General features: G+C 41.6%; 1 protein-coding gene and 1 pseudogene across 1 annotated transcript; one reads left to right on the forward strand and one right to left on the reverse strand.

The window, feature by feature from the left end:
* The first annotated feature begins 3,534 nt into the window (after positions 1-3,534).
* On the forward strand, positions 3,535-95,551 carry MYRFL (myelin regulatory factor like). The gene is given in 33 exon segments (XM_054580232.1): positions 3,535-3,612; positions 5,366-5,437; positions 9,993-10,078; positions 27,424-27,519; positions 27,617-27,701; positions 27,703-27,764; positions 28,446-28,509; positions 28,599-28,689; positions 34,830-34,980; positions 38,549-38,633; positions 38,635-38,745; positions 41,028-41,104; positions 42,287-42,397; positions 50,563-50,746; positions 58,612-58,675; positions 58,678-58,716; positions 59,497-59,536; positions 59,538-59,604; positions 75,772-75,895; positions 75,898-75,934; positions 76,521-76,582; positions 79,717-79,801; positions 82,373-82,447; positions 82,531-82,553; positions 82,556-82,582; positions 82,703-82,885; positions 89,539-89,601; positions 90,175-90,242; positions 90,572-90,585; positions 92,211-92,285; positions 94,832-94,952; positions 95,274-95,348; positions 95,477-95,551. Coding segments are annotated over 33 exon segments (2,670 nt in total).
* On the reverse strand, positions 53,328-57,082 carry LOC129075966 (proteasome subunit alpha type-6-like; annotated as a pseudogene).
* Positions 95,552-144,179: the final 48,628 nt, after the last annotated feature.

The raw sequence follows: 144,179 nt of genomic DNA on the forward strand, positions 1-144,179 counted from the left end.
CTGTTTGTCATCATTCTTCTTAAGGTTTGGGACCCATGTCATCAAGGTTGGACTTGTGCATAGAGGAATAGACCTCAGCATCCTAGTGCTGTACTCGGTTATTTTATTATTATAATCCTACACTAGTTTCTTTTCTTCCCAATACTTTCTCATGATGATGCCACTGAAAGACCGGTGTCTTTATCACCTATTCACAGATAAGCCAAGTTTCTCTCTGTCATACTTACTTAATTTTAAAAACCCAATGTAAAGCTGGATGCTTAACCTACCAAATTTCATCTTGTCAGCCAGCCATCAATCTAGTCAGCCCAGATGAGACCTGACTCTTTTGTACGATGTTGCGCCTTGCCCACCTCCTTCAGGCCATCTGCATACTTGGCTGGTTTACTTTCTCTAAACTTTTCCAAATCACAAGTAACATTATTGAGAAGGGTGAGAGCAGAGTAATTTTATCCTGAATTTTAGGATTTTCTCCAGGTTAACATTTTGGAGTACAGTTGTTCTCCCTGGTGTAAGTTTACCTAATTCTAATGTAATTTTCTCCATTTTTCTCCATCTTAACTACAAACACAGCCCTCCCTGGACTGCCTGCCCCCCAAGTAGGACACCCCGTGACTTATCATGTTGGCACTGCCCATTTCCTTTCTTTGCTCCCCCCGACCTTGAGCGTAAGATGGAGTGTTGCTCAGGGCTGACTCCCCTTTATCTAGCACACACGCTTCATCATTTATTGAATGTTGAACAAACGAATGAACAATTTTGCTGAATGTCGAGCTGAAGTGAAGTCACACATTTCCATGGAGAGTGTCTTAATCTGCCAGTCAAGCAGCTAGACAGAAAATGAAGTCCACACATCCAGTTCTTGGTGGCCACATGCAAGCTCCCTGATGTCTTCTGATGTTTGTAGAGTCCAGCAGTCAGGTATTTCGCAATCCTTTCTAGAATTTTGCATCTGTGACAGGTATAGAAAACCCATGTGGGGGTTCCCATTCTGTTACACGATGTGCTTGAACTATTTATTTACTCAGGTTGAAAAAAAGTTAATTTTCATGTTATCTTTTGATTACGGGTCACATGAATTTCAGGTGATTCATATCACTTTAAAGTCTAGAGACAGTCTTTTAATTTAGTCACTGTTTCCAACAACGAATGATGTTAACGCTGCTTGAAAGAACTGATAAGATTCTTCCTGTATCGAAGTAGAAAAACCTGTACTAGGAAGACTGGAGGACTCCCAGGATTCCAGGTCATTAGGTGGCGTTTTTCTTGAGGGCAGTGCCCTGCTCTCACTCCCGTCTCCAAGAGCACAAAAGCAGGATTGACGTGACGTGAGCTGGAGCAGATGAACTCCTCCAGTTCCTTCCCAGGCTCCTCACCCAACTCTCTCATGTCTCCTATCTCAAGGCACCAGTGTGACCTAGCCACCAAAGCAGGGGTGAAGAACAGCCTAGATTCCTCTTAATCAGTCACGAAGTCCAATGAGGCTCTCCTCTCAGACACATAGTACTCACATTCAGTGATGTTTATGTTTATGTTTAACATAAGCATATGTTAATGTTTAACAACCAACTCTTGGGGGGAAAATCCCCCAATTTGTAGTGTTGGCCAACTTCCATGGTGTCAATCCTCCCAGCATGGCTACTGTCGAGCTACTAGCAAGAAGACACTAACTGCGGGACTGGGAAGAGACGCACACAGGCTTGTTTGTACAAGCAGCCTCCAACTTTTCACCGCCTATTCGTCCACTTTCCTGACCCACCTCCGCTGCACTGAATCAGTCTCACCACCTCCAAGGCTCCAGGATTGGCTCTTGCTGATGGTTCCAGCCTTGTAGACCCCATTCCTGGAAGTTTTCCCTGGCATGCTTTTGCTCCTGCTGAGTTATTTAGGTGTCCCATAATGTCCTGTGTACAACTCTGTTTTCACATCGTATTGCTATGGTGTTTTTTTTTTTTTTTTTTAATGTCAGTTTCTCATTGGTTTATGAATGTCTTGAGCACAGGAACTGATGGTAATAACAGCTAGTATTTGAGCTGGGAAGTGTGTTAAGCGCCTTATAGGCATTATCTCATTTAATCTTTACAACAGCTCTGTGAGATAGAGATTCTTATTATCTTCATTTTATAGATAAGGAAACTGAGACACAGAGAGGCTAGGTTCCTTCAAGTTTGCACAGCTGGGGAGTGTCTCGGCCAGTGTGGACCCCAGGCCTGACTGCAGAACCAGGGCCCTATTCTACTAAGGCTCCTCTGTCTTTTTATTTCCAGCACTATGCCTGGTCCATAGCAGGCGCCCATTGATTGTGTGTTGAGTAGTTTAATGAGGGAAGGCTAATGTTGGCAGTGTTCTTGACTAGTCTCTTTGCTCTCGTCTTGCCCAACTTCACTCATACCAGCAGCACAAAGACTTTTACAAATATAAACTTGATCGTGTTACCCCTCTGATGAAAAATTTTCAATGTCTATAAATGTTAAGAAATTCTTTACTTTGATACCTATGAACCTCTGTGATCTGTTGTTCTTCCAGTCTCTCTAGCTACACATTCCACCAGTTACAATCACATTCGCTTAAATCTTATTACACGTCCAACATATTTATGGAATAACCACCATGGTCCAGGCCTTGTTCTAGGTGCTTAGGATCTGTACAAAAAGAGGCAATTTCTACCCTAGAGAAGCTTAGAGTTCAGTGGGGAGAGACAGACGCCCCTGATGTAACTGCTGCAGTGGTTGAACTAAAAGTACAGGCAGTTTGCAAGGGGGCACAAAGGGGCTGCTCCCAGTCTGCCACGCTCTTCACCTGCCCTTTAGCTCCCACCAGACTACCGGCTCATCGCCAGCAGTCCTACTGCCAACTATTTAAAATCATTTGCAGACGCTCCTTTCTGTTCCTAGACTGATTTTCTACCCCTCTCTACTTATCCTTAAAATTCCTCTCAAGCGTCACCTGCAGAAAAATCCTTGGCCACCCCGGCCAGCCCAATCGGTGTCCAGGTCTATATCCGTGCTAACACGAACATGCTGCACTGCTAGCTAACTTTCTTGTCCTTCTCCCTAGACTGTGAGTTCATTCCCGATTTTATTCCTGGACACATAGTGTGTGCTAAGTAAATGTTAAATAAATGAATAAAACAATTAATCAATTAATGATTGGCAATGTATCTGAGGAAATGCATCTTCAGTCATCTACCTCTGAACTGGCTGTGGCTGTAAACACCAGCAGGAGAGTCTCCCCTCCTCCATCTCCTCCTCTTCCATCCCTCCTCCTCCGTCTTTGGAACGCCCATTGACGTTTCTGCTCCACTTTTTCACGAACACTGGCATATCAGAGGGAAACGATCTTGATGTTTAAATCCAAAGGCAGCCACGAGGGCGATCCTCACAGTTGCTTTTTAGAATCTTTTAAAAACCTAGAGTTGTCATAACAGACCTATTTTGTCAACTTGCCTGTTGTCTGAATACTCTGTGCAGCATTGTTGTGGGACAAATGGTGTAAGACTAGAGAAAGAAGGGACAGGGGGCGTCCGGGTTGAGGATGGTGATGTGGGAAAGGAGCCCATCAGATGGAAACAACAAGGGTCGTCGCATAGCGCTGGTGGGCGTGGATGCGCAGGTGGGTGTCCGGGGGGCGGGGCAGAGGGTAATGAAAGGCTGTGCGCACCCTACTCCAACCTTTGGAGAAGCACCATTTCCACAAAGGCACATGCATGTCTATTAGTAGGTCCTCTGTATGAGGCTTGGATTTGTCTGCCGCACTCCCTGACCGATTGATTCTCATAACAGTGTGCTTTTTTCTTGTCTGTCCAAGGCCAGGGCAGCAGGGCAGGCCGCCGTCCCGCAGCTGTCACTGTGCCTGGAAGGGGAGGCAGAGAACTAGGGTGAGGGAGGGTTTTGCTTTCTAAGAGCAATAAAGGGGCAGCGCTCTGTCCTCACAGGAGGCCGGGACAGCCTCTCCTTTTGGGAGCAAGACTGTAACCGCGCTTCGCAGGTACGAAGATAAACGTAGAAAAGGGAGCAATTGAGGTTTGAAACAGGGCCTCCCCAACAGGCTTAGGCATTATAAACCAGCTTTTAAGACATTTAGAGCAAAGTGATTATTTTTAAAAGCATGAGCTTCAGTTTAAGAGCTGTTGGAGAGAGGCCCTGTGTGTTTAAAGGCCTCCTGGAAACTATTTTCTCTGACACTATGGATTTATCTTGTTGAATAATTTCCTTTGGGTCTCGAAGGCACAGATGTGAAGTTGGAGTCCTAGGAAGAGCTGATTACTGCAGGGATCATCTCTCCTTGTTCGTTAAGGGGTTTGGACAAGCCACACGGGTCAGGTCCTGGGAGCTGTGGACCGTCTCCTATTTCTTTCTACCTGGGGATGGGCGTGGGGGAGGGCAGGGGATGTAAAGCAGGCTGCACATTGGTCAGATCTTAGCATCTCTGGGCTACCTCCTATTTGTTCCTGGGAAAGTGTGTGTGTGTGTGTGTGTGTGTGTGCGCGTGTTGGGGAAGGGGAGCTATATAAAGCAGATGGGGCACCAGCAGGGATTCCAGTGGGAAACTAAACAGATCCTTCCCTCCATCTGCTTCTCTTAGCATTCAGCTTGACCAAAGCCCAGTGAAGTGCTAGAAGCAAGATGCTTCTCTGCAGTTGGGGTCGAAAGAGGTGGGCGTGGAGGGGACGGTGGGAGCGGTGGCGACAGCACGCTCAGGAATGAAGGCAGGCCTGGCTGCCTTCCCCGTGTGTCATTTACTAGCTGTGTGACCCTGGCAGGTTACCTTCTCTGTAAAATGGGGATGATGTGAGTGCCCACTTCCTAGGGCTGTTATGAGGACTAATGAGAAAGTGCAGGTGAAGTGCTTATCCTTTTGTTTGGCTGAGTAAGAACTCAGAGCTACTTCTGATCGCCCCTGGACCCCTGCGATTGTGTTTGACTTGATCTCCCTTCTTCTGTTCTTGCCCCCTTATAGTTCTTTCCCACAAAGCAACCAGAGTGACCTTTTAAAAGTGTAAAGCGCACCATGTCACTTTCCAAAGGCTTTCCATGGCTCGGACCGCCTCTCCTGCCGCTTCCCTGGGCCCACCTGCGCTGGCAGCGCTGCAGTGGTTTGCTTCTCAGACATGCTGAGCATGACCCAGCCCCAGGCTCTTGCCCTTGCTGTGCCCTCTGCCAGGCATGCTCTGCCCTCCTTGTTTCCATGGCTGGCTGTTTCCTGGGCAAAGCCCCCCACAGTGAAAAAAACTCTTCCCCCACACTCTGTCATATGTCTTCATTTTATTTTCATCACTGCCCAAAAATACTCTGTTTATTTATTGTTTCTCATGGTCATGTATAATCTCCCCAGCTCCCACTGTTGCCATCTTTTCCTCCCATAGAATTCAAGGCCCCCAGAGGAGCTTGTCCTTTTTGATTTCCTGCTGCCATGTCCTCAGAGTGCAGGGCACATGGTAGGTGCCAAATACATGTTGGTTGAATCAATGAAAGAATGAATGAGTCTTGTTCTGCTCATCTCCATCCTTTCCTTAATTCAAAGTCTAGCTCAAAACTAAACTCCATGATAGGGTTATTTCTGACCATCTTGACTTTTAGGAATATCTTCTATTTCTCTCTTAGTTTATGCCACGGAATGCAGTTGGTAATCTCTCTTCTTTTCCTTCCCTCTTCTTTCTTCCTCTCTTCTTCCTACCTGTCTCTCACTCTCATAAATTTTCCCCATTTGGGAGGTGCTCAAAATTATTAAAATTTTATTTTAATGACTTTGGATGAGATGACAAGTCAAAAACTAAATATAAAATGGACTCGTATAACTAGTGCAGTGATCTGAACACAAGACACTGGATTACGTGAGGGATTTTGGTGTAGGGGATAGAGAATTGAAGTGTTACATATTTAAACTGCACCTGGAATAACCACTGCAAAGTTAATAATTGGTGAATATGAGCGAAGAGTGCATATCCTCTTGTGACCTCTCTTTAGGTTGGTAATTTTTTAAAAATAAAATGTTAAAAGTTCTTTCTCCCCTCAAAAAATGTATCAGGTTGGCCAAATTGCTTTTGCTTTTGGCCATTATGCTTTTTCCTATATGATGGCTTTAGTAGTACTTAGTTATCTTTAACTTCATTAGAAACAATTTCATTAGATTGAATGGTGGTGACTGTCAATCAGTTTGCATTAATAAAAACTTATCATCCCGGCTGGCGCGGATCAGTGGACTGAGTGCCGGCCTGAAAACCAAAAAGTCTCTGGTTTGACTCTCAACCAGGGCACATGCCTGGGTTGCCAACCAGGTCCCAGTTGGGGACATGCAAGAGGCAACTGATTGATGTATCTCTCACACATCGGTATTTCTCTCCCTCTCTTAGTCCCTCCCTTCCCCCTCTCTAAAAATAAATAAATAAAATCTTTCAGAAAGAAAAAAGCTTACCAAAATTGGTGAATTTTTGTGTAGTCATTTTAATATTGAAGATGGAGTAAAATCTGCAACATTTTCAGCATATTATGCTTTATTATTTCTTTAAGTTTTTATTTATTTTTATTTTTTGTAATTATTTTTTATTTTTTTATTGTTCAAATACATTTGTCTCCATTTTCCTGCCACCACTTTCCCCTGCCCCACCCATCCCCACCTCCCACCCTCAATCCTTCCCCACCTTGGCTTTGTCCATGGGTCCTTTATACATGCTCCTTGACCCCTCCCTTTCTTTTCCCCGTTACCCACCCCCTCCTCCTCTCTCGTTACTGTTGGTTTGTTTTTTCTTTCAATGTTGCTGGTTATATTTCTTGCCTGTTTGTTTTGTTGCTTAGGTTCCACTTATAGGTGAGATCATATGGTATTTGTCTTTCACCCCCTGGCTTATTTTGCTTAGCACAATGCTCTCCAGTTCCATCCATGCTGTTGAGAAAGGTAGGAGCTCCTCCTTTCTTTCTGCTGCATAGTATTCCATTATGTAAATGTACCATAGATTTTTGATCCACTCATTTATTGATGGGCACTTAGGCTGCTTCCAGCACTTGACTATTGTAAATTGTGCTGCTATGAACATTGGGGTGTATAGGTTCTTTTGAATTGGTGTTTTGGGATTCTTAGTGTATAATCCCAGCAGCGGAATTGCTGGGTCAAAAGGCAGTTCCATTTTTAGCTTTTTGAGGAAATTCCAAACTGTTTTCCACAGTGGCTGTACCAGTCTGCATTCCCACCAACAGTGTCCTAGGGTTCTCTTTTCTCCACAACCTCTCTAGGACTTGTTGTTTGTTGATTTGTGTATGATCGCCATTCTGACCAGTGTGAAGTGATATCTCATTGTGGTTTTAATTTGCATTTCTCTGATGGCTAGTGATGCTGAGCATCCTTTCATATGTCTCTGGGCCCTGTGTACGTCCTCCTTGGAGAAGTGTCTCTTCATGTCCTTTGCCCATTTTTTTAGTTGGATTGTTTGTCTTCCTGGAGTGGAGTTGTATGAGCCCTTTATATATTTTGGAGATCCAACCCTTGTCCAAGGTATCATCAGCAAATATGTTTTCCCATACAGTTGTTTCCCTTTTCATTTTGCTGATGTTTCCTTTAGCCGTGCAGAAGCTTCTTATTTTGATGATGTTCCATTTGTTTATTCTTTCCTTTATGTCCCTTGCTCTAGGGAATATATCTGTGAAAAAAATCTTTGTTAATTCAAGAAAGGTAAAAATGTAATTGAAATGCAAAAGAAAATTTGTGCAGTGTATGCAGAAGGTGCTGGACTGATGGAACATGTCAAAAGTGGTTTGCGAAGTTCTTGATACTGTTGATATTTTGGCTAAAAAATTCTTTCCTGTGTGGCTGTCTTATGCATTGGAAGATATTTATCAGCCTCTACCCACTAGAAGCCAGTAAATAGCAGAAGATTGCTGATATATTCAAAAGATCCAAATCAATAAAGTTATTGGCGAAAATGAAAATTTTCTTTCCATAAAATTCATTTTATAGAAAAACCTAAATGGTCTTTTTGGCCATCCAATATAAAGTGAAATTTATCAAACTCTTTCTTTATAGTTTCAGTGTTCCTGCCATGCTTGGGAAATCCTTCTTTATCTCAAGGTCATAAGAATGTTCACTCATGTTTTCTTTCTATGGTTTCCTTTATTTATGTGGAAATATCTGACCTATCTGGAATTTTGGTGTTGAAGCAGGAAAATGATCCTGGTTTTTTTCCCCAAAATGTCTAATTAATTCTCTGCACAACTTTTATTAAATAACCTTTTCTCACTGGTATGAAAAGATGTGTTTATCATGTACTAAAAATTCCTTATATATTCCGTATATATATAATATTTCTTGATATGCCCTGGATTTGTGTTCCTTTCATGTGCCCATTTGTGTGTTTCTCAGTACTCATTTCCCCCCTTCCACAATTATTCTGGTGATTTTTGAGTATTTATTTTTCCAGAGAGTTTAAGAACACTTTAACTTGGGGATTATTGATTTCAAGTAACATACGAATCAATTCAATTGTTGTTGTCGTTGTTTTTTTTTGTTTTTTTTTTTTTGGTATAGAAAGAGGTTGTGATATAATTAAAGCAAAAGTGTAACAACCAGGCTTAGTAAGAGTTAAAAATTAAGAAGGACCTGGGTACCCATGGCAGAAATATTTAGAATATCACTCTTGTCCTCTGCCTTAACTATCACATGACTTAATCCCAACCACCAGCTTTAAAGTCTATCAGTTCAAATTCTTGAGAAAAATAATTAAATTGGCCACTGGCTAACTAATGGATTGGTTCTCCCGGATTCAGGTACCTGCAGAGTTTATGTGTTACAATATAAGGGGAGGGTTCTCAGGAAATGAATATATGGGTTTGGCACACATCCTAAATAATATATTGTAAAAGTTTTGCAATATTGAGTCTTTTAGTCCAAGAACAATGTAGGTCTTTGCACTTGTTCAAATGTCTTATGACCCTTCTAAAATATATGTTTATATATTTTATGCTTTTTATTATTTTGAATGGAATTATCTTTTTCATTATATGTATTGAAATGGTTGACAGCTTTTTTGTATATAAGAAAGTAACTAGTTTTCATATTTAATTCTAATCACCTACTTTATTGAATTTCCCAGTTATTTCTAATTGTTGTCCATTGTTTCTATGGAGTTTGATAGGTATAGAGTCATGTTATATGCAGATAAAGATTGTTTTATATATTTTTAAAAGATTTTATTTATTTATTCTTAGAGAGAGGGGACGGGAGGGAGAAAGAAAGGGAAAGAAACAACAATGTGAGAGAGAAACATTGCTTGGTTGCTTCTTGTACAGCCCTGCCCAGACCGAACCTGCAACCTAGGCATGGGCCCTAATGGGGAATCAAACTGGAGACTTTCCTCTTTCCAAGATGGTGCTCAACAGACTGAGCCATACCGGTTAGGGCTGTGTTATCTTCTTTATAATAAGTTCCTATATTTTACATTTAAAAAAATTCTAAGATTTTTACTACAAACACAATGAAACCAATAATTTTTTTTTAAACCAAGAGAACGAACAAAAATACTGTGTTACATTTTGGAAGTCTAACAAATGTGAACTTAACGAAAAAATCTAACCAACCACCCATCCATCCATCCAATTAAAAAGTTTATTGCTGCCTTTTTTAACTATCGATTCTTGAAGCTACAATAAGAAAGACACAGTCCCTATCCTTAATGACTTTAGATAAAGAAACTAACACAAAAGCAAACAATTATAACAGTGTACAAGGAAAGCACTCGGTATTCAAGGAATTGCCGAAATCAGCCTTGGACAATCAGAGAAGGCTTCTGGAGCTTTCCAAAGACATATAAAGAGATTTAAATCTCTTTAAATCTAAGGAGACCTAAAGAGATCTCTGAAGAAAATATTTTAATGGGAAATAAGTGCATTATGCCATTTAGTTGCTTTGAAATTCTTGGGTGCAAGCATGCCAATGTTTTTAGCCATTAGCCATTGTGAGATCTTCCTGAATCCCAAGCTTTTCATTTTGCCTTTGCATCTCAGGTGGCCAGTGGCGCCCTGGGAACCCTGGCCCCGGATACAAGTGTGCGGGAGGAGTTCGTGGGCACTGATTTCAATTTGGGGGCCTTGTAAGTAAAGAGAGCACTGCTCTCCATTTGATGTTTTAAAAATTATGAAATAATTAAATGATCTGGGAAGTGTTCTCTTCTATTTTCTAGAAGAGCTTAGGTAGGGTTGGTATTATTTCTTCTATAAATCTCTGGCAGATTTTACCAGTGAAGCCAGCTAGGCCTGGAATTATTTTTGGAGGAATGTCCTCCCCTTCCAACTTAGTATCTTTAAAAAATATGCATCTATTCAGGTTATCTATGAATAGTTACCTGCTGAGATAGTTTATATCCTTTAATGAATTTGTCCATTTCAACTACACTGCAGAATTTACTGGCCTAAAGTTGTTCATTATATTTCCTTGTTAATACTTTTAATGTCTGTCCAATCTATAGTGAGGATCCTTTTGATAACAGTAATTTGTGGCCCTGGCCAGGTAGCTCAGTTGGTTAAAGCATCATCCCAATATGCTAAGGTTTCAGGTTCAATCTCCAGTCAGAGCACATATGAGAATCAACCAAGGAATGCATAAATAAGTGGAACAACAAATCAATGTTTCTCTCCCTTTTTTTCCTTTCCTTTCTCTCTCTAAAATAATTTTTAAAAAGCAGTAATTTATGTCTTTTTTTCTTGTTCCATATGCAAGAGTTTTATCAGTTTTCTTAACCTTTTTGAAGAATCAGCTTTTGATTAAGTTCATATTCTTTCTTCTTCTTATTTCTTTTATTGTTCAAATACACTTGTCTCCATTTTCCTGCCACCACTTTCCCCTGCCCCACCCACCCCCACCTCCCACCCTCAACCCTTCCCTACTGTGGCTTTGTCCGTGGGTGCTTAATACATGTTCCTTGACTTGACCCTTCCCCTTCTTTTCCCCGTTACCCTACTCCCCTCTACTCCCTCCTCTCCCCTCATTATTGTTGGTTTGTTTTTTCTTTCAGTGTTGCTGATTATATTTTTCTTGCTTATTTGTTTGGAAATTCATATTCTTAATTGTTTTTTTCTTTTTCACTGATTTCTGTCCCTACTTTCTCATATTAATATAGTTACTTCAGCTTTATTTTTTATTTTTAATTTATATACAATGAAATTCCATTTTTCCCTTGTGTATAGTTTTGACAAATTCATGGAGCGATATAATTACTACCGTGAGCAGCATACACAGTACTCTCCCCTGAAACATTTCCCTTATGCTTCCCCTTTGTGGTCAAACCCTACACCTGCCCTGAGCCCCTTGTGAGTACTGATCTGTTCTCTGTCCCTTTAGTGTTGTTTTGTTTTTTTTTTTGGAACTGTTACATAAGTGAAACCACATTGTATTTAACATTTTGAGTGTGGCTACTTTCTCTATGTGTAATAAGTGTTTGATCAATAATTCATTTCTTTTCTCTCTCTCTTTTTTGATTGAGAAAGACTCTGTTGAATGGTTATAACACAGATTGTTTATCTGGTCACCCATGCAAGGACATTTGGATTATTGCCAGTTTTTGGTAATTATGAATAGATTCTATAAATATTCATGAATAGGTTTTTGTGTGATCAAGAGTTTTGATTTCTTTAGAATAATACTTAAGATAAAGACTGCTGAGTCATACTGTAAGTGTAAACTTAACTTTATAAAATTGCCTAATTTTTTGTAGTGGCCATCCATTTTGCATTACCCCTAGCAATGTATGGAACATCCAATTGCTTCTCTTTATCACCAGTTCTTTTCAAATTTTTATTGTAGTCATTCTAATAGGTTTATAGTTGTATCTCATCATTTTAATTTGTATTTTCCTAATGACTAATGATGTTGAGTATCATTCTAATTGCTTGTTTGCTACCATAGATTTTCTTTGATGAAGTATCTCTTCAAATTTTTTGCCCATTTTAAAAAATTGGGGTTGTTTTCTTATCTTTGAGTTGAGCACTCTTTAAATGCTCTGGATATAGGAAGTTTGTTGGCTATGTGATTTGTGAATATTTTCTCTCAGGTGGTAACTTATGTTTTCATTCTCTTCATGATGTCTTTCCCAGAGCAAAAGTTTTAAATTTTGGTGATGACCAATTTATCATATTTTTCTTGTATGATTTGAACTTTATATCTAAGAAATATAGGTATTGCCTAATTTAAGTTTCCAAAGATTTTCTACTGTTTTTTTCTTCCTAAAGTTTTATATCTAGGTCTATGACCCATTTTGAATTAATTTTGTATAAGGTTTGAGATAGAAATTGAGATTCATTTCCTCATTTGTGAATGTCCAATTATTCCAGAATCATTTGTTGAATAACCTTTCTCCATGGAATTGCCTTTACACTGTTGTAAAAAAAAAATCAATTGACCATATTTGTTCGGATCTATATCTAGGCTCTACTCTTCCATTATCTATGTGCTTATCATTTTGCCAATGCCACACTATCCTGATTACTGTATTTTTATCATGAAGTCTAGTGTCCATTTGAGGAAAACCGGTATCTTAACAAAACCGAGTTTTCCAATCCATTAATATAATTTGGAATAAATATCTCTCCATTTATTTAGGCCTTCTTTGATTTCTTTCATTAGTCTTTTATAGATTTCAGCATATAGATCCTGCACATATTTTTGTTTACATTTATACCTATATATTTTACATTTTTCTTTGAGATATTCTAAGTAATACTCTCCCACCCCAAAATTTTAGATTCCAATTATTCTTGACCAATATATAGAAATAATATTGACTTTTATATATTGAGCTTCAGTCCTGCAGTCTTACTGAAGTGATTTATTAACCTTAAGTGCTTTTTTGTAGGTTTTTTGGCATTTTCTATGTTGACAATCATGTCATCTACAAGTTGGAACATTTATTTATCTTTATTTCCAAACTATATGTCTTTTAGTATTTTTTCTTTTTCTTGCCTTATTGAACTGGGTAGGACTTTGGGCATAATGGTGAACAGAGAAGTAGTTTGAGCAGACATCCTTGCCTTGTCCTTGGGAGCAGAAGGCAATCGTTCAGTTTTTTAATCATTAGCTACGATATTAGCTCTAAGTTTTTCGTCATGCCCTTTATTAGCTTGAAGATATCCTTGTCTAATCCTGCTTTGCAGAGAATTGTTACCATGAATGAATGTTGAATTTTGTCAGATGTTATTTCTGTATATATTATGATCATATAGGTTTTTCTTGTGTCTGCTAATATGGTGGGTTACTTTGCTTAATTTTTGGATATTGAACCAGACTTGTATTCCCAGGACAAACCTCAGTTAGTTGTGATGTCTTTTTATATATTGCTGGATTCAATTTGCTAAATTTATGTTGAAGACTTTGCATCTATGTTCATGAGATATTAGTTTGCAGGGGTTTTTTTTATATGAAATTTTTCTTGCTTTAGGATCAGGGTAAATATAGGCTCTTAAAATTAGTGGAAAGTGTTCCTGCCTTTTAAATTCTCTGGAAGAGATTGTGTGATATTAGATTTATTTCTTACTTAAATATTTGATAGACCTAACCAGTGAAATAATCTGTGCCTGTACTTTGCTTTGTTGGAAGATCTTGACTACAATTAAATTTATCCAATACATTCAAGTCATCTTTCTCGTTAAGTGAGTTTTGGTTCCTTGTTCCCATTTCCACCTCTCCGCCCCCATCCCAGGAACCAGTCCATTTCAAATTTGTGGGCATAGGGTTGTTCACGGTATTTCTGATTAGATTTCTGCAGACTCTGAGGAATCTGTAGTGATGTTCCCGCTTCTGTTCCCCATACAGGTAATTTTCTCTTTTCTGGTTAATCTCATTAGATATTTATCAACTTTATTGATTTTTTCAAATAAGCAGCTTTTGGCTCCATTGATTTTCTTCATTTTGCTTATTTTCAAATTTACTGATTTTTACTTTTATTCACATTATTTTCTGTGGCTTGCTTTGGGTTTAGTTTGCTCATCTTTTTCTAGTTTCTTAAGGCAGAAGCTTGATTTGTGTTCTTGATTTGAGACCATTCTTTGTTTCCTAATTTAAGTATGCAGCACTATACATGTCCCTTTCTGTATAGTTTTTGCTGCCTCCCTCATTTGTGATATGGTATATTATAATATTCTTTCAGCTCTGAGATTTTCTAGTTTTCCCTGGGACAGCCTCTTTGACTAATGGGTTGCTGGAATTTTGTGGTTTAATTTCCAAATATTTGAGAATTTTCTATATATTTTTTCTGTTGCTGATTTCTAGGTTAATTCCATTATGGACAAAGAACATGCTTTGTATGATTCTAATTATTTTAAATTTGTTAACGTTTACCTTCTGACCCAGGATATGATCTATCTTGATGAATGTTCCATGTGCACTTGAAAAAATATGCACTCAGCTATTGGGTAGAGTGTTTTATAAATGCTAATTAGGTCAAAGTGGTTGACATTATTGTCCAGGTCCTCTATATCCTTGCTGATTTTTGTCTACTTCTTTTATCTATCACTGTGATAGGAATGGAAAGTCTTTAAGAATGATTGTGGACTTAGATATTTTGGTTCTAAGTTCTTTTTTCCCCAGCACTTAATTCTGGCTTACTGTCTTCTGACCTCCATGGTTTCTGATAAGAAACAATGATTTGAATCGTTGTTCCCTTGTATGTAATATGTCATTTTTTCTCCAGTTATAACATATTTTCTTTATCTTTAGTTTCTAGCAGTTTCATTATGATATGGCTGGGTATGGGCATAGTTTTCTCAGAGATTATGTTGACTGGGATTTGCTCATCTTTTTGAATCTGTGAATTCATGTTTTCCATAACATCTTGGAAATTTTTAGGTATTATTTCTTCACATTGATTTTTTTTTTTGTAGCAATGTCTTTTTTTCCTCTTCCTAGGGCTCCAATGTTACAAATGTTAGACTTTTGGTACTGTACACAGGTCCTTGAATCTCACTTGATTTTTTAAAAAATCTTATTTCTCTCTGTTGCTTATATTGGATAGCTTTTATTGATCTCTCTTCAAGTTTACTGGCACTATTGTGTCATTTCAGTTCCATTAGTAAGCCCCTTATAAATGCCCTTCTTTTTCTCCCCATGAAAAACAGTGAAACCAGACCTGAATTTCAATAGTAATGAGGAAACTTGTTTGTGGACATTTCTGGTACCTGGATCTGTTGATCTTTTCCAGAAAGAACAACAACAAACACAAACAAACAAACAAACAAAAAACCTCCTTACTGAGTGACCATGGGAAGAAAGGAAACTCATTTTGCTAGCTGGTTAGACGCACACACGTGGTAAGTTGCCAAACTTCCGAGCCCACACTTTGAGCCTCCTGTCCTGCCTCAGGCGCTGTGCGGGCTGAACCTGGACGCTAGTCGCCCTGTGCTTGCCCTCGCATTCCTTTCACTCTGTCCCAGCAGCAGGGGTGCGTTCCTGTGGGGAGGGTGGCATTGGATAGGACCTTACTACCGCTGGCGTGGAAACTGTCTGCCAGAAGTTTTCTATTCTCTCCTCCGTGACTTCTCCTTAAGAGAAGGTATAGCTGATTTCACCAGGGTTCTGTTTAATCATCCGAATCACATTTATAAGTAGCAGAAAGAACTTCAGCTGTTTGGGAGTGGGGGGAGGGGAGAAATGAACAAAAATCTAATCTGAAGAGTGGTCTTTTTACTTTGGGAGTTCTGAAACGTGCCACATGATCTTAGTCCGCGTGATAATAGTGGTCTTCCCTGCAGGACCAGCGATATCTCCCTGTATCTCCCAGGATAAGGCTACTGGTTAGTCCAATCCGATGTACTCTCTACCTTTGAGGGTGGGTGGCATGTACAAGTGAGGTAAAGGAGGGAGTTAATATTGTTGAGCACTTACTGAGTATTAGGCAATGTTCTTTGCACTTTACATATTTGCTTATTTAATTACATATTTGATTTTACACACTTCACTCTTTTAACAAACTCTGCCAAACTGTCGCACCATTGTCCATATTTTAGAGATGAGGAGGCTGAGGTTCAAAGATGTTAAGTAACTCTCCACACGTAAATAAGTGGCAAAGCTGGGACTAAAATGTGTCTGGCTCTAGAATACATGCCCTTTCATCTACAGACAGCTTGTAGGTTAACTGATATTTTAAGTGATATTTTGGAGGATTGTGAACCTTAGGAAAACATTAAATATGTTTAAAGTAATCTGCCAAAAAGTGTGACTCAGGATGGAACTGAGCCATGCATAGTTTGCAAAGATTGTCAGAGTTTGCACCAATCAAAGAAAAGTCCTATGTGTCTTGGTGAGGTCCTCTGGGGGGTCCAACTTCTTTGGGACTCTCTGTGCTTCCTGGACTTGTATGTCTATTTCATGCCAAAGTTTAAAGATAAAGAGAGAATCTTAAATGCAGCAAGAGAAAAGCAGAGAGTTACCTACAAGGAAAGTCCCGTAAGACTATCAGCTGATTTCTCAAAAGAGATTTTGCAGGCTAGAACAGTCTAGCAAGAAATATTGTAAGTGATAAAAAGTGAGGATTTACAACCTAGATTACTTTATACAGCAAAACTATCATTTAGAATGGAAAGGCAGATAAAGCGCTTTCCTGACAAAGTAAAGCTGAAGGAGTTCATCGTCACCAAGCCATTATTACATGAAATGTTAAAGGGACTAATTTAAGAAAAAGAGGAAGATCAAAACCATGAACATTTAAAAGTCAACAAATTGATAGCTATCAATAACTGAATCTAAAAACAAACAAACAAAAAAAGCAAACAACCAGAACAGGAAGAGAATCCTAGATATGGAGATTTTTTTGGAGGGTTATCAGCTGAGAAGGGGGAGGGGGAGAATGGGGGAAAAGGTGCAGGGATTAAAAGACAAAATTGGTAGCTACATAAGGGGAGGTTATGAATAGTATAGGAAACGGAGAAGCCAAAGAATTTACACACACGACCCATGGACATGAACTACAGGGCGGACTGCTGGAGGGAAAGGGGGGTCCTGGGCAGAGGGGGCAAAGGGGGAAAATGGGACAACTGTGACAGCATAATCAATAAAATACACTTTAAAAAAAGTCCTATTGTCAGAAAGCCTATCATTGCTTGATAAAAACTGCTCAGGTTCATGCACTTAAGTGGGGCTACAAAAAAAACCTGAGAGAGAACAAGTGGAAACAGTTCCAGTTTATGACCACAGGGTTGTTGGACGGGTCCAGCGATCACCACAGCTGTACAACCTATTCAAAGACTCCAAGTGTGGAGTATTTCTAAACACCAGGCTCTTTTCACAGGTTAGTTATGTTCTTCCCAATAGCCCTGGGATGTAGGTTTTCTTGCCTAGGCTCACAGCTAGTAAGTAGCACACCTGAGTTTCCTATAAATCCTGATTACTTCTCCTCTATTATACTGACTATAAATTGTTCTTTTTAAAAAACGTTTGTGACAATTCTCTATCTAAGTGACCTAAGAGACCATGAGGCTGCAAATATACCAACAGCCAGTTTGAATTTCATAAGTAGATCTTCAAATCTCAAACATATTAAAAATGGAATTATGAACTCTTTAAAATGGATTCCCCTAAAAGCTCTGTGGAAAACTGGTCCCATGAAATGCTGTGGGAGAAAGAAAGAAAAGTTCCATGATCAATAAATAAGCTAAAGACTCACTGGCCTAAAATTAAATGATCTTCTTTACTGCAGTACTTTTCATCATCTTTGATGTGTTAATGTGCAACTAGGGAAGGTAAATGTAGTGGTCTTCAAACTTATTTGGCCAGGACCTCTTTTGGGAGGCAGGTACCCGTGACTGAGCATTGGGATATGCTGCGCAAGGCTTCCCCACATTTCTGTGTGAATCTGATATGTTGGGCTGGGACAGTCCTGTTGGGAGGTGAAGGTTTTTGCCCTTAACGTTTTATTTCCGGTGTGGCAGAGTCCAGGGCAGCTGTCTGCCCAAGAGGGTTAGACTGAAGTCCCCTCTGATCCTCTGGGTTAGCCAGCCAGTTACCTACTAGAGACAAGGTGAACTGTGGAAGCTGGACACGGTGGGAAACATCCAGGTGTGGAGGGCTGCTTGATGGAGGGAGGCTGACATTTAGGGAATAGCATAAAACTCGGGAAGGTGCAGCTCTGGCTGGGTAGCTCAGTTGGTTAGAATGTTGTCCTAACATGCCAAGGTTGCAGGTTCAACCCCTGTCAGGCACATACAAGAAGCAACCAATGAATGCATAAATAAGTGGAACAACAAAGTGATGTTCCTCTCCCTCTCTCTTTCTCCCTCAAATCAATAAAATAAAAAAAGTTAAAGACTGAAATAAAAAATTTTTAAAGAGTCTGGAGGATGCAGTGAAAAAGGAAATGAAGAGTGTGTGTGTGTGTGTGTGTGTGTGTGTGTGTAAAGGGAGGAAGACTCTGGAAACTAGGATAGTACATTTTCAAAACAAAATTTGTTTCCTTCAAAAACATGTGAGGTGACACCTATTCACAGTGACTTTATAGGAGGGGAACTTAGAGGGACATTAGGTCCATGAGGAATGGACTCCAGGTTTCATTTAATTTCATCCTAATGGTCGAGCTTATGTGCCTAAGATTCAGAAGTTTCCTTAGGACTTGGTTTATTGGGGTTGGATGGCAAAATGAGTTAGGGGTCAATGACCAGCTGCATGTTTGGTTCTGCCACCAGTTGAGTGGGGCTGATAAACTCTTAACTGTGATGTTGCCAAAGGCAGTGAGGTAATACGCATAGCTCTACGAGAAGAGCTTGTAAAAGGCTGAGTTCATTGACCAGCTTGACGTCTGGGTTCAAACTGATTGAGTATGAGAAAGACAAAACAGGATCTTGGCTAAAACTTTATGGGTGATTTCTTGATTTTAAAGGTATCTGTGGAAGAATGAAATAGCTTGTAGTTTTCCAATTTGACAATACTGCGTTCTTTAGAGCATGAAGTCTGGTGGTAGACCATTTGACTCCAGCTTGATTTGTGGCCAGATGAATAACCTCATGAAGCTTCAGTCTGTCGCATAGGCACAATAATAATACCTTTCATGCGGTGGTAGTCAAGATGAGCTGAGTCAACACACGCAGAGGGCTAGCTCAGTGCATGGCCCAGAGTGGGCTCTCCGTAAAGGTGATCTATTTCTAAAGCAGCAGAGGAGGAGTGGGGATGGGGTTGGGGTCCTTGCCATTTGCTAACATAGAGCTAGAGGGGAGGAGTGGCATGCTTTTCTCCCTTCTCACTGCCTTGTCATGAAATGATTGGCTTGTGCTACCTTATCCACTGAAGGCACTTCTGTCAGGGCTCTTTCCTAACCCAAGTTCTTGGTGGTGGGTACAACCCCTAACTGAGCTCCATCAAGTATTTATTGAGTGCTTACCATATGCTTGCAACTGGATGCTATGCAGGGCACACACACAGACGCACATGCAATATTAAGATGCTCTTTTTTAAAAATTGAATTTATTGGGGTGACATCGGTTAATAAAATTATATAGGTTTCAGGGATGGAATCCCACAGTACATCATCTGTATATTGTATTGTGTGTTTACTACCCCAAGTCAAGTTTCCTTCCATCACTATTTATCTCCCCATACCCGCTTCTGCCTCCCCCTCCCCCCTCCCGCTTGGTAATCGCCATACTGTAAGACATGCTCTTAATGTGAATGTTCATGTGGGAGGATAAATCATACACATAAATAAATGGAGAGAATACTTTCAGTAACAATTTTTATAATTGGGTAATGGGGTACAAAAGTGACCAAAACAGGTGGAACTGCTGCTAAGGGCGGTGTGGTGGGAAGCCGTCTGCAGGGCGCCCAGGCATTTTTCTCTGAGTTGGTGGTACGCGGTGATAAGTAAACAAACAAACAAACAAACAAAAAAACTGGTTGACTTTTTCTAGGTTTAAGGATTGTTTTTAAATTCTCTACAGACAATTCATTTCCTTATTCCTCTTGCTGGGTGAGTCGTTCCCATTCCTTCCTTGTTGGTACTCTCTTGCCCTCATGCCACTCTAGTAGGAAGAGAAAGACAATGACATATAGTATAAGGTCATTCAGTGAGATAAGAAAAATAAGGGTAAGGTAAGGGGGTAGAAAGTGAGGGATGGGGGAAGGCTACCATTTTAGATTGGGAGGTCAAGAAAGCCCTCTTTTGATCTATGAATTTATATATATATTAACATATATATAACTATATGTAGAGTAAGAAAACAGTAAAGCATATTTATCAAGTACCAGGTTCTTAACTTTGTACCAGGCCCTGTGCTCACTTGAGCTCACTGGGTAGTAGAACTTAAGACGGCAGTCGGTCTGTGAAGACACCGGGGGAGTCACTGGAGACCGGGGATGGACTGACAGAGTGTGAGAGTCCCAGCTGGGTGGTCACATGAGACTCGTGTCTTAGTCCTGTGTGTTCGGCATAGTGCCCAGCGGAGGCGGTCCTAAACCCATCCGGGGCACTCAATAATAACTCACTCTTGCCTGGTTGCAATCAAAGGAAACACTGGCTGCTTTGGGGGCAGCATGCAGATCCCATGGGTGTACATATAACCTCAACCAGCTGGAGGGTACAGTCTATTTTGCACCCTCTCTCTTTTGATGTGCATGGCATTCAACCTCCAAACACAGAACAAGTTGTGCGTCTGAGACAAACGGGTTTAGAAGGCAAGTTATTCTAATTTTTATCATCAGCTAAGAATTTTTTAAATATTTACAACTATCTCCTACAGAAGGTAGAGACAGAGTTGGCTCCTCAAGGAGTGACCTTGGTGTTTGTTGTTTCCTAGACCCACTTCATGAAAATCCCCTTGGCTTAATGGGCACCTTTAGAGCAGGAAGTCCAAAAACAGTCTCAGGTGCATTCCTGGGATTCCTGGCGAGGTGCCTGTGATTAGGGAAGAGTTAGCAGCTTAGAAACACACCCAAATAAGTGTTTTTCTTGAGGTTAATCATTGCCCGTATTTTAACAATTTGCTTAGGTTTTTTAAAATAATTTGCTTAGTTTTGAGAGTAACTATCATTAATTCTTCCCTCAAATTCTCTGAAGAGAACTGCAAAATTTCTCTCAATATATTAACATGCATCCAGCACGGGATACAATGACATAAAGAAGGAGCTGTGATGAGTTTTGGAAGAGAGGCTAAATTTTAAGGAATACATGTAAAATAAAAAAAATTGTCATTTAAAAACCACCAACACATATTACTGCCACTCAACACAGGGACTTCTGGTTCTCCATAGAGAAATGGAGCATGTAGTCCTGTTTCTAACATGCCATGCCATATTTCTTGAGTAAATTGATAATTTACTTGTGATTTTCAGTTTTTATTCACATTGAGTTCAGTGGTGTTGCTCATGTAAAGGCAACTTAACTGCCTGGAATCACAGTCAGTCACCAAATTTAATTCATAGATTTAAAAGAGTGATACACATGCAGAATTTAAGACGTTGAATAGTGCCATATAAATGCCTAATAATGAAAACCAACAACCCTTTGCCCAACTGAATTAGACTTTCCCAGAGGCAGATACTTTTTAACCCTTTTAGATATTTCTACCACTTTCTACCTAAATGATGTCTTTATATTGCTGTTCCTGATTTATATCTTTTAAGAATATTATCTACATAAAATGTGGAACATTCAATTGTGTAATTCCATTTATCCCCCCATCCCCATTCTCTAGGCTTTATTGTCCTAAGTATTATAACTACACTCATTACAAATTTTACAAAATAATGTCATAATTTTTGGTTGCTACATTCCTATTTATTTTAAAGAAATTAAGAGAAAAGGGAATTTGCATTCAGGTATTTGAGTATGCCATTTTTTATTCTCTGCATTTCTTCCTAAAATTTCAAGGTTTCATCTATCATTTTTCTTTTTAAAAAATTTTTTCTTAAAATATTTTTTATTTTTAAATTACAGTTGATGTACAATATTACATTAGTTCCAGGTGTACAACCCAGTGATTAGACATTTATTTAACTTACAAAATGATCACCCCATTTAACCTAGTACCCATTGAACACTATACATAGTTATTACAATATTATTGACTGTGTTCTACATCCTTGTGACTATTCTGTAAGTACCAATTTGTACTTCTTTTTAAAAAAATAGTTTTTATTGATTATGCTATTACAGTTGTCCCAATTTTTCCCCCTTTGCCCTGCCCTGCCCAGTACTGCCTTTCCCTCCAGCAATCTTCTCCTTAGTTCATGTCTATAGGTCATGCATATAAATTCTTTGGCTACATTTCCCTGCCTGTTTTGCACCTCCCATCATGCTTCTTAAACCCTGCACCTTTTCCCCCTTTCTTCCGCTTCTCCCTCTCAGCTGATAACCCTCCAAATGATCTCCATATCTATGATTCTATTCTTGTTCTGGTTGCTTGCTAGTTTGTATTTTTAGATTCAGTCGTTGATAATTGTGAATTCATTGTCATTTTAATGTTCATACTTTTGATCTCCTTTCTCTTAAATATGTCCCTTTAACGTTTCATGTAATAATGGCTTGGTGGTGATCAACTCCTTTAGCTTTACCTTGTCTGGGAAGCACTTTATCTCTCTTTGCTGGACAGAGTAATCTTGGGTGTAGGTTCTTACTTTTTATCACTTGGTATACTTCTTGCTAGCCCCTTCTTGCCAGCAAAGTTTCTTTTGAGAAATCAGCTCATAGTCTTCTAGGAACTCCTTTGAAGGTAACTCTCTGCTTTTCTCTTGATGCTTTTAAGATTCTCTCTTTATCTTTAACCTTTGGCATTTTAATTATGGTGTGCGTTGGTGTGGTCCTCTTTGGGTCCAACTTGTTTGGGACCCTCTGTGCTTCCTTGACTTGTATGTCTATTTCCTTCACCAAATTAGGGAAGTTTTCTTTAATTATTTTTTCAAATAAGTTTTCAATTTCTTTTTCTTCCTCATTTCCTTCTTGCAGCCCTATGATTTGGATGTTAGCACATTTGGAGATGTCCAAGAGGCTTCTTATACCATCCTCATTTTTTTGAATTCTTGTTTCTTCTTTCTGTTCTAGTTTAATGCTTATTTCCTTAGGTTCCAAATTCTTAGTTTGAATCCTGGCTTTCTTTTCTTCACTATTGGTTCCCTGTGGATTTTTATTTATTTAACTTAGTGTAAACTTCATTTCTTTCTTTATGTTGTTGCCGTACTCAGTGAGTTCTCTAAGTATCCTGATCACCAGTGTTTTGAACTCTGCATCTGATAGGTTGGCTATCTCTATTCTGTTTAGTTCTTTTTCTCCTTAATCTGTGTTTGTTTTTGTGTGTTAAGTAGAGCTGCTTTGACTCCCTGTCTTAGTGTACGTGTTCAGTTATATGGGGTGGAGCCTTAGGTATTCGCCTGGGTGGGACAACCTGCTTCACTGTTTTGTGGCTCTGTGTGGGGAGAGGACTCAGAGACTGGACACTGCTGCTGCCTGGTTTCTGGACACTTGCCTGGCACGTGCCCCATTTCCAGTCACTTCAACCACTTCCTGTGTGTGACTGGCACCCTTCCAGCTGTTGCCCTGGTGGTGAATCCAAGAGTGGGTGGGTTTATGTACATTCTAAGTTCATGTGGGTCCTTTAAACGGACTCTCCTGAAAAACCAGCAGTTTCTTCTGCCACCCCAACCCCAACTGGTTTTTATAGCCAGAAGTTCTAGGGATTTATCTTCCTGGTGCTAGAACCCTGGCCTGTGTGGTCTGACCTGGCGCTGGGATCGCTTGCTTCCAAGGTATCCCTTCCAATTTTTATCCACCACATGTGAATGTGGGACCACCCATTCCACCACTACCATTGCCACCCCCTCCCACACCACACCATGTCTCCTTGCCTTGTTGCCCCATTTCTGCATCTCTGCCCCTCATACCTGGGTAGATGAATGTGGCTTCCATAAATCCTTGGTTGTCAGGCTTCTATATGGCTCAGTTTTATGACGGTTCTGAGTGTTATTTGTTTTGAGACCTAGTTGTAATTTTTTCTATGGTTGAGCAAGGAGGCAAAGCCCATCTACCTATGTCTCCACCTTGGCTGGAAGTCTTCATCTATCATTTTTCTTTAGCCTGAATCATGTTTTTGTCATTTTTTTATTGTGCATATCTGTTCATGGATTCACTTAAAAATTTTTTAACTAAAAGTGTCTTTAATATGCTTTCATTCTTGAAGGATATTTTCATTGGGTATAAAGTTCTAGATTGTCAGTTTTTATTTTCTCTAGCACTTTAAAGATCTTGTTGGACTTTCTTATTGACTCTGGAAATTTTGATAAGTCACTGATCATTTGAATCACTGTTACTCTAAATGTAATATGTTGTTTTTCTGTGGCTACTTTTTGCGAATTTTTCTTTATTTTTGGTTTATGGCTATGTGCTTATGATGACTTACATGTGTTTTTCTTTATATTTACTTTGCTTAAGATATGCTGAGCTTCTTGAACCTATAAATCGATGTGTTTTACCAAACTTGGAAAGTTTTTGGGCATTATATCTTTATTTTTCTACTCTACTCTCCCCACAAGTTCCTTTTTTTCTCTCCTTATTTTTTTTAATTAATTTTTTTTGTCTCTTCTTTAGATTGGATGATATTTTTTGATGTATTTTCAAGTTTTTCTGTTATGCCACCTAGTAATTAAATTCTTATTTTCATATCTAAAATTGTCTTCAGTTCTAGAATTTCCGTTTAGTTCTTTTTTATAGTTTTGATATGTTTGCTGAGATTTTGTATTTTTAAAAATTTTTTACAAACACATTTTCTTTTACTCCGTTAAGCTAAGTTACAATAGCTGCTTAAAAAGCCTTGCTTGCTGGTATTTGGATCATCTCTGAATTGGTGTCCATTGATCATTCTTTCCTTGAGGCTGGGCTACATTTTCCTGTTTCTTTACTGAGTAATTTTCTTTTGGTTGTTGTTGTAATAATTAATTGTATATTTATGGTAACAATCCTTGAGGAATTGTTTTCTCAGTTTATTCTTCAACTTAGATCTGGTAACCAAAAGATGCTTATTCCTACTGAGTCACTGAGGAATTCTCAGCTGTATCCTGGACATTGTGAATATCTAGATTCTTTTCTATTTCTCTGAAGAGTATATATATTTTTGTTTTACCAGGCAATACTTTTCTTAGACTCAATTTAAAACTCTCTCTCTTGGGTAGTAGCTCAAATTTCAATTCAGTCCTTTTTTTCTTTGGTTGGGCTGTGTGCAGGTAGCCCCACACATGGATGGTTCAGGAGTTAGCCAGATACTTGGGCAGAATTTACCCATCGAATCTAGATTTCTTCTCTGTAAATCTCTCTTTTCCAAGATTTCCCTTTTACCCTGTTACTTTCAGCGGCTGTGTTTACCCCAAACTCTGTTCTCTTGTTCATTAGGCCAGAAGTACTGTAGGTTTATATGGGCATTTTAGCTCTTTTGTGGTTCTGACTTGAACCAGCCCAAAGGCTAAGAGCTGCGAAAAGGTAATTCACCTTATGCTATTACCTTTGTCCAAGTTTCAGCGTGCCTTCTGAATCTTCTGGCTTTTGTTTTCTTCTATTGTTTTGGGATAGATTAAATTTTTTCCCCAGAGTTCATAGTTTTTATCTGTGGGAGGGTCAGGTCTGATAGCAGCTTACCAGTCATATCAGAAGAAGAGCTTTCTGTGATTCTTTTGCACTCTTAATTTATCTAGTTGTTCTCTGCCTTTAATATTAAAGGTTTTGCAAAAATGTCTCTTCCTTCATTGTTTGCTCTTCAGATATTCTGGATGCAAGCCCTCCTTCTCGAAGGATGAACTTCATTGTAGAGTAATCAGGCAGGGACTGGCTATTTTCTTGGGCGACTTCAGAATATCATTTTCCCCCTCCTTATGACATACAATTTTTCTAGGGAACAACCTTCCAATTTCTTATTATGGGAAGTCCGCTTGGATGCCCACAAAGTCAAGTTGAAGAAAGGTCTCACAGTTCAGCATTTGGAGTTTTAACTAATTTTTCAATTTTCAGCCCAGTAGCTCCACAGTCTCTTTGGATTCATTTCTCCAGAAAGTAAGCTTTCTCAGCTTCTGTTCGGGTCATGGAGGCAGCTGCCCAGCTGTACGGGTTGGGGGAGCTGATCTAAGGGTCCAGCTGTTCCTTCATCTAACTTTCAGTCAGTCCTTTCATTTTCAGTCCCATCTTACACTTGGATTCAGAGGCTCCCGCCAATTCTAATGTCTTGGGCGTCTCTCGGGCTGTATTTGAATTGGAAAACTTCCTGTGGGCTCCTACGTCCCCTCCGCCAACCCCAGGATGTCTTGTTTTTGCTTTTTCCATCCTGCTGATTCAGTCACCACCCACACCACTTCTGTCCGCACCTATGCCATTGAAGTGCGGCCGGCGTGGCCTCTACTCATACCCTCTACACCCGTCTTCTTTATTCCTTTACTTTCATTTGTGCTTCTTTATTCCTTTACTTTCATTTGAGTGGGGTTTTCGGGGAACTATAAATGTGTGCTTCCCTTGTTAATAAGAAGTGAATAAATGATAAAGGACAAATTTGAGAAAACATAACTTTCCTGGTTAATAATAGAAACAGACTTTTCCCTTTATTGTACAAGGTTGAAATCTTAATAGACCAAGAAAAATGTGGCAGCTTACTTTCCAGCAAGAGGATCAAATGGAAGGTAGTGGTGTTTATACATGACTTAGAATCACGGAGTTTCTGAGCCATAAGGGACTTGCAGATTTTATGGAACAGAAGTTTTCACACTTTGTTAGTGCTGGTACTCATTTTTTAAAATGAAATTTTACTTGCTTCTCAAGACATAAAACAGAAAAATGTTATGATTTTCCCCCCAGGCATTAAAAAATTTCCTTTATAAAACCCCTGAGCCCATTCCAAGAACTTTGGGATCTTCCAGAGCAGAGAAGGAAAACCCTTGCTTTAGTCGTGCTATTTTACATTGTCTTAGCCCAGACAGTATGCCCAAGCATCACTCTGGTATAAGTACTTTGAGAATGTAAAAAGCAACAATAATGTTAAAGTTTACTGAGCACTCTCTATTCTTGGGGCATTATTCTATGGATTTATACACATTATTTCATTAAATCTCATGACATTGCCATGAGGAGAGCAGAACGATTATTCCCATTTTGTAAGTCAAGAAACCAAAGGCTAAGAACTTACTTATGGACACACAGCTAGGAAGTGGAAGAGCTGGAACTCAAACCCAGGTCTGTCTAACTCAAAGCCCATTCATTTAACACAGGGCACTGGACATGGTCTGGTGGGCTTTGGTCCCTGGAGCACGTGGAACCATCCCTGGGGGTGCTGTACACTGAGGACCGCCTCCTGTTTGTGACCAAAAAAAAAAAAAAAAAAAAAAAGATGATAATGGAATAGGTTACGACAAAAGAGCAACACATGTCTCTAACCCTCAGGACGCGCCACCTCCCAGGTACCCCCACCCTCCTCTCCATTAGACTCCTGCTCGCCTCCGCAGGCCCGAGGTGAGTGCCCTCCCCCTGCCGCGCAAGCGCGCCTTCATCAACCCTGGTGGTGAGAAAGAGAAGCCCTTTCAGCTGTGCGTTTCTCCCAGGTGCATGCTGCGGGACTCCGAGGACTCCCCCTCGTGTCCACCACTCGGCTGCCACTCTCGCGACACTGCCTGAGCACCCCACGCTGTGTCCCGACAGGAGAGACTGCGGCCTTATCCACAGCGGCTCTCACAACTGCCACCCAAACACCCGTCATACCGCGACCGCCCAGGACCAGTCCGTGCCCTCCCTCCCATCTGGGGTTAAGTTGTTCTTATCATCAGCAGCCTCTGTGCCTCAACCCTGGGTAAGGAGCAAGATGATTTATTTAGTTGTTTGGGTTTTTTGAAAAGACCTCAGAGCCGCCAACCCCGGGCAGGCCAGTGGAAAGTGAAGAGTGGCATCCTCTCCAGGAGATGGCAGTGTTGAGACACGTATGAGAGAGGGCCAGGCCCAGGGCTCTTGGCTTCAGACTCGCTTTAATTAAAAACCCACTAAACCCGAGGTGCTCCTCATTCAGTGAAAAGCTAAAGTGTCAGAAATATACAGGGAAACTCTGGGTGACGGAGATAGCCCTGCTTCTATGTGCAGCCTCAGCTAGAGTACTCAAGGGAATTTGTGAATGAGCTCTCAGAAAGATATGTCAATTGAGTTTTCACTAATATTCCTTTCTTCTCTTTTATTCCTTTCCCCTTCCCCTCCTTTCATTCCTCCTTTTGGAGTTAGAAGATGGCAAAAAGAGTAAAGGCCGTCAAAAACTGTGGTAAAATTCCATGCAAAAAAAGTTTTTTTTTCAGGTGTAAAATATATACCTGTATTATGAGTCTGCATCTTCTTGGTCTCAATGAGTCCTTTGCCTGTGACAGTTTATTTTTCGAGTAGGTGAATCCCAGGGCCATTGGGTGGAAGAAAATGAAATTTGAGACCAGTAGGGCTCATGGAACAGGGGCTTGCTTTGTCCACTGCATGCACAGACCTGGCTTTGCAGACTACGAAGCCCTCAGGAGCCACAACTCATTAGAATTAGACTTAAGAAGGCAGACAGCAGAGATGTGGGACATTAAATTTTATTTACTGTTATTTTATTTATCATGAAGAGCAAAGAAGGACCCTGGTCTTCATTTTGGTTTCTTGATTTTAGAGCCCCACAGCCACCAACCAAAAGAGAAAGTGTTCTCAGGCACTGGAGGACCCCGGGGACTGTCATGCTTTGGTCTAGGACACCAGACCGAGTGAGCCAATGCAGGGCCTATTGCTTCTTGCCCAGTCAGGGTGGGTGTTTTTTGTTTGTTTGTTTGTTTGTTTGTTTTTTAAATTACTAGCCCTGAAGCAGCCCTAGAAATTATTTTCTCTCTCATAGAAGGGCAGTGATAGGCCCTAGGAGGTTATTTCTTCCCTCTTGACATAATGTTTCTTGCAGTCCTAGGCGGGGTCATACAGGAGCTCCCAGATAGAGATGCCATCCTCTCCCTGCTGGGGATGAACACCAGCCCTTTCCATTTCAAGGGCAACGTGTCTCAGAGGCCCCAGACTCCCGGCCTGGGGAAGCTGCACGACGGCAGCACCTTCCAGAGCCTGGTGTGCTCCCCGCTTGGCTCAGGGCCGCCCTTCTCCACTGCAGTGTACACACAAAGAACGCGGGGACGTGGTAAAACGCAGATTCTGACTCACTAAGCCTGGAGTGGGGTCTGAGATCCTGTCTATAGCACAAAGCCCCGGGGGGTGGGAGCTGCTGTCTTGTGGGAGGTACTCTGAGAAGCAAGGCTTCAGAGGATTTCTCCAGTGGAGCAGGAAGGTAGAGTTTAGCTTCCCTAGCACTCACTTCAAATTAGCAGGTTCCCGCTAGGTCATCAAAATTTTGTAACATCATTTTAGAAGTCTTTTAGCAGAACCATCGATGCCCAAGTGGTCAGCCTGCCTTGTTCTTTGTCTTATGTAACATGTGACACACTATATTTTGAGCTTAGAGACCCGATCAAGTTAAGAAAAATTGAGGTTTTTGAGCCTGGAGGCTTGAACTTCAAAATTTTCAGAGTAAATGCTGTGGTGCTTACTAGGGAAAAGGATAATACTACGCACCAATTCTATTAGCCACTGTAAATAATCAAATGTAGGCAATGTGAATAGTGCCCCCAATTCAGGGTAGCAAGTCACATCTCTCATTTGCATGCATCAGCTTGGCAAGAAGTCCAAGATTTCCCTCTTGGGGCTCCCTCTCCCACTGTTGACCCCAAACTCCAGAGGTTTATCCTGCCCTGAAAGGAGATACGTGTGGCTTTCTCTCCGGCTTATGTTCCTGCTTTTGCCTCTCACAGTGACATAAGAGCTGGTCCTTTCAGGGACATCTGGCCTCAGCTCCAGCATGGGCTCTGGGGGTCCTTCAGTGGATGATGGTTCACCCTCCCAGCTCAGTTCCTTCACTTCGCCACCTCCTGGGAGTGCTGTGCGAGACACCCGGCTCTTGTATAAACCAAACCTCTGACTGTCTTCTTTTCTTTTGCATAGATCCACCATACTCAGCAGTTGCATGATTTTAATTATTCAACCCTAGAAACGCAAAATGCAAAATAAAGGCCCCTGTCCAGATAATATAGCGCTCCCCATCTACCCTCCTGCAAAAGGTTACTTTAATTTCGGCAGGGATCCTAGCATCCAGCCTGCAGCTTTGATAGGATTCTCAAACACAAAAGGATGAGTAAATTCCTAGCCAGATGAGAGAACCATCTGTTCGCTCTTCCACAGATGCACTAGCTCACTGAGGGTACCAGGCAAGCCACCCAAACCTTCCAAGAGTTTCCTCATCTAACCAGAATGCTGCTCAAATCATCCTGGTCATTTCAGAGCTAAGCTCCATCCTGTGCTGCTTTTCTGCTGCCTGTCCCTGCCAAGGGCACTGATTTTGCACCATCTCCAGAGAATAGCCATGGGGGACTAACTGAAATGTCCCACCAGATAGGAAACCTCAAATCCCTTGTTGAACACCTATTCAAAGGTCATTGAAAAGCTGGCTAAAGATATTTGGCTTCAGACAATGGTTCTAGAATAATAATGAGCAGATGGGCAAAAAAATAATGGTCAAAAAAAAAAAAGGCAAAATTCAGTTAATCCAAGTGCCATGTTTTCATTGCAGCAGGAGTTTTCTAGTAGACAGCTCAGATTTGATGTTGCAGAGGCACAGGGATTTTACGAAGGTCCTTGGAAACGGCACATGGGCAGAGGAAGGATGAGGTTGTGCTAGTCTCATAGGCAGGATTTTTGATGGGAAATAATGTTTGTTCTTTTTTTATCCGCACCTGAGGACATTCTTATTGATTTGGCGGGGGTGGTGGGGAGGGAGGGAAAGAGAGCAAGAGTAACATCGGTGTGAGAGAGAGACAGTTATTAGTTGCCTCATGTACACGCCCAGACCAGGGCTGAACCAGCAAGGCAGGTGTGTGCCCTGACCAGGAATTGAATCTGTGACCTTTCAGTTTACGGGACGGTGCCCAACCAACTGAGCCACCTGGGTAGGGTGATAGATGATGTTCTAAATCATTCAACAAGGCTTTTTTTGGTGACCTTGTCCCAAGCAGTTCACTTTGACCAGGGGTTCCAAGATCTCCGTTTACAGGGCTCACAATGTAGAATTATTGGGTTGCTGTGACCAGAAGTAAAATCTTGCTCTGAGAGGAGGCAGCTGGTGAGCGGGTTCCTATTAGCTGGTTCCAACCCCACAAGGTCTGGATCCCAAATATAAGAGGATTCCTGGTCCCACCTAATCCGAACCCCAAATATAAATGGGTTCATGGCCTCATAAGCTTTGCTCCTCAAATATAAAAGGGTTTGTCACCTCCAAAGTTGTGACCTTTGCCCCCAGTCAGAAGTGCAGTGGCTGAACTCACAATTTCTAGAGTCAGAAGACTCTGTCTCATCTCTCCAGCAACAGGGAACTTCCAAAGCCTCATTCTTCTGGATTATCAAATAGGAATCGTAAGTTCCACTTCACTCATTTCCAAGATTTTTAAAAAAGGAATGCATAAGAAAATATTTTGAAAGACATTCAAACTCAAGCTATGAGCTTTCTCCAAAAGACTGGGGCTTGGGCAGCCTGCTGCCTCCACCTTGCTGCCTCTCCGTTCCGTTACATGTTCCCAAGAAATCCTCAGTGTGGCCTGAATGGAAGAAAAAGGCGTGGGTCCCATCTCTTCCACTGAACAGCTGTGACATTAAGCAAGGTATGTCAGGTCTCTGAACCCATATCCACCTTTGTTGAATGAGGTTAAGAATCCCTTCCTCATGCCCACTTTCTAAATCTGTTTGGCTGCCTCTACTAAAGCAGAGCCTCTGACCCAGTGATTCCACTCCTGGGAAGATACCCAACAGAAACGTGTACACGTGCCCACTGAAACATACACACAACGGCATTCATGGCGGCATTACTCATAGTAACCACGAACTGAAAGTAGCCCAAAGGACCATCAAGGGCCGGATAAGTTGTGGTATATTCATACAGTGGAGTACTATACAGTAATGAAAATGAACAAACAACTGCCATTTGCAACAGTAAGTAAGTCTCATAAAGATAATGTTGGGCACAAGAAATCAACACTTAAGAGTACCTATAATAGTATTCTGTTTCTACAAAATTCTCTATGGTGTCAGATTTCAGAATAGTGATTATTCTTGGGCAGAAGAAAGTAGATATGAAAAGAGGGCAGGAGGGTCTCTTCTAGAATGCTGGACTGTCCTGTTTCTTGATGGTCGCAGTTACTTGGTATAATTCATTTTATAAAAAAGTATCAAATTGTGTACCAATGATCGGTGTGCTTTCATCCTGTATACTATATGTCAATAAAGAAAGCCTATTAAAAAAGAAATCTTAACCTTGGAGATGAGTTAATGAGTTGATAAGAAACTGTCAGATGTCTGGGACAGTGCCTGAGGTTCAGAAAGCACACAGGAATAGTAGATATTATTAGTAGTATTAATAAGTCCCTGAACAGGCTCTGGCTTGTCCTAGGAATTTTGGTGTGAGCTTGTGGTCCCAGATCCCCATCCCCGGGGTTCGCCAGCTGATAGCCAGCTCCCGGAGAAGCCACAGCTGTCAGTCCTGTTGGAGTGGCCACCTCGACACTCTTGCTGCTATGATGAGAAAGGGCGGAAGATGCCATTATCCCTGAGGACAATGCCGCCTGCCCACTGCCCCCCTCCCAGCCCGCACCTGGAGGAGTGGAGCTGGCCTTTGACTGCCTCCCCTGGCACCTTGCCCTTGCCACTGTGCGTGAGTGGAGAAGGGCCTGAGTTAGCTGCAATTCACTCACATCAGAGAGCATTACCGCAGAAGCCAAGGCCAGAAGTATTTGCCAAGGCTTCCTGGGAATAACTGAGTCGCCTGAGCTGAAACGAGTAGCGTGATGATGACACCATTGTTTAAATTCTCACTGGTGACAGATGCTGTGCTTAGAACTTACAAACATTACTCACTGAATCCCTTTAACAACCCTGGGTGGTGTCCTATTGATACTCCCATTTTACAGATGCAGAAACTGAAGCCCAGAGTCCTTAACCCATTTCCCTAAGTTGTATAGCCATTAAATGTAGAGTTGTGATAGAAACTCACTTCCAAATTTTAAGCTCTCAAACTTCCTTTATCCTCTCTTCAATGGAGGAGAGAGGAAAGAAAGATGGAGGAACTAGTTTATCACTTTCTCTGAATTTGATGTGAACAGGAGAATGATAGAAAGTTTTGTTGTTTGGAAAATACTTAAGACCAGGTATCTTTTGGAGGAGTGAGGGCACAATGAGTTCCTTGCATTGCTGACCTCCTTATTTATAGGTGGGAAAAAAGTTTTCTAGGATTTTGAGAAATTGTTCCCAAATCCATATTTATACCGCTCCCCGCCCCCACCGCAAATAGATGCATTGCTTAGGTGACATGTAATAGTGATACCCCAAGTAAAACACATTTTATGTGGCATTTGGGATCAAAAAAACCTAAAGCAGCTCTGTTATTTATTTCAGGAAGTCCTCAAGAAAAGTATAAAGAAGGTAAGATGAGTGAACGAAAGCCCAGCCACCACTGCATTTTCCAAGCTGTGGGCTAAGCGCACACTCAGAGTGTAGGAGCTAATGTCATATTTGTGCGTTGTTCTTACAGCCTGCACCTGACCTCAGGAACAACCACTACTTCCCCTTTACTCCTTACGTCAGGCGTGAGTACTGGTGGGGGAGTTAAAGGAAAAGGGAAACAACAAATGTACCAATCGAATTTACATAAAAAATTTCTGCGATTGAATCATACAGTTTGGAGACATACTGAAATTAAGACAATGTGCATGGATTATGCAAAAAATGGTAGCTTGCCCGTGTCAAATTGCTGTTATTTAACCCTTTTTGATATACAAAAGTAGCAACTGCACATAGTTAACATTACATGTTAACAAGATATTTTCTGTCACTGTATCTTGGTATCAGCTTCTGGAAGTGCCATCTCTGTCGTTCTCTCTGCTTGTGTAATGTTGCAAGTTGGGCAGGACACCCGTTTTAATTAGTTTTGCAGTTGAGGGAAATACGACACTAAGTGAATAAATAACTCATCTAAGTTCAAAAAGCTAATTGGAGCACAGAATCTTAGTGCCACAAGGGACTTGTAACAAACTAGAATGTATTGATTACAATTAACAAAAACAAAGAAACAAAAGACAAAAACCATAACCTTAAATTGCTTTAAGCAAAAAAATAAAATAAAATAAAATAAACAAAAAAACAAAAACAAAACCAGGGAGTTTATTGGCTTTTGTGATGCTAGAGTTTAGGACTGGATCCTTGAACTCAAATCACGCCATCAAGCTTGGGTCCCTTCCTCCTCGATAGCACCTCCTGCTGTGTTGCCTTCTTCCCAGAAAGGCTTTCCCTCATGTCCCACAGTCTTGAGGATGTATTTTGCAGGTTCAAAACTCTTGGAAAGGCCTCAGCATCTTTAAACTTGCATTCCCACTAATGCTGAGACCCACTCTGCTTGGACTGGATTAGGCCCGGTGACAATGATGCAAATAGCGAATGCTGTCCATGGACGGCGGGAGCCTGGCTGGGTCTTCTACCCTCCTCAGGCGGAACATGGACGTCACCGGGGATGCTGTGCAGGAAGTAGGGAAGATAGATACCAAGGGCAATATTTCCAACAAGTACTCACCTTGGAGATCACTGACCTCAAGTTGCTCTTCTATAGGTGAGGAAACAAGCTGGCCAGGTGCCTCCTGCTTCCCAACTCTTGTCGCTTCCCACGCGGTCACTCTGCTTTCCACATGGCCTATTCCTTAGCTCCGCGCAGCTGTCTGTGAGTCTCGGGAGAGCAGCCCTGGGGGAAAGATCTAACATACCAATTTCTTTGAAGTGACAAGTAGGAGTCACAGCAGCGAAAAGCAAGACCATGACAGGGAGGGGCAGAATGTGATGCCTGCTGACCAGTGCTCTCCCGCTCTGAAGTGTCAGCTGTTTCAAAATATTCCTTGGTGTAGGTTATTAAATGGTCATTTTTAAAAACTGTAAGTGGCCCTAGGAACCCCTGGTGGTGGGCTGGGGAGAGAGGGGGAAAAGGTAGTGCTAGCTCTCAAGATGAAACCCAAGATGTGGGGCTTTGATGCCACCTCTGGTCAAATGGGATGGGCCAAGGAGAAAGTGTGGCTTACTCCTTACGTTTTGCATTCTACCTCATGGTTAGCTGGGACGCGGGTTTCTGGCTGTCAGGAATCCAGACTTGTAATTCTGACTCATTACAATATACCCCCTAAACAATGGAGGGAGAGGGAATCTTCCTCAGACCACACGCTCAGTTTAAGCTAAAATCTGGAAAATGGAGATTTCTCAAATAACCAATATTTAATCCTGCAGTTAATTTAAAATTCCGGAAAATGCACCTTGGGGGCCACAATAAATTTTTAGCTGGTGACACCTTCTTCCTTCAACATCTATGCTGCCAGTCAGTATTGTCAAGTTCATTTTAAATATACCCTGCAGTAATCACAGCCAGTGGTGGCTTTGTATTCAGAGGCTGGAATCAAATCATACAAAATATCCTTAAACTGAGTAAGTTTCATCCTATTCTTATGACATTATAGTTTCAAGAAGCAAATGTGGACTTACACATTATTGTTCTTCAACATTCTTTAAGACTTTCCTTTATTCCTTAGGATATAATTTACCCATCTAAGCCTTCCAGAATTTTTATTGATTATAAATGCCTTCCTAAAACACTAGAAAGTGTTAGTGGATAAAGAATAAAACTTTCAAGTAATAAGTACAATATGAAATGCAAAACATTGACCTACAAACTTGAGGGCCTTTATGGTATTTTCTAAATTCAAATATAACTTCCCTAAGAGGAAACTTATTTCTAGGACTTTTATGTAAGATGAACTGGAAGGAAACCTTTTCCTTAAAACAAAATCTAAGCAGGTAAACAGACTTGGGAATTGGTATGTTTAATAAGAGGCAGAAAAAAGCAAATTGTTAATTGTATTATTGAAATGTCATGGCTTTGTATCTTTGCTGCTTTGAGCACTTAGGAAAAAAAAAGGAAGAGTCCATAGGTCTTGGTTTTGAGTCTTAGCCTTCATGTGATCTTTTGGGGAGTGTCCCATATGCTGTCTTAAACATAAGGACCGAGGTATGAAACTGGTACCCACATGCATAGTATTTTGATTGATACTTTTAATGCTTCCTGGTCTCTATGCATCTGAGTTAATCAAGCTTTTGATGTAACTGGTATCTCTCTTCTTCCTTGAATAGATTATTTTCTAAAGTTTATCAAAAGCATAGTTTATCTATGCTTTACTGGTTTAGGAAAAAAAGAGAACACAAATGGTATCAGCTCAAAGATATAGAGGAAGATGTATTTTGAAGCCATACTTCATCATTTATGCTTTTCTTTTTTTTCTTTTTTTGTTTGTTTGTTTATTTATTTACCTATTTATTTTTTTTAAAAATTAATTTATTTACTTTTTAAATACATTTGTCTCTGCCTTCCCCCCACCTCTTTCCCTTGCCCCCTCCCACCTTCCCTCCCTCAGCTCTTCCCCTTTGGTTTTGTCCATGAGTCCTTGCTATATATGCTTTTCTTAAGCATAAATAAAGTCAATATTCGTCTGGATTAGAACTCAGGCTCTCTTGATTTCACCACTAAGAAAGAAAATTACTTGTGTCTTCTTAGATTTTTATGTCTAAATTGTTATAAAAAATATCGTTCCCCTGAATCACCTAATTAATATTAGGGGACCGAAAATTTATCAGATCTCTTTTTTCCTGAGTGATATTTCATACCTGTGTTAAAAAGAGTTTTTGAAAAACCAGTTTAATTGACTTTATAATTGACTTTTGATATTAAAAACAGAATTGCTATTCCCACTCTGGTGGTTATAGGAATAGATTACCCATACTCTATTTATAGGTAAATAGATTTCTTTAACCAGAGATTTGTGTTTGAGGTTCAGATTAATCTTCAGTATAATCGTTGTTGGCTGGTTCACTTTCTGCTACAGCTGTCCTTAAATTTCAGGCTGATGCTCATATCTGAGATATCAGCCTTATCCGCTTTCTTCAGAGTTTTTGACAGTGAAACATGGAAGAGCACAAAAAGGTATTTCCTTTTTTTCTCAACCAAGACAGTTCTTATTACCCTCTGTAGTAAAATCTATACAGTTCAATCTGTCTAGCCTGCAGATGAGCAAATTAGCAGATTAGTTCTAGAAACCTGAGTCAATATAAAGCCCCCAGATGGCATAAGACATGTGGTCTTTATCAAATTCTTCATTCATTGGATTTTCTTGTTGCTGCTGGCAAGTACTATGATTGTGGGGCATTTGACTGATCGGCTATTTGACGGTAATCAATGACCCAGTGACTTGATTCATTGTGAAGGTGCTTTACTTGCAAAGAACACAAACACTACTTACCCAAGAGGCCCATTAATATTTTCTGTCTCTGGCATTAGAGGACAATTTAGAAACTCTGTGTTGTTCATTATATGGGCAGCCTTCCAAATTGAGATCCTGAGATGCGAAAACCCACACGGCGGCAGAGAGCTAGCACAGAAGGAGGCACTGCCCTTGTCCACCTGCGCGCCTGGGAGGCAGCTTCTTTCCTGAGGAAAACCCCACATGTAGAAGCCTCAATAAATTTAGAGTCGTGTTACATATCTACATGTATGAAAATAACTCACCAAAGGAGTTTTCAACTTTAATATTCTCTTCTCTCCTTGAAAATGTTTCATATTGAACAAGTTTTATTTTTATTAACATCTAAAAGTATTCACACATGTAAAAATGTTTAATTAATTAAGCATTTAATTAAACACGTAGCATTCCATTTGATTTGATTCCAGATGATTTGATTAAAACAAGTAAAACAAGAGTCTGATTTTTTTTTTTAGCCACTCTACCACCATTGCATTGCTTTCTGCAGAAATAACCAACACAGAAGGTTTGTGGTGTTATTCAGATTGGGCAAATAAAAAGGAAATGACCTCTATCTGGAGAAAACAAATTTTCAATCATCAGTATGACTGACTCTGGTCAATCTAGCGTAAAGCTATTCCTGGTATTTCTGACCCGTCTGCTTTATTCACATGATCACCGGCAGGCTGAATATGCATTCATCAGAGTAACTATTTGAGTATGGTATTGCTGACAAAATTTAGAGACTTCTTTTTTTAAAGGAGCAAAAAGATAAATTCTATTCCAAAGATTTCCCAAGTCTGAGTGACGCAGTGACTTCCCAGCTTCTAGCCTGTGCCTTTCTATTGTATGGTGGAGTCAGAGTATTGCAGAAGTACAGGAAGCACAAAGGGAAAAGTCGGCCTGAGGAAACAATGCTTCCATTTAGCGAGACCTGTGCTCCTTCCTTGTGAGAAGATAAAAAGCTGTGAGGGAGCCAGCTGTGTTTTGAAATATTGTTTTCATTCTCTCAGTAAAAATTCACAAAACTGATTGATTAAATATAGCAAAAGGAACTTTCTGCACTACATTTTCTTGAAGTGTTTATACAGTTAACATGAAAATGAAAGAAAATGTGTAGAAAATATTTGTAAAACTGGTTTTTTGATTCCTCTTTTCATAGACCCAGTATAGGCTACCGAGTTGTCACAGACAAAGGACTTAATTTTTCACCGGCAGATGAAACTTTTGGTTGCCAAAGGAAGAACACATTTTCAGATAACCATCCATATCCAAGTTTGTGGAAGTCCAAAATTTGTCAAAACCCAAATGGGCCTAAAGGCAATAGAAATGTTTTACTTAAAAGTTTTTGGGGTTAAGGTAAGTCTTTTATTTAGTTCCATTTAATCCAGCCAACATTTATTAAGTGTTCCAGTGGTCTGTTGCTACATAACAAACTACCCCAAAACTCGGTACCATAAAATACTAACAATCATTTATTTGGGTCACAAATCTGCTACTTGGTTAGGGCTTTGCTCTGATAGTTCATATCTTTGTTCAGGAGTCATCAGCTGGGGCAGCTCCAATTTGCTGGATCCAATTTGCAAGAAGGCTCACTTATATGTCTGTCAAGTTCATGCTGCCATCAGCCAGGAGCTCAAAGGGGCCATAGCTGGGCGGTTGTGACTCTTCTCCATACTGTAGGATAGCTTGTGCATCCTCACAGCATGGTAGATGGGTTCTAAGAATAAATGTTCCAGGACATAGGGAACAAAAGCAGCTCATTTCTTTTCTTTTTAATAGATTTTATTTATTTATTTTTAGAGAGAGGGGAAGGGAGGGAGGAGGAGAGGGAGAGAAACACCACTGTGAGAGAGAAACATTGACCAGTTGCTTCTTGTATGCGCCCTGACCGGGGACTGAACCCACAACCCAGGCATGTGCCCTGACCAGGAATCAAACCAGTGACCTTTCCCTTTGTGGGATGATGCCCAAACAACTGAGCCACACTGTTCAGGGCAGAAGCTGTTAATTTCTTAAACCTAGACTCGGAAACTGGCAAAATACCACTTCAAACTGCAGTTTTGCAGTTCTCAGGGAATAAATCTTGTACTTCTTTTACTAAATGTAGTACTAATTGTTTTGTACTTTTTGATGCTCATCCATTTTCATATGGAGTGGATTCAAAGTTTTCACCAAATTCTCAAAGAGATCCCTGACTTAAAAAAGTCGAAGAACCACCAATCTAGTCAACGCCCCCTCTTTTCTAGTTTACCAGAGAGGAGAGACTGAGGCTCAGTATGTTACACAACTCATCCAAGATAATAAATGAAAGAGCTGAATGTAAAATGCAGGTAGGATGGCTTTTGATTGGTCCATAAGCATCTAATAAATTATTACCTCAAATTCAGTGTCTCAGTGGAAAGAGTAGCTATCATGCACATATTTTATTCTGATCATTAATCTGGGTTTAGCTTCCCAAAATGGGACTGGACTGCTGGACATATCAGCTGTTCTTCCTCCAAACTGAGCTCTTACACCAAACCAAACCAGTGTCAAAACCAAGTCAAAACAGAGCAAAATAAAAGCAAATACAAACAGAAATAAAAACCTACATTTTCCTGATTTTGGAAGTAATAATTCTATTGTAAAAATTTTGGAACATAATAGAAAAATATGAAGAAGAGAAAAAAAAGTCATTCAATGGAATACACCATTTGGTAGCTTGTTTTTTCCTTATTTTCTTGTTGTTAACATTGATCTCATATTATTAATATATTGTAAAAAATAACACAATATGATATTAAAGACTCTATCAACTATTGTTTACAAAGATGATACAGATTTCTATTGTATAGAGGTTCCCTGATGAAGTTCTGTATTATTGTTAGTTTTATTTCGAATTCATTGTTCTTGTTAATAGAACTGCAGTAAATATTTATATATATCCACCTTTGCATGAGGATAAATTCCAGCAGAGGAATTTAAACATCAAACATATGAACATTATTAATCTCCTGATGGAGGTTGCCCGGTGGCTTTTCAGAAAGATCGTTACTGTGCGAATGAACAGCCACAGATGGCGGGGCGGATCTCACCACGCCATTGCCAGTAGCCACGAATAGTCAGAAGAGTTTGTGGCAAGTACTGAATAAATGCCATTTCCTGTCATTTATTTATTATCATTGATTTTTGTTTCATATTAGAATATAAGCTCTGCAAGGGCATGGATTTCTGTTAAATTAGTCCAATTCTCGTCTCTAACACCTTGAGCAATGCCTGGTGCATAATGGGTGCTCAACAAGTTTTTATAGAATGAGTGAATGCATGAATGCATGCCTTCTTTGAGCTATGTTGCTCCTCTGTTTTGCAGCTGATGTTTCTACTAGTCCATCCTGTACTCACTGTTTACTTGAAATATTCTGTGGTCTTGTGTTTTCACTGTAGAGTTTTACAGACACTTGTTTCTTTTCTTACCAATAGCACACTGCTTTTAAGGTTCCAGCCATCGTCTTATGTGTCTTTTCAGTGACTTGCCCCTCCGGCCCAGTGTATAGATTAATACCTTGGAAAACTTTTCAAGTACTTGAACATTGTTTACTAATGAATATTTCTATTAATTGTGTATTATTTTTTTTTTTACTTTGTGTTGTTTTACACAGGTAGAAGCCACCAATCAAGTAATTGCTATTGAACAACCCCAAGCAAATAGAAGCAAAAAGATTTTCAATCCTGTTAAGAACTTCTTTTCTTAATTTCTTTGTGGATGTTTTGGGAAGAAGACCTATTGCCCAATTTATTTTGCTAATTTAAAATGAATCCTACTGTAGAAACGAAATAATAATATGTTAATTTATGAACACATGCTATCAACAAAAATAAAGTAGGTAAAATGCATTGAAATAATTACAAAAAATTCCTTATATAAAGCTCCATTTTTAAGTCATTTTAATTTTTATAACTATTTAGTACTGACAACCTTGCTAACAGCTTTGATTCCTTGAGATAGATAATGGTTAGATCTTTTAATTTTTCATTTAAATCAGCATTATGCTGATAGAATTAACTTCAAGGGTCTGGGTCCATCCTGTGCTTACAGTTTCTTTTTTCTTATCTTTTAAAGCTATGTTGATAGACTGCTTAATGGGTTCCAAAATAGAAAGCATACAGGATTGGTATTACCCAAAGCAATATGGTGGTCCAAAGAGAGAGTCCTCTGTAGAATCACTTTGGAGTGGGGTTTGCTTTTCAACAACTGATTTGGCTGGGATACTGTTGAGACATTTAGTGTTTAGAGCCTGAGTCAATCCCATTTGGGCTGGGAAGAAGATGGTTCCTTCGCTGGGACCAGGCAGGAGCTCAGCCAGGTGCACAAGCAGGAGCTCCGTGTACCAACCCATCTCTCAACATGCCTGGTACATCTGGCTCTCCCTCATGTGCGGAAGGCTGTGTGTGGTTGTCCTTAGGAGCAAGCAGCCTCCCACAGCCAGACCAGGAGAGGGCAAATACATGAAGGAGATGTGAAGAAAATCATGAGGAGCATAGAGCAGTTGCTTCAGTGAGAAAGTGAGTGCTATAGAAGCAGGAGCACAAATGAAATACATCTTTTCTTCTCATTGCGGAGGTAAAAGAATCCATATGTGGTTTTGGGAGCACACAGCCCTTATGAGTCAAAAACTCTGGGCTTGAGCCCCTGCGGAATGAGCATTTCCGCTCAAGGGTTATTCCGTGGACTTCCCTGGCCCCTGTTCCTGGCCATGCTACAGATGGTTTATTAAAAATCAGTGACTGGAATAAACTGTCCTCTGCAGTGAGACAGGAACTGGGAATTGAACATGCCTGAGAATCTCAGGTGGCTTACATATGCTCAAATACTCTATGTTCTTTTATAGTCTCTTGGTATTTCTGCTTTTTGTTTCAGAATTGACTTACTGGCCAACCAAGTCACCAAAGTAACATTGGGCCGACCACACTTCAGTGAAACCACAGCAAATAACGTGAGAAAGAAGGGAAAACCAAATCCGGGCCAGAGGTACCAGCGTTGCTGTGTTTACCGGGGATGGCTGGTGTTTCATAAGACCGGGGAGTGCCCTCCACGGGCCCCTCTGCTGGCCTGCCAACCAGGCCTCCCTCAGCCATTTCCCTCCCTTCTCCAATTCAGTTCATTAACACCTCTCACCCTCAGACATCTTTCTTCTTCCATCCTCACCCCTGCAGTGCCTACTCTCCTGCCCAGCCCCAAACCTGCTCGCCTTGGTTGCCTCCATGGTTCTCTGGAGTCTCCGTGCATTTATGTCTCTTTCCCTCCAAGGGCTGAGGAGAGGCTGGCTGCATTTCTCAAACCTCTGTGCTGCTCACTGCTAGAATACCCTGAAACCTGCAGCTCTGCTATAGCCTTTCTTGATTAAAAAAAGAAAATAAATTTGCATTAATAATTTAGGCCTATGGTTCTCATAGTATGGTTCCAGGATTATCAGAGGTAGTATAACCTAACCACTTACCAGAAAAACAAGTTCTCAGGCCTCACCAAAGACCTACTGAATCAAAAAGGCTGGGGGTGAAGCCCAGCAATTTGTATTTTAATAAGCCCTCATGGTGCCCCTGAGGTAGGCTCATGTTTGAGAACCACTGGTTTTAGAGATGAACAGAATTGAGTTTGAATAGATACTACCATTTGCTAGCTAGGTGACCTTGAGCACATAACTTAACCTCTCTGAGACTCATTTTCCTATTCTGTAAAATGGAGACAAAAACATTATTCTACTCCAATAGGGTTGTTTTGGGGATGCAAATGAAATAATGTAGATAAACTCCTTAGCTCAATTCCTGACACATTGGACACTTGGTAGATGATAGCCAATAATAATAATAATAACAACAACAATTATTACTATTACTGATTTATTTTATATACAGAGGAGAGAAGGCCTTATCATACATACAAAGGTGGTTGAGAAACCCTGGTTTTTACACTGTATTTTAGGCACTGAGTTAAATTCTCTATATATGACATCATTTTGTATTGTTTTACATTTGTATTATATTCTTTACACCCAGAGGAAGGGAGGTACAAGAGAGTAAGAAACTCATCTGTGATCACTCAGGTGGTAAGTGATGGAGCCAGGGTACAATCCAGTTCTCATTGACCGCAAAGCCCGCAGGACGGAGTAAGTGGCAGGAAGGCCTTCCACGCCCTAACGTGGTAGGTGACCCCAGGGGCCCCTGGGCCCCGGCGCCCCTGCCTAGCGCATGGTCATGGTTCATCACATTTTGCCGAATGACTGACTGGTCACAGCTGTGGACAGAGTCTTGGCAGCCACATGAACATAAAGCTGTTGGCAGCTGCAGCTGCAGCTGCATGAGGCCAGGCTGGCCGTTGCTGAGAATGCCCGGGGCAGGAGGGAACAGGTAACCACAGGCCAGGCAGCCCTGGGAGGGGATGGTTGTCATGGCGCTTTGAAGCGACACAGGGAGGACATGAGCGTTCACCCTGCACAGGATGGCCGTTAACCTTAGGCCTGGGGATAAGATCTGCCCATTTGGGGAAGTGAGTCCTTCTTGCTTGACTTGAGCTGTGCTGAAACAAAGGGCCCTCTGTGTCATTCTTTTAGTCAATTAAAAATTATATGCCACCTATTAGTGGAAATCCTTAAACCGGGGCTCAAAGTTTTAATGAGGTGAAGCAATGATGGAAATGTGGTGGAACCCCGCTGTGTTCAGAGGTCCCAGGGTGACGGCCAGGCTCTGTGCCTGCCAGCGGGCATGCCCCAGGCTGCGTTTTGTGAGGCCTGGTCTAAAGTGTGGCAGGTGAGGCTCTCTCCCCTGGTCATGAGCCAAGGACAGAGCTTCCCGTCCCTCCCTCAGCAGGGTTCAGGGTGGTCTGGGACACCTCACCAGATGTAATCTGGCGTTGCTTTGATATAATAACAAATCTAGTTTGAAATAAAATCTAGAAACCTAGGTTGTTTATTATTACTGGTTTCTCATAGGACAGAATAAACTGAGCGATACCAGAGTCCTGTACAGCTCATGCTTGTGTCGGGCCATCTGCTCGTCACCTGCATACTTTGAATAATTTACCTGGTGTTGAGGTTCCTCCATTTCCTGCTGGCAGATCCAGTAAAGCGATATTCTGGCTGCTGCGCAGGTTCACACAGCAGCAATCTGAGATGGACCCCTCTAACATGCTGTGACCCAAATTCTGTTAATTGGCACCTCCTCATATCCAAAACAATATGATAATTTAATTCATGATGATGACTTTGAGAAGTTGAAAAATTTCTACAATTTATGTTCAGTATAAATAGTAAAAAAAGCATGAAATATTTACTCAGTATAGACTGGGCATCATGTCATTCACTGAATTTTTATTTTTAAAGAATGATTGCACTCCAGATTTGATCGCTTCCTCCTAGCCATAATTTTTGTTTAAAGAAAATGCCCTATTCTACAAGTGTGCTGGGTAACACAAGGGTTATCCTAACAAAAATGAGAACAATTATATTGGTAGATGACATAAAACCTCCCCCCGAAATTAGAAATATCTTATTGATTTTATTTCATTCTAACCCCAAATGCAGAAGTGAAAAATGAATGCAGACTTTTGAATCTATTTGTTTAATGTTTAAACCAACCAAGAGAAAAACAATTTCAGAAATGGCTATATTGTTTGAATCAATGAATTTTAGAAATGTCCACAGAACACGTGTCCTGCCACGGAGGTTCTAGAAGGCTCCATGTAGGTATATGCATCATGGGTTGGGCAGAAGGGAGATCAACCTACATTCCACAGAAAAGCAGATGTGCCCTCTTAGGCCATGGCCTGGCTCTGTTAGTGTGAGCTCCAGAATGAAGGAAGAAAACTTTGACAGTCAATGATGTTACAAGACCTGACCACTTTAAATGAACTGCAAATTGCATTTAGCAAATTCAGATTCATTTTGAGGCCTACGAATCATTCCTCCCAAAAGCAGAGATTCATATAAGGGTGACTGTACGAAGGCTGGGAGAGATGGGAGTCAGGCCTCGGGAGGGGTTCAGGAAACCAAGCTTGTCAGGATTCTCCTTGGAGAGAGAGTTGCGAGCAGGACCCACTAATTGTTCTTCTGGGTTGTCAATCAAAACAGTTTTAGAAATATATTATGGCCCCATAATGTAAATTGACCAATTTAATGGAAATTAAGTTTTGCTCCAAAGAACAGATTTATTTCCCAGATGCATGTTCTGAGAGCATTCCCCAGCAGAGTTCCTTCAGATTCCCCTTGTTAATGACTAGGCTTTCTTTCAGTTCTGCGTTTCTTCTAAAACACATCATTAAGCCTGGTTTATTGCTGTGCTTCAAGCTGAAGGAGTGCTTGCTTCCATGTCTTTCTTTTTTTTAACAGTATATTTTATTGATTTTGCTACTACAGTTGTCCTAATTTTTCTCCCTTTGCTCCCCTCTGCCCAGTACTCTGCTTCCCTCCAGCAGTCCCCACCCCCTTAGTTCATGTCCATGGGCCACGCATCTAAGTTCTTTGGCTTCTCCATTTCCTGTACTATTATTAACATCCCCCTATTTTGTGCCTACCAATTATGCTTCTTATTCCTTGTACGTTTCCCCCTCCTTCCGCTTCCCCCTTTCAGCTGATAACTCTCTGTATAATCTCCATATCTATGATTTTGTTCCTGTTCTGGTTGTTTGCTTTTTGTTCGTTTGGTTTTTCTTTTGATTCAATTGTTGATAATTGTGAGTTTGTCGTCATTTTATTGTTCATAGTTTTGACCTTCTTTTTCTTAAATGAGTCCCTTCAATATTTCATGTAATAATGGCTTGGTGACGATGAACTCCTTTAGCTTTATCTTGTCTGGGAAGCACTTTATCTGCCCTTTGATTCTAAATAATATCATTGATGGGTAGAGTAATCTAGGTTGTAGGTCCTTGCTTTTCATCCCTTTGAATATTTCTTGCCAGTCCCTTCTAACCTGCAAAGTTTCTTTTGAAAAATCAGCTGATAGTCTTATGGGAACTCCCCTGTAGGTAACTCTCTGCTTTTCTCTTGCTGTTTTTAAGATTCTCTCTTTATCTTTAACCTTTGGCATTTTAATTATGATGTGTATAGTCCTCTTTGGCTCCAACTTGTTTGGGACTCTCTGTGCTTCCTGAACTTGTATGTCTATTTCCTTCACCACATTAGGGAAGTTTTCTTTCATTATTTTTTCAAATAAGTTTTCAATTTCTTACTCTTTCTCTTCTCCTTCTGGTAGTCCTATGATTAAGATGTTGGTACATTTGGAGATGTTCCAGAGACTTCTTATATCATCCTTATTTTTTTTGAATTCTTGTTTCTTCTTTCTGTCCTGGTTGAATGTTTATCTCTTCTTTATGTTCCAAACTGTTGATTTGAATCCCGGCTTCCTTCCGTTCATTGTTGGTTCCCTGTGGATTTTTCTTTATTTCATTTAGTGTAACCTTCATTTCTTCCTTTATGCTTTTGCTGTACTCAATGAGCATCCTGATAACTAGTGTTTTGAACTCTGCATTTGTTGGGTTGCTTATCTCCATTTAGTTTAGTTCTTTTTCTGGGGTTTTGTTCTGGTCTTTCATTTGAGCCATATTTCTTTGTCTCCTCAATTTGATAGCATCCCTGTGTGTGTTTCTGGCTGCTCTGATTCTCTTAGTGCACCTGTTAAGTTGTATGGGGCAGAACCTTAGGTGTTCACCAGGGTGGGGCAACCTGCTTCACCGCTTTGTGGCTCTGTGTTGGGGGAGGGTTTGGAGTGGGGGGCCGTGCTGCTGCCTGGCTTCTGGAGGTTTACCTGGCACTCACCCCATTTCCAGTCACTTTACCCACTTCCCGTATGTGATTGGTGCCCTTCCAGCAGTTGCCCTGGTGGTGAATTCCAGCATGGCTGAGTTTGCATATGTTCTAAGTCTGTGTGGGCCCTTTAAATGAACTCTCCTGAAAAACCAGCAGTTTCTTTTGCCACCCCAACCCCCACTGGATTTTACAACCAGAAGTTATGAGGATTTATCTTCCTGGCTCTGGAATCCTGGGCCATGTGGTCTGACCTGGGGCTGGGATCGCTCACACCTAAGGTATCCCTCCCAGTTTTTATCCACCACAAGTGGATGTGGGACTGCCTGTTCTGCCACTGCCATGGCCTCTCTACACCACACACTGCATCTCCTCGCTGCTCCACCCTGACTCTGTGTGCGTCTCTGCCCCTCCTGCCCATCTGGATGAATGTGGCTTCTTTAAATCCTTGGTTGTTGGACTTCCATACAGTTTGATTTTCTGACGGTTCTAGGTATTGTTTTGAGGTTTAGTTGTGGTTATTCTTGTGGTTGTGTGAGGAGGCAGAGCATGTCTACCTATGCCTCCATCTTGACCAGATGCCCTTCTGTCTGTCTTTAAGAGATATGCCAGACATCTAGGTTCTACCCCCACAGTTTTTGACTGAGTAGGTTGGAGATGCCCAAGAATATGCATTTCACACAAGCTTCTAGGGGATGCTACCTGCTGGCTTGTGGACCACACTTTGAGTAACATGAGTAGAGAACATTTGAGACTTATTTCCCGTAGATCTCAAAACTGATTTTTTTTATGAGTTGCCTTCTTCAGCTCAAGCTCTCTTATTGTGCTCTTTAGCTATTATTCCTTTAGAAGCCCATAAAATTTTAAAGCGGAGAAATTCCAGCTTTCCCTTCTAAACTTAGAGCAAGCTTCAAATTACTATTAATTGCTGTTTTCTATTCCAAGCACCTGCAGGGGGCGCCATTTACATTGTATTCTTTGTGCATTTTTTTTCCCCCTTCCTCCCCCTCCATCACAATTATGCAACTCTCCAGGTGTGTGGCTGAGGACAGCAGATTAATCAGTTACAGGTTGGACAGTGGTTGCTATGCACAGCAAAGTATGTTGAGAATAAATTTGAGACTATCTTCAGTTTTGCAGGATGTATGTATGCATGATTTCAATGAATTCCCATAGCCCTGTAAGATAGGTAAAGAAGACATTATCTTTATTCTTCAGAGGAGAAAACTGGTACAGTTTTTAGTGACTGCCTTAAGGTCACACAGCCAGTTTGTGTCATAACATAGACTAAAATTAAAATGTTCAGATCTTTCCTAAATGTATGAGGCTGTGGGATAAATAACTGTAATTTAGAAACTTAAATTTTTTGGTATTTAATATTAATCATCTAATGTTGGGCCAAATGTGAATCCAACTTCATAATTCCAGAAAGTTTTTCTGTGATTCCATTCCAGTTTGCCTCAACATATTAAGATTCTGGATACTAGAGAAGAAAAACAAGTTCACAGATTTTATAATAACATTTCCATTAGGGATAAGGACCCCTCCTTAGGGCTATATATGTAGAACATGTAAGTCTCTGGCCCTCACCGAAATGATATAAACATACTTTAGGGATTTGAATTTTCGTCCAATGAAAGCCAAGTGAGATTGTTGTAATAGTTCCAAAAAATTAAATCTACTTACATCTGCTGTTCCAGTAACAGTTACCAACATGATGATAATTATCCCCAAGCTCATTAAGGAAAAAAAAATTCATCACTGTCCTATTTTGTTTCCTTGAAGTGGCTAGCTCATTATGTTAGAGTAGAGCAAAATACATCAACATTTTATATGGCATACCTTTGGATTTAGTTGATTGCTTGTTATAAAAGGATTTGAGTCAAAGCCAATTTGCCATTCACAGCCAAGGGGGCTCTAGGGATTTTGCAGAAAAGTTCTTTGTTCAAGTGAACTCACACAAAATAATGCTCCACGTTGTCACTTTATATTCTTCCACACCGTTGTCTATCAAGGAGCAGTGGTTGAGTCTTCCAAGCAGCTCAGGGGTCGGACCTTGAAGGCACCCAAAAGTTCTTTAACTGAACCCAGACTAAGAACTACACCTTGTGATTTCTTTTAATTATTATTTTTAAGTTGCTAACACATGCATATGGTAAAAACATTTAAACCACACTGAGAGTATATCGTGAAGAGTAAATCTCTCTCTTCCAGCCCAGTCTCTATGTCTCCCAGTCCCCATCTTTGGGGAAACCATGGTGATTGGCTTCTTTACTGCACTTTCGAGATAATCTGTGCATGTTCAGGTGCTGAGTTTGCAATGTCTTGTGTATACCATCAGAAAGGCAAAAAATGAAGACTTATTTGTGCTGACTTTTTAGACGATCAGGGTCCCTTCTGTTTTGTTTGAATTTCTGACAACCTGCCTCAAACACACAAAAATTAGATTTAGAAGGATAGGTCATAATTTTAAAAACAAATTATTTTGTTGTGAAGATGTTGATGGATTCGGAGATCCATACTTAAAGATATTTGGAAATACATTCAGCAGCTGCAGGGAACAGGGAAGGCAGTACAGTGGAAAATTCTTCAACAGGAATTTTATTTAAGAGTAAAATCTCCAGAACTTTGGTCTAAAGTTTCACTTGGCTTTTCTTTGAAGACCACATTTGACCAGGGCCACTTCTAGGTGACAGGACAAAAAAGGCAAAGTTAATGTCATTATTTAATAATCTAAAGAACTATAATTCCAGCTCCAGAACTTATTATCTTTGTGGCCTTGGGCAATCTGTTTATCCTTTCAGAGTATCAGTATCAATAAAATGAGGGTAATAGTATATATCTCATAGAATTGGGGTATGGATTTGCGCACAAAAGATACAGCTGTTATTATTCTTTCAATGTCATCTGTGTTTTGGGAAGAGTTGAGGTGTATTCAATATATTTGTATTGTCATTTGCTATCAATTATGTATGAAATCTTAATTATGAAAGTGTTTTGAAGCTATAAAAAGGTTAGTTAATGCAAGGTATTTCTATTTATCTGAGCTTCAATAAACTTCTCATACTTTCTGTAATGTTCTGGTTTTAAAATCATTATTATCCCTGAAAAGACAGTTGTTATGGGTTTTCTTCATCTTTCTCCCAGTATAATCGATACATCGTCAATTCCAGGTACACGCAATAGGGACTGGATGTTCCAAAATGTGGCAAACTGAGCTTCTGCTCATGGGCTCACAGTCCTGTGGATATGTCAGGATGCCCCAGTCCTCATATGCTTCTCAGGTGAAAGACTTAGATACATTGTTTTCCTTTGCTGTGAGGACTAAAGTGATCATCTATTCCTGCTACTATAATTTTAATATATTTGTGTATTTTTTTCTAGGCCTCTAACCCTGGGCATTTGAAAGTGACAGAGATACATTATGGCAGCAAGCACAAGTTCCAGAATCTGTTGCCTGTCATGGCCTAGTGGGAATAAACACAGATGCGCTGGACAAAGCCCTTGTTGTCTGTGGCAACATGAAAGTGATGGGGACAATTATGCGTCCCTCTGACAGCCAGGCAAAGCAGAATATCCAGGAGGTGAGCACGGGGCAGGCCTCGGACACCTCCTCTGGCACCTGAGTCAGGTGTCCCTGGCCTTTGACACGCCTCGCATGGGGCATCTCTACGTGTCACCTGCGGAGCGAGGCTGCGCAGCGATTGTGAGCGTTGGAGCCATGAGGCATCTCTGCTGGGGCTGGGAAGCAGTTGCGACTGGAGAGAGTGGGCGGTGACAGCACAGCCCTGGCTTCAGCAGCAGCAGGTCTCTGGGTGGTTTTCCACAGGCCACTGCCCTTCCTCCCATGCACTGTCCACTGCCTTTTCCTTTCAGTCTCCAAATTTCCATCTCCCCATTCATCTTCTGAACCCTGTGTCAGCCCAGTTCTCGCCCACACTGCCCCTGGACCTCCCCAGCTGCTTCCTCCCGGAGTCCAGGCCCCGGCCCTGCCGGCCATTGTCCGCCTCACCCATCGTCTTACTCGGGGAGCAGCCAGGGGAGCTCCGCCTGCTTGGCCCTCCCTCAGTCAATCCCACTGCCCTAGGCGCCAGCTCAAGACAGGCTCCCCCCTGCAGAGAGGCAGCTGCCTTGTGGAAATCAGAATCAGGCCTAGAAGTCGGAAGGCTGCTCCTCCACTTGGGCCTCCCCGCAGCCGCATGGCCCTGGACAAAACGCTTGGCCTCACCGAAACTCAGTCTCGTCATCTTTGAGATGGAAATTGTGCCCCTCTGCCTGACCCCACTGAGTCTGTTACATTTTTTCACCCATTGAGATAAGTAGGGAATCTTCCGGGAAAGGCACAACAGCTATGAAGACCTAAGGGATTAGATTAAGATGCTAGGTTACTCCTGGTTCCAGCTCTTCCATTTAATTCTGTTTTCCATTCGCTGCTGCCGCCACGCCCCTGCCTTCTCAGTCACACTGCCTCTCCTGGGAGCATTTCTGAGCCTGTGGCAGAATGGTGTTTTTCAGCCTCCTGTCCGTATTCTTTTTTAGTTAATAGGAGACAATCTGTAAATCATTGGCCATTCTTCCAGACTGCATTCCTTTCCCCGTGCAAATCTGCACTGGTTTTTCTAAACCAGCCAAGGAATGTCCTCCTTTGCTGAGAGGATTCCAGAGAATGGCTGTAATTGTAGACTTTCATGCTGATTGTGAAGCTGCGGTTCATGTTAGAAGCGCTGTGACCTACTAGCCGGATGGGAACTCTTAGGGCTAGAAAGTTCTCACATACATTTTCAGACCCCAGTCCTAGATACCGTGCCTTTGCCTTTTAGAGAGAGAGAAACAGCCTGTGTTTCAGATCACACCAACTCCAGCTTATCCTTGCAATAGGCTATACAATTCCCTAGCAGGTCTTATCTAAATGTAAATGCAAGGTGACAAGTGGGGACAGTGCTCCACAACCCCTCCTGCTACCACCAGGCTATCACCGGAACCTTACTTACCTAACATCTTCAAATGGTGCTCCTTGGTTTGACAAATATATATATTGTTTTAAAATAGCAGACTTCCTCAGAGCCTCTGAACTCTTCTAGGAAGCGCTCTCCTTAAAGTGAAATGTCATTCCAATCCACGCGTTACCTGTGAAATTCCTGTGTCCCCTTCCTGCTCACGGCAGCATGATGGGACGGAGAAGCGCAGGCTCTGGCGGAAGGCTAGAGTTTCAGTCTTGACTCTGGCAACCGCTGACCCAGCGCACGCGGCCCAGAGACATTCCATGTTCTGTTTACTCTTCAGTGAACAGGGAATGCTTACATCCATTTCACCCATGGGCTTTTTCTAGTTATGTGACGCAAGTTTTAGCTGTACAGGGCCCGGCGAATAGATATTATTATTATTAAACTTGTAAAAGATGCGAATTACCATATTTTGCTGTGTATGATGCACACTTTTGCCCGTATTTTTGAGGGGAAAAATAAGGATGCGCATTATACATGGGTAGTACTAATTCTAGATCTATACAAATCTTTTTACTTCTTTTATTTATGCTTATGCACTAAAAGTGTAACCCTAGAAAGCACTAATGATATCGGTATGCAAAGTACTACCCTGGAATACGATAATCAGTTTTATTTCTAAATATAAATAAATAAATTATTGAATTCAAAAATTAAAGCCGGAGATGTTTTTCTTGAAAGTGCGGGCCATAAATGTGGGTGCACATTATACACAGGAGCGTATTGTACACGGCAAAATACAGTATATGATATTCATTTATTAAATAATTTCATATTAACATATTTGTTCTTAATAGGTCTACCTACATTTATAAAATATATGTCCTATTGGCCGTTTATTACAGACAAAAGAGAGGACGGCAATGGTGCTGACGGTGCTGACAGACGTGCGGACTTCATCTTCACCTCTCCCTGGCTTAGATTTTCCAACTTGTAAAAAGAGCGCCGTTCTTCCACATGTGCTGGGAAGGGATCCTTGGCTGAGCTGATTGCGTGCCCAGGACTGGAGGCATGCATCCTTCATTCTTTTTTTTTGTTTTTGTTTTTTTGTTTTTCCAAAAGCACTGCTTTTATTTTTAGAGAGTCCTAACCACTTCAGGGGCAGGAGGAGTGGGAGAGGTTCCTTTTTCAATCCAGGGTCCACCGTCACGTTGGTCTGTTGTTACCAAACACACAAGCGAGTGGTGTCCTGGGTTTGGTGAGCTAACTGCAATGCTTGCTCACTCTCTGCTAAAGCAACAAGGCGAGCGTCGATCTCTGCTTCTGTACGAATCCTGAATTTAGGATTTTCAACGGTAACTACTGCAACTTCTGTCTCTGAAGGTCTGAAATCAATTGCTAGAACAGTAGACAAGCGTGTAATTGCAGTTCTCACTGTCTGTTCAAATGTCCAATCAAATCTCTTCTTCACCTTTGTTTCAAGAAAGCTGGCTGTCTCGGTTTGTGTTCCTCCTGCTGCAGTGGCTTTAAACCTGCAGTCGGAGCCTGCAGGACCGCACTTGCACACCTGAGGGCCTTGTTCTTCATCTCTACCAATTAAAATCATACAGCAACCAAGCGGCCTCGTTTTAGCGTTCTGTGTGCAGACCTGAGAAATAGCAGCAATTCTTTTACACAGCATGTCCACAGGAATCTCATAGCCATCCTTGTATTTCCAATTAGCTGCCTCATAGCGGCCCTCTGTACCTGGGATCCGCTGTCAGCTGTCATTCCTGTCATTACACAGCCAATGTTTTAGGTTATCTTGAATAAGTGACTCACTGTGCTGGAATCCAGTGATTTGTTAGGTACTTTCTTCTCTGTGACAGCTACTGCACAGTCTTTCCCTCTGACAGCTACTGATGTAAGGCCGCCCTGGTTAATAGCCTTAAAAGCATATTCTACTTGGCAGAGCTGGCCTTCAGGTGAAAAGATGGTAATGTGGCGGTCAAAACAAGCGCTGGAACCATGGAACACGCTGGTACACCCACTGCTTCAAGAACAGCATCTGGGCCCCAGAGCTCCCGCACCAGGCGTACTGCCCCTCCAGAAGTTGCAGCGACTCCTGCATCCTTCATTCTTCAAGGCTGCACGGTAACCAGAGCTGGCTCCTGCATGAGTTGTTGCAAAACATAGTGGCCAGACATGTGTCAAGTACTGAGACAGGGAAAATGAATACAGGTTGCCGCCTTGCCTTGGCTCCATGTCTCCTCACTCAAGGCAATGTGGGTTGCTTTGCAGATATTAAGCACACGAGCACTCTGCACAGAGAGTCCTGGTGGAGGAGATCGCTAGTGCTCATCTGGATGCATAGCCAGGACGCCGGGTAAAGCAGATATAACTGAAACCTGTGAAACTGAAACACTGGGAAAGTGAGGTCGGCATAAGAGGAGCAGCCTGACCTACCCAGCCGGTGTCATTGTGCTTATTGATGTGACTGCAGACTGGAGAAGGAAATGCAGTTCTTACAGTGGAAACTGAACAAAATTAGGGTAGAAAGGGTATGCTGAGAACCAAAGGGGCATGAAGAACATCAACGTCAATGCAAATAATAATAATAATAATAATAAAGAAGAAGTTTAAAGTTGAATGCAGTGAAGGCTGGAGATAGGCAGCAAAAGACCCAAAAAATAAAAACCAGGAAAAAAAAAATCAATTAAGAGGAAATGCTCAATTTTTTTTTCTCCCAACCACACCAGCAGTGAGCGAGTTAAAGGTGAAAGTGTGAAGAGCTGGAGAAAGCCAAATATGCAGTCTCCCCTCAGGGCCACAAGCCAAATGTAGAAAGTTCCTCAGCACTGGGTGAACCAGTGTCTGACAGACCTGGCTACAGGCCATAGCCAGATGACGTGTAATGAAATCTCTTTCCCCGAACTAACTGGACTCCTACAGACTCCTACAGTCTTCTGTGTGGCGCAATTCTTTTTTTTTTTAAATTTTTATTTATTGATTTTAGAGGGAGAGAGGAAGTGGGTGGGGAGGTGGAGAGAGAGAGAGTGCAAGAGAGAGAGGAAGATTGAGAGAGACATAAGCATCAGCTCTCTGTTCCACTTATTTACGCGTACATTGGTTGATCCTTTACATGCCCTGACCGGAGTTCAAACCTGCAACCTTGGCGTTGGATGACGCTCTAACCAAATGAACTACCCAGCCAGGGCCTGTGGTGCAATCCTTGGGTTAATGATACAGAAGCCTTGGGCATGAAGCTGCATGACAGCAAAGGCCATTTGCATTTATGGTCAAAACTTTCCAAAACTGCTGTGGGCGAGATCAAATCAGACACTATAATTTTAGTTTCTAGCTTCTTGCTCAACACACATGATGAGCAAGGAGTGGCTTTAAGTGCTGCTCTGTGTACAGTTCCTGGAGGAGGATTCCAACAAGGCGTAGCCCTGGTCCCAAGGGCTTTCTCTAGGCCAAGTGTATACCTAGGGAACATGCAACACAGGCAGTTTATTATATTTAGCTTTGGAAAGCCTAAAAGCCAGACATCAGGAGAGCATTTTTCTTAGAGAAACATTATTATAGGTCTTCAGATCCCCAAGCCAACCCTCACAATTTTCTCTGGGCAAAAATCTGTCTGAAACACAATGGTAACAGTACTAGAGAACCTAGTTGCTATGTTTAGCAATAGGTCTTTGGGAAAAATGAGTTCAAGGATCCAACTTAGACACTAGGGGTCATTTTTCCTCTACGTAGCCTGGACAGCCCGAATGAGGGCCCATCCTTCTCCACTTTGCATCTGCAGCAAAGACGCTGGCACTGCCTCCTCTTTGGTCTCCAGTGCGGGCTCATGCGAGAGTCATGGGGATAATGAAACGTAAACAAAGCATCACGGGACTCCCAAGGGTGCGGGAGCGGGGAACTGCCTAGGGCCTGGCTAGCACGAGGCTGGTCCAGGCTGGCTCCTGATCGACCCCTGTCTTCAGTTCTGTTGGCGTCAGGGGTTGTTCTGCCATCTCATCACCTCCATTCTTTCATTTTTTTCTTTTCTGCCATGAAGTTCTGGGTGCCCGTTGTATCAGCATTTTGCTAGGTACCGTGCAGTTCCTGAAATCAATGAGACAGAGGCCTTACCCTAAGGAATAGAATTTTGATTAAAATTTGAACTCCAGATAAGAAACACTCATTTGATCTCCAGTGCCTGGAATAGCATCTGGCACACAGTAACTGCTGATTAAATATTCGTTGAATGAATGAAGGAGCTCACGTCACGTGAGATGGTGACTGTTCCTCCCCAGCGTGGCCTGAGAGGCCCTCCCTGCCCTGGCCTTATCTTCAGAGCCTGGCATTCCCACCCCCTGCCTCTGCTGTGCAGACATCATTCGGGGGATTTGCTGCCTTAGGACTTGGCTCATGGTGTCCTTCCTGCCCAGCATCCCTGTCTTAGTCCCGTGCTTTCCAGCCACCCCCACCCCCACATCCTTCCATAACTAATTCCTATCTTAAAGTTATTAATTCAGTTAACAAATATTAGTTGAGTACTTAGTACCTGGAAGGACTTGTCCTAGAAATTGGTGATTTGTTGATGAACAGAAAACCATGGCCTCCTATGGCCCCGCCCTCAGGAGCGTAGCCTATAGGGAAGACAGAAAAGAAGGGTGACACACCAGCTGTCTGGTGATAACGTGACTAGTGCTGTGAAGGAAAAGGACAGGTGCCATGTGCACAGAGGCAGAGGGGCCCCTCCTAGTCTCGGAAGCCAAGAGCTGCTTCTCTGGTGAAGGGATGTTTAAATCGGGGGAGGGGAAGGGGACGGTGGGAAGGAGTTGCTTTCGAGGCAGGAAAATGCTATGAGCAAAGGCCCTGAAATGGAAGGAGCAGAACATATTTGAGGACTGAAATAAGGCAAAATCTCAATGGGGCGTCACCACCTCGAGAAAGCCCTCGTTCTTCCTGCTCCCGAGAATGTTTGAGATGCTTGTTTGGAGTGGCCATGATTTGCTGTTCCTAATTCCACCATCACCCTGCGTATCACATTGTCGTATAGTTCGTATGTGATGAGTTTGCCTCCTTGTGTAGACCACAAACTTTGCCAAGGCAAGCATTTTTTACATTTTATTTTTCAATTACAGTTTATATTCACTATTATTTTCTATTAGTTTCAGGTGAAAAGGCCATCATTTCTGAAGTCCCAACACTTAGTGTAGTGTGTGGTATGTTGAAGGGGATTGGTAAATGTTAGTCATGTAGACTAACCAAGCATTGAACCAAGCTTTTGTTAAGAGTAGTTATAAAAACAACAATGAGCTCAAAATGATACTGCCTGACAAATATCTGAAGTAAAGCTTGTCCATTTAGTCATTTAAATTCCAAGCCACAACCTTTTGCAATCAACCAGACTAGGGAACGGCAAGAGCCTGTGACGATATCGGAGGAGCTTTCCTGCTCACCTGGCAGAGTGGGTCCAGAGAAGGCGAGGGTCGCGACAGGGGTTTTCTTAAAACAGCAGCAGCAGCAACAACGAGGCACTTTTGGTGACTGTAACACGTTGATGAATGTCCAGGCAGTGTGCTTTTAATTGCCAAGAGACCACTGGTTTCATAACCCAGTTCTGTTCTAAAAGGAAATTTAGGGGACTCACACAGGGCTGCGAACTTTTTACTTGTTGATTAAGGTCATTTAAAAAAAAAAAATCAGTCTTGTTATACCATAAACTGACTTTAAAAACACTCTCAAAAGGGAATGCTTTGAATCAAACACATTTAACTTTAGGAAAAATTCACGCTATTGTCTTGATTGGTATCGTTTTGATGGGACCCAGTGAAATTTTTTTGAGGAATTTGTGGTGACAGTTGGGAATGCCTTCAACAACCTGCCAGAGCAGCGAGCTCAGGAAACACCGCTGCTGACAGGGTGATCTTGGGTGAGAAGCCATCCCCACAAGGGGAAAGTCCGGGTCTTGAGAATCCAGCAGGTGGGCGACCTAGACTTGCAATCTGCCACTTGAAGAAATTTTCTCTAGCAAAATGGTCAAAAGCAACGCAATGATATAGAATATATCTACACCTCAAAGTCTGTTACTTGAACTAAACATTGCATTTTCAACTTATGAATACAAAGTTGACCTGCATTTCTTTGGCATTTATTCTGTGTGTTCATTTGGAAATGATACTTCTCAATCCTTCAGCAATTGTTTCTCTCCAAGGTGAGCAACCTCAGTCTCGGAAGGAGGGTTCACTTTTCAGAGGAGGGAAGGAAGGCAAGAGCAGTAACTGGGGAGTATTTGTCCTAGAATTTAGAACTAAAAATGGGCTCAATTGACGGATGGGTGGGATGTCACTAATATGAAAGTTGAAACTTTGGCTTCTCTAAGGAGAAAAATATAAATTTCCCTTAAAATGGTTTGAGCAACAGGAAAAGACAATCCCATTTTCAACATGTTTAATATCTCTGGGTCCCTCTGGGCATTGGTTTGAATAGCAAATATCAAGTGGGTGAAATCCTCTCTTCTCTAATTCAATTAGGTTGACCCAAATGAACAGCTGAGAAGAAGAGCCCAAATGAGGATCGCTGAGTATGACTACAAACCATGGCATCTGCAATGAGGATAAACACTGCCCATCAAACAGGTACGCACATGGGTTCCCTTTTTAATTTTGTAGTCACCTATGAAAATTTTAATTCTGAATCCTTTCCCTGGAGGTCGTGTGCTTTGGTATTTGACAACATTCTGTTGTCTCACTCGTCCTCTGTGAAACCCATAATCACGAGAGCAGGGAAGCTTTAAAGAAAGTCCTGCCATTTTTACTCCACACCCCAACCCCATCCCTGTATCCCAAGGTACTGCTGGAGTTTTTGGAATATATTCTTTCTTCTCACTAGAGTCCTCCCGCTCATGGGGTGAGGGTTGAGGGGCAGAGGACAGCTCCAGCTCTCCGAGGCGCAGCTTTGGGCCAGCGCGGGGATGGAGAGGGGAAATGGCAGGCCGAAGCCAGAGAAGGGCCAAAGGGGTGTTGATACTCCAATCTGGGAATCCTAAAGAGAGAGCACCTGGTTAGGGAGCAAAGTCCTCCCGCAGGAAAAGAAAGACAACGGAGGCTAATGCCCTGCCCTTGCTTCTGTGTACAGGAATGTTCAGGTGCTTACGCACCCCTTTCAACATTTGGCCCCGAGTCTCAAGGAAAAGTAAACAGCACGCCCTCTATAATCCTACAGTGATTCATGGCTCACAATTTCTTCTCTGCTTCAAGTGCATGTAGATCAAAGCAAAAGCTGAGAAGGGATAAGCATCTATTTGCAGACTTCCTTTGTGGCTGTGGCTGTCGCGTTCCATTCTGATGTAGGCCTGGTAGGATTTTCTCTGGAAAGGTCTTCTCCTGACCTAGCCTGTGGGAGTGTTTTGTGTAGAGAAATGATTGCCCAGGAGGTGTGAGAGATCCTGCCCAGAGCTGAGAGAGGTGGGTGATGTTGCCAGCGAAAATGGAAGGGCGCTGGAGAACTTGCTCGTGGTCCATAAGGTAACCCCGGGATACATACCTGCCTCCTGCCCCTGGCGAACCGCCTTCTGTGACATCGCAGTGTGCTCCAACACCCAACCAGGCAACAGGACAGTGAGAATGCTTCACTGGGCTGGGGTGTAAGCTGATGTTGTTTATCCCATACTGGTCACAGGCAACAAAAAACAGTCCCATAGGGAAACAGAAAAAGAATACGCCGCAGTGCGCATTGGAGATCAGCGGGTCTGGGGGGCGGGCGGGGGAGGAACGCCACCTCTGGGAAAGTGTACGCCGCAGGAGCGCCCTTACACAAGGGCCGAACAGCATGAGAAGTAGCAATAACAAGCTTCCATTAGACTCTGTCTTGAAAGATGGAACTAAAACATAGGAAAGTAACTTATAATATCAGTAACATAACATCATTTACGTTATCATTAAAACAATGTGCTCCTCCTTAGAATGACGGAAGACGGAAGTGCTGATTTCTTTTTGAGCACAGTTTTTCAACAAAATTTTATGTTTGACTTTCATAGCACAGTCATAAATTGGGTCGTTTTTACAAAGATATTCATGAGCCTCATCATTTTTCCCAAGGGCCTGTCTTCATTCTTTGATGTTCAAATCATTCTCTTTTGAAGGAACGTCACCGTTCTCGCAGATTAGCTCCTCTTCGCTCGTCAAAGGGCCTAAGGCTGCCATCTTCTCCCTGCCAGATGCCTTGCATGTGATTTGAGTAGCTCTCCAAGATCACGTCTGTTAAGTCTGTGAAGTCCCACATCTTTGAGAGCTCTGCAAGTTCACTCTGCTGCTGATTTGCTTTACATCGCGTTCTTATATTTGATGCTGGGAGGGAAGGCTGATTGACGTGGGGATTTTATAGTAACCGGGAGAGATGTTTGAGCGAGACGAATTTGTAATTTGTCAACTCAGTTCCAAAGTATGTAAGAATCAGTGGGGGATCTTATTAAAATGCAGATCCTGATTCAGCAAGAATGGGGTGAGCTCTGAAGTCCTGCATTTCTAACCAGCCTCCCAGTGATGCCAATTTTACCAGTCCCACTGGTCAGCAAGCCACCCTTGGAGGAGCAGGGTAGAAGGTGCATGCTCATGTTAGGCCCTTCCATAGTCTTCTACCTAAAAGTCCTTTGAGAACACACACTTAGATGATGGGATCTGGATGGCCTGCTCAGCCCGGGGCTGCAAAGCCGAGTGGCAGAGGATGGTTACTCCCTCCTGCTTCCCAGGATCATAGCTTTGATAAAAGAAATGTTTGTTCTCTCTCTCAAACCTGGGCTATCAGTTCACTTGAGAAACTTATTTTTGATAATAAAGTATTGAAGTTTTCAAATAATTTACTTAAATATTTTATATTTACTTAAAATATAAACTACATTCAGAGGTATTCATATAATAAAGTCATACTCACTCTCTTCCATTTTCATAAGCTTCCTGGGGTGAGAGAACAGAGAGTAGGCATAGCTGTCCATCTCGGGATACAGCCTTAGGACCGTCACTAGGCTGCTAAGGTGGGGGCTCTTGGGGTTACTCACCCTAGCTGTGGCCCTCGCCTAGGACGTGCAGGAAACAGATTTCTGTTTTCGTGTAGGCAACGTCTGCCCCGGGCCTTATGACTCTCATTATTCAGCAAAATAATTAGTTCTCCCCCTGGCCTAGTATCTTCCCATTCCCAGATGAGTTGAATGGAGGCAGTTTGCATTATTAGCAACAGGAATTCCAAGGGCTACTCCCCACTTCCCCCAGGAGAGGCTACAAGCCAAGTTCACTCCTCGGACGGCAAGCGCAGAGCCCTGGAAAAGTAGGGGGTGGCATTCATGTTCCAGAAAGCCAGGTTCATTTGTCACTTGAGGAGCGAATCATGCCAAGGCAGCACTCAGTGTATAAATAAGTAAAACTAATAGGAGTCCAGAGGGGAAAAGTTGCGATTCTCTTAGTAATAGGACCTTAGAGTGATATGATCTTTGGTGACGTCACTAAGGCCACACTCATTTACAGAATCCGTAACACCAAGAGCAGATGGACACCTCCATACTCTTTCTTCTTAGGCTGTTCTTCTGAGGATGGCCTTCAATTGCTGGTTTAATCCTCAGCATTGTGGAATCTCCCTCCTCTACATTCACAGAATATCACTTGTATTCTTTCTCATAGTGACACAGGGACTGTGACTCTTGTTGCCCCATGTGTACTTTGCAACTTTCTACCACCATAGGAAAAGAATGGCTGGATCTTTAAAGACTGTTCACGCAACCAAGCAAAGTCAGAGATTAGTCATGTCAGTCAATGTTGGCATAAACAACTTTTCTTTTTTTAGGTATTTTATATATATATTTACAGTTGTCCCATTTTTTTCTCCCCTTTATTCCCCTCCACCCCCTCCCACCAGCATTCCCCCTTTCCCTTAGTTCATGTCCATGGGTCATACGTGTCAGTTCTTTGGCTTCTCCATTTCCTATACTATTCTTAACCTCCCCTTGTCTATTTTGTACCTACGATTTATGCTTCTTTTTCCCTGTACATTTTCTCCCATTCTCCCCACAACCTGATCTCCATTTCTATGATTCTGTTCCTGTTCTAGTTGTTTGCTTAGTTTTTTTTTTTTAGATTCATTTGTTGATAGTTGTGAGTTTGTTGTCACTTTACTGTTCATAGTTTTTGATCTTTTTTTTTCTTAGATAAGTCCCTTTAACATTTCATATAATAAGGGCTTGGTGATGATGAATTCCTTTAACTTGACCTTATCTGGGAAGCACTTTATCTGCCCTTCCATTCTAAATGATAGTTTTGCTGGATACAGTAATCTTGGATGGAAGTCCTTGCCTTTCATGACTTTGAATACTTCTTTCCAGCCCTTTCTTGCCTGCAAGGTTTCTTTTGAGAAATCAGCTGACAGTCTTATGGGAACTCCTTTGTAGGTAACTGTCTTCTATTGCTGCTTTTAAGATTCTCTCCTTATCTTTAATCTTCGGTAATGTAATTAAAATGTGCCCTGGTATGTGCTTCCTTGGATTCAACTTCTTTGGGACTCTCTAAGCTTAATGAAGTTCTCCTTCATTATTTTTTAAAATAGGTTTTCAATTTCTTGCTTTTCCTCTTCTCCTTTTGGCACCCCATATGATTCAAATGTTGGAACATTTAAAGTTGCTCCGGAGGTTCCTAAGTCTCTTCCCATTTTTTCTGAATTCTTATTTCTTCATTCTGTTCTGGTTGAATGTTTATTTCTTCCTTCAGTTTCCAATCGTTGATTTGAGTCCTGGTTTCCTTCCCTTCACTGTTGGTTCCCTTTATATTTTTCTTTACTTTACTTTGCATAGCCTTCACTTTTCCCTCCATTTTGTGATCACACTCAACCATTTCTGTAAGCATCTTGATTACCAGTGTTTTGGACTGTGCATCTGATAGGTTGGCTATCTGTTCATTACTTAGTTCTATTTTTGGAACTTTGATCTGTACTTTCATTTGGGCCATATTTCTTTGTCTCAGCGTGCCTGTTTCATTGGAAGGGGTGGAGCCTTAGTTATTCACCAGGGAGGGGCAACCCAGGTCGCAGCATTGTTGTGCTGCTGTCTGTGGGGGAGGAGTCTGAGAGGGAACAATGCCACTTGCTCAGCTCTAGGTGGCTTTCAGTCACTTTCCCTGCTACCCATAAGCAAATTGAGCCCTGCTGGTGCTGATTCCTGGGTGGGTGGGTTTGTGTACATTCTAGAACCCTATCGGTCTCTCCAATGGACTCTGTGAGGCTGGGAGTTCCTCCTGCTGCCACAACCCCACAGGTTTTTACCTCCAGAGGTTTTGAGGCTTTCTTTTCCCTCACTGGAGCTTTGGATTGCTTGGCCTCTCTTGCTCCCCAGCTGTTCCTCCAGTTCATTTGCACACAAATGTGGGACCACAAGGTCCGCCAGCTGCCACCTTGCTGCATGTCCTCTCTGCCCCAGCTGCGTGTCTCCACCCCTCCTACTGGTCTGGATGAATGTTTCTTCTTTAGCTCCTTGGTTGTTGGACTTCCATACAGTTCGGTTTTCTGGCAGTTCTGGTTATTTTTTGTTTTTAAATTTGTTGTTGTCCTTCTTTTGGTTATGCAAGTAGGCAAAGTCTATCTACCTATGCCTCCATCTTGGCTGGAAGTTAAATAACTTTTCTTTACACATCCAGACCAGGGATTGAACCCGCAACCCTTTGGCTACAGGATGATGGTTCAACCAGCTGAGCCACACTGGCCAGGGCTCTTCTTCTTGTGAGGTGATCCTGCAGGACAAACTTCTCTTATCTGGAGTAATGTGCTTCTTCCCCTAAGTTCCTCAGGGTCAGGCAGTGGTGAAAGCTCGGTGAACGGAAGGTAGAATAAAGGGGCTCAGGACTGACACTGGGGTAAGGAGGCCACAGGGCAACAGATGCCATCATCTAACCCTGCATGAGACCATGGGGGGCTTTCTGGCTTGTTCATCCATCTCGTTACCTGACAGGTTTATTTATTTGTTGCTGTGATTATTTGGGAGCAGGGGGTTACATTTCTTGAGCATTATTATTAGGTGTAGTTGACATAGGAAAAATGTACACAATAAATGTAAGAACTGCCTTAAACAAATTCATAACTGAATTTGTCTATATAAAGATGAGGTTCCTCTTCTGAATAATTATTCATTGAATAACCTGTGTTTTTTTAAGATTGCATGTTATAAACCACTCTACCATAACTTAGTATGCAGCTAGTTTTTACTCATTGATTCTGTTTTTCGTCAGCCATAATGTGGCAGCAATTGTCATTTGAGTCACGCGGAGATAAATAACACTTGGTTCCTGTCTTCAGGTACCTTACAGATAAGACAGGTACACACGAAACAAAGTTCTGTGCTGCAACGTGAGAGGTACTGTGGGTGCATAAATGAACTATCACATCAGTTCAGAAGAAGGAGAGAGAATATGCGGACCCTAGGAGTTCAGGGATGGAAAGGAAGTGGGGAGGCAGAGAGACAAATGATATAAGACCCTGTTGACCTTGGGTATTGAAGGTATGACTGAGGGAGGGAGGGCATCGCAGGTGGCCTCTCGAGCCTTCCTTTCTGTCATCCACAGTATCTACTTAATTGCCAAATCCCGTTGTTCTTACTTTGACAGTACCTCTTGTACATCATCTCCCCTCTTTATTCTCTTTGCTCTTTCCATTTTCTCCCTATTATAATGACCTAACTGACCTGTTAGCTGCCAATAAAATTATCTTCCTTTAAAACAAAACAAGATCTCTGATCGTAAAATCTCCCCTTTTCACTTTTGGCTCTTCACTAGCTAGGCTGTTGTAGACCTCCACAATCTGGATGGAGTCTTGTCTTTCTAACTCCTTTACTAACAACACTCACACACCCACCTCTCCGCCCCGTAACAAGCTGAGACCCTTCAGAACACGATGTATTTGTGATGTGTTTGCACGCACAGACATGACTTGTTTGCTAGCCCTTTGCACACCAGCCTTTTTGTCTGTTTCTCCCACTGACTAGTTTGTTTCCACCTCAGAGCTGCTGCGGTATGTGTTCTCTGTCCTAAAGACCCATCAGCTCTATCTCAGCACCAAGATCTTCACTGACCCCCTTATCTAAACAGTTTCCACATCATTTGGTTTTACTCTGTAAGCTTCAGGGCTACTGTGAGAATAAGGTGTCCTTTTAGTAATTAGAAGAATGTGCTCCCTCTGGCTGGTGCAGACCCCGTCCACCCCCGGGCTGAACCTCTGTGCATGGGACACACTGCTACCTTGCTCACAGCAGGCTGGAGACTTTTGTACTTAACTGAAATTATCTTGTTTATCTGCCTGCTTGTCCTTTGCCAAGATCCCTAATTAGTTGCGTGAAAGCAAGGATTTTCAATGCTTTTCAAAATCGTGTCTTCAGTACTTGATGTGTGGCTTTAACTACAGGGCTTGGAATTTTGTAAGAATTCAGTAAATACTGACTGAATGAATGATTGAATTCTGTGTTGCCTGGATTGACCCTGTCTCTACAATGTCTAGGCCTCTGAATATGCATCTTCTGTCCGCCTGCAGCCTAAGAGCTTCTGGAGGTCAAAGAAGGTGCCTCTTCAATCCTGTGTTGTTTAGTATAGAATCTGACACACCCCGGGTTTTCAATAAGAATGTGTTTGTATCAGTGCCTGAGTTTGTGAATGTCAACGAAAGGAAGAGATGTGGTTCCAGTAAAATAAAGAACTCTGAAGGAGAAGTAGTTTTCTAGGGGAAAAATGAGTTCAATTTTTAGTTTGAGATGCCAGCTGACCTGTCAGATGAAAATGTCCAGAGGTGACGACAGGGAGTGTGGAACTTGAGGGCAGGTAGGGTGGAGAGGAGGCTGCAGACATGGATAAAGGTGTTAAGAAGGGAAAGGTTGGCGGAATCGCATGACGCACCCCCATCTTCTCCAGTTAGGCCTTCTCAGTCAATAAACTTTTCTTTGCTCCAAACTCCAATCTATTGAACACTGGTCTTTCCTTTGAAGCATCAGGAACATGAAACTTGTTCATGTAACAAATGGTGAGCCATAGCCCAGAGTTAGTGTCCTGGGAGATGTGCCCCAGCTGGGCACCCCACTCTGCTTCGTGAGTCCTGAGAAACTGTCAGGGCTGTTTTTCCTTGAGGACCTGGGAGGGGGACCTTGCCTGGCACTGCTGACCATTGGTACTTGTCACATTTGGAGCAAGGAAATGGTTTTCGGCTTGGTCGGCTATCTGTGGGTTCCTGAGCCCGAGGTGGAGCAACTCCCTGGTTACTGTCCGGTGGAAAGAACTTCAGTGTGGTCTTCAGGAACTGAAGAAATGACTGGCTGCCCTCACCCAGCCTCTGATCCCTCAGCTCCCAGCACGGCCCCGAACATCTAATCTACAGTATCTCGTGATTTTGCCCTACATAATCTGTAACCTGCCATTAGGGAGTTTGGGCTTTTGAGTACTAGCTCCCATTCTCCTGGATGGCACCATTCATAATAGAATAACCAATATTTCTACACTGCAAAAAAGAAAAAAAAATACAGGAAAACATACAGAAGTGAAAGGTTATGGATGTAGGTCATAGATTGGGAGGCTGTGGCCAATCTGGCCTGTGGATGCGCCCTCTCCGCAACCCATGGCACTTTAAAAACTTTCACATCTGTTGCCTGCCTTCCCAAATCAGGAGGTCCTCACACAAATTTCAGGTTTCCAATTCCATGGAATGATTAGATCTGGTAACATGGTGCCAAGGGGTGGTTCCCCCAGGGGGCTCCATATGCCCTCACCTCTCTGCTTCCTGTTACCTGCCTGGCACTGCAGGCTTCCCGAGATCACTTGGAATGAGAGGCAAAGAGGACACCAAGCACTTCCAGGCAGGGCTGCGGAGGAAGGAGAGGACCCGCAGAGCTCGGGAGGCTTAGGCAAAAGTAGGAGGAGGGTACGGGGCAAGCGCAGTGCTGAAAAGTCAAGTGAGCAGAGAGTGTCCACGAGGAAATGGGGAGGAGATGGATGAGAAAGGAGGAAAGTGATTTTGATGACTGAAAAATTACCCATAGTCTATGGTACATTGTGGTTAAGGGTGTGAGTTTCAGCCTCAGATAAAACTGTCTGAAACCTGGCTCAGCAAGTTTTGGGGACTGTAAGGTCATTTTTAGAGCTATACAGAACACATTATTTTATTCTTTACATTTCAACACCAAAAATAACTTTATTTTGGTGAGTTTCAATACTACCGTAATCACTTTGTCCCCTACTGAAGCAATTGTTTTTATAAATGGTTTTTGCTAATGCAAGTTTTCTTAGGACAATGACTTCTAGGTCTACAACATAGCAAAACCTAATACAGGGTTAACTGTTAATAAATTTTTCCGGATGCCGCTCAGAGATGCCACCACCTCAGATCTTTCTGAAATGCTTTATTTTTTTTTTATAGATTGATATATTTTCATGCTTAGATAAACCCTGCGTTATAAAAATTATATTAGTTCATGTTCAAATAGCCAGCCCAGAATCTAAATGGGGCTTTTAAATGTCCTATTCAGCAGTTTATTTAGAAATCCATTCTTTGCTCATCAAGGGAGGAAGGAGAACTGAGCCCTGGTTGTGATGATAAGTTGACTGTGGGGGGTTAGCCCTCCCTGTTGCACTCATGTGATTGATTTGACTCCAAACTAAATGAGTTCTTTAGAGTTCATAAGTTATTACAACCAACTGTGGCTATTTTAACAACTGACCACCTGTTTTTTGATCATCTTCTCTCCTAGGAACTCCTTACACTGAAATTCTCTTGTTTTCTAATGAACATTTTTGAGAGAAATAGGCATTTATCGTTTTCTTGGGAAATTTCTTTTCATAGTCATGTCTTCTTTTAAAAAAGTTATTATTCCTTTTTTTTTTTTTCATGCATTTAAAGAACACCAAGGAATGGATGGATAGATGGAGAGATGTGATTTAAAAAAAATAAAAAGCCAGATCAGTATAGTAACTGGGGAGTTTAGGTGGTGGGTATATATGCGTGTTTACAGTTTTTTAAACTTTTCTGTATGCTTGAAAATGTCTGTAATAAAGTGCTGGGAAAAGAGGTCATTGTTCCAGACACCTACAACTGCAATTTAAGCATTGTGTCCACAGGGGGTGGCACTGCTTTGCTGATCAGCTAGGCCTGTGCTACAGGACCTGGAATTTCACACTTTATTTAGGCAAGCGGAACTTACTTAAAATAGCTGAACTTATGCCAAAGTTTTCGAAGAGAATATTTTCAAGTAATTTTTAAAGAAGTGAAGTCTTTAAGTATAATTCAGTCCCTTTCTGACCAATGCTCAATTACCTTTATCTGTAAAGTCTGACACCGAGGTCAGAGTCTCTTCCTCCTGGTAAGTAGGTGTAACTTGCTTGGACTTGGACTTCACGTGCAAAGCACCCGAACTAGTGAACTTCGTCTCCGCCATTCAGCCCATCACTGTGCCGTCAAGCCACTTAAACTGAGCAGAGAGCTAAAGAGTAAAGAAATTTTCTGCAAGAGCGGTGTCTCTCAAGATGTAAAATCCCTTTCGTTTCTGCCTCCCCCGCCCCCCCCCCCGAGGATTTGTCTTTATTGTTGGAAAGTTAGAGTTGATGTACTACAGTTCTTATGTTACTGCTCTTTTATTTTGTTGCATTTTCCCCTCTCTTAGCCTCATCTCCTTTTCCATCTAACCCTCCACAGCAATGGCAGCCACTCAGGCTTTCTGGAATATTGCAAGTGGTGTTGTTTGAATGTGTTTTAATTTTGAACATCTGCTCATAGTCTGATGCATGGAATTCCTTGGCCTGTGTCTTTAACTTTTTCTTCCCAAGTGCGGATCCCCCAACTCGGTTGACCGCAAACTATGCAGGCCCCGTTTTGAATCTGTGGGAGGTTTTCTCTGGGACATATACCAGCAGTGGAGGACAGGATATACATAGTCTTGATTTCATGAAATAATGCCATGTGGCCTGTCAGTTCTAACTCTTCACAGCAATGCATGAGGCTTACTGTTTCTCTACACAGCCAACACCTGGCATTATCAGACTTTCTAGATTTTGTAATCTGATTGGGGTAAAATGATATTTTATTGTTTTAATTTGCCTTCCTTTGACTAGTAATAAAGCCGTGCATTTCTTTCTTATGTTAGCTATTTAGATTTCTCCTTCTGTGAATTGTTTGGCCCAGTTTTACGCTGGATTATCTGTCTTCCTCAGGATGAGACTGTAACTTTCCACTTGAGGCTACTTTATTCTTTCCCAGGGCTCTCAAAAATAAAACTAGTAAACCAAAACTATAACGATGGCTTAAGAGAGTGACAATTATTTTCTATTTTAATGCCTTGTTAGCTTCCTTCCTAGTGCTAATTACAACTTAAAATTGTATTATTTATTTGTGGTTTACTTGTTGTTGACCAGTTTCCCCCACTAGAAAATATACTCTGTGAGGGCAGAGACCCTTCCTGCCTTGTCTCATTTTCTTATCTGTGCACCTAGGAAAGTGGTGAGTACATCATAGGTGTCTGATAAAGAACTATTGATTCTGTTCATTAATTGAACATTAGGCTATGCACACCAAGTATTTCATTGGCCCTGAGGAGTCACAAGGCAGAGTGACTGTCCTCAAAAGGAGCTCATCCCTCACCAGGGGAGGACAAGAAATCAGAGTTGCAACGAACTGTGACATGTGCTAGTTCAACTGGAAACTTGCCTCAGTCAGAGGACTCAAGCCCATCCATAGAAAATTCCACTTAAACAGAGATAACTGAAATTAAGCAAGGATTTTAAAGCACACAAAAGACAACAATGAACCATAATTTTAAATGGTTTTGTAAAGCTGTCCTCTCCCCATGTAAGGCAGAGGTCAAAATACAACAGCCAAGGAAATGAGCCCAAGAGCTGTCTTCTTTGCAAGAGAAATATGCAGGTGAGGCAGGCCGCTCCCCCAGGGATTTGCTGGAAATTCAGCTGGAGGGCTGAGCTTCCACACCATCTCAGCAGCCTGCTTTTCTGGTTTGGGGATTCTATTTTTTTAAATCCATGTCAGCGCCTGGAGAACTACCCACAAAATAAACTCTTGGACAAAGATCTAAAGCTGAGTTTATCCAGAGCTCAAATGATTGCCAGACACACTCATTGGCCAAAGATGGTTTTTCTCCCTTGGCAATCATTTTCATAATGCTCAGTTACAGGCTGTTTTATTCCCATGATCTGATTATAAAACATCAGTCCATGCAACGTCAGGTGCAGCAAGAAGAGATTTTTTAAGTCTTTGACTCTCACTGGAAAGAAATAAGAGCTTCTTTCAACTTCTCCAAGCATTCTTTGCCACCAGACTTAGTCACCCTTGCTCAGTGTTGTTGCAGAGGACAAGTTGTAGTCCTGCAAAGAGGCTGCTTTCCAATGCCATGGGCTCATTTATTGCCGGAACTGTTAGGGACCCAGGAGCCTGCAAACTGTGTTCTGTAGTCCCAGGGTTTCCTAGGGTCTGAGGGGGACTGAAAGGACATTCATCTCTCTTGCTGAGCCAATCTCCTCCCAAAGGGGAAAGGACCTAACCAAAGTGGAAATCAGCTTGCTGGCTATCAATGAACCACTATCCCATTGCACGAAAAATGTTAAACTCTAGTTTTCTTTGGGCATTTGGGCATTTCCACGGGCATTTCCTAACATGGGGATTTGACCTCAGTCTTATTTTCCTGAGAGAAACCTCAGATAAAAAAAAAAACACAAAAAAAACCCCTGGAAGCTTGGCCAGTCTCTTCAGTCTTACCAGAGTACAATGTTGTGACTTCTCAATGGCTTGTAGCGTGAACTGCCATTGTGAGAATATGAGTACATTCATTCAGTCGGTCATCCAACATGTACTGAGTTACTGCTTTTTGCTGGAGGATTGGCTGTGGGCACAATGTGGGGGCCAGTTGCTGGGTGTTTATACTACAGGTAAACAAGACACGGAGTGTAGGGAAGTGGGAAGAGGGGAGAACAGGTGGTTCAGGGAAAGGGAGAAGCCTCTGCTAGTTTAGTGAAGGGCAAATGGTTCAGTATGATTAGAGCGCAAGGTGTAAAGGGGGCTCTGGGGAAAGGCAGAGCTTAGATAAAGGACCCACTCGAAGCTAGAGAGCAGCTCGGATTTCACAGCTGTCTCCCTGTTGTTGACGTGTACACACGACCTTGCCAAACTGCCCTATGTGTCCTTTCAGAAAATACGCTCACGCTGTTTGCATGGACTCTTACCTCAAAGCAAGTCTTCAACAGTGGGGAGAAGATTCTTGTGTGATTTGAAGCAGCTCCTGCACCCCAGCCTCATGAGCAATTTTGGTGGCAAGCTGGCTTAATCATTTTTGCATCCCAACTGCAAAATTACATTTCTGCTGAGGTAATGGGTCCCCTTTAAAATAGTCAATCATAACAAGACAAAGTTGAGTAATTAGGTTAGTTCAATTATAAAATAGTTTTTAACAAACAGTGGGTATCAGATGGGGAAGCTTTTCAAAATGTCCCAGCCTTATGCCTGTCTCAGTCCCAATGAATGCAAACAAGCCTCTCAGTGGGACCTGGATGTGTGTATTTAGAAAAAGCCTCTCAGGTGCCCAGGTGCACGTTCAAGGTTAAAGTGAACTCATCGAGATCATTCACTTGCAGGAAAAAGGACATTTTCAGAAAATTCTAGATGAATTTTTAAATATATTTATACAGGGGTGGGCAAAAGTAGGTTTGCAGTTGACATACAAATAAAAATACAATAATTAATAAATGGTAATACAAGAATAAACTCTGTTTTGCATACACACTACTGTAAACCTACCTTCTCCCACCTTTGTACTGGCTTTATTATGATGATAGAGGACAGAAGTAAGAGTGTTTTAGTAAGAGTTAATCCCCATAACATGTCCTAGAGATTCAGTTTTTGGTATTTTTCCATTGGATCCCTACAGTTAGGGCCTTAAACATAATTAGGAAGGCACAAGGAAATCCCCCTCCACCTTTATTTTCTCTTGAAAGGACAAGCAGGCGAATTATTTTCTGGCCTATTTATTGGATGTACCTAGAAGATGCATCAGGCTGGCAAATTTGAGTTGGTCAGATCAGAGCTGACTTTTATTATTAATGACAAGTAACTGGACAATGCAGTCATCGCTCTGATCTCGCCAGGCAGTGGTAAAGTCCTGTTGGGGAGATATTGCAAAGAACGTGCTGTGGTTTAGAGGGGACATTAGCATCATTCTCCATGGTCTGCTTTGGTTGCGGCCAAATCACAAATCAATGTATCAAAGGAAGTTTTTTTTTTAAAGAAGCTAGTAGCCAAGAAAAAAAAACAACTATATATATATATATATATATATATATATATATATATATATATATATATAAAGTGTAGTAGTGCCAGTGAGGATGCAGAAAAGTGGGTGGATTCCGGAGAAGGAGGCTGCTGAACTGCCAGCAGAGCCTGGTGGGTTGGCTGCCTGTGGAGGAGCCGCTGGAGGGGGCAGCTGGCGGCTGGGAGCCTCCCTGGGCTGCTGGGTGGACATCAGCCGACCACCTGATCCACTCAGTACTGTAGTTACAGTTATGGCGTGAAATCGAATGACATTTACTATGATTTAGGACCATAGAATTTTATCCTTAACTTCATGATCTCTGCTGTATATTTATTAAAGCAAATTTAGAAGTAGAAAAACCCTGTACTAGAGTTAGAATTTTTAGAACAGTTTTCGTCAGGAGATTCTTTTTTTGGTTTGTTTGTGTTCTGTAGTTTATTTTTAACATGTTTAATGAGAAATTTCAAACACATAACATAGAGAGAATAGTGATGAAACCCATGCATCTACTTCCCTCAGATTCCACAGTTATCAATTCATGTGCAATCTTGTTTTACTTAGATAAAGCATTCTGCCTCACAAGTGAATTGAGAAATAATTGACATATAACATTGTTTAAAGTATACAGCATGATTACTTGACACACGTGTATGTTGCAAAGTGATTACTACAGTAAGGTTAGTTAACACATCCATTGCCTCACATAATTCCCTTTTGTGTGTGTATGGTGAGAACATTTAGATTTACTCTGTTGGGGAGGAAAAGTTTCTCCTCTATCCTTATAGATTCTTATATCTTGTTTAAGAATTAAGTTGACAGGGACAAGTAACAGGAGAAAAACCCAAGCTTAATTTTGTACATTGCTCCATAAGAATACGAGGGCCCAGAGACAACCAGGCAGTTGAGGCTTGTCTGCCACCCAGACCTAAAGATAAAGGGGGTGGGAGTCTGGGACTTCAAAGGAGAGGGAGGCAATTTATGTGAAGATGAAAAAACAAATGTTTGGTAAATAGATGTGTGCTATGCCAAGTGGAGACAATGAGACACAGAGCAGACTTTGAACAAACAGGCCTTGCCGAGTCCACACTCCCGCTTGCGGCGCTGGCCCAGCCCCCGCCACCCCCGCGCCCTGGTCACCACGCCTGGATCCTAGCCTCCTGGTGATCTCTGGGGGTCGCGTCTCTTCCTGAAACGGCCCTCCATCTGAATTATTTTAGGCAGTTAAGGGGGAGGTAAGAAGCTCTTCCTGAGTCTTTTGTTTCTTAAAAATAATCAGCCTAAAATAATCCTCATGCCAATGAGACATATTTTGGGGTGGCAAAATCCTGCTTCCCTACAGCTCTCTTAGCAGTTAGCTAGTATATAGTACAGTATTGTTAGCTATTGTCACCACGCTGTAATTAGAGCCCCCAGACTTATTCATCTCAAACTGAATTTGGCTGCATATATATTTACAACTGCAATATCCTCTTGATGAATTGACAACCCCTTTATCATTATATAATGACCTTCTCTGTCTTGTGTTAGAGTTTTTTACTTAAATTCCACTTTATCTGGTTTAAGTATAGCTACCCCTGCTCCCTTTTGGTTTCCATTAGAATCTTTTTCCGTTCTTTTACTTTGAGTCTGCGTGTGCCCTAACGCTGACATGAGTCTCTTGTAGACAGCATACAATTGGGTGTTGTTCCTTTTTTTTTTTTTAATCTATTCATATATTCTCTGCCTTTTGATTAGAGAATTTTATCCATTTTTAAGACAGTTATTAATAGGTAAGGACTTAATAATGCCATCATATTGTTTTCTGGCTGTTTTGTATTTCTCTTGTTCTTTTCTTCTTTTGCTGTCTTCCTTGGTGAATTGATGATCTTCTGTAGTGGTATAGTTTGATTCTCTTCTCTTTATCATTTTTGTATCTATGGTAAGTTTCTGCTTTGTGGTTCCCGTCAGGCTTACATGAAATACCTTAGAGATAATAACAACCTATTTTTGGCAGATAGCAACTTAACTTCCATCATATGTGTATACAAAAACTCTACCCATTTATGTTTTTGATTTTATAATTTACCTCTTTTAATGTGTGTACCATTGGCAAGTTATTGTAGCTGTAGTTATTTTTAATGCTTTTTTCCTTTAACCTTTATACTAGAGTTAAGTGATTTATATACCATCATATTACAGTAGTAGAGTATTCAAATATTGACCATATACTTACCTTTACCAGTTTGTTCCATAGCAGCGTGCATGTATTTAAACTGTATGAACTAAGTCTTAAATCCATTATGTTCGGCTTTCAAATCCTTTCTGAGTGGTTGCTTTACAGCTTTTGAAACCCTCAAAACTTTGGTTTGCTTGATGGGAATCTTAAAACACACACACACACACACACACACACACACACACACACTTTTAAGTATGATTCCCTAACCACAAAATGGTCTTTCTTCTTTGGTCTCTAGCTCGTTCCTTTACAATAGTGGAGCAGCCACTATGAGCCCCAAAGAGCACAGTGGCTTTCTGAACTTGTAAACAGTGGGGGAAGAGGAGAGGTCATGGGATCAGGGTGTGAGCTGATGAGAGCTTTCCAGGGGTTTTGTTACGGCCAAGACAGAGATACACTTGTTCCTATGACAACTGAAGTATGTGGGTGGGGGAAGGGAAGGCTTACACATCCTGCCTTTGGTTGGTTTCCCTTTTCTCACTCTTTCTGACATGTCAGTGACTTTCTCTGAACAGAAAGAAATAAGTGTTGCTGTTGTTTTAAATTTTGTTTGGGAGTTAGACTGAAATATATGTGCTAGCTCATTGGAAGTTAAAGCAGAAATGAACACCTCAGGAATGTTCCCCTTCTTTTACAGAGAGGCTGTTGGGTTTTAGCCACATCTCACATCTAGTAAGTTGCAGAAATCAGAGAAAAGCCCAGGTCCCCATTCCTCCCTTCTTCACCGGAGCACTTGAATGCACTTTTTACCAGGAAGAACTGGGGTCACTTCTTAAGAGGATTTAGTGATGCACACACAAATCAACATTCAGAATCCTGCTCTTTCTTTTTATGAGTTTTAAATATAGCATCATGGCCATTGAAAATAATTCTTCAGATTCCAAACTTGACAATGCCCTTCAGCTCCATTCCTTCTCTTGGATTATGAGGACATATTTCCATTTTATTGCAAATTGAACATAAGCAGTTTTACTATGCAGCCAGCAGTTTAGCAAGACCACTCTAAGTTGCAGACCTCTCCAGATGTATCTTGAATAAACTTGAGGTTGTGCATAATCATTTTCAATGGTGTGTTCCTACTGTCTTTGAATGGGCTATGGACCGTTCTCTGGTCTTCTCAATTTTATAAATTTATATACTCTGTATCATTTTTATTTTTAGGACCAGATCTTTATGGAAAATGTAGGTGCAGTGAAGCAGCTCTGCAAACTAACCAACAACCTTGAAGAAAGAATAGAGGAGTTAGAAATATGGAACTGAAAGCTGGCCAGGCTAAAGCAGCTCAGTATTGGAAGTCCTCAGCCAGTGAAGCCAGCTCGGTCAGGTATATCCAGGACTGCCACGGGAACCTGGAGAAAGCAGTGGAATCTTTCCATACCTAGATCAAGCAGCAACCATTAGTTTCTGATAATTTAGTCTTTATTGTTTTGAAACACAATTGCCTTATATGGTCATTTTCTTATTTTTTCTGTTGCAGCTTTAAAAATGAGAACAAACATCAGGCATCTGTTTAAGAGCAGTTGTTATAAGAAGCATTACATTTTCGTAAAAGGGTGGCTTCTCCTTTAACTGGTAGAGGCGGCCATTTCTAAATTTAGAAAACCATGTTTGGTCCTCAGGGAAAAAGCTTTTTTTTTTTTTTTTTTTTTTTTTATTACTCAAGGAGGTAAATGCACATTTCCTGGGGTATAATTTTGAGAAAAAGAAATGTAACGTTTAATGCGTTCATTTATGCTTACCTAGGTTCTTTTCCACAAAAGGAACTCTCAACTGCTGCTTTGACTTCCTTTTTTAAATTACTGGTGTATTACAAAAAAAGTCTTACTGCTGCGTTAGTGACCGCCTGGGCCTTTGTCATGTAACTCCTGGAGGGGCGTTTGAATAGTAATTAATTCTTTTTCTTTTTAAAGCAAATTTAGCAGAGCCGTTAGCACTCCTCCAAGAAGGACCATTTCAAAAAAAACCCAACAAGGTAAATACACTTACATTTATAATGAACAGAGAAAATATTTTCTATATAAAAAAAGTCTTTAGAGGAATAGATCAAGATTTTTTTTTCTTCATTTGTTGATGAATTCCCTAGTTTGCATCCTTATACATTCAGGTATTTAAATATTAGCCTGTTAATAGATATTATCTGGTTTTTCAAGGCAAGGTTTGGAGAAATGAGTACAGAACATGCTCATTTCGGAATTATTATTCTACTGGTTTTTATTTCTCGTGTCCCTGTCATGCGAAATCGATGGCCTCCACATGCATGTGGCCCTGGGCTGTAAGCTCTGTGTGGATGGATGCCTTCACTCCACAGGGTCCCTTATCTTTGACTTCAGAAGATCCCAAAGGGATGCCAGTTAATGCTCAAATCCCTGTTTTCCCTTTGATATTTAGTTGTATATATGCAAATGGAGAGTAGGCATTCACTTGCTTGCAAAGGTTAAAATGCGATGGCTTTCTTAATGAATAGAGGACTTTCATCTCATAGGATGGCATTTACAGTAAAACATGAAGGTTAATCATTTAATAACTTGAAGGACACCCTCTCTGTTGCAAAGAAGTGTCTGTGAGGGAGAAGCTACAATACTCCTTTTCTAGCTGCAGTTCAGCTAGGACCGCAGCTTGCTCCCTCCGATCCACTGGTGTCCCAAAGGTGTCCTTCTGGAGGAAGGTGCCCTTTCCTGACGTTAAGGCCATTGCCTTAGTTTTCTCTTTACTCCTCATGTTGTACTACACTGAAGTGTTATAAAAAGATTCAGAAAGGGTTTAATATTATACTAAAAACTACTTTAATGTTATGTTGCTGCCAAGTTTCTTGTTATGTATAAGTGTTCTTGGGCAAGCTACTTAATTGCACTGGAAAATAGTGATAATAGTAGTATGACACCTCACAGAGATTGTTGATAGGATTAAATGAGCTAAAGCCCTTAGCACAGTGCTCAGCACTCAGCAGGCTGCTCAATAAACACAAAACATTAAAAATATTGTGTCAGGAAGGTGCTCTCAGTACTAACCAGTTTGCAATGGGATGGAGGGGGTCGTATCAACATCCACAGTGACTCAAATAGGTGCAGTTTGGTCATGTGCAACCTCTTTAGCTTGCGTGTTGCACCCAAAGAATCCATTCTGCCGTTCTCTCAGAATATTTACTAGGATGTATGGTCCATGAAACCAGGCCCCCTGTCTACCTTCCTGACCTTCCTTACACTTTGTCTGGGGTCTGGCACATAGTAGGTATACAAGAAATTCTTGTCAAATGAATGGAGAAATGAATAGAGAGCTCAGTCTGAAAATACTCCTTGAAGTCTCACAGTCTAAACTAAAAACACTATGTGGTTCAGTGTCTTGGACGTGCAGGTGGGTGGGGGTTGGGATGTGGACACAGAGCCATGAAGTGACATGAGCATTAGGGAGCACCCATTCAACTGGGAGACCCCTTGCAGGCAACGTCTGCAGATAAAAGTGACATATGGCCTCTTCAACTAAATAATTGCAAGGTAGCCAGAGAAGATCAGAAGGAAAGGCAAAGAGCAGCTGTACCTGAATGGGATAAATATTGCAGAAGCTCAGAGTGTGGCAGGAGTATTAAGGGAGCTGGGCCTTCAGAAAGAGTACACATTGGCAGGACCAGCAGGAGCTGTAGGAGAGGCTTCAGACGGAATGGCATGAGCAGAGGTCCGGGAGATGACACTGGCTTCCCTAAAGGGCGAGGGGGCGGTTGGTTAGGGAAGAGACTAGAACATGAGGCTGAAAATATAGGTTAGGCTCAATTTCTGGATCACCAGGTTAAGGAGTTCATTTGGCAAGCCATGAGGACCTTTTCAATAATAACAATTAATATCTAAGTTGTAGGGTATTTCCCTCTCCTACAGACAGAAAAAGGGAAGCAGCATAGCACTGTGGTTAAGTGCACAGATTCTGGGGACAAATGTTGTTCGGTTCCTGTCCTGCCTTTCTCACTCACCGGTTATGGGATCCCGGGTGAGGAAGCCAGGCTTCATGGGCCTCGTTTTCCTCTTCTGAAAAATGGGAATAGCACTACTTGCCTCATAAGACTGTTGAGGAGTATTGTGAAGATTAACAAAAGCAGTATATGTGAAACATTCAGAAGAATTTATGGCACCTAATAAGAGCTGCCTATGTGTTCACCATTCTTAATATTCAGGAAATTTAAACAAAGACCAATTTAAAACCATTTCTTAACTACCACCATCCTTCTATTTGCTTCCCATCAAAAGCGTAATTCTACCCTGTTCCCCCAGGAGGAAGAAAACATACTATTCCCCATGGCACTCGTAGGAAACCTCGTATTTAAGGAACACCTGATTTAAAGGAGCAGAAAAGCCTCTATCTCTTTGGCCAGATTTCCCAGCTCGGGCGCAGCTGTCTACCCTGCAGTTCTTGGTCCATTCCCCACAGGCAAGTTTTTATGCCAATATGTATCAGTCCTAAATCTTTGTCTCATTCACTTCCTAGAGACTGTAATTTACTTATTTTCATATCCCCTGTGTTGTTCTACATATTAGCACTTTATGAATATTTGGTGAATGGACAAATAAGACACGGGTCCAGAACTATTTTTAAAAACAGATGACAGCTTTAGATACAGATGTGTCAGATTTAATTTGGTAATGTTTCATGCCACAAACAATTTCTCCATGGTTTGTCATGATGCCTGAAATTCTTCCACTAGGATTTATTCTATCATGTCTTTAAAACCTTTTGATTTTGAAAGGTGTTTGATTGAAAGAGGTGGACATTTGGATTCTGACAGGATCTTGTGTGTTAGGTCCTCTCCTCTCATAGAGCTTCAAGAGAAAGTGCTAAGTGAATGGCACAGACCATCATCCTGCAGGCCGTAAGGGGAAAATAGCAATTCCTGTAGCCTGGAGTGTCAGGAAAAGGACGGAGTTGAGATGGGGTTTGAGAAAGCTGTGTTTTCAGGGAGGCAGGGAGGAGGAGGGAGATGCAGGTTGAAGGGAGCACACCGACCATCCCAAGGGAGCAAGGAGGCCCCCGCTGGGAGCGAGGCCCCCGCTGGGAGCGAGTCCCCGGGCGCCCTTCTCTCAGCGTTGCTGCTGTATCACTGCTCATGAGCAAATCCTGTTGTAGGTTTATTTTGCAGGAAAAAATGGTGGTGTCCTAACTGGGTTTTCCAGACCTTGGTTATAACTCTTATTGCTGTGATGACATTTTGGTAAGAAAAACTTCAGTGTTATGCTATGTGAAGCTCCTTTTCTTCCCACCTTCCTTTTCTCACATGTGAACTGAAGGCTGACCTTTTATATACTTTGAAGACAAGGCGTCCTTTAAACTGGGTGTTGACCTTTGATGCAGCTTAGAAGCGAGGGAGCCCTTTACACACACGTACTTGGAAGAAAAGAAGCACAGGCTTCTGCACTTAAATGTGCGATGAAGTATGATTTTTTTTTTTAGTCAACTGATATTTTTTAACAGCTTACTGTGCCTTTTGCATGTGTGTGTTTAATCTTGCCAATAACTTTCTCAAATTCTTTTGTCTAGGTGGGATAAAAGAGCGAGTAAACAATCAGGTACAATCTACTATCCCCTGAACATTCATATTTATTGGGATTCTTCTAGATTCTTCAGGAGAGGCTTCACACAAAGGGGATTGTGAAATTACCCCAAGATGTACAATACGATGAAACTGCAGCCAAAATGACTAGTAGTTAAAGCAAACAAATACAGTACATTCAAGAGCATTTGCTAGGCAAGTATTGGGTCCCTTTGGACTGCCATCTCTCCTCTTCCAGGACATGGGGTCAGCCCTTCCTGGGACGCAGGGGTCTCTTCTGGCCTCAGGCCTTCAGGTTCATGCTGCTGCTGGATGGCCACTCAGCCTCTGAGTCCTGGACATCTTGCCTTTGTCCTCTGGGGCTTCTTGTTTTCAGTCTGCCTATTGACACAGTGGAAGGGGTATTTATCTATCCCTTGAAAAATGCTTTGTGAGTGTGGGAAAGGACTGGCTTGTGGACTTGTCTCAGGGGAGACGATGGTTCTCAGAGGGAAAGGCAGGGGTGGCGCTGGGGCCTCCGCTTCATGGAAAGCAGCTCCTGCTGCTGGAGACAGTGCGGGCCCCTGCCTACTTGCCTCCCCTCACCATTTTGCCTTCTCACTGCTCCCGCCCACTGGGGGATGTGTCCCCAGGTACTTGGCCCGGTACTCCCATTAGAGGCTGTTTCACTTTTATCACTCTCCTAAGTGAGCTTGTCTTCTTCTGGGATCCCCAGCTCAGGAGAGTGTGAGTGTGTACCTCCACAGACACAGCATGTTCTAGGTTCACCTATTCCCCTGAAAACCCAATGGAGAGGTTCTAGGGAGTCCAAGTTTGACACGAAGAAGCTGCATTTGAAGCATGCTTATTTGATCTTAAAACCTCCAATATTGATGACCACTGACTGTACATGGGAGGAATTAAGCTTATCCTGTTTCTGACCTGGGGCTACCTGAGAAAGGTCGGGACCAGAGTTTGCCCCCAAAGAAAGGAGCAGATAGATGGTCCTGTTATTTATTCTGTGATTCTAGAAGTTCTTTGGATTGTGCATTGAAGCAGATGCCAGAGACAAATCCAAAAGAGTATTTAAGGGTTGGCTAGTAACAGGGACACGGAAGATGGGGGTTGTGGGAGAACTAAGTAAGGGAGGCTGGGATAGCAGGCAGCTGTCAGAGCAGCGCAACAGAGTCCGCCCGAAGGCGCCCAAAGGCCCCAGTGCCCTTCTCCCGGGCTGGGCTGTGCCTGCGGGGCAGTGCCCAGCTGCTGCTGAGAACTCTCTGAAGATTGTTGCTTTATGAGTGGAATTCAGACATGTGGCACATACTTTGTATATATGTAATGTTGGAAATCCATCACCTTTGAAGGGGAACAAAATAATGGGAAGCTGAGTCTACAGAATCAGGTGTGAGGTCAAACAGGCAGGAAACCATGTCTGGTTACCCTGTGTCAGGCCCAGCACCCAGTGGGATTGTAAGGACACCAAGTAGACTTTCTTGTGTGACTTGTGAGAGAGTTCCAGACCACCCCATCCTCCACCCTGAAGAGGAGAATGCTAAGTGTTTGGATGTGTGAGTATCTTTGGGAATAGCTTCCCAAAGCTCAGAACCTTTAAGGAAAGCTTCCACTTGGATATATAAGTTCTGATCATCAGAGCAGAAAGATATACTCATTATGTTGAAGCCATGTTATATGGAAATGGACGCTTTATTGCATTTTTTTTCCTTCCTCTGTCCAATTTGGCATACTGTGCTCTGAAAAGACAAGCAGCTGGAAGATGTCAGCAGTGGCCAAAGGCATTGGCATCCACAACTGACTGAACCTGAGCCTCCTTTTATCCCCCCATGTCCCCGTGTGGACGCCCTCCACCCCAGGGATGTGAACTTTGCTCTGACTTTTTCCTGCAAGGAGCAGAGGGCTGCCTCCAGCCACTTACATGCTTCCTCTTGTAATCTTCCACTGGTGACAGATGCTTCTGAGACAGCTTGCCAGGGCCAAGGGGCTGCTCTGTGGAAAAAACCATCAGCGTGGACTACCCCAGGAGCCTCTGAGCTCCAGGAGGACTAGGGCTTTTCTCACCAGAGCAGACAAGCATAACTGGGCTGGTTTCCATGGCGCTTCTGTCAACCATGGACGCCGCTCCCTCAACCCCCATCTGTGTGGCCTGTGTGAGTACATCTTCTCCCCAGCTGGTTGTGAGAGATATATCTGGAATCAAATCTGCCACATAATACTTTCTTATTACTTTTTAAACAGTGCCTTGACGATAGTCTCCCTTTACATACTTAGCTTAAAAGATCAAGACCAACGTGCTCCAAATCTCCTTCCGAGGTGAGAGTTCCCGTCTTGCTTTCCTTTGGGGAGAAGGCTCCTTGAAGGTCTCTTTCATGAATCATTTCATTACCCTTTTCCAACAATATCCGAAGCTCTCAGGAGCCCTGCTGCCCACAGCTTCCTCCTCCTCAGGTAAGAGCTTCACATTCCTCACCTCAAACCCAGCCTGTGTTTCGTGTGAATTATCAACAGAAGAACTAGCCTGTCAGGTTAACCTTGTCACTCCTCTCCCCTCTGCCCCATGCTGTGCAGCACCTACGATGACATCTCTGGCAATCACACAATCCTCCTGCCAAATGCCAGAAATCACTTTCTGTGAGATCCTGCCATGTCAGGAGATTTATTGCTGCCCTGTCTGGGGAACAAGAAGAGTCCTCTCAAGTCCTGTGTAATGGTAGTCCAAGGAAATGGAACCTCATCAGAGGTTATGGGCAGGTAAAAGATGTTCAAAGAGAAACAACTAGAGCTTTGAACCTGAGGTATTTTTTTCCCCTTGTCAATATTTACTTGAATTGTCTCTTAGCAGTTCCAGATAATGGTTCTACTCTCCTCTTTAAGGAGGCGAGATCTTTAAAAACACACAAAAAAAACAAGCTTGGAATCATTTATAATAAAGTCAACGAGTGACCACATATAAATGATGGTCCCATAAGATTATAAAGGAGCTCAAAAATTCCTATCACCTAGTGATCTCACAATGTTATAGGGCAACTCATGCTCACGTGTTTGTGGTGGCGCTGGTGTGAACAAACCCACTGCACTGCTGGTCATATAAAAGGATAGCACACGCACCTATGCGCAGCACATAATGCTTGATAGTGATAATAAATGACTGTTAGTGGTTTATGTATTTACTATACTATACTTTTTTCATTATTTTCGAGTATACTCTTTCTATGTATAAAAAAAGTTTCCTGTAAGACAATATGCCATGTTACGTTGGGAAAAGCCTCATACATCTTGTATTTACCACATCTCTTGATTGCATCATTTTCTCTTATGCTAAATTTAATCTCATGTTGTTTTGCAGCCTTGGAGCAATAGGCTATGCCACACAGCCTAGGTGTGTAGTATGCTATACCATCTGGTTTTATGTAAGTGCACTCTGTGATGTTCTCATAACAATGAAACCACCTAAAGACACATTTCTCAGAACATATCCCTGTCATTAAACAGTGCATGAAATGTATTGAATTTCCTGCCTAAAGATGAAATTTTGATTGATTCAAGTGAAAGGTCTCATTTGTCTGTTGCCAACAAAAACAGTAATAGTTGCACAACTGAAATAATTACGTGTGGATGGATAGATTTTTTTCTGGCTCACTTAGAACTTAAAAAATGATGTAGTATTTGGGCTCTCTGCCCAAACCAAAGAGGGTAAATGTAAAAGGCTTTAGAAACTATAATGAGTTCAGGGTAAGCCTTAAGTCAGTGAAAAACACAAGATTGGCATTCCATTTTCAAAATGGAAATCCTTCTTCTTCCTGGACACACATGCACACACACAAATGCTTTTTTAAAAAAAAAAGTATTTATTTTCAGAGAGAGTGGAAGGGAGGGAGAAAAAGAGGGAGAGAATCATCAATGTGCAAGAGATACATCGGTTGCCTCTCACACTTTCCCAAGTGGGGACCTGGCCCACAACCCAGGCATGTGACTTGGCCGGGAATCAAACCAGTGACCTTTCAGTTCACAGGCCAGCGCTCAGTCCACCGAGCCACACTAGCCAGGGCAGAGATGCTTTTTAAGTAACAAAATTTTATGTTAAAGAAAGCAAAGAAACTTGAACAAGTGCTAAAGGTGTAATTATCACAGTAAGATCAAATACAATACATCCAAATGTATGCTAATTTATTATTATTTTTAGAAATCTTCTAAATGCACATAGTAAATGTCTAAAATAATACTAATAGTGATGCAAATAAAAGCAATAAATATGTATTGATATAGTTTATTAGGATGCTATGCTAACAACAAATGACATTGGTCATGTCTAAATTCAAAACAGTTGGAGGAATGCAGACCTAACATGCATCTGGAAGAAGATGAACTGAAATAGTTTTGAGCAGCCCTAATGGCTGACACATAGACTATACAGTCAGCAGTTGAAGTTTTGGGGTGACAACATACTTTTTTTCCCTTTTGATATTATTTATTATCCTCATCTTGAATAAATAATTTTTACAAATCATCATCTTCATGTAATGAAGTATTACTGTATGCAAGGCACTGTCATAAGTAGCCAACATACATAAATCATTTAATTGATACAAGCCTAAAAGATAGGCAGTCGCTATCCCATTTTTCCAATGAGGAAGCTGATGCACAGAGAATCTTCCCCACCTCTCCAGCAGGCAATGTTTTTCTCATGAAAGTGGTTTCCGATTGAACTGTGAAAATTGAATCACTATGGGGTGAGGATAAAGGTTCAATTTGAAGAGAGGAATTTGTTCAGTCATCATATTCTCAACAGTTTTAAATACCCAAAGCCATCACCCCTTGTGAAAGCCCATGAAACCTCGTGGCCGCTGACTCCTTTTCTTACCTTGGGAGTCTGCCTTGGGGACACTTGGTGTCCTTTCCTGAGAGCAGCCCTTGGAAGAGGCTGTCTTAACTATGAGAGAAGTACCGATAACAACGGATTCTCTATAGGAAGAGGTCATGGACTCATCCAGTTGTCATTTCCAAAGTCTCCTGACCTCTGAGCAAACTCACTGCTGTAGCCACCAGCTCTTCATCGGCAGACTGGTTGCTCTCTTCTCTGGGACAATGAGTGTCTGCTCGTTGTACATCTCCTTCACTGCGGGAGACCCTGAAGAGGCTCCTGCAGAAAGAAGAGCTGCTCCAGGTGCCTGGCTGCGTCCTCTTTGCCACAATGGTCAGCTTCTCGGCTAACAATGAAAGTTAAGCTCCGCTTTACCGGATCCCTGATTCACTGGAAAAATTGTTCCCCTTTCCCTCATTCAGGTGGAGAAAAATGAAAGAATGTAAATGTCCTATTTACTTTCACCTCCAGGAAACCTGAAAACTTTGGGGAATTGAGAGTCACAAAATGTCAGAGAGCAGCTATGCCAGTGGCACCCTGACTTTTTGACCCACACCCCCCAGAGTGCATTATTAATTCATTACACTTTTACAACTATTTGACTGAGAAATTGTGTCTAGGGAGAATGTAACTAGAAACCCAGTTAAGTTTTCAATCAAATTCTTTTTGTTAATGCAGCAGTGACATTTGAAAAATATTACCAGTCTATGGGAGAGAGGTCGCTTTTCAAGTGCACAGAGATGAGCACTTTATGAAATCACTTGGAATTCCAGAGTCTTCAGGCCAGGAGAACCTCTCACTTACACCAACCTACTCATTTTGCTGCTGATGAAACGGAGGCCCAAGGCCTTCCCTGAAGTTCTGCAGTTAGTTACTATCCCAGTTGGAATTAGAATCTGGGTCCCCCATGTTTAGTTTTTTCCCATTCTGCCCCCATTTATTTGGGCACAGTGTGTGCATATGGCTGGGATCACCTCTAGAAGACGCAAAGACGTGTTCAGTCCATGGTTCTCAAAAGCCCTTTCAGCAACACCTCGCCCCTCCCCCCAAGTTTGCCTCTCACCATTGGGGTGTGTGTGATGTGGGACGATTCTGGGGCCCGAGGAAAGGCACTTCTCTTCTGCTGTAGGTCGTGTTTTCCCTCTGTTAGGACCATATAACACTGGGCGCCCTAAATCCAAAAGAGGAAAAAACCAGGCAAGCATTTGTTTCTGAACCAGTTGTTTCTGAAGCACTGAAGACCAATTAAAAATTAAGGAATAAAGAGAAAACAAAAATTCAAGGGTTAAAAAAAATTGGGGGGAAAACTCTCAGTGGGATGAAGGTCACTATGTAACCTTTTACTGAGCTCCAGAACATGTTCGTGAGCCTCCGTCCTGAGGAGTAAAACCGCTAGTAAGAGGAGTGAAGAAAAATTAGCATTTTTACAATGTGCTGAACTCAAGCCATGATTCTTCCTCTGGACCTAAGTTGATTGTGTATATATCTTTCAGAAAGGTTATCCCGTCTCCCCCCATTTAACAAAAGGTTTGGGTAAGTCTTCTCAGGAAGAGGAAAGTGGGTGTTTTGAACTTCTACTCTGAGGAACCAGTTGGACTAGATTTTATTCTATGGAACCAACAGAAATTTAAATAGACAGCAGTTAGATGTTAAGTCAAGGGCCTGTTGGGGAGGAGAAATCTTTGGAATTCTACAGACTTATAGAGCTTTGGTAAAGCATTTTTAAAAATCTCACAAAGCAAAGAGGCATCTGGAATACATGTTTATTTTGTTTTGGAGACCAGAGCTCAAATGGCCAAAAGAAGAGCAAATGGCCAAAAGAAAATGGTTCCCTGTGTTAAACGACTCAGTCATCAATTGGTTGGGCTCCCTGACTTTTTTCTTGGCTTGAGTCTGGTTCAGTGAGGAAAGAAAGAGGCATCAGAGATGCTGTGTTGGAGCTCAGCCAGCAGCACAGTTTTACAAGTAGTGCAATGTGCATATTCTACCACAACAGGACACGCTTCGGTCGGACACCGTCTTAAATCTCCCCTCCAGAAGTTTCTAATTTAGCTTATTGAGAGATCTTATCTACCGATTATGAAATATATCTTCAACTTTATAACGAAAACCGCTGGGAATGTATATTAAATTTATAGTGAATACTGCTGGAAGGCGTGTATAAAATGAGAGCCACTCATGTATAACAACAGGAACATTTATGATTTTTTAATAACCAGCCTTTCAGAATTGAATAGGCTTTTCTTTTTTTTTTTTTGGCCTCAGAGAAGTGACAAATTGGAGGTGTTTTATAGGAGATTTAAAATTTGGTATTTCCAATTCTGCTTTTCGAAAGCTATTTTTGTAATTCTAAATCTGCGAGATGATCTTTCCTCAACTTCACCTTTTTATTACTGTTAAAAAAAAATACTGTTATCAGATACTAAATCCTATCATTGGGGCCTAGTCTTCAGGAACCTAAGAACCCGCTTTTGTGGAAGTGAGGCAACTCCGTAGTTCTATATATAGAATTTATAATGAGCCCCTTTCCTGAAAATTCAACAAGTAGAACAAAAGGTAGGGGAAGAAAACAGAGGGATGGAGAAGTTCTGGTTTCTCTTTCTCTTTATGCTTCATTTGCCTTGTAAATGTGCAGCCTTCTGTGGAAGCAATTACAAGCAAAACTCATAGCAGGAGACATGTGCTTGAAAATTATTATTGGAATAGCTGGAATCCAAGCAATCTGGAGGCCTTTTTACATAGCACATACATTGATATTTAAAAGGAAATAAATATTCAATTTTCTAGAAAATCCTCACATATCACGATCATTTCTTTTTCATGGAAAGCATCGTGTTGGGGAGGATGCTCAAAGAACTTGCCTTGCCTTGAAGTTCTGTCCGACCCCCGTTTGTTCGTGCAGTGCCAGCAACCCTCTGCGCCCATCTCTGGGAACTTCCCCTGTAAGTGCGCAAGGGCAAACATTGTCCTAGAGGGTATTTGATTGGCTTTCCCTTGTCTCCTTTCCACCCTCCCACAAATATTTATTGAGCACCCACAATTGAGCCTGGCCTTGCCTTATATGAGGATACAACAGTGAAGAAGGTGCAGTATTCCAGAAGATTACAGTTAGGCAAGTGGACGAGTACAGAAACCCATCCATCTAGAGTGGGAAGTACGAGCCAGGACAGAGAGACTTATGGGGGACTTTCCCCAACTAATGTCCACTGTCGCTTTTGCTGCTTCTTATCCTGAAATTCCATACAGAAACTTGTTTTAGATTGTGCCTCTTTTTTCTTCCCATGAAAGAAAACAGCATACATTGTATTAACTTATGTCTCTAGTTAAATGAGGTTAATGTCTTTGTGTTTTCTCCAAAACTATACTGAAAAATATAAAATTATATTGTTTAATGCAAATGAAAAAATGCAATAAGGAGTACAAATACTTGAAAAAAATCTGCAAATTAAAAAAAAATGCTGCAAAAATTTTAAAATTCTTTTGGTAGGTTTGGTTAGCAACCTACTAAATGATTGCTTTCACTATCCACTTTAAAAAGATATGCATTTTTTTCCCTCATACCCTTAACAACAATCACCTGAATGATAACCTTTTCAAAATTGCATTTAAAATGCCTTTTTGGCTATGATGGATCACATCCGCTTCCCCAGCTTCCTTTTCCGCAGGCCAGTTCCGGTTCCACACCAGTGACCTGACTCCAATTTTCAGGCCTTATCTTAAGCTCAATTTATTCCTGTGTGGATCACGTTATGCAGGAGATACAGGAGATTCAAAGAATGTTAATAGAGGTTTCCTATTGTGGTGGTGTTGAGAACACAGATAATATGCCCTTTGCATAGTGATAGATATACCACTGATCGATCACCGCATAGAAGATTCAGTAATAGACGCTATGGCATTAGAAAGGAAGGAGCTATGAGCTGCATTGATCTAACTTGGACTGGTATCTTGGTCTGTTAGGACCATCATAACAAAATACCATGACTAAGTGATCTACACAGCAGAAATATAGTTTCTCACAGTTCTGCAGGCCAGCAGTCCAAGATCAAGGTGTTAGCAGGTCTGGCTTCTTCCGAGGCCTCTCTCCTTGGCTCACCCCGGGGGTTGGGTGGGTGGGGGGGTCGGGGCCTGCTTCTCCTTGTGTCCTTACAATGTCTTTCCTCTAAGCACGCAGCCTCTTTTTCCAAATCTCTTCTTATGAGAATAGCAGTCAGATTGGATTAAGGCTCATCCTAACATCCTCATTTTAACTTAATCACATCTTTAAAGGCTCCTACTTAGACATACAGTCACATTCTGAGGTTCTAGGGATTAGGATGTCCCACAGGAGAATTTGGGGGACACAGTTTAGCTCAAAGCAGGTAACTTGTTGGAAAAAGGTGAGAATCGTCTGTAAGCAATGCAGTAGGGATATGATGGGCTGAAAGGTGGGTGAGAGGAAGGGTGGGGGACCAGTGCATAGACAGAGACAAACTAGGGCACACACTGGATTTCTTCTCATCCTGCATAAGCTTTAAGGACTGACAGACTTCTCCCTCTTCAGCAGACAGAAGCACATCATTCCTGGCAGGAGACGAGCTAACCAACCCCGACTGGGGGAGTGACTGTAAGTTTAAATTTAAGTGACTATTCTTTGACTTGCGGAGCCAGGCAGGGCAACTACTTACTGTAGTTACTGGAGTGGGGGACAGGGACAGGCACCCGTGGAGTTCCGCTTTGGTACTCGAAGCCAGCCTGGCCGTGAAGGGGGCAGTAGTAGAAATGTTGCTCATTACTAGACAAGTGGTGGTTGAGCTCCATGGATTTTGATCATTTATTTGAACTTCCTATCCTTTTCTTCTATTTTTCTGATTATATTTTTAGTTTGTTTTCTGTTTTCTCATTTTTAAAAGCATTCTCAATAAATTTCAATTTAGCAGGACTTCCAGGGTCCAGAAATTCTTTTGGATATTATGAGTCTGTCTATTGGAACCTGGGATTTTTTTTTAGTTTTCTTAAAGTTTACTATAACAACAAAAATGCCCTCTCCCCTTCTTTCTTCTTTTTCCATTTGAATGCAAATGGAATCCATTTATCTAGGAATCTTTGATTTGCATTCTGAAATTTGGACACTGTGCTGGAGCACGGGACTCTTTTCCTCTGCTGAAGAGTTTACTCTCTTCTCTCTGTTTCAATCCAAGGGTTGGTACAATCATCAGTTCTATGTAGATGATGGAAATCCAGCAAATAACAGATCGCCAGTATTGTGTAGGAATCTCCAGCGTGGGGGGGATAAGCCTCCCCCTTACACTCCCATTTTTTCTGGAATTTACTCAGAGCTCTGGGTTTCTGAGACTGGAATGAAAGCTAAAGCTACATGGCAAAATTAGTGTGTGCTTACACAGCTCCAAAAATGTGAAAACATATTTGTTACATTGTGTTACAGGGTGGGAGAGGGAATCATAAACATGGTTGATATTACCAAATATCAATAAACCGCAGCTCCAATGTTCCCGGTCTCCTGGTTTAACAGGTACTCCAAAGCACAAAGCTTAGGGGCAGTTCGGTGGCTGACTCTCTGAGGGAACCCACCAGAGGTGCAGAGCTGCCAGTTAATTTTATAGACAAGAAAGACATTGTTACCAATGGCTTCAAGTTATGTTCGAGCTGACATTTGCATATTTAAATAGCAAGGGATGTTATTATTTTAATTGCTGAAAAAAAAATATAGCTTAGCTTAGCTTCTTCAGGTAGGAAGAAAAAGATCCATGTACTGGAAAAGTTATCAGCAGCATCCATCTCTAGTGTTTGCTGCATCACCTGCAAGAGGCAATGATGGGTCTAAAGCATAGAGTGCAAATGGCTTCAGCAAATGCCATGTGCAAGTTGTGGGCATTAAGAATGGGAGTTATTTTCGTTTCTTTGAGAAATATTTACTGAGTGCCTGCTAAGTTAAAGACAAGGCCCTGTGTTTTTAAACTAGTGTCACAAATCCTATGGATTCTGAGCCTTATTTCTTTTTAACTTGATATAACTTAGGCTTCAAGTTGATGGTCCTGAGTCTTAAAAACTAACTGCAGGGTGCTTTTTGATGTGTTTATGACCTCCACATTTATTATCTCATTGAGTTCTCACAAAATCCCTGTAAACTGGGATTATTTATCCCCATTTTGTCGTTAAGGAACCTGAGGTTCTATAAACGTGAAAGTCAGAGACAGACGTTAATTAACGCGGTAGGGTGACATAATGAAGAAGAGTAAAAGGATTCAGGTTTAAATTCCAGAACTTTTGACAAGATGTTTATTCTCCCTGCACATCCCTTTCTCATCTTCGGAGTGGGGTTGCCGTGAAGCATAAAGATGTTGGAGGCACCGGGTAGGAAATGAATTCCATTTATCTCAGCCCCCCCCCAGCCGAACACAGTGCTCCCGATCCGTTTGCAGATCCACGCCCTTTATTTTTGCACTCTCATTTTTAACAACTTAACTTTAGTATTCATTAAAGAGAGTCTAAAATGACTGGCTATTGTTTGCGTGTACCTGGTTTTTAAGTTGTTTCTACCAATACTTTAAAAGATGACCGAGTTATAAGAACTTAGATATGATAAGCCTTTTTGCTAGAGTTTTCATTTCAGTATGAAATCAAAGCAACTGCCACTTTTCCCAAGTTTCTCTCATAAAGAGGAGGAGGAAGGAATCTCCTGAGCATTTCTGTCTTGCAATTATCTCTATTAGTACATGGTATTAGGACTATAGTAATTTTAGTTGGTTCAAATTCTGAAAGTGCATAATATTTTCTGCTAATGTTTCCTAAAAGGGAGTGGTTTACAGTAGAAAAGCTGCATTTATTATTTCCAATCCTCTTCTTCAGAGGAATTGTTAGTTTGAGACCTTTGCCTCATTTGTCTTCTGAGATCTGTATCTCCTTAGGGGAACTGAAGTTATTTTCTTTGTGTTTAGTTTGGTGTATTTGGCTTGAGACTTGACTTTCCATTACTTTGTCTATGTATTCTAACAAACTATAAACCTATGTGGTATATTTTATATATTTAGACCTGAAACAAATCACTCTGCAATTTGACAGGTATGTCTCTGGAAAAATAAAACTATACCATGTTAAATTTAGTTTTATGTATTTATTATAGAATATTTTACTTTACATAGTATATAATGAATAGCAAAAAGCTTTTTGAAACATTTCCTGCATATTTTGATTTGAGGTTTTGTTTATAATTAGGTCTGGAAATTACAATTACGATATTCCTGTTAATAAGCACCCACCCACCAATGCCAAATTCTCTCTGGGAATCATGTAAGTGCAGAGCTGTAAAAAACAATTCCATTTTTATTATGATTTGAGTAGAGGCTGAATTTTACAATTTGATCAGTAAGTCCAGAGGAGGGAAGTTATCAGTCCCTGTTGACCACTGACGGTTGGGTTGAGTGGCGGAGCAGCTTGGGGAAGGGCTTTACAAAATGAAGACTGGGGTCTTCCAGGCCCCGCCCCGCGGGGGGCTGGACCGGGGCGCGGGGACGGGGCGGGTAGGGGTCTAGGCTGCACCTTCACGCCTGCGAAGGGGAAGTGCCCTGGGGGTTGGTGCTTGCTCACGCTGCACACTGACTGCCCCTACGTGTGTCCCTTTGAATTGCGATGGGGGACAAGAGTGAAACCGTGGCTGGGGGCACTGCACATTTTGTGGGCTCCTGCCAGAAGTGCCAATGCACACACCACCTCCTTTCCCCAGGCGAGTTAACAAAAGGAGTCAGAGTTGGGAATTGAGCAGACCAGGGTTCAAATTTGTCTCTGTCACTAATTCTATAAACCTTGGAGAAACTACTTATCCTCTCTGAACTACTGTCTATTCATCTATAAATTGAGTTTGACGTTATACCATAACAAGTAGAGCTGTTGTGGGGATCACTGTTAATAATAGTGAAATTAATAACTTCCATTTGCCAAGCACAGACTAGAAGCCAGACACTACATACTTTCGTCCTGGGTCATGTAATCTTCCCAGTAATCCTCCAAGGTTGGTATTGCTTTTTCTAGTTTATATTTTTCAGATGGAAACACATGTTTTGAGAGGTCAAAAAACACATCACGAAACTCGGAGCTTGTAAGAGGTGGAGCTGGGCCTCAAACTCAGCCCATGTTTTGACGACACTCTCCTGCCTTCCCAATGAGACGAGACATTGCCCCTCCCTGGCACATAGTGGGCACTCAACAAATGGGAGCTTCTATTATGACTGCCTTTCCTCCAAAATCACAAAACACTGTTCTTGTCAATTTTAATTAATTATGGAACTTGAAGTCTTTTGACCCACTTCACTCAAAAAGTATGCACTGAGCTACTCCCACCTTGAAGATAGATTGTTTTCATTTTGTGTCTCTTGATTTTAGTCTCCCCTTTTTTGCTCCCTATGCATGTTCTGCCTTCTCCACTTCCTTGCCTCTCTCTTTCCCTTTCCTCTGTCTTCCCCTCTCTTCCTCTGCTTCCCCAGCCCTGTTGTGCCTCCTCCATCATTTTCTCCCCACTCCATCTCTTCCTCTGTGCCACTCAGGCTTCAGATGCCTCTCTCATCAGCTTTGCTTCTACAATGAGCTAATGACTCTCCCTGCCGCTCCCCCCTCCCCCCTTGCCTTGGAAAGGTTTGTTTCCCGCAGCTAATATTTCATGACTCAGAACCCACCATAATTCAAGGCAGAGTAAAAGCTAAATGTACTATTCTTACGGGCTGGATGTGCTACTATTCTCTAGCACGCCCTGAGTAACCCGAAACAGCATGTCCTTATTCATGCCTAGCTTCAGTGGAGGGAAATACGCTTAAATGGTAAATCTCCTGAAGTGGCAGAAGATTCATCTTGAGCCACTCAATCGGCCATTTTTCTAATATGGGTGATTTTAAAATAACACAGATGCTCAACTGAGATTATAAGTTGTCTGTCCCACTTGTGCAAAAAGATTGTTTCCAAAGACAAATGAATCTCATCTTCTTGGTGATGACTCACGGGCCACCCTCCGAAGAAAACCACTCTTTCTGGCAGGGCTTCCACGCTGATTGCTTTAAAAGCTGATCATTTCCAATGGGTCTCACCACCCCCCAACCCGCATCCCTCCCTGTGTTTGTTAGCCTTGCTGCTTCAAACGAGATCTACCCAGAGCAGGATTTTGCAGAATCTGAAATCCTGGAAACTTCAGAGAGATGCAAATTTAGCTGCAGTGGAAAGGGAGGGAATATAGCTGAAAATTATTATAAAATCTATGGAGAGAAGTTCTGATGTTGAGGTAATTTAAATCATGGGATTAGGTTTTAGAGACTGTCATATGCTATCTCAGTAGTTTGGACTGCGGTAACAGAAAGAGCATAGACTGGGTGGCTTAAACAACAAATATTTATTTTTCACACTTCGGGAGGCCGGGCAGGCCAATGTCAGGGCACCGGCTGATTTAACGTCTACTGATGGTCTGCTTCCTGGTTTCTAACTGCAAATGGTCACCTCATCATGTCTTCACATGGCAGAGGGGTGAGACTGCTCTCTGAGGTCCTTTTTACAAGGGCGCAAATTTCACTAACGAAGGCTCCACCCTATCCCACTGGAGGTTAGGATTTCAATACGTGAGTTTGGGAGAACACGGACGTTCAGTCCGCAGCAGTAGTCACCGGAGATTGAGTTTCCCTCTGTCATAATCAGATGTGAGCTAGCAGACTGGCATCAGTGAGCTTCGTGTAATAAAATGCTTATTTGGAACCTCGAATGGATTTCCAAGATATTATGTTCCCTCTTATTAAAGTGTAGTCTGGTAGGGGGTGGTAGCTGCTTTTCCATTTGCCCTTTTTTTCCTTTGTCTTTTGAAGTACAACGGAGCCATTGATAGTCTTCCAGTGCAACTTAACCCTTGGAAATATTTGTTTCCAGAGGAAAAGGGAAGCTGAAGGGATGCAGAACTACCGAGAAGTCTCCCAGGAGATGACACAGGTGATGTTTTCTGGCTCCTTGGCTTTACATCCCTGTTCCAGGAGAGAGTTGTGGAGCAGCCTCTGCTTCCTATGAAGAGAGAGACGCCGTGAGCCACATGCCCGGGTTTGCCCTGATGGCTGACCCTGGTCCCCAGTCTTGGCTCAGCACCCTCCGTGCATCCTTCAGAAGCTGCAGACTATTCTAGCAATCCTTATCAAAAGCTATTGTCATAAATATCTCTCCTCCAGTAGTCAAAGAAATGCTTTCTCAGCCTGTACATTTTCCAATTAAGTGTAAAACGTGGTTGTGAAATGGATCTCTCTTTCATTCATTATTTAGGGATGTCAGCACATTTGGAGCCTCCCTGTAGCTCTATTCTGGGATAGCACGTACCGTTTCTGTGTAGCTGCACTGGTAAGCTTTATTTCTTGTAACTTTTCTTTTTGGTGAGGAAAATAAATAAATAAAGTAAGTAAGTAAATACACTTTAACTACAGTCAATTCTTACATTAATAATTCTCTTTTTACTCCTATTCTGACAGGAGTTAGCTGGCTGTTCAATGGACCCTTATCTTGCTGGGATATTCTTTACAGATTACTTTTTTTACTTCTCTTGACTCTGTGCCTAATTTATTCAAGTATGGTTGGGACTTTGCCAAGGAAAAATACTCAGAAATATGGCTAACGAACAGAACCTTATATCTGTATATCCAACTTCTTTCTTCTTTTTGTAGAACACCCACATTTCTGGCCAAAGGACTTATTGGCCCTTGGCTTCCATCAGTTTTGAGACTTCAGTGAAGAGAATAAAGTCTTTGCTGAAACTTGAGATAATGCAGTGTTTGATTTTGCCATGACTACGAAGAAGACGTTTCATGGAGTAATCAGCACTCTTGGATTTGAAAATACTGCTTCTGGTATGAAGGACACTGTGAGGTCAAAATAGGCAGGTCTAGCTTTACTTTGTTTTAATATATTTCAAAGCTTTGGAGAAAAACAAGAAGGCCCATTCAGCCATTTGACCTTTGATCCACTAAATGTAGACTTGAGAACATGTGATAGGAGTGTGCTGGCAGGAGGGGTGGATGGTGTCTGATGCTGAGCTCAGATTTAGGCAAACTATTACTATGTGTTTGCTCATGTTAGTGTGTGTGTACTACATACACTACACCACAGAATGTACCTTGCTAATGAAATGGATTTAAGAGAAATAGTTGCAATTCTACTTTGTAATGTTTGATGAACACTAACTTTTTGTGCAGTGGGATTTGCTCTCTTATAGAGAGGGAAGCAGTAGCTTGCGACAGGTCTTTCTAGGCTCCCCAAATGATAGAGGCCCAGATAGTTGCTTTTGGCCTTACAGTTGTCACTGCCTTTTTTCTTTTTCTTTTTTTGTTTTTCCTCTACATATGAGGGGTTCTCTTATAGGACATGAAAACCCATCTCAGTTCTTTATAGCTCAGTTAATTTTGGGTATGTCCACCTTGCTTATGGGTAGATTTGTATGCTTTTCCCAGGTTAGAATGAACAGAAATCCTCTAGCTGGAGTGTATTAACTACGTCCTTTATTTTCTTTATTTTGATGTTTTCACGTCTTAGGGTCTTGCTGACCCTGGAAGGCCTACACACCCCAGGGTCAGCCAATTCCTAGAGATAGTAGTAAACAACTTGACCATGAGTGCTTTTAAAATATAAACCAACCAACCCAGAGCCCACACCTGAACGACCTTCTTTATCAGGCTATCACAACCCACCTGCCCTAATCACCCCTGGGCCAGATACCAGGCAACCAGGCTCAGCCCCTATATCCCTGAGCCTTGTGAAGTTATTCAAACTAGCCAGTCCTAAGCCTGTCTCCCCTGCTCACCCATTCCTTCCTGTGGGAAACACAATAAAGTCTATTGCCCTTAGTTCTTCCCTTTCCCTCTGCCTCCTGACCAACCTCGGTACTTCTTAGTGTGGCCATGGAGGGATGGCATGTCTTCTTCCCTTGGGAATCATGAGTAACAAATGATCTTTTTAGTGCTGATCATCTCCTGATCTGTTGGCGTTCCTATACTTCAAATTTCTATTAATACAGAGAATCAAGTCACTCTTGCTCTGGTTCCAGGTAACAAGAATGCTGAATGGTTGGCCTTTCCTTATCTTATTGTTGGCCTTCGAGTCAATTAGGATGAGACAATTTAATTTTTTTTTTTTTTGCCTTGACAATAGTTGTCAGTAGTAATAATATATCACCCTCTTCCTTAGTTTCAAATATTATTAAACATGTGCCATGAAGATGGAAATTAATTGTGAGGCCTCAGCTATTAAGAAAAGAAAAGACACGATCCTTAGTCTCACAGATGGCATTTTGAACTAGATTATTGGCACAAAGGTAGTTTAACCCAGTAGGAGCTGAGACTTTGAAGCCAAGAAGTCCTTGTCCTGAATTCAAATTCTGCTTTATCTGTGCATTCTTAGGCAAGTTATTCAATTTCTTTAAGCCTCAATTTCCTCATTTATAGAAGAGGACAGTGAGTATCTACAACAGAAAGGAATAAATGGGATAAAATATGTGAAACACAGATGGGCTCTAAGTAAGTATGAGCTATTATTGTTATACTTGCACACAGCAGAATAATTATGAAGATTACAGTGGGATTATAAAGGAATTAAATAACTAAACACAGACATTAAAGCATTTTTGTCAACTGTAAAATAACACAGAACATATGATGTGTACAATATTATATAACATTTATATTTTTTTCTATACTTGGAAATTGTTTTCCTTTTTACTAACCAGTGTAGTATTTGTAGGAAAAAATAAGGTCATTAATTCTTAGGAGGAGTATTTTAGGATTCCTCCAGTCTTAGACTCAAATTCAAACTGGCTTCTCTTGAGTTGCAGGACCAGCCTGTCCAGAATGACCTAGCTGCAGATGCTGCAGATGCTACTCCATTTTTTAATAGCATCCCAGGTGCTTGGTGTCGAGAGACTCCATTAATTTGGCTCTTCTCCTGGTAAAGGAATCCTGTCAGCAGCAGCAGAGTTACAGTTCTCTTCAACACATAAATCCTATGCACTTATTTATGCACTTATGTTCAGGAGAGTATGAAGGTCTCAGATACTTGATGCAGTTCAATAATATTGCTTATAAGGGGATTTCTGTAAAATGTATACAGTTTTCCTATTAAATTCCATTAAAAAACTGGGAGTATTTTCCCCACAGAAAATTTAGTATAGAAGGTTGTGTTGAAAGTCTTCAGAAAGAAAAGACTGAAGATAGTAGACAGACCTCTGGCAATCCGTGGCACCCTGGGATTAGTTAAGTTTATGAGGAAAAGAACAGACGTTGACGGAAGATTCTCTTGTATTTGTAGCGCTTCCCTAATTGTGAGCCGTCCACTGTGGACCATGCTGCTTCAGGCCAAGATATTTTTCCTTATGTCAGAGAATTATTAACTCTCCACTGGAATATCCCCAAATTCAAGTAATTAAAATGTCTATGTGAGTCTGCCTCCCAGCATCCCATAACCCCAGTCTAATCATGAGGAAATCACCAGGCAAATCCCAACTGAGGGACATTCTACAAAATACCTGATCAGTACTCCTCAAAATAGTCAAGGTCATCAAAAACAAGGAAAATCTGCATAACAACCAAGAGGAGCTTGCAGAAACATGACGACTAATTGTCACGTGGGATCCTGGAACTGAAAAAGAAATTTGGTAAAAACTAAAGAAATGTGAATAAAGTACAGATGTTAGTTAGTGGTAAGGTACCAATATTGGCTTATTTATTGTTACAGATATACTGTATTAATGTTAAGATGTTAATAACAGGGGAAACTAGGTATGGGGGTTATTGAAGCTCTGTGTACTAGCTTCAGAAATGTTTTATAAATCTAAATCTGCTCCAAAATAAAACACTATTTAAAAAACTCAGAAAAAGAGTCCATAAGAGCTAGGCTGAAGGATCACATGCTAACACCAGGTGCCATTTGTGATGATACAGGATAAGTTCAAGCCTGAAAAGTAGGTATTTTTAACTTCAGGCTCAAATATTTTCGTTCCCTACTTTCCCAATTATTTTTTTGTCAGATTCTGTATATCAATTTTATTAGCTCCCAAATATAATAGAAAATATCATAGACTATAAACTAGAAATATGTGAATACTATAAAATAATCACATAATATAAACAAGTAGAATTACAATAATTTTTCATGAGTTCTAACAAAGGAACTCAAACAAAATTTTGAAAGCTGTCAGATTTTTTAAAACAAACAAACTGTAAAAATTTGCTTAAAACAACTAGCATGTGTGTGTTCAACCCTACAGCATTTTCAAACAAAACCATTTTGTAGTACTCTTACAAAACTTACTTCTTTTTTCATTTTTTTTCTATACAATTTTTGGATTTCACTTTAGTGGCATATTCCGAACACCGCATTATTTGAATCAGGAAACTAAAGATGTTCAAGGAACTAGCTAAATAGCACTTCTTTTGGCAGTTTGCAAAGCACTTTCATAAACCTCTCACGGGACGCTCACAACAACCTCATGATAATGGGAGAGAGGGGAGGTTAAGCAAGGAAAAGAGGTTAGCCAGGTTTCCTGGTGCTAAATTTCATCCCTTTCCACTATATTACATATCTTCTTTTGTGTGAGCTGCCATAACAAAATTTAAGACTTGATGACTTATACAACAGGAATTTATTTCTCACAGCTCTGGAGACTGGAAGTCCAAGACCAAGGCGTCAGCAAGCTCAGTGTCTGGTAAGGGTTGTTTCCTTGAGTTTCAAACAGCAGCCTTCTTGCTCTATCCTTCTGGCAGTGTGGGCAGGCGGAGAGAGACTTGAGGGGTGGAATCCAGTTCTTTGGTATCTCTTCTTATTAGGACACTAATCGGATCACGAGGGCCCCCTCCCTGGTGACCCGATCCAAACCTGATTACCTCTCAAAGGCCCCATTTCCAAATACTCTGGAGACTACGGCTTCCACATATGATTTTGAGGGAAAGACACTCTAGTCCATAGCATTACATCATTTACCCTCAGAAATTTCTTCCTTTCTTCACAACTCTTAGTAGTTTTCAAGAGATCATCAGCTCAGACATTGACCCACCCAAAAGGCACTGACATGTTAATGGCTCCAGTAAGTGGTATTTACACCTACTAGGCCTTTTAAACTGATACGATTTATTAGAGGCCATTTAGCTGTAATACAGAATGGAGAGAGGGACCAAGATGAATGGGATCTCTGGTCACCACCACTAATATAAATGTATTTATATTGCACCAGAGCTTCACAGTTCACTTAGGAATGCTAAATATCAACCACACTCTGAGGAACTCTTCAGCAAAATCTTCACTTGGCAAAGCTAAAAGTGTTTTGGCTTTTATTTCTTCAAGGACATGTGTCATTGTTTTTTGTGTCTATTGCTAAAGAGCCAATTGAGCTTTTAAGAAACATCTGAGGATTCAAAATCTAGTGCATTTTTGATGAGCAGCTGTTTAAAGCTTGTAGAAGCACACCTTTGGAGACCTTCAATTTACCAACAGAGCTCGGCATACGTACAACTTCACCTTTTCTTGGCTGTATTCTGTGAATGGGAAAGCTCTGTTAGTTCTTAAGACATATAATTGGAGGAAGGGATGGGTGCCAAAAATCACAGTCTCAATCCTTCCATTTCTTTATGGCCCCACACAAGTATAAAATGAGGTCATATTTTAGAAAGACTCTTGATAACATGTCTTTGCCAGAGTCGAGTTCCCAAGCCATTTTTAGTTGCACCAGTCTGACCTTCTGTTTAAATGCGAGTCACTGGAAAAAGAGTCAGACTCAGAGCCAGGAAACAGTTCTGGTCCTGGCTCAATAACTTGCCATGGGTGTCACCTGGGATACTTCACCTGACTTTCCTGGTTGCAAAACAAGACCCACAGAAGCCCTGCCTATGTGAGATATTTATGTGAAAACCCTAAAGTGGATGGTGCTGCATGAATACAAGAATCTTTGAGAATGATCCCTGAGAAGACATTATTTTGAACAAGTAATAAGTTGGAAATTCTCCTTTCTTTTAATGAGCTTAAGCCCATTGTGCTCAGGATAAGTTACCTACGTTTCCATCCACCATCTTCACCTGAGAGACGTGTTGCCTAGCACATGATAGATGCTCAGTCAACATTTATTGAATGAAAGTTGATTAAACAAGAACATTCCCTCTTATTTACCAGGGACCATGGCAAGATGGCATACTAAAACAGTTTTGAGTTCTTCTCACTCTTTCACCATGGTTTTTTAAAACTGGTATTATTTGGAATATTGCTATTATTATTCTCCTCTCTAAGCACATTTAAACCACCTCTAAATGACTTCCAATAGAAACTAGGAAATCAAATGGCCTATAGTCTGGTATAGGATTCCAGACCCTGAGAGTCAGCTACAGCTGTTATTCATTGTTGATATTTATACTGCTGAATTTTATACAGCACAACTGCATAAGTATCTAACTTAATTGCAGATTAATTATAAAGAACTTAATGAATGTTTCATAATATATCCAAACAGTGAATGCATTATGAGAGTAATTAGGCTGTTGTAGTTTTCTCCTGAAGCGAATTTAAGACCTCAAGCTTGTTCATCCTATACAATTACTGAGAAAGGTTTTATTATTTTAAAATTTTAAGTTATTTTTTTAATGCTCACCAAGGATATGTGTATTGATTTTAGAGACAGTGGCAGGAGAGTGGGGAGAGAGAGACAGAGAAACATACGTTGCCTCCCATATGCGCCCCCACCCGGGATGGAAGCTGGGATGGAACCTGCAACCTTTTGGTGTCCAGGACGACGGGCAGGAATGAAAAATGTTTTTCTGTTGTTGTTTGTTTTTTAGTGTGGATATTCTAGGCTCTCAGGAGCAGTCTCTGGAAGCATCTGCAGCAGAGAAGCTACCCAATATTGTGCTAAGAAGAAAAAAAGCTCTTGGTTCCTTCACGGAGGGTCCCTTTACCTCTAAGAAAACCCTCGAATATAGATGATATTCGGCCCCAGAGCTCTGTAACAGTTTGTTCTTTTTCCACTCGCTCACTCTCTCATTGACTCGAACATTGGTGGCGGACTATCGATGTGCCAGACTCTGTATAGGACGCTAGGGGAGCCTGGCATCATGCCTGACTTTTTTGAGGTCTAGCCACACAGGCACTCAGTTAGCCATCACGCAGTCTGAAAGGCGCTTTAGCTGTGGCATTGACGCTGTGCTGTGAAAGTACAGCGAAGGCCTGCTACACCAGGGGATGGAGGAGGTGTCAGGCAGGGAGAGACATCTGACCTGTTTGGATCTGAAAGGTCCATAAGTGTTTTTGTCTTTGTGTGTGTGTATGTTTAAATAAATAAATGGAAAAAAGGTAAAAGTGAAATATGAATCCATTTTTTATAAGAAAGAATCTAATTTGAAGTGCTCCAGGAACTGCAAAGTGAATAATTACCACCACCCGCATTCCCCACACACCCCTCACACCCCTCACACCCCTCACACCCCTCACACCCCTCACACCCCTCACACCCTTGAGGCAGCTCTTCTGCTGGCTTTGCTCACAGGAGAGGCATTCTTGTTTTTGAAAATCAACTCTTTTTACCCTCAGCTCCAAGAGCTGGCCATTTGTCCCGAGAGATTCATGGAGACTGTGGGAAAAGCAAATCACTTTGGGTGGGGCGTGGGATGACTCAGGAAACTGGCAATGAGCTTGTGGGTGGGGAGGCTGAGCCTCAGGACAGTGACTGACTCATCATCAAGTACCTGTCTCCCTGCAGTGGGGGCCTGATAAATATTTGCACAGTGGGTGAGGCCCGGCTGTAGGTAGCACATATCCACAAGTTTTTTGGTCTCTCTGTCCATTTTAAAATAAAGAGGTTTTCCTTTCTAAGGACAGTTTACTTCTGATTTTTCAGTCTCTGGTGTTTGTGGTGGGAAGAGCTGAGGGTATCTCTTAAAAGTCCTTCCAACATGGCTACCCCATTCTTTTGGTAACAGCACCACTTGATTTTCTTTTGGCAAATGATCTTGCCCTCGCTCGCAACCTCTGTGAATCAGGTAAGGTCAATATGCCCTCACTCCAGAGAAGAACACATGACCCTGGCCTGAGCAAAGTATAGCATGCTTTTGGCCACAGTGGTTGGTTTAGAGGAAGCATCTGATCCAAATCAGGCCAATCAGGACCATCCTGCGGAGTTTAACTGAAACTATAAGCAACGATGTACTCTCTTGTGGTGGGGGGATTATTAAGCTGGTAGGAGTAAGTCTGGGACTGTAGTTTTACCATTGTGCTGGGTTGATTGCCTGCCTGAGAATGAAGCTAACAAGGGAAGCAGAGATATGAAAAGGACAGATGTGTTCTCCAAGCCAGATGTGTTCCACCCCCCTCCCTGGACTTAACAGTTAAGTTGACTAATACATTTGCATTTTGCCTTAGCTAGATTGAATTTGGATTCTGCTCATAGCTGAAAGAATTCTGATGCCTACCAGCCCTCAACAAGAACCTTTGAACATTTTCCACACAGGATACTCAGTTGGCTGAGCCCAGATCCTGACACCTTGTTTATGAAAATGTTGGTCACTAGTCAAGGTTTGGAAGGCGGCGCCAGGAGCCCATGTTGACGGCTCTGTATGCACCAGTGCCACCAGCGGTGCTGGGTCTAATGGCACCAGTGCCTGTCCTCTGTGGAGCCTGGGCAGGCAGCCTCCTCTGCCAGGGAGTTGGCGTTTTTTTTGAGCTCATGCCTCTTGGATCAGGGGATGGTCTGAAAGTTGGACTTGACTTTCTTAGAAACATCTCCCAAGAGGCTGCTTTTTGTCCTAGAGCCTCTACTTACTTCCTCTAGGGTGAGCGCCTTTGTCTCATTTAAAAGAGCCTGAGGACTCACTCCAGGGCAAGGCACGCTTGAATTCAGGGAGAATGGAGATGTTAGAACAAAATGTATATAGGAAGATACAAATGTATGGACATCTTCTGAAGACTTTTCACTCTTACCAGAGTAATTTATATAACCCTTCCTTGGAGGTAGAGTAAAATCTACCTCCATGTCATATTCAACTTTTTTGCAAATGCAGTTGCATCCCAGCACACACAGCTGTACTTCAGCCCCCGTATTCCTGGGCCTCAGAGGCTCTGGATGACCAAACCCTCCCGGGCAGCTGTCTACACCTTGTACCAGGTAGTTGGTGCTTGGCAGCTCACTTCCCAAGGAGAGGTGCTTTTGGCCTTTCCAAAATGATGTCATCCTTTTCCTTTGTGGCAAGAGCAAAAACAAACAAAAAACTTAGACTAGCACTATTCCTGAGGTGCTCATAAATCTATCTGGAATATTCTTCCATTGAGACATTCCCCACCCAGCAGATTTTTCTCTCCTCTGGCCCACTTCTGCACAGCACAGATCTCTGAGCTTGGAAGTTCTAGAACAATGCACAATTACTTAAGTCTGTGCATTGATACTTCTTCAATGTATTTTAGTTTTTCATTCAAGTGTTAGGCATAGATTTTTCTGGAAAAGGTTGTTCCTTTAAAAAAATAAAATAAAACCAAGTGTAAGACAGCTATTTAAGACACTCTTGGGATGCACAGAATTTTTTTTTTTTTTGTAAATAGAGATTTACAAATGGAATTGCTTCATTTCCATTGACATTTTGACAGATTATTAATTATTGACTAGGGGAATGGAAGATGGAGAAAATGACAAGCAGGAACAGTGGTATATGTGTGTCTATGCATATAAAATGGAGTTAAACTAATGTAAGGGAGGAAAAGGGTTTTCTTGGGTTGGTTCTGAAAATGAAACTGATGGATTAACAGGAGAAAAGCATATGAATTTATTGAACATAAATGTTATATGACAGGGGAGCCTTCATAAGGAAATGAAGATCCCAAAAAACAGTTAACCCTGAATACTTTTATGCTCAGCTTGATGGGGAGAGGAGAGTTGTAGTGAAAAATGACAGGTCAAAGTGCATGAGGTCAGTGTAGCAAACTGGGGGAAAGTCAGAAAGGCCTGTTTGTTCAGTTTCTTGAGTGGTGTCCCTTTGTCTTCAGAGATAAGGACACTCCTTTCCTCTGGGTACAGGTAGGGCACCTTTCACAGGGGAGTTCCATTACCGGTTTCAGACAAGAAAGGCCACTAGGGCAGGTGGGGGGAGGGAGGCCCTCTTTTGCTGTTTGCTCAAACTCCTTCAGCTTAAAATATTCAAGGTACTGTATTTTGGGGTAACATGTCCTGAACCCTGTCCCTTGCCAAATGTCAAGGGGTCCTTCCATGTTATCTCTCCAGTGCCTGGTATTCTAACAGGTTCACAGTTCTACCAAAACTCTTTTAACAGTTAGGAAGCTGATAGAGTGAGTATTCACCCAGATTAACAGGTATTTGTGAAGCGCCTATCATGTGTCTCTCAAACACAGCAGGGATCTCATAAAAGACATATTTCGAATGAGGAGCCCTCCCACTCCGAGTCGCTTTGTTTCGCTCTGGCTCTCAGGAACACTGGGCAGGAGAGATTAAAATCTACTTCAATTCCACCTTGGTGGTTACTTTCAGTCTCATATTTACCAGTCTTTCCCAAGGCTGAGTCAGTTTTGTATATGTGGGTTTGCATTTAATTGGTTCTCCTGCCACAGAAAAGACCGAGGATTTTAGAAGGCAATGCCTCTCTCCAGTGGTCTTTCCCTGAGCAAAGAGGCGTGCTCTCCAGGAACAACCTGCTCCTCCACACCTGTGAACACCAGAACCTCGAGAAGGAGGGTACGGAAGCCTTTGTGAAGGCCCACTCCTTTCAGTTTGGCCACGTCCTATGCCATTGGCAGTACAGGAAAAGAAAACAGAGCCCCAAATCACACCAGGCTGCATTTGTTCAGTGCCTTCAGGCAGGGCTTCTCGGACTTGAATGTACATACCGCTAACCTGGGGGCCTTGATGAAATGCAAGCTCTGACTGGTAGGTCTGGGGTGGGGCTTGAGAATTTGCCTTTCCAGCAAACTCTTGAGCGATGTTCATGCTGCTGGTCTGGGAACCCACTTTGAGTGCCAAGTCTGTAGAGTTTGCAAAGTGTTTTTCCCCCCTGTGTTTTCCCATTCAGTCCTGAAGATGCGCCTGTGAGGTACTCGACACATCACCATTTTACAGAAGTGGAGACAGGTTCAGCGAGGTCAACAGACTTGCTGAAGACTGTGCGGGTAAGACCCACACTCGGTCATCAGAATCCAAGTCCTGTATTTTTCCTCCCACGTGACTGGTGCGCCTCTGCATCAGCCCTTGGCCTGGGACATTACTCAGGGAAACTGCTTGTCAGGGCTTTGGGTTTCAGGCTGACTGAGCTGCACACTGCTTAGTGGATGCTTAGTTAGAGCTGCTCCTCTAGGTGGCTTGTAGCATGATTTGACTGGTGGTTCTGCCATCCAACTTACTTGTTATTCATCTCCATCTCATACTTTCTTTACAGGTAGGTGTAAAATTCCTGGCTTCTCATATCTGAATTATAAATACAGGCTTTTCAATGATGGTTTCAGGCTCAAGCATTGATGGACCCATGGAGGACCAATCTATGAGAAGTAAGACAGGCAGCATATAGAGAATTGAAATAAGGAGTTGAATGTATTTTTTATGGATAATAACAATTAACAAAGTGAGAAAAATAACAGTACAAGCTAGAAGTTGACAGAGCCAACTGGATAATAAACTCGTGGCCGTGTGAGTTTTGAATCCTGGTTCTGCCTCTTACCAAATGAGTAACTTTGGGTCTGTTACCTAACTTCTCTGTATTTTTATTTCCTTGCATGTTAAAAGGAGATAATATGTTTTTTGTGACAAGTAGAAGATTTCATTCATTCACAACAGTGTCCAACATATAGTAAGTGCTCAATAAATATTAGGCAGCAACAATTACTGCCAATCATACCAACCTCCTTATGTTTAATACAGAGCCCCAAAGGTCCTAAAAAGCTTAAGTGATTTATTTAAGTGATTTAAACATTCATTAACAAACAATTATGGAGTTCTTGCTATGTAGCAGATGTAGTAGAGCTGATGACTGAACACAGACCCTCTGATTTCCATTCCATTATGTTGAGTGTAAGTACACGTTCACCTCAGTCACTGCTACTCTGGGTCTGTAACAGTTCTTTGATATTTCAGTTTCACTGGTAGCATTGACTGCAGTAACCACCAAAAGGTATATTCTTTCCCCATTGTCCTCTTGGCCTGGAGGAGCCTGGAAGCGAGGGCTGAAAAGCAAAGAGCCTCTAGCTGGGCTGCAGGTGCTACAGGACTGCCTGAGACAGCGCCGGGCACGCAGGTCAGGAGCCCTCTGAGAGCCCAAGGCTTGGTATGCTCTCTGCGGGCATAAGTTTCCAACCTGCCCAGAGACTGTTAGGATCAGCATAGTTTCCCTGGCTGAAGTTAGCGCTCTTGGCATCTCCCTCCCAAGGATGATAAGGAATCTGGTTACTCTGGGCTGGGGGTGGGGCACCTGTGTGTACCTGACCCTTCTGCCACATTCTGCAGTTCTCTGTTTCAACTGGATTTAAAAGCCTTTGTCTCCAGGGAACTCTCTGGCTCTGAGCTTTGGTACTTTTGTTTGAAGCAGCCTCTCCCCAGCGTTCAAGTTTCAGGTAAGGCATCTGGTGTGTGTAAGTAAAGGATAAGCACAGAGAGAAATAAGAATCTCTCATTATGTCTGTGCAGCCAGATATGTGCAAATAAACAACCAAGAAGTGCAAATGAATTCAAAAGAGGAATTGCATGAATACCCAAGGGGCTATTACCCATCTTTACAAAGCGAGAGTTGCTTAACATTTCACTACTTTGTTTTCTCTTCACTTAGAATGCAAATTTACAGCCTTTGGTTGCAATTTAAGGGATGCATTCCCTTAAAAACTAAGCTTCCTGTTGCAAGTGTTTGTCTCTTATTGCAAATTATTTCAGTGTTATCCAATAATTCTTCCTTCAACAATATTCAATAATGACTCCTGTATGTGAAGTCTGCGGTGCAGAAAAACCAGAAATCCTGAAAACAGAACTTCATAGTCACTGTAGCCCAGGGGAATTCACTGCCCCAGTTACAGAGTTTTTGGATTACACAGGATAAACGGCTCCAAACTGTGGAGTGTGCAAGATGGGAGATGCTGTGATCCTTTGCCTTTGCACAGGGAATGAGAAATTAGAATACTGACTTCCCAATGCATGGTATTATGGAATTGAACAAAGTTCAATTGCAAAAAATGTTGTTTTATCAGTGTAATACAGGCACATGATTTCAGAAGTTGAAAGGACTAGTAAGCTTATCGCTGAAGCTACAGTTCTCTCCTGCACACACATTCCACTCTCCAAAGGCAACTGTTTTCTACTTTTTTAGCTCTTTGTTCTTGAACTGGGTCTCTACTTCTAAATAATATGCATATACTACTATCATTCATCAATATTAGACATTAAAGTATGTGAGGATTTTAGGTCTCTTGCCTTCTATCCTATCCTGCAAAACATTTATATGAAAATTTTGTAACAATTCATCTTCTGTGTTTTCATTGTTCTGAATGCAAATGTCACTTATCGATGAGCCTAGAAGTATGATTATATTTTCTGTAAACACTTGTTATTGTTTTCTGTGCTCTGTTTCCGGCAGCTGTTGGGACATTTTTCACTGGCCACATGTTCTCCTTACTTTATTAGGCTGATGATCAGAACTCACCGAGATAGATGTCTCCGTGACCAGCACCTTTTCTGGCAGCACATTCACCTAGATTGATTCCCTCTGGCTTCTGCCCAACTCATGAAGCAGTAAAATTTGAGGCCCACAATGGCCTAAGAGTCATAAGTAGGACTTAGTGATGGCAAGGAGAGCGAGCAACATAAATAAAGGCAAGAGGCAATCTGGAGCATGGAATTGTCTAGAAAGGATTTTCTGAGCACTTCAGATGTTGTGTGCTATAAAATTTTACCACATGTGGCTGTGGACATGACGTCAGGAGTCACAGTGGGGGTTTTGTTCTCTTTATAAATATGTCATGCACATTTAAACAGCCTAAATATTGATTTCATTCAGAACCATATTATTTGGCTCACAAAACTTGTAATCACTTGTCCCATGTCTAACCATCAGGTCCCTTTTGATTGTGTCCTCCTGCTCCTCCTTTTCTTGTCACTAGTTAAGAAAAGACAAGCATCTGCCTGCAGCTACCAAGTAGCCACTGTCGCACATCCCCAGAAGTACTGAGCACAAAGGGACTCAAAGCCCATGCACCCACACGCAGATGTGTTTGCACTCAGGCACATCCTCACAGAAGTACCGAGCACAGGGAGAATCAAAACATGCGCGTGCCTGTGCTCCCGCACACACACGTAGATGTTTTTTCTGTGGTTTTATTTAATCCTCTCTGATTCTTTTAACACATTGAATACACACATCAGAACATGTTTTTAAACTTTGAGATGAGGATGTGAGAGAAGTTGCATGCTAAATATTATTTGCCAGACTTTATTTTTATTCTTGTCTGTGAGACTGTAAGCTACTCCAGAATGCCTCTTCTTCTGTTTCTTTGTGGCTAGAGACATAGAAATGGTAATAATGGATGGAGGAATTGTCAGGGAAGGCATGATGGGAAGCTTGAACACCATGCCTGCTGCATTTTTGCTTTTAAGCCCAGGATATAGAAAAACATCATTTACTGAAACCAATGCAAATTACTCCAGATCATAAACCAAGAACATGGGGAAAAAATGCTGGTAAGTAATTTTAGTAAGAACTGAAAATTTCTCTGTTTCAGTTTCCCTGTTCCTTGTTCCTACTAGGGATGGGAATAACTCTCAGAAGATTCATGAAGTTGGTGGTCTTCTCATGGCCAATGGAGACTCCTAGACTTTCTTCTAGGCTTGTTACTGGTATCATTGTCCAATACAGAATCAACTGAGATTTTTACTTTAAAAGACATGAATTCCAGTGAGGAAAAATGAAGCTTAGAGTGCATTTAAATCTTAAATAAAAGGAAAAAAGTGTTTGACTAATCATTGAAATTAATGTATGTGAAGACAGAAGTGTGATTAATAAACCAAATGGGGGTGGTCTACAGGAGATCCAAAGATTGGAAAATTGTCAGTGAGTGTACAGTGGTATTTTTAGGAGAAGCTACTAATAAGCTGGCATGGTAAGCACTAGGTCTATGTAGCAGGTGCATCCTCAAGCCTGGAGATGAATATCTGAAGATATCAACCTGAAGCACAGGCCTTACTCTTAGCTCTCCTTCCTCTGACTCTGTATTTGCCAAGAACACATCTGATTATAATCTGGTTTTCCATAGAGAGTTTCCTTTAGGGAACAAATATTTGATCAACTGGCATGAACATCCATCCCACTTGGCCTGACAGCTTGGTTCTCATTGTAAATGAGCTTTGTGCACCACTTGCTTGAGAGGTGGGTTTGCATGAACCTGACCACCAGAGAGCAGTAGGTTATGCTGCCTTAACAAAATCAATTTAATTAACTTCAAATTTGATGTAGTCCAACTAACTCACTCCCCTTTCTCCCAGTAGGTCTGTTCCCGCCACTCACAGAGCCCAGGGCAAAGGTACAAATGGAGGCCTCCAGCTTGTGTCTGACCCCCACTTTTCCTCCCATAGATAGCTCTGACCTCCACTTTGGGGGCCACGTGAGCATCCACAAAGACACCTCAGTCACTGAGCCACGGTCTGTCCAAGTCCCTGCCTGCCCAGTAGCCACTCCTTAGCCATTTCTCAAGCCTAGGTATGTACATATGGAAATGGCTGTCTTTGGGGAAACAGACCAGAGGAAGGGGCCCAACCAGGACCTGTAACATTTGCTACAAGCATTAATTGGTGAAGATGGTCGGGGAGTAAGCAGTTGACCTCAAGACACACGCAACTCCTTGGTTTTACAGACTCCTCACTGGGTAGAGTTTTTCCAGAAGAAGGCTAGCGTAGGGCCCAGGGCAGCACCTAGTTATCCAGTTTTAAGTTCTTACCTTCCCACATAACCATCCTTCCCCACTCTGGGGACATTCAGGATTGACTATTTTCCTTCTTGAGGTGGCCTCTCTCTCAGCACTCTAAAACTGCAGTACTTCCTAATAGAATGTAATTTGCCAAATTGTGGTCTAGAGGGGATCGGACCTAAGCAGTAAGCAAAGTCTTTCTTGTTTGAAATTGCTCTCCAGAGAACTAGAGAAAACTTTGGGGCCCTCTATTAACATTTATAGAGGTTCCTCAGGCAATCAGACAAAATTCTGATCTATGTAGAAATGTAGTTCCAGGTCACAGCCTTGTCTGTCTTAATTGCAGTATCAAAGACAGTGGAGACTTTACTTAATTGCTAATGGAAGTCCTTAATCTGAATGAACATGAAAATTTTGGCCCAGGAAATGAGCGTTTGAAAGAAACAATATGGATCTTACTTGCCTGTAAGTGCGCCTTAGGACAGAATGGTTGCAACAGTGATCACGTTTTGTTCCAAGAGATTTCACTGCTGCTTCTAGTCTTGCTCATAGAACAAAGCCACAGAAATGCATTAAGAGTGGAGCAGAAGAGGATTTTAATCTACTCTGCCAGCTGGTCTATCATCTAGATTACACAGGGGGAAGAAGAGAAAAATGTAAAACATAATGTGACACACATTTCACGTCATTATTTGATAGAAGATTCCTTAGAGAGAAATGAATAGGAAATCAATATTTACAAAGTTCTGGGTGGATTAAGCAGTTGGCCCTTTCTGATAATATTGAAATGTCTAAAGAGCTGTGGCCAGGAGAAGGAATGGCCTTTGTAGATGTTCATTTAATTTTATTTCATGTCAACCATTTATTCAGCAAATATTTAAGTATCAGTCAAATGGAAGACATTGTTTGGCAAGAGACCATTTCTATGGGTTCTTTTTCTTTACCTCCTCTCCTCTCTTTTATTCTCTGTCTTTAACTCTACCACCAGGGAGGTATTATAACATAATAATTAGCCATGCAGGCCATGTAACCATTATTAAAGAAGTAATTTCATACCTTTGAGTCTTGGTTTCCCTATCTATAAAACAGGGACAGTGATAGGGCTTAGCTTACACTGGTGGGTCAACACACACTAAGCTTCCAATAAATGTTAAACATGAATAATGTGAAAAAGAGAACAACTTGCTTCATACGCTGCTGAGCTAACTTACAAGCCACATTTTGAAAAAAATAGCATTGGCCAAAAAAAGGAGTCAAAGATAATGTTTATAACTTCCAGTGTTTATTTCTTGGGCATGAAGAAACCAACATTTATTAAGCATGTACTGTGCTATGATATAAGTAAAACTTTTTGAGTATGTGATATTTGTTGGGGAAAAAACTTTTTCCTCTACCCTCTTAGGTGTAGTGGCTAAGACCCTGAAAAATAAACTGATAAATTTTACTGGGAGAATAGGTTTATTTCAAATGAATATTGCAGGTCTCACAGAAATGAAGTAAAACCTCCAAAGACAAGGTCATTCCTGGAGGCTTATATACCATTTTAACAAAGAGTGATAAATGTGGAGACATGGAAAGACAAAAGAATAAAGGATTTGAGCTCCCTAGGGGCAGTAAATTGTGGGAAGGTAAATATGTGGGAGAAACGACTGGAAGATAAACATTATTCATTTCAGGAAAGTGTTCAGTGCAGATTTCTCTCGGTGCCTTCTCTGGGTGATGAAAGTCTAGAGTTGTCTCCAGTGATTGAGTCATTCTGCTCCTACTGGTATGAGAGTGTGGAGTGAGGGGACACCTTTGCAACGGGAAATTTATGCTCTGCTTTTAGGCAAGTAAGGCAAAGGTGGAGAATTTTGTTCTGCATCTGTTGTTTCTCAATTGCCTTCTGCTCAAAATAATAATGCCAAAGTGGCATATTTTGGGTGGCATATTCTTATCCCCTTCACATTGTTTAATAACTCTTATACAATACCCTGTAATCTGGGTACTATTTTAATCTCTATTTTATATTTGGGTAAAGTGATTTTAGAGAGGTAAGATACTTGTGATATTTATACAGCTGGTAAATGGTGGAACTGGAAATCAAATCCAGGTCTTATGAGTCCAGGATCAGCACCCTTAGCCATCACCGTCCCTGAAACGCTTTGTGGACACAGCAGTGATAGAGATCCTGGAACAGCCAGGATTAGAAATAAATTCCAGTTCTGTTCGATGACAGAGAAAACTATTTGCTCAGGAGTTGGTCATTATTTAAAGGAATTCATCAAACAGTGCCAGATGGCATACTCATATTACAGTAAGAAGGGAGTCATGTTCTGAAATTCTGAATTAAGCCTCAGAAGTTACTCTTAACTGTGGTTCCATAGCAAACAGTCATTCCTTCCTCCTTGGTTTGTCCCTACTGGAGGTCAGGGACTGTGTTTTTGGCACTTGGCAGGGTCCTTGTACGTTTAAGTGGCTCCCTGTCTGTAGAATGGGAAAATTTTAGTAGACTGGTGTTCCTCTGTAGGTGAGACAAAACTTCTCTGCAACTAGAGAAAAACAATTAGGACCATTAGAAGTCTTTAAGGCAGACTATTCTGGTTTTATCAGGTAATCAGTGTGTACAAAATAAGCAAATAAAAACTAGTTACAGAATTCTGCCAAGTACAGTTGTTGTTTTTTTTTAAACTCAACAAATCTAAATTCTCAAAGCCTAACTTCAACTCATCAAACTCAATTCTCAAGCAATTGGCTCTACTGTTTTGCCTGCAAATGTATCACAAGTCTTTATTACTTGTTTGCCTTGCTGCTAGGGTATCTCCAGAATTTGTTTATGGGCCCTTTGCTTTCCCTTTAAATGGCTCTAAATCTGTTTCATCTTAGGGGATGGGATTCTGGGATCATTTGGGATTGGTGAACCATTTGTAGATTGATGCCTGGTCAAATAGGTTCAGTGTCTGCTTACCCAGACACCCATATGGGCCAAAGTAGCTTGAAGCTGAAGCAAGCATAAAGACCAATTCAGACTACTGAATACAAGTATTCTAATATTGGGATAAAGAAACATACGTGCAACTGATTTATTATTTCTACACAAAAATTTATTTCCTTGGAATAAAACCTAAGCTCCTCTACACAGAAGGAAGTGTGGTGCGCTGGGTAAGAACACAGTCCTGAGGAGAGCCTGCCCAGCTGTGGGGCCACTGCAGCCACCTTGCTACCAGGGGCAGGCCTGTCTGAGGGCCGGGCCACCCAGCAGAAAGCAGAGCTAAGAGAGGGGGAAATCAGGTCCTGAAGATGCTGTGGAGGATCAAAACGTGCCACCCCAGAATATGCCACTTTGGCAAGAGGATTATTTTGAGTTGGAGGAAAATGAGAATCAACAGATGCAGAAAGAAGACTTCTTGGAGCTTATCTGACTTACAGCAGAAACTTCTAAGAAATGAAGGCTGCCATCAGTTCCCTCTCCTGGAGAAGTTTTATGACCATGAAGAAGATGGAAAGTTGGCACTGAGATGAACCTACATAAACACACCTTCCTTTATCAGTTTTTGGATATATTTAGTAACCTTCCCACAGTTTGCTGCCCTTGGAGGCTTGAAACCTTTTCCTTTGTCCATCCCCTCTCTATAAATGTATTGTTCTTTGTTAAGATGCTATTTAAACCCCAAGTTCTAACCACCCTTCGACTTACTCATTACTGAGCTTCTCCTATGTATATAAATGCTGCATGTGTTAATAAACTCTGTTTTTCTCTTGTTAATCTTTCTCTCTTTCTTTTTTTGGTCAGTCTAATTTGTAGGGCTCTAGCTGGAGTGCTGAGAAGGACAGAGGGAAAGTTGTCTTTTCCTCTCCTGTATTGTTGTTAGAGAGCCCCGGTCTCACTAAGCTCAAAGCCAGAACTATCCCTAGATTTTTCAGGCACATAAGCCAAACCATTTTGCCTGAACCACTTTAGGTGGGGTTTTTCTATCATTCACATTCAATTCTCCATCTATCAAAGTCTCCCCCTGTATTCAAGCCTTCTCTATTCCTTGAAGCTGTCCTTAGTCCCTTCATGCAGGATGACAGACAGCTGCCTGCTCCTCTCCCTCCTTCTGCTCCCTTGTAACACGAAGCTGGCACTTCCGTTAATGCCCTTACCAATTATGCCTGGGGCCATGAAGTGCCTGCAGACTCTGGAGCTAGATTATTTAGAAAGGAATTCTGGCTTAAACACACACTAACTCTGTCATGTCTTCCCTGAGAGAATACAAGGGGCTCAAGACAGAAATCGTGGCTCCAGTCATTTTCCTGTTGTGCTGTCCATTTTTTGTCCCATCCTCAATGAACAGGGACTATTTGTAGACCTTCTTTTGGGTTCATGCATTGCCCCTCTTCCCTCCCTCCAAGCCTTTGCCTGACTCTGCAAATATGCTGGAATCTGGCCTTCCTAAATCTTCTCCATTCTGTCGATGTCTGATGAGGGTTATGACATAAATGTATGATCTCAGTGGCTGACTCCTTCTTTCTGGATTCTGGAAACCCCGGGTGCTTAAAGACAGATAAAGGTTGCACCATGGGTCTATCTTGACTGCAAATGATTCATTCTGCACAAATAAAGCTAACTTTTCTTCCCTGATGACTAAAAAAGGTCATTTTCAAATCTGTACTGACTTGCCTTTGCCTTCCTGAGAGGCGGTCTGAAGGGTTAACTGTGACAAAAACCCTTCAAACGAACAGACTCTACAGAGTTTGTGGAAAGTGTATTAAATCCAGATGTCTACTAAGATGTTGTTCCTGAGTAAATGAGGAAATAAAAACAATATAATTTAATAGAGTAAAAATGCATATAAACAGAGAACAGAAAGGATTAAAGGCTTTTAGACAATGGCCTGCCTTATGGTACTATTTTTGCCACTTAATGATTATATGACCATGGGCAAATCACATAAGGAATCAGTATTTCCTTCTGCATCTCTATTACACCGAGCTGTGATGATGATCAAACTGTCTGGTGCATAGTTGCTTTGCTACATATGTAAGGTATTGTTGCTACTGTTATTATTGTCAAGTGATCCAAGGTGTGGATTCTAATTTATCAGTAAGACTTTTATATACTGACAATTGGTAATAATTGAAATCCAACATCTTTGAGAAACTCAAGTTTAATTCTTTATGAAATCTCCACATTTATTTTGTGGGTAAAGAAAGTCATGTCTGAATTTCTGATGTCTACTCCTGCTATTTTGGTGTTTAGAATTGACAACTATAATAAGGTTAGGTAACAATAATGTAATATAGCTACATATTATGATTCTTATGAAATAGAGCAAGAAAGCAAGTCAGAGTATTGAGCTGGAGGAGTCCAAGTTTGAGTGTTGGGTTAAGGTTCTTCAATTTGTTGTATGTTGGGCTTGTGCGTACACGAACCTAATCAGCTTTGGGTTTCCCTGCTTTACATTATATAGCTTATACTCAGACTCCTCGCCATGCTGTGACTTTAGATTCTTAGGTGCTGTGGAACTTGTCTCCCTAAAGTACCTCTTAGGAAGATCAATTTAGCTGCAATCAGCTTGTAGACAGTCATTATGCCGACATTTGCACTGTCGTTGTGAGGGGAAGCTCCGTCCCGTGGTGTCCCCCAACTTCTTAGAGTTAATGCATCTCTTTTCCAGGCCTAATTGTCCCTGGGAACTCCTTGATCCTATTTAGGGCTGTACCTGCCTCTAGCATTGTTTCAGGCCTGAGCCAGGTGGGTGGAGCAGAGCAGCCAAGAGATAAGGACACTTCTTTCAGATAGAATGAGGACTCCGGCCATGACAAAGCCAAGGGGTGAGGGTCTTTTGCTCCTTCTCTGTGTCCCTCAGGTCCTTCCCTGATGTCCTTTATGTGACTGTGTCTGTCTTAGGTTGCCCCTGCCATCAAGGGGTCTTACCCGTCATTGACTAACCAACCATTCTCTGGGGCCAAGCAGGGTGATGTGAGGGAGGCAGGGGCTGCGTCCCTGCCAGGGGAACAGGTTTTGTCTCCTCAGTGGCCTATTTTCCCAAGACCTTCTTGCTCAGCTCCAGCCTTGGGGCCCTCTCGCTTGTCAGCTAGGCTATAGTCCCTGAAACCAGGCGGGATGGTTCCCAGCATTGTTGCAAAAGCAATCCGAATAAACCTGACAGTTCCTTAGGAGTAATCTGGGGATTAACACCATACCTTACCAAGAGACATTGATTACATTCCTCACTATTAGTAAGTCCCAACTTTGTCTTCTTGCACACAGGGGTGTAGGCAGGGCTCACATGGATTAGCCAAGTAGTGTGTTTGGGAGGCTGACTCACTGAGGCAGTGTGTGCGGGCAAAAAGGCCCTAAGCACAGGCATGACAGGGAAGCCAAGAACATAAGGACTTTGGCTTGGGCCACAAGGAACTCAGGAGGAACTGGGACAAACTAGAGATTAGAGAGCTGTCTCTCAGTTCTGGGATCCAAGAATTCTCTTGCGTTCTGGTTTTACCTCAGGAGCAGATTCAGGCTCCAATAACCTTTAAAATGAAACTTTGTACCAGACAGGTGGGATGGGAGCTTAGACAAAAAATCAAGGTAATTTAAAGAACATGAGAAAATGCAAAGGGAATAATTCTGTTACACCTGAGTTTGTGGATGGGGATGAATACATGCTAATACAAAACTGGGCACTGCATTTGTATTCTCCCATCTAGGGGACTGCTCATTTTATGGAAAATGTGTTATTGAAGTATATGTCTGTTTGGCATTTCTTTTGTTCTAAAGCCAAGTTGAAGTTTATTATGCTTTGCTGATCGGCTTATGTCTTGCAAGGTAGAAGTGTTTTTAAGGCTATTGATGATGCCACAAAAAGAGCAGAATCAGATTTAGAAAACCTTTGGCACATTCATTGGAAAATGGACAAATACAGGCACAAAAGAGTCTAATAAGGAAAGAAGTGATTTTCCAAAAGAAGAAAAGTAAATTGGGTAGAGAAGATTGACTTTGCATGCAACATTACCCACTTAGTACTGGGTCAAAGGACAAACATCAATAATTCCAGTTGAGTCCCTGAATTCTCATTTTCTCCAAATAATACACCTTCTCTCATTTTAAATCTACCCAGATCAGATTAGAACTTTCCTTTTGCTACTAGAATCCACCTCATTCTAATGAACCCACCTCGTTTATTTTTCTTCATTTGGAAAATATCTATTGAATACTTCCTAGGTGCCAGAAAGCAAGGTGATATTCTCTTGCATACATACACATATACAATGATAACACCACATGATTTTTACTGTAATAACAAAGAAAATTCCAGTGTGTTACCAAACCCTATTTCTTTTTCTTTCTAAGTATACAGCTAGATGGGTATAAACTGAGAAAATGTTAAATAAGTTGCCCAAGATTACATAGCCAGTAAGGGTGCAGAACAGGATTTAAACTTAGAGTAGAGCAAAGTTCAAATGTAGAAGATAAGCTCAAAAACAGACCTTTAACTGACGATTCCCTCTATTTAAAGCCTATGCTTATCTCAATTTCAGAAAAAACTTCACTAGAAAATACAGTTCATGAGGGCTGGCAATGCTCCCTGCAGTTAAGTAGGGCCATGTGATTGAGTTTAGGCCAATAGGCTATGGGTGGAAATGATATATGTCATTTCCTTTCTCACAATCGCCCATGGACTCTATTTCTCCTCATCTGCCAGCCAAATGCTGATGAACTAGTGGAAGATGCTGTGGACCTAGTGGATTGTGAGGACTTAGCAGATGGGAAAATCTCAGGGTGGAAGAAACTGGGACCCCGAATGGCTGGAGTAGATCACCCTCAACTAACTCCCGTTAAACCACAATATGAGCTCTTCCTACATACGATGTTTAAAGCAGGAGTAAACCTCACGAGTGTTTCAGGGACCGGGCTTCCCGTGTGTCAGTGAGAGGATACGTGCAAAGCAGTCAAATGTGAGACAATAGAGAGTCATGGGAAATGGGTCCAAATTACAAAATGGCACACCCATACCAAGAAACAATCATATTGACTCTTAAAAACTTTACAGGCTCAGTAATAAATGTCTACAGGTAAATTTGTTCATCAAAGCCATAATTCTCATGTGGAAGAGTTCACCTGCATGTTCATCTGTGGCCCATTCTAGCTTGAATTGTCAAGAAGTTCTTGGGTGTATAATATTTTTTAAAATTTTCCCTTGGGAATATCACCTTAAAGAAAAACTTCCTGTCCAAGATGCTACTGTTTCTGGATCTTATGTTTTATTATTTCGAGACCTAAAAGTTTTGATCCCCAGGAGTCCGAATTATTTTATTAGCTTAATACATAATTACTGACAAGATCAGCTATATAATTTGTGGGACCTTTTGCAAAATGAAAATGTGTAGTCACCATTCAAGAAGCAGGAGAAAGTGTGGTTAAAGGTACTACAATATTAAACTTTTCTCTTTCTTGTGTGTTTTCTCTCTTGACTGTCAAGGTGTTTTTATTTAATGTTTACTTAATTATAGTGATTTGATTAATTTAATTTTGCTATTTAATGTCATGCTCCTTCAGGTACAAGGCTGTTCCTGGAGAATACAGACCCTCGCAAGTGGCTGGGGTCTCCCATTCCATGACTCCCTGAGTAGCACTGGGCCTGATGTGTCTGGCCCTGGCTGGGGACAGGTAAGTCCTCCAAGGCACAGTAACCTCCACACCAGGACGCACTTGGCACCTGGACTGGGTGCGGATGAGAAGCTTACTGCTGTGGAGGCTCCCACTAAGGACACCATGGAACTGCTAGTGCAGGGTGGGACAGCTGCCTGTGGGCTCCTCCAGGAGCTGCCTTCAGAACCAGCCTCAACCCTTTGGCACCCACACTCAGCCCCAGGCCGGAGCTGGAGTCCCCTTCCCACGCACTAGGTAAACTAGCTGCCACCCAGGGCACAATGAATGAGGCGTGGACAGCCAGGAACCCCAGGGAGGCAGGAAGTACAGAGGTGGTAAAAGGTAGGACCAGGCACATGCAGAACAAGCCTCCATTACCCTGCCATGCTCCATTATCCCATCAGATTTTATCTACAAAACACAAATTCAAAGATAAAATTATTTAAAAAAATTTTTAAATCCTTTCCCAAGGATATGGTTATTGATTTTTAGAGAGAGAAAGAGAAGAAAGACAGAGAAACATTGATCAGTTGCCTTCCATATGCACCCCCACGGGGGACTGAACCTGCAACCTAGGAATGTGCCCTGCCAGGAATCAAACCTGCAACCTTTTTTGGTGTACGGGATGATGCTCCAAGTAACTGAGCCACCTGGCCAGGGCTCAAAGATAAAATTATTAAGAATTTTAAGATAACAACTACAGAGCATTAACCCCGAGCTTGGACCACTTCTGAGTGGGGTGCTGCGCCACTGTCCATGAAGCTGGCCATGATTATAGATCACCCATTCTTGGCTAAGCATCAGGGATGCAGTTATGATAATTGAGACCAAGTCCTTACCCTGATGGAGTTTAAGTTCTAGTAAAGTCTTTATCGAAGTGTAGATAAGCGTGGGAGGAGCATACTTCAACAGTTTAATTAGAGGGAAGGGCCAACAAATGGTCAGCTTTGGTGCCTACCATAAGGATTTGAACTTTGCACAGCCCTAGGTTTGGATCCTGCTCTTCCACTTTTACTAGTGGCATGACATTGGGCAATCTACTTAACACTCCCTAAGACTATTTCCTCATCTATAAAATGGAAATTATAATAATACCCATATCTGTAGGCAAAAAGCTTAGACGGGCACACGTTCATGGTCACTATTATGATGTTTTAGTAGTAGTACTGATAGTGCTAATATCCATTAGCTTTAGCTTAAGTTAGCAGAAATAAAATGAAATTGGAGAAATAACCCTTGGGGAAAGAAGGGGAGAGTATTCGGATGGAGGACACACTCTCCTTGTCAGACTGCAGCTGACTGACCAGATTTTAGGTTATTTGTACTTAAATCATGCCAGCAGAATTCAATTGTCTTTTTTTTCCTTCACTGACTTGACTGATTTGGTGCTGTATGAAAAATAGTCTAATAATATAGCTTTTTAAAACTGTTGTTAAAGAAAACTTAGGTTTTAAATTTAAGTGAAGCACAGTTTATTTCTGATTTCCAGAGGCAAGGAAATAATCATGTGTAATGAACTCTCACTAAACTCTGAGTCATGAAATTTCATGTTTACGTTCACATCCACCAGGGACCTGTTAAGTGCATTCTCTTTAATCTCTGGAGAATTGCCGTAGTCCCTACTGAAGCATATTGAGGATTAGGTCAAATTCTTAAAATACTAGTAAGTTAATAAAAGGCACTTACTCAAAGAAGAGAAAAAAACAATGCAGTGCAGAAGCTGTTTCCTAATTCAAAAAAGAATCCAGAAATTTTTAGAAATACTGTAGGACTTCCATATATCTTGATTGTGACCATCCAAAAAGGCATTCGTTAAGTCTGGAATTTCCCAGGATGTTTTGCCAGGAGTTAGTATTCAATATGAAAATCAATATGACACCTTAGTACACATGTATCTAGATAGTAATTCAACACACACCCCCCCCTTCCATTGAGGGGCTCCCATTCAGGGGGGAGGAAGTGCCCTAAACAGATTCATTTTACAAGTGGTTTGAAATAGTCATCCACAGCTGGAAATAGACTTTTATTTATGATAAAATACAAATTCCTTAGTATTCCTACTCTGAAAAATAAATTCTGTATTTGTTTTCTGATTATTTTATTTTATTTTAGGTTTATTTTCGTAACTCGTCATGCAGTTCCCTCAAGTCCTGCCCAGTATCTCACTAATATGAGCTGCATCCAATCAAAAGCATCTCCATTTTTTCCCTCCATCTTCTTCTCTCCCATCCGTGTGTGTATGTGTGATTTCAGCAATTTCCCTTGAGCATCAGCCTATGTCACAGGTTCAGTCCATAGCCCGTCCTGAGAACAGAGGTGAAGTTTCCACAGATCTGGTCAGGAATCACTCTATAGTATGTGCAAGGATTTATTTTTCTTCCCTGGGTCTGCACATTTGCTCACTGTCAGGAGTCCTTTCTGTGCCTGGCTGAAAGTCCGAGATATTTAGGCTATCATTTAAAATATATCCTTTCCATCTCTGGCTAGTACAATCCCTGAAAATCCATGTGCTAGGGAGAGATCATAGAGTTAAGAACTCCAGGAATTGGGGGGAAAGGAGAGAAAGAGAAGGGATCCTGGGAAAAATGGACAGAAAACCTTCGGCTCTTCATCCGAACTGAGTTACTTCATCACTGTACCTTCAACCAGATCCTGAAGAGACCCCAAGAGAATCCCTTGACTCTCTCATCAAACAGATTACTCCATCTGAGTGAAAATAAATTTCCTTAGAAAATAAATTACAGAGAGAGAGAGTGAGGGAGAGAGAGAATGTTCGGGCTCCCACATGTCTATTTCAAATGATATATCCTCTTCCTGGAATATTTGAGCTTCCTCATGCCTTGGGTTTATTTGGTTTAAAATAAAATTCCAGTGACTACCCAGAATTCAGCAACCTAGATTCCAGCCAATTTTAGATTCCTTTAGAAATTAGATTCATAGTAGTTTTCAGATGTCACAGTGGCATTTTCCCATTATGACTCACTATCTCCTAATTTAAATTACCCCTCATTTTAAAAAAGGTACATGAAATCCACTCCTGTCTGTCATAAGGGTTCAGAGTATCCAGAAGTAAGCTGGGCACATTCTGCTGTGTCTGTTCACAATACTTAGAGCCTGCGTTCCTCGTGCGACAGAAATGTCTACCAGGTGTATGCGTGTGTGTGTGTACGTGTGTGTGCACAGAGGAACACTTAGATATCTTATACCATCACTGACAGTTCTGTCCACACTTGAAGGCCTTGTTGCCCCTCATCACTAACTACTCCTCAAGAAAGGAGGGGAGGTGAGAAGAGAGACTAACATGTAGTATTGTGTCAGGCACTTCCCTCAGCATAAAGTAAGGAGGCTGAGGTTGTGTTTGATCCTGGATCTGTCACTTATTAGACATGTGACTTTGGTTAAGTTATTTAATCTCTCTAAGCCCCAGTTTCCTCATCTGTAAAAATGGGAGCACTTAAGTGATAACAGCTAACACTTTCTGAGTACTTTTTGTGCCAGACACTGTTCTTAATGTATATATGCACACAAAACCATACGAGGTAGGTACAAGGGATAAAGGACAGACTTTAAGCAAAGTGCTTAACTGAACAGTAATAGCTATTATCATTATCATAATACAGGGTGGGGGAAAAGTAGGTTTTACTGTTGTGATTAGGCAAAACACAGAGTTTATTCTTGTATTATTGTTTATTAATTATTGTATTATTTTCCATATGAATAACTGTAAACCTGATTTTGCTTCACTTGGTATATTGTATTATTATATAATATATCTTACAAATTTATGCCTTATTCAGTTTTCTCAAAAGTCCTCTAAAATTTGTATCATCAACTTTATTTTTTACTCATGCAGAAACTAAAGGAGGTTAGGTAACTTCTACATGGTTGCTTCGCTTCTAAGAGGGAGAATCAAATTCAGGTCTTTCTAATTCCAAACTTGTTCTCTTTTGACTATGCTGTGATTTTTTTTTTTTTTTTTGCCAGTTTATGGTAAAGAAACCCCATTTTCTGCTCTGTGGCTACAGGAGTTCTAATTGTCTATGACCCTGCTGCACAGGTTTGATGTTAGTCCCAACAACTTCGTTGAGCAGGATTAGCATTCCAGAGCACATGTGCCTGAAGTGACATGTGAGAGTATTTCCACAGATGGGTTTAGTTGTTTTGGTCATTATGCACCCATCCCCAGCTCCTTACCTGGGAGAGCACCTGGTACTGCCATGGCCACCAGCAGCCCCACCACCTCCACGTCCTGCCTGACTTTTGCTCATCTTCCAAGGCTTGGTTCAGGCATTTGTTCTAACGGAGGCCTTCCCTGAATCCTGACCTTCTATTCTTTTAGTCATTCATTCAGCAACGATTTGACAAAGGGCAGCTGTGCATCAGGTACTCTTCCGGAAGCTGGAGCACGTATAGAAAACTCCTGCCTTCGTGGGGCTTTCATTCTTGTTTGGGTAAGGTTCCCTACAGTGTCCTGAAGTGCTCTGTCATAACGTTGCATGCTTGTGGTTATCTGTGTGTAAGAATGTGAATGAATGTCGTTCTAAATACAAAAAAAGGCACAGACCATATGAGATTCTCTCCATTAGCACAGAGATTTTCTTGCACTAGTAGGCACTCAATAAGTATTTGCAGAGGGACACATTAGCTCATTTTTTTCTAGGGAGCCCTAGCAATGGGCTTTCTCAGTACCAGCTCCCAGGAGTTCCTCAGGGGCTGTGAGCTCAGGCACCCACACTGAGCACAAGACACAAAAGGCACATAGTCTAAAAGGGAAGAGCTCCATATGGTGACATCTCTTGCAAGTGGTTCTTGCCCTGGGGATGTGGATACAGGTATTTTCACACAGTGCTAATGCAAATGTAGATTGGGCAGCCATTCTAGCAGGCTACCTTACAGAATTAACTCAAATTAAGTATATCCACGTCCAGTGTTCCGACAACATATCTCCTGGGTTTATATCCCAGGATATTCTCGTAAAGGCCATAGGAGGACATGCACAATGATGCCAACTGCAGTATTATTTGTGAGTGTCTGTCCATCACTGGAAGACAGAAGGGTAAAATGTTGTGGAGACACATCATTGGGAACAGTTAGGGACAATGGATTAGATATATATAGATATATATATAGCGCAATGTGGAATCTAGAAACATATAGCTATGCTAATGTTTATGGAAAAGGTAGAAAACAGCATGAGATATTAAACATACTATTTATGTATGTAAGTTAAAAATCCATGAACACAAAACATTACGTGTTTTGCAAAACACATAAAAATAAAATTATTCACACCAAACACATTAAAATGATTGTGTTGAAAGGAGTATGGGGTGAGTATAATTGGAAATTAATTTATATAATAATTATGTACTAGTGTAATTTATTACATAAATAAGTTATAAGTAAAATAAGGGAGAAGGTCTTGCATAGACTACTGACGCCCCTGAACAGAAGGTGAAAAGGAAAGAAACTGAAAATGTTTTCCACAGCATCTTCCCTGTTTGTGGCACCACTTGCCAGACTTCTCTGTCTGTTGTGTCCATTCCTGATGCCACCATAAGGTCACATGACTTTCAGAGTTGCTTGGGAGCATCTCAAAATTGTTTCTTCTTTCCTGCTGGTCACCCTTGTTCAGCTTTCCCCGTGGTAGCTCTTGAGGACTCTGAGCTCCCAGTGTCTGTGTCAGCTAAAAGGAAACTTGGCAAAACAAAGAGCATCGCTGCCGTTGGCTCAGCTGTGAATGATCGCCTCTGTCTTGCTGAGACATTCACATGTCCAGCTTGTCATTCACATATGGCACCTGGGCAGGGCTTGGCCTCCCAGTCATGGGGAAATGTTGACATCACTCCTGCTTTTAGTTTGGAGTTCAATGCTGCATGAGTGGAGCTATAGTCTGGGGCTGTATCTGGAGTTTCCTGAACACAGGCAGCTGTCGTATAGTCAGTCCACGGTCCGCCCCCAGCACTGTGGATCCCCATCATTGATGCTGTTGTTCTGCCAAAGCTCCTGAGTCTCTGTTTCCAGAACTTTGTTTCTCCAGTCAACAGAGAAACCACTGTACCATGTGTGGTATTGGACCATCACTGTCCTCCAACAGGCAGCCATATTTCTCACAAGGGGGTTGACAGACTCTCCAATGTGAAGGCCATTGGGTTAAAATAGCCTGAGAAGCCCCTCGAATATATTTTGGGAACTGTAAGACTAGACACTCAGAGTGTAGTCCAGGAAAGCCAGACTGTGGGAACCGTGGGGGCTAGAGAGAATGAAGTATATCAGTGTACTGAACTAGTCCAGCATGGGACAGGGGCAGAGCCGACTACAAAAATGTTAGGAGGCTCATATGATGCCAGGGACGCATTCCCAAAAGGCCTCAAATTTTGATAGATATTTTGATTTCCGGTATTATCTCCAAGGGATTATACAGCCAGGCCTAGAGATACTCTGAGAGGCCTGGAAGAGGAAGAACCTCACCATACCACTTTAAAATTGTGGCCCATTCTAGGATAACATGATCTGTAGTACACAGCAAATAAAATTGTCCCTGTGAGTCCTATTTGTTAGAGCATAGAATTATATAGAATGTTTTTCTTGATGATAAAAGCATGAATTGTTTAAGTATAAATAGTTATAATAGACTAAATTTTATAACCCTCTTGTCATTTCTTCTTTAAAAAATATATATGCTAAGAGCCTCAAAAAAGCAAAAGTGGCCTAAATATCTCAACCTCTGAGAACTCTGTGATTGAGGACAAACAACTAGCAGATGACCTAAAGCAAAAAACTGTATTAGAATTAACTGGTATTAAAACTAAAGGGAGAAGACGACCACATATCACTACCTAGTTTTTGGAGAATTTTAGTTTATGTGAATTTTTTTCTAATTAAGAAAATAATACATACTTATTCCTGAAAATTCAGAAAATATAGAGAAATGTAAAGATCAAAGTTAAGCTGACACTACTCAGAAATAACTGCTATAAAAGTTGTGCTGTTCAGATGTTTTTCTGTGTGTGCTTGTGTCTTCACATACAAGCACGCATGCGTTGGAGAACACATCATTTTTTTTCCACTTAGCAACATGTAAACATCTATCTTTCCTTGTCTGTAAATATAGACACATATTGTCCTAGTTGATGGCTTCATGGTTTTCATTGTATATCTATACCATAATTATTTAACCAAACTCCTATTGATAAATTTTCCGTTTATTTCAAATTTATCAGTACCAAGAACTCCCCCATAATTAACATCCTATTTGTTCATCCTTACACATTTAGCCCACTATTTACTTTGGGTAAATTTCTAGGGGTGGGACTCCTGTGTCAAAGACTTTTAAAGAGGGCTTTTCTACCTGTTGCCAGCTTTTCCCCCAGGGGAGCTGCAGTAATGTTTACACTCCCACCAGAAGTCATGCATGGGCCTGTTTCCCCAAACTCTCCCCAGCACCAGATACCATCAGTTACCATCAGTCTTCTTGATCATTCCCATCCTGACAGCTGGTTCTTCGTTTGAAGCCTGGGCTCCATCACCAGTAGCTTGGCCTTTTTCAAGGTTAAGCAGGCATGACACTTTATCATTTAAAGAGCTAGATTCGCAAGGGGACAAATCAGATTTCTTCATAAGCCAGGGAACATTAATTGTGATCTTCAAGGTTGAACTACACTTTCCTTTAGATGTGTGCCCGGACTTTTTAGTTTTATTGGCAAGGATAGATTGAGCTTATTTCAAAGCTGAGGAAAATTAGTGGCCTAGTGAAGGGATCTTCGGCAGTGAGGGCTGACATACACTGGGAACTAACTCGCTCTCAGGACGCCGCTGAGTTGCTCCCAGGTACCACCCCTCTGATTTATCTTAGAATTCAAGCTAAACAAAGTCATTTATGTTCTTCTTTAAAAAAATCTGTCTTTTGTTTGTCATACTATTTGTTTTTTTAAAAAATTTTAAAAAATGATTATGTTTATTTTCAGAGAGAGGCGAAGGGAGGGAGAAAGAGAGGAAGAGAAACATCAGTTCGTTGCCTCTTGCACACCTGCAACTGGGAACCTGGGCCACAACGCAGACACTTGCCCTGACAGGGAACTGAATCTACAGCTTTTTGGTTTGCAGGCCAGTGCTTGCCACTGAGCAACACCAGTCAGGGCTGTTTGTCATATTATTTTGGCATTAAAAAAATGTTGCTAATAAAGGAACATCTCACTAAGATTTAACAACATGGTATTAACAGTTTGTATTTGTTTCATCAGAGTTTTTTTTTTCCCTAAAGAAAGTGAAAATTGAAGAAAATTACAGAAATTATGATATTTTACCTCCTAGAATAATTTAACCTTATAATTTATGGGTTTCCCATTTCTGAGTATTCTGAATATCATTCCCTATGTACACAGACAGACAGACAGACAGACACACACACAACTCAAATAAAATATTTTCCTGCTAGGAGTCATTGTTCTCTCAAGAATTAATTTTGTGTGCCTTATTTATTTATTTATTTTAAAAAGGGTGTGAAGCAGAACTCTTAGCTTTGTCCTGCAAGCTCCTGAGGTGGAGACATGATTTGTTAGCTTGCACTCACCGATGTGTCAGTCAAGGGTGAAGTCCATCCCGGGGACTCATGTGACCCAGTTGCCTCTTTTTACCCTATATTTTGAAAATACATTGCAAGTGTTACTCAACCTACTTCCTTATTTTATAAAGTTCTTTAAAAAAGATAAAAGATGCAAACGTGACTTTGCCTATGTGACTATTCTTCCTGGGTAAATTTGCTGGGTGGTTTCTAGGGCCTGTGAATGGGGAGAAAGCAGGAAAAGAGGGGCTGGCTGCGAGTGATGGCTGGAGCATAAATGTATGAGTTGGCGGCAAATGCTCAACGTTATTTCCTGCACACAAGAGCCAGGATATCAAACTGGGGTGGCGTAGCTTAGTGTGCAAACTTTCACATTAGGCACACTGAGTTCAAACTCCAGCCTTCTCTGCCATGTTCCTCTGTGTGACCTTGGCCACGTTATTTTTCTTCTCTATGCATTTATAATAGTATTTATTTTGGATTGGTTTAAGGATTAAATAAGTGAATGTATATAAAGCTCTTGCAGAACACTTGGCACATAAACTAATCAATAATGAGAATTGTTTTTAATATTCACAGAGACACGACTCAATATATCATACTCCAAGGCACTGTTGAGCAAGCTAGAGCCCAGTGGCCAAATCCGGCCTGCTGCCTGATTTTGTATAACAATGAGCTAAGGATGGTTTTTACATTTATGAATGGTTGGAAAAACATCAAAAGAAGAGTAATATTTTGTGACATGTAAAAATGATATAGAATTCAAATTTCAGTGTTCATAAATAAAACGCTGTTGGAACACAGCCACAGCCAATGTTTACACACTGTCTACAGTTGGTTTTGTGCTGTGAAGCAGAGTTGAATAGTAGCAACAGTGACCAGATAGCTTGCACAGATTAAAATATTGACTATCTGGCCCTTTACAGAAAGTTTGCTGACCTCTGCTTTAGGGAGCATGGTGTAAGTGAGGACTTTCGTTCTTTTTATTCTTTTAATCCTCATCCTAGGATATATTTACTGATTTTAGAGAGAGAGGAAGGGGGAGAGAGAAAGAAACATTGATTGTTTACCTCTTGCAGAGTTCTCGAACGGGGATCGAACCTGAACCTAGGTATGTGCCCTGACTGGGAATCGAACCCACAGCATTTTGGTGTACAGGATGATGTTCAAACCAACTAAGACACGTGGCCAGGGCAGAAGACTTTTGTTCTTGCTCAGGATCAAGGAGGGTGCTGCTTTCTGTCCCCTTCCACATGCTCTGTCTTGTCTTTGCTAAAGGAACCATTTGGTCAAAGCTGTTCCCTGCAACCAGAAGAATCATACTTGGCAGTGGTGTGCTAGTAAATGCATAACAACCAGCTCTACAGAAGGAAAAGAAGGCCTGATGTGTACCACTGGCTGATTTCTATGGTTTCAATACTCATGCCATGCCTGATTTTTTTCAAGTTACCAACATGTCATCACCTGGCCTCCAAAATTCTTAAAATTTCAACCATCGGTTCTCATAAGCCATGCCAGTCAGCATTGCCCTTTGACCTCCAATGATAGCCTCATCGCTGGAGTTCTGGGGGCCATGTCTTTACTGCACAGGGGGGTCGTAACTGATTATTGAGTCATCAAGTAGGGGGCTCAACTTACATTTCTATGAGGGGCTTATCTCAGAATACATGTTTTTCAGAAATACTGATCACTTATGAGAGATTTAGCGCAGAGAAAAGTTGACACACACTTGCAGAGACAAAGTGCTGGGAGTGCAGGAGCTGGTGAGCAATACGGTAAGGGATTCGGTACATTTCGTCTTTGATCGGAGGATCTCAGCGATGGCACAAAGCCTGCAGAGTCATCCATTTTACCTTTGTCTCCCTGAGGCCGGCCCTGTTCTGAGCATGACTGCAGGAGTGAGCCATGAGGACATCTCAGGAGAGAGCTTTCAACCGGGGGGGACAGCAAGTTGAAAGGTCCTGTGGTGAGGGTCTCTTAACTCACTTCTTCTGTTACTCCTGTGGGCCTGACCGGTCAACTCTGCTTTTACTTTGCGACAGTTAATGAGTTGATTGTTTACACATTAATTAGACTGTGAGCTCCTAGAGGCTAAAACTTTCTTATTTGTCTTTGTATCCTCAGTGCTTAGCAAAACGCCAGTCACATAGTTAGTGTGCAATAAACAGGACACATCATATCAACACCTGATTACTCTAACTCCCTCTCCAAGCCTTCCCTCTTTGATCATTCCAGCAATTTGTATATGGTTTCTAAGAAAGAATCCTATTTCCGTGAAACAAACACTTGTTCTTAACCCCCTTCCTTATGCAGCCCAGACCTTCCTTGTCCAATATTCTCACATGTTGGGGCTCGATTTTCCCCTTCATACCTCCCAGGCAAAAATTAGAAAGTTAAGATGAAGAAGCACAGCAAGGGCTTTGAAGAGAGCATTGCCAGCAGAGTGCACAGAGCTTTAGAAGAGGCTTGAGGCACAGATCAAGTCAGAGGATGGAAGGGGGCAAGAGATGGACTGCACTTCCCCTGTTTGGCAAGTGTGTGAAAACTAAAGAAAACCAACCCTGGTCAATGAAAACTGTCTAACAAGTTTTCAGTTAGTCTTCTTTTCTTCAAATTAATGGCCAGTGAGTTTCACACACATTTTTCTCTCTTGCTTCCTCACTCCTCCCGACAGGTGATCTCGAACCTGCATGATTTGGAGTCAGTTTCAGCTGTTTTCCCAATGTGATCAGGGCTATGCAAGGCCAGTTCCAGCAAGGGCTTATTTGGGGCAGGACATACATTGACTCACAAGGTGCTATTTTTGCATTGCTTGTTTTTCTGATTACAACCATACTCCAGAAACATACTTGGACAGAAGCTTAAGCATGAAGCGTAAAAGCCCACAGAGTGTTCTGAACACAAGACAATTTTAGTTCAGACCACTGGTCATGCTAACAAGCAAGGGCACTTTCCACTTTAGGTTCCCTTTCCTCCTGAGTTGGATCAGAAAGCAAACTTCTGATTGGCCTGTGGTTTGTGTGTTAGCTTATTTTGCTCATAAAACTGGAAGGCTTCGCTGGGTGAGGGAGGTAAGTAGCCCTTGGTTAAAACGGGCTGACTGAAGCAAATGAAAGATTTATTTTGTTGGGCTCAATTTCCAACTGTTGGCTTCCTCAGGGACCCTTTAATAAGAATTCATATAGGGCCAGTAAAGCTTACCTTCTTCTCCATCATTCCTAAGTGTATGTGACGTCAGTGTTACAGAAGGAGAGATAAATGATCACAGATCCATCCAAGGGTTACCTAAAATTCACCATCACTCAGTGTAAACACTGTATGTCATTAATTCTTAGGCACACATTAATTTTCACATTTTAATATTTCTAATAGCAAAATGAGCCTCACCCTCTGTAGTGCTTTTTAACTTTCTTAGTGACAATCAGTAGTGTCTTAGATTCAGTGACATGATATCTGACTCTGTACCCGTAGCTGTAAAGGCAGAGCACACTTGTCAAAGTCTTCAAAAGTCATAACGTCAAGGTGTTGCTCCCTGAAACCATCCATGCCATCTCCGGTGTGACTGTTGAAGTGATCTGCTCTGTCTCTGTATGTTATACAGCTCGCCGTCACCAGGTTCCTCCTACAGTCGGGCAATATTCTAAGCTCTTTATATATTTAGTCTCATAACTCTATAAAGTGGGTATTACATCCTTTTTCATTTAGAGTCTAGACAGCACACAGAAACTGTAATAGTTATTTATAGAAAAAAGGGAATAGAAAGAATTGTTAACTAGGTACAAAGCTGATAACTACTAACTGAACAGGTAAAAATGGCGGCTCTAAGGCATCAAGGAGGCAACAACTACAGGAGGCAGCTAGCATTTCTAGGGCTGGGGCAGGGGGTGGGGGGGAACAAAGGGAAGAGGCTGGGAATACAGAGGAGGGGAGCTCCAGAGCTGAGCCTCAGGCCTCTGCTGGTGCTGGGGTCTCTGAGCGGGGCCCACCGAAGCTACCTCTGCAGATGTTGGTAAAACCGAAAACTGGGTTTAGTTGCTGCTACAGAAAGAGCTGCTGCTGCCACAGAGGCTTTGGGGAAATGATGCTCTCAGGGGCAGGAAGCAGGAGGGAGGCACAAGGCCCTTTGTCCTTCTCTGCCAGCTGGCAAAGCCAGAATGTGGTCTGCAGAGTCATAGGCCCAGTATCCCAAAACAGGGTATGGAGGGGTGGTTTGGAGGTAAGAGAAAAAGGGCTAAATATCTGAAACATAGCCTTATTTTTACACATGACAAAACAGACAAAAAAATATCAGAAGTAGTGAATACATTACCCAAAACCACAGAGATCTGAAAATACAAAGCCAAGATCTGAACCCAGATCCTTCTGATTCCATATTCTATATGCTTAATGACTACATAGGCTTCTTTCATGTCTGTTACCTTCTATGGGTTTCTTTGTCTCACATTTTCATTTTTTCAGCCAACAGCCATTTCTTGAGTGCCTATGTCAGGCACTGTGCTCTGCTCAAACAAAACAGATGTGGTCCTTGTCTTCAGGGAGCTGGCAATCTAGCTCTATCTATTTCTGAGGCTAGTTTCTCTCTCAGTCTCCCCCCCCTCCCCCTCCTCTCCCCACCCACCCAACTCCTGATTTTCTCTTTTCATCCCTGTGTCTAGTGTTCTGGTATATATTGCTTTCTTTTTCAATTATTTAAAGTTTACCTTTCTCTGTCTTGGTGTCTCAAACTCTTTTATATCTCTGTAATCTTTCTTTGTCCCTTTCTCTTCTTATGTTACTTTCTTTTTCCTTCTTATGTTACTTTCTCTTCATATTAATGGCCAAAATGTAGACCCAAGTGTAGGTTCTATTTACATTTTTTCTTTTGACAAGTTCCATAAGCTTTGTTCTTAAAAATGTTTAAGTGAATGAGCAAAACAGTTTATAGCTCTCTATCTTAAAACACAGACAAGTAAATTTAATCCAGCAGGCTTTTGCTTACTGGTCTTTCATTTTCTTATGAGGCTAACTCCTCCAAGACAATCAGTCATTGAGAGACTAGAGCAATAGATCAAAGGAAGCACAACATCTATAATAGTTTTTATAAGTAGGAATTCCAACACACCAGTCATGACAGCAAAAGACTTTCTGTTTAAGGAGTGACTGTGTACATAGCGATTAAGACTGGGGAGCCAGACTCCCTTGAGTTTAAACCCCAAGTCTTCCATCTCATAGCTGTGTAGCATCAGGGAAAGTTATTTAACCTTTCCATGCCTTGGTTTTCCTCATCTGCAAGATGGAGGCAATAACATTAGCACCTACTTCATTGAGTTTGGAAAAGATTATGTGAAGTAATACATAAAGGCATTCAGAAGAGTAACATGCTTGTAAGAGATGTCATTAGCTATCATTATTATTTATAACACAAATTATATAATGGAAACAGTGCCCTTGTTCCCACAATCCTTTCATTCTACCCAGCTCTCTAGACTCTAGACTATGGCTCTCCAGCACCTTTGAGTTGTGAGCTCCCCCTTCTGTGGTTCTGCCCACACAGTACCAAGGGACTACATAATGTCAAAACTGCTGAGGTTGTCAGCTCATTCTGGTTCTATGTGACAGAGAATGAACTCAGTTCAGTTTAACCAAAAGGGTTACATGACTGGGAAGCCCAGGAGTAGAGCCGGCAGCCACAAGGAGGGTCAGGGCTTTCAGTAAGATCGCTGGGGCTCGCCTCATGTTATCTTCTCACCTTGGTTTCTCCAGGCTTCATTGCTTTGTGCTGCAGTCAAGGCTCCTCCAGGTGGTGACAATAGGGTCCTCTGGCAATCCACACATTCCATCTTTCCAGTTGTCCTGTAGTGTCACATTCAAAAGCTTCCTCTGCTGAGAGTGTGTGACTCTCTCAAGGGAATCCCTGTCCTCCTGGATAACTCACCGTCCCCAGGGACTGGGGCAGTGTTGGTCTTTAGTTTATCTGCAATGTTAACCCCAGAGTTCTGGCCCAGATAGCAAATCTCCCCTTTGCCATTTCTTTTTGGTGGGCTTGGGTGTCAGCATACATGTAGGACTCTAGGAGGCTGGTTATGCTAATCCAATATTCCCAACACCAGCCTGTGTGTTTGGACCCGCCCGCACAACACTGTCCCTATACTTGCCCACTGACTGATTGCCTTTTGAAGAAGGCACCATGTGGCAGCGCTGGGCAGGAAAGAAATGTAAGGAGGTAAAGAAATCAGTAGGCATTGGGAAATTTTTTTGACAATTCAAATTTTAGCATCAACAAACATCATATCTCATTTCTTTCCTCTCCTCATATTTCATATTTGACAGTCTGCCTTTTTAATGCATTTTTTTTTCCAGATAAGCAGATGCTGGACCTTTGGTGAACATATTTTCCAAAGATCTATTCTAATCTCTGAACCTCTTTATTCACTGAGTTAAGCAATATGAAAAATGATATTAAATGCCCTAGATATCTAAAACTGTATAGAGATTTGTGACAAGCATAAGTGGTGTCAATTGTTCATTTTAAAAAGTAGTTATTAAAGGGCAAGGGTTAGAATTTAAGGATCTAGTCACATAGTTCTTTGTTCTCAAAAACATTAAAGAAATTAATGAACAGGCCACTACTGTTCCTAAAGGGTCACTTGGACTTTGGGGACATCTCCCTGGGGCACGCGATGATTTTCTGTTCTCCGTTCTCCTCATAGCCTTCACTGATGTAGCCCAACCCCACGGCCTGAACAGCAGTCCAACAGTTCCCTCACCCGCAGTGCACGGGGCCCTGGGAAAGGAGAGAGGGTGGGTAGGTTTGCTGGGAAGGTTGAGGCTGGAGTCCTCAGAGTGGGGCCAGGCACTGGGTATCTGGGTGAAACCCAAGGAGCTTGTCAACACCCCCCACTTCAGTTCCCCTGGTGGGGATCCAGGAGCGGAGGGGGAGGCAGTGAACCAGCCAGCAGGAGTGGCTGGGCTGGGCTGGGACAGCAGCGTCTGATTCTTGCAAGCCTGGGAGCCTTGGACACTCGAGACAGGGAATTCTTCATAAGGCTTCTGGCCAAGGAAACTAGGAAGTGGGTGGCCAGGACAGCTGTTTCTGAGCTCTGGGAAGTTAAGCGTGGCCAAGGCCTTGATGGTGTGCTGTGTTAGAAATGCAGGCAGGCCCTCCCGCTGCGGCCCTCTGCGAAGCTGTTTGGATGAACTGCTCCTTGGCCACATGTTGGTGCTTCTGTGTCTGTTACCGCAGTGACTCTGGGTGTTTATTTCCTGGGAAGGTGGAGACTGACAAAGGTTGCTTGTACCCAGAATGTCGCCCGTCAGCAGGTCAGGAGGCTGGGAGCTACTGGTACAGGAAGAGGACCGAAGGGTAGAAAGCCCTGTTTTCTGACCTGCCTCTGCCACGCAGGCTGCTGCGGTGTTTACACACTGGGCGTGTGTGGGAGGAGGGGAAGGACAACGCCTGTCTCTCCAGCCTCTTCCACAGGGAGGTTGCAAAGGTGCCTGAGGAAAGTCATGTTTCATTTCTGACAAAACTTGGCCAACGGCCACAAAAGTAATTCATTTTTGGTGGGATCTTTTTGGAAGGAGAAGTACAAAATGTTCTAATTCATCCGCTTTAAAATTAAATGCAGGGATCATATGAGTGTTCCGTAAAAACAACAATTAATTAAAAACGCATAGAGCAGTTCCCCATCTATTAAACTTTGGACAGGGTTGACACGTCCAAAAAATTTTTAAATGTTGTATGACTTTTTTTTTAACTTTTAAAAACATTATATATTTCTCTGTCTGCTGAACCCGAGTAGATGGAATACAATAGAATCATCTTTCGATGAATCAGCATTGCCCTTACAGACATCAATTACAGTAAATATCTCCAGGCTCTCAGACTTTCCCTGTCTTTCCTTTGTCTCTGTCAGACTTTTACTCATGGCTCTTACAAGTGTTCTCTTTTACAAGGAGATTCCCCCCGCCCACCCTTTTTTTGTTCCATTTTTTTTGTTCTTAGTAGGCAGGAAACTAGATGAGCTTGTTAGAAATCTATCTAAAATAAAAGGGTGAGCAGGGAGGCCACTGGAGTCCTCAGACCCTAGCTTTTAGTTATAGGTACAGAGACACACATACATGCACATTGACATGCTGTTAAAAAAATTAGATTAATTCATTAAATATTTATGGTTTGCCTACTGTCCGCCAGGCGCTAAGTTAGACACTGGAGGGTAAAGGAAATAAACCCCAGTATTCTTCCTTGAGACACATAGCGTTCACGGGGTAGACAGATGCCTATGACAGCCCCTGACAAGACAACCAAATGTTACAAGAGCCACAGGAAGGCTACTGGACTGCCAAGGAGGGGCCTTAGCCCTATCCAAGCGTCTGGGGAGGGGCGCAGGGAGCCGCGCTCCTCAGGCTGAGTCTCAGAAGGTTCTATTTATAAGACCTGCAGGCCCTCCTCCCCCTCCCCCCCTCCCCTGCCACAGCAATGTAGTTTGAAATTTTCTAAAGGAATTTTCTCCCCTAAATATTTGAAGGCTGTAGGCTTTAAATTAAAAACAAGCTAGTACATTTTTAATATAACTTGACAGTTTGAATGTAGGCACAAAGGCCATGTTTGAAAACTAAGAGTGTAACTGGCATTTAATGTGGCAAAGGTAGCCACAGCCCTGATAGAGAACAGGTAGTGATTAAGGGACCAGGCTGCTTGGACAGAAGAAACCCACCAAATTCTTAAAAATGGTTATTGTCAAATGCTGGTTCCTTTTTCCTCCAGCCTGGTTGTTCCAGTTCCGTCCTTGATTCCATGATCCACTTGATGTACATGCAATAAATTCCATTAAAAAAAGAAAATCAATCTAGCCTCATTTTAAACCTGTCAAAAGATAAAAATAGGATAGGCATGAAAGAATTACAAGTAATTCATAGTATGTTAGAACTAATCACTATTACTAATAAAGAAAGAAATGTTTTTCTTAAGAACACAAATATGTTCCTGCATAATCATAGTGACTATGATTAATCAGGAAACTTAATGTTGATATCATACTATTATCTAAAATACACCTGGGCTTAATTTGCCAGTTATTGCAGTAACTTTTTTATAGCACCCTTCCCCACTCCCCCAGTGCAGTGTAACGTATTAGATTTTGTTGTCATGTTTCTTTAGCCTCCTTTTATCTGGGACATTTCCTTAGCATTTGTCTTTCATGACATTGTTATTTTTGAAGAGTATATTTCCATTGTCTTAAAGATGTCCGTCTATTTAGTTTGTTTTCTCTTGATTAGATTCAAGCTTTTGCTTTTGGCAGGAATGGGTTTTATGTACTTTTCTGAAGGTGAAAGTCTGTCACCTCTCTTCATGTAGCACCTTGGGCTCTGGAGCCTGCGAGACAGTTAGGAAATCTCACCTCTGCTTTGTCGTGGCTGCACCATCTTGGGCAGGTTACTTACCTCAGCGTGGCATCCACAGCCTCGCCTGTAAAAAGGGTACAAATTATACCTAAAAGCTACGGTAAATATCGAGAGACTTAATGAATTTAAAGAACTTAAAACAATGTCTGGTCCCTAAAAAGTGCTTCATCATTTTTATTTTTAATGACAAGTGATGATAAATAGACTATTAATGCAAAGATCCAGCGCTTTTAAAGAGTCGTTTTGGGCAATGGTACTATTTTGGGGCAGTGGCATAGCCTTTCCCCAAGTGTGCTTTGGGATATATAATTTCTGAATTTGGAAATCTACGTTAAGAAATATAAATCAGAGACACACTTTTGTTAATGCATTTTCTTAATAAAGGAGACTAGTCCTGTTTCCAGCAGACAGTCCCTTTCTGGGACTCTTCTTAGATTTCTTACCAGACAGGTCCCTTGGACTCTTCATAATCCACAATTTCAAGCTGATATGCACAAGACCCTGGTGAAGATGCTGATAGATTCCAGATAGACAGAGACAGGCTACATGAGGTGACGTCATGTGAAAGGAATGAAGATAATGAGGACATATTTTGATGTTGTACTTGAATATGCGGTGCAGATTTGCTTTTCACTGGTAATTCATCGTGACTTGGTAGAATCTTTTTAAATAATAATAAGGAGAAGCACCTAAGTAGTTATAAAGAACAGAGAGCTGTTTGTAAGAAAAATATCATTTGCCAACTCTTTTAATTGAAGATGCCTATGGCCTATGTGTCAGCAACTCCACTGCTAGTAGACATAGAAGAAATCATAATTAAGCCAAATGTGTATTGATGAAGAAATGGACAAGTAAATTGAGATCTCTTCAACAAATAGATACCATAAAGATGTTAAACTGTTGACTAAAAAGGGTTTTTTAAAAAAAAATACCCATAGTATGAATGCATTCATCTAAATCCTAAAAACACATTGCCCATACAGTATATATTTTTTGGAGCACAATAATGGAGCAAACAAATTAAAAATATAAATGGGAAAGAGACACAACAGCTTTAGAAGAACAGTGATATCTGGGGAAGGGGCACGAGAACAGAACTAGCGAGAGGTTTAAAAGGGCCTATAATTCTAAATGTAGGCTTTATTTCCTTACTTTTAAAAAAAGAAATGAAGTAAATATGTCAGAATATTTAACAATCACTTAATCTAGGTGGTATCAATAAAGATATTTTCTATACGGGCGTTTTTGCTATTCAAATTTCATAATTTTCATAATTAAAAAAGAAAAGCTAAGAGAGAAAAACACCTTTCTATTTGAATAGATCAGGGACCTGGAGCCTTCCCATGCATTTCACTCAGCTGAGCTGTTGCTGCAGTGTGGGAAGCACTATTATTTATATATATGGTGTCTGGCTTTGTGGGGAGTTTACATTTGCCTGGACCATCTCTTCTATCCCATTGGATGAAAATCTTTCCAAAGCAGGACGCAGAACTGTTTTTGTACACAGTGAACTGGCTCCTTCAGAGCGGGACGGCTTGTTGTCTCCTGAACCGGTAATATCCTGCTCACAGTTGGAGTTCAACAAAACTTGCTGAATGAGCGACTTTCACTGGAGCTCTACTACTGCAGACCACTGCTGAGCTCCCGCGCTAGAATGGAGAGGGGCACAAGCGCATACCTTGATTGGACAAGAGGATGGCCTAGAACAGCAGGTGCAGAGCCCAGGTGATTAATTTTGATCAGGATGGCAGGGGGAGGGCATACTGCAATTACATTTCCCAGATATTGGTGTCCCTCTTTGGCCTAAGAGATTGCTTGCCCTGGAGACTTGGTCAAAATATAAATCTCTTACCTGGAGGGAGTAACTCATCAAGCCATCATCCTCCATCACCACGTAGGCAGGTTGGCTATACCAGGTTGGCCCCAAGCCTGAGCAAGACTGAGACAAGTTAGTCTAGTAATAGCAAAGACTGGCTTCTGAGGCAAAGGAAAAGTCTGGATGTTTGAGTAGAAGCTGGGAAGACCTGTTTAGGGGGTAGGGTTTGGGAGGTTTTGACCACTGGAAGACGCATTAAGTAGGAACTGTAAGGGAAAGGAATAAGAAATAAGGAACACAATAATGAGAAGTTTGGAAGAGGCCATACGTGTAGGGAGCAGGGTGGGGAGACAAGGACTGGCTGGTTTACCCATCGGTGGTTATGCATCCTGATCCTGTGATCCTTGTAAACACCTCAATAGTTTATGACACAGTAAACTCCTCGTAAAGGCCCGCACACTACCCGGAAAGGACGCCGGTGGTAGCTGATGACAATGATTCCCAAGGAGGCCTCTCAGTTTCTGCATTCTGCCCAGTGATGGAGAGGGCTGTCCCTGAGTCGGCCTTGGGACTTGCCTGTGCCACCCCATGGCTGCGCAGCCTCTGACTGAATGCTCGGGTTGCGCTCCAGTCGTTCCCCCGGCCCTCTGATCGCCCTGCTTTACACTGTCTCATCCATGTGGTGGGTAAAAACAAGTTTGTTGAGGACGAGCTAGAGGGGAATACAATCCTATTCACACTTCATAAAACACCCAGATACACTCTAAATCCTTCCTTCCCTTCTTTACCCTTACCTTCAAGACTTGGGGAGCCACACCACCTTCTCAAGGACATCTTTGCTATGCCCCTTTGTGCCTCCCGGAGTGGGTTAGGAGGAGCCTTCCCGAAGCTCCCTTCAAATCTTCTTTGTATTTCTATCCTTCCACTTACAACGTTATGTAGTATTTATCCATTTGCGTGTCTGCTGGCCTGGCCTGCTGAGGGCAGAGGGGCCCGCCCTTATTCATCTTCATCTCCACTTAGTGCATGGGGCAGTGTTTATACTATTAGCTCAAAAGAATCAGGCTGATAGGGAGCTGGAGACTCCTGTTCCCTATTTGCTACACTCTGGGCCACTGGTTTTCTTTTTCCTGTTCATTTGTTTTGCTGTGTTGAGTACCTAAGCAATACTTGAAAGCATTCTTCTTGTAAAAACTCAAGAAAAATATAGAGAGAGTAAAAGGGACAAGTCTACATGTATTTCTCCCACTTTGTCCCCTAGTCCCACTTCCCTCCCTAGAAGCTACTGCTATTGTCACTTGGGTTTGTAGTTTTTGAAAAGTTATCTATGCATTTGCAAATATATACACGTACATGAACAAATATGCTGTTTTGATTTGTGATACTGTATTTTACTTTTAGTGCATAACAATGTTTTGGTCATTTCATGTAAGTGTATATAAGTTATCCAATTCTGTTTTAAAATTTTTATTTATTAATTTTATATATATACAGAGAGAGAGAGGTAAGAGGGGGAAGAGAGAGAGAGAGAGATCAATTTGTTGTTCCACTTATGGATGCATTCATTGGTTGATTCTGTATGTGTTCTGACTGGAGATCAAACCCATAACCTTGGGTCTCAGGATGATACTCCAACCAACCACGCTACCTGGCCAGGGCTATCCAATTACTTTATAACTGCTATAGAGTAATGTCCAGAGACCAGGTAAGTGACTAGCATTGGTTTAAAGAAAAAAATATTAAAGGATATGAGCCAGTGCCCAGAATTTGTGGGAGGGAAAGAGAACTAGAACCTCAAGCCACACAGCCAGGAATGGCCAACCATACTACAAGAGTGAGTACTGGAGGGGGTGGCGTTCTGTAGTGAAGACCCCACCGCCGCCACTCCCCAGTGCCAGCGGTACTCAGAGATGCACTCCCAGAGCTCCTGCAATGCCATGCAGAAGGACCCAGGTGCCTCGATCCCACACTTGGTGGAAAGTTCCCCCCCTCCCCGACCTTCTCCTCTGTCATCATGTGGTCACCTCTCCATCCTCAAGCGGATCTAGCAATAGAGCGATCTTTAAGAGAAGATCAGATATTGGGTTGCCTAAATGAGCCATAAAAATGTAGTGGTATAGCAATAACAAGTTAACCATTAAATAGAAAAATAGGTTTCATGTACAATTGCAACAAACATTGTGAAATGTGAGGAACAAACCATGTGATTTAATTCAGATCCTGGCTTTTGGTGCCCAGGTGTCATATGGAGGCAGAAGGGATAGGGTCCGTGACTGCAGAATTTGTCATTTTTTGTTATTATGCCAGGAAAGGTGAAATATAATCCCACCTGAGCACCTCTTATAGGATCTAAAACTTAATGATAGAATTGTAATGAAAACGACAGGTATGCTCTTGAATTAATTAAGTGCTCACTTTCATGAAAGATATACTATAGTATAGAGCCTATTTTACTGTCTAACTACCCATGCTGGGTATCTCTCTACTAATCCCCACCCCATTTCTATTTAAACACATAGAAAGAGAGAGAGAGGGTGGAGGGAAGATAGAGAGGTGGGAAGCTGGCATATGGCTCTTCCAATGTGACAACATAATTGAAATCTCAACTGTAAGGAGCATTTCTGCTGGCTTCCTATTATACTGTATTTACAGTGATCTATCTTCTGAACCATAACTCAAATGTAAGAGTTAAAAATTTTGAGGTAAAAAACTTTGAAAAGTTTACTCTTGATTTCATTGGTTCTCCTCTCCTTACAGCCTTGAGTTCAGTAATTTTTCAGGATTATTTGTATTGAGTGCATTTTGCTGTGATATACATACATTTATGTCATGCTCACTTAAAAAACGTCTGTTCCAAGTTGGGTGTGGACTTTGAGCAAGTCATTTGAAATCTTCTAGTCTCTTGGAGACTAAGAAAATTACATATACCTGCCAAAAACAAGAGAGTTGAGTGAGGCAATATATGAGAGAATATTTTGAAGGAGAGCGAACCAAGCTGTCTAAATGCAAATGACTTCTCTTTAGGCTTAGCTCCTGGAGGTCTGGAGAACTGTTTTTTTTTTATTCCTGTACCTGGTAACCCCTCCCATTGCCTAGCCTGTACCTGGTTCAAAGGCAAAACTAAACAATAGAGCCTCAGCAGCAGTGACAGACATTTATCACACACTTACTTTTGTATATGCTCTATCTCACTTTTGTGCAGTTATTATGATCTGCATTTCGTAGATAAGAAAATGATGATTTATTTATTTAGCCAAAACTCTAAAAGCACAGAGAATCTCTCCCTACAAATTCATCCAAAAAGGGTCTCTCTTTCTACTAATACCAAAAAAAGTACAATTAGAAATTGCTTTGTTTGACATGAAACTTCTTTGCTTCTTCAGATGCTTTGGGAGGGGAATGTCACGGAGCCCCCTCAGTGCAAGCCTATGTATTGGGTCTTCTGGGGCCAGGTGTGATAAGAGCAAGGACAGAAACAGTAAGAGGAATTTAGGGGGTTGATGGAGAAAGAAGTGATTTTTTTTTTCAGAGCTCCTTAATCAAATAACCAAGCCCACAAGCAGAATCAAGATGCAAGAGCAAGAAGAGGGACTGGAAAGCAGGCTGTGCCTGGCAGAGGCCAGATGTTGAGGCGTCCTGTGAAATAGGGACGGGAAGCCAAAGGCACAAGGACAGGGCCCACAGAAGGGCACAGAGCAAGCCAGCAAATACCCTGCATGCACACAACTGCAGGACCATCTCTGAGGCACGGGTCCAGCAGAGACCCATCAGTCTACCGGTCAGAGACCTCATTCCCTTAACTCATTGGGGACCTAGCTGAAAAGTATTTCCCTTTCCTTCCATGCTTACTACCTTCCCATCACCTGTGACACAGCCAGCCTGAAAACAGGTTTGACAAGGTGGGCCAGGTCCCACGTAGGAGTGTTATTGACTCCTGCTCAAGCTGCCCACAGGCCACTGAATTGCCTAATGAGGGAAGCACATTTGAAACAAGTTCCTGCACGAACAAGAGACAAGCAGGCTCATCTTGCTCAAAACATTACTTACCAGGCCAGTTGGATGGAAGGGTTCCTCTCTGGCCCAAACTTCCCATGTAAAAAGCCTCCATTTCTTATTAAGGTTCCACATTTGACCCAAAGGCTCTGCTGCAGGTCTGAAGGAAGGGAACACTCATCATACACTTAGACTAAGAAGGCTACATCACAGGTATAGATTTTTAAATAAGTTAAATCTAAAATTTTCCCTTGAAGAACACAATCATATTGATCCTTTTTTAATGTTAAAGCATTAAGTTGTTAAATGTACACAATTATAATATGCTGTACTGTTAAAAATATTGTTTTGTAACTTTTTAATGCAAAAGCCTCTTTGAGATGCCCAACACATGCTTTGGCTAATGTCACTGTTTACTTTATAATTAGGAAAGCAAGGAGATCATCCATTTGTTTTTTTACCACTCCTATTTTTAACATCTCTTGTTTTTTTCAAAGCCCATCATTATGTTATTATTATTTTTAACTTTGGATAACTTTTTATTTTTCAATTACAGTGGGCATACAATATTATATTAGTTTCAGGTGTACAACCTATTGATTAGACAACGCATAACTTACTTACTATCCCAATGAATCTAGTGCCCATCTGACACCATACAAAGATACCGTAATATTATTGACTGTATTCCCCATGCTGTACTTTACATGCCATGACTATTCTGTTACTACCAATTTGTACTTCTTATTCCCTTATCTTTTTCACCCATACCCCCACTACCACCACCTGGCAACCATCAAAATGTTCTCTGCATCTACGAGTCTATTTCTGTCCTGCTTGTTTGTTTTTTAGATTCATCTGTTGATAGTGTGTTTATTATCACATTATTATTCACATCCTTTATCT

Source organism: Pteronotus mesoamericanus, unplaced genomic scaffold (assembly GCF_021234165.1).
Source record: "Pteronotus mesoamericanus isolate MK-2021 breed Mesoamerican mustached bat unplaced genomic scaffold, CSHL_Meso_final contig_56, whole genome shotgun sequence".
Classification (NCBI taxonomy): Eukaryota; Metazoa; Chordata; class Mammalia; order Chiroptera; family Mormoopidae; genus Pteronotus; species Pteronotus mesoamericanus.